This window comes from Amblyomma americanum, chromosome 11 (genome assembly GCF_052857255.1).
Source record: "Amblyomma americanum isolate KBUSLIRL-KWMA chromosome 11, ASM5285725v1, whole genome shotgun sequence".
NCBI classification, from domain to species: Eukaryota; Metazoa; Arthropoda; class Arachnida; order Ixodida; family Ixodidae; genus Amblyomma; species Amblyomma americanum.
This window is the reverse complement of record NC_135507.1, coordinates 58,255,274-58,399,406: the sequence shown is the minus strand read 5'-3', so window position 1 is coordinate 58,399,406 and position 144,133 is coordinate 58,255,274. Positions and strand designations below refer to the sequence as shown.

Below are 144,133 nucleotides of genomic sequence, written 5' to 3'. Positions count from 1 at the left end.
ACGGCCCTCAGAAAGGTGCTGACCCCTTGGTCTGGACCCCAGATCCGCACCGCCGGCGGCCATGTGGTTACGCCAATTGGCGTCTGCACGTCACGAATCCAGATCCGCGGTGCTACTTTCCCTGGTTGCTTTGCTGTGCTACTGGAGTGCTCCAAAGACCTGATACTTGGTTTGGATTTCCTTCGGGAGTACGGGGCTGTCATCAACCTTCAGGAGCTGGTCGTGTCATTTTCCACTCAACCCCCTGTTGACGGCGATCCCGAGCCACGTGGGACCAAGTTACGCGTCTTTGACGACCACGTATTAATCCCGTCAAGAGGTAGCATGTTTGTTACCGTAGATTGCGACATCACTGGTACTCGTTGCATCGCTGAAACCAACATGTCGCTGCTCCTTGGTCGGCAAGTCTGTGTTGCTCGCGGAATTGTCGAGCTGAACAATGGCCGAACCGAGTTCTTGGTAAACAATTTTGGCTGTGAACCTCAGTGTTTGCCTGGCAGAACAGTTATTGCGTATTTCGAAGAACTCAGCGAATTCGCGGGACAGCACGCTTTGTCCGAAGCCTCGGCATCAGTGGAGGCACCGACCACTCCCATAAAAACTGACGTGAACCCGAACCTCCCGTCTAATCAGAAACGCTGCCTCGAAAGCGTTATCCAGTCTTTCTGTGACTGCTTCGCCTCGACCTCTAAGGTTAGGCAGACACCGCTCACTAAGCACCGAATTATAGTCGACGCCAACCAGCGGCCGTTATGTCAGCCGCCTTACCGGATCTCTTCAAAGGCGCGTGATGCCATTCGCCGCCAAGTTCAAGAAATGCTCCAGGACGACGTGATACAGCCGTCGACGAGCCAGTGGGCGTCGCCTGTTGTTCTAGTAGCAAAGAAAGATGGAACCCTACGGTTCTGCGTTGATTACCGACGTTTAAACAAAGTCACAAAAAAAGATGTTTATCCTCTGCCGCGCATTGATCGCCGACATGATCGCATTGATCGCCGACATGATTTCCATGTATGTTGACGCAGACCACCGCAACTGGGACGCCATACTCCCTTACGTCACATTTGCCTGTAACACTGCTCTACAAAAAACCACACGCTTCCCTCCATTTCGTTTGGTGCATGGTCGCGAAGCCACAACCATGCTGGACGCCATGTTGCTCCCGACTAGTAGTGTCTCATCTGTTATGGGTGCTGCCCAATTCGTTCGTCACGCCAAGGCCACCCGCCAACTGGCCCGACAGCGCATCCGGCACCAGCAAGCCCTCGACGCTCGCCGCTATAACCTCTGCCACCAAGCTGTTAGTTACCAGCCCGGCGAACAAGTCTGGGTTTGGAGCCCAAGCATGCGTGGGCGCTCCGAAAAGCTTCTACGCCGATATTTTGACCCCTACGAGGTACTCCGCCAAATCAGTGAGGTGAACTATGAAGTTCTTCCCCAGGGTACAGTTCGCTCCTCTAGACGGCCGACCCCCGAAGTCGTCCATGTCGCACGGATGAAGCCGTACCACGCCCGCTAGCACTTCAGGCATGTCCACACCAGCCGCCGGACACATGCGCCGTCCCTTGTCTTCGTGCTTCTCATTGTTGCGGCACAGAGCCGTTGCGCTTCAGAGAGGGAGAGTAATGCCACAGTCCCAATCAATCCAGTGGCGCCACGCCGCGGCCGAACTGTTTTAGATGGGACTTGCCATGCCTTGCGCTCTCGAGGGGCTAGAGGTTTTTCGTCTTTTTCCTCGCTCGAGCTCCCTGCTGTCCTGGACGCGTAGCACGTCTAATTAAACCTGGTTTTGAGTGCTTTGACCGTTTACCGGTGACAATATCGTCTTGTCGCTGTTTTCCTCTTCAGTAAACTAAACAGTTGAACTGCTCTTTGGAAGCCTGCAGTGCTCTAACCATACCTGACCTTCCTTTGTTAGTGTTACCACCCCGTTACAGCCTCTGCTTAGGCTATAGTTCTCACAGCTTTTTTCAGTGTGGTGCTCGCGGTCTGTTGCAGCAGATTACAGTGCGTTGCATGAACATAGAGCTGCGACAGAAGATAGTTTCAACGCTCAGCTCTTGACTGAGTTGATGCGGCTACATTTTCCCTCAATTATATTGAAAAGCTAAGCCTTAAAGCAGTGAATAAGAAAGCAAACACTGTCATATCAAAATACCTTGTGGAATGTTCCAATTTTGCAACTTATTGTGGTCTAGTTTATAGTCAATTATAGCGTAGTGCATGACCATGAAAACTACTCCGGAACTCATTTACATCCTTGAACTATAGATTATAATGTTACTTCGCTCTATCGGCAATCACAGTCAACCAAACGAGCTCGTACAGCATAAGGAGACGATTCCTGCCGCCTCCGCCTCCGCTGAGCTTGCAGACGGCGAAAAGAACACGTGACGGGGGTCACATTAGGTCAGCGTAGTTTCGCAAGTTGGATTGCCGGCGGCCCCCGCACCTACCTGTTCGTTCCCTCCCCTGGCAACTGCTGTAAGAATAGACGTTTCTTGCATACCGGAGACGTACTACCGGCAACGTATACCGGTTTACCGGACCCCTCTTGCGCACGCGCAGTGGCTCACCCTCACCCAAACAATGCCCCTGCGCATGCGCAGGAAGGGACCCCAACAATGCCCCTGCGCATTTGCAGGAGGGGTCCGGTAAACCGGTATACGTCTCCGGTATGCTAAAAGCATCTAATGAGGCTGAAGGAGGATAAATAAATATCACGCCATTTTTGGGTTCCATTTCTGTGGGCAGTAAAAACTTTTTCCCCCTTGTATTCCTAAATACCTGCCTTGCATAAGGGATTAAATTAAATACTCCATTTATATGGAGTAAATAAAACCTTCGTTTGAGTATGCGCTAGAGGACAAGCCATTTACTACCATTTGCGCGTTTTTGGGAAGTTTAAGAACTAACGCTCTAAAATGAAAGCACAGAACAAAATTAACAACGTTCGAGGTGAGCCTCTAATTCTTTTAGCCAACGTTTGGCAAGAAGATAGTCTTCTTGTGGGCAATATGTTCATTACTGGCAGATGAAGACATGTCCTGTTGTTGAAATGTTGGCTAACGAACTGGGGTTTCCCCTAGAGCACTGTTCAAATTTTTTTTTTTTGTCAAGAATCGCCCACTCCTGCCTTATCACTGACACAAAATGGAACACATGTCTGAAAACACAAATTCCACCTTTGTTATCGAGTGGAAATATTAGGCGTTTAGCCTCCAAAATTCTGAGCAGTGAATACTCCTTTTCTCCTAAAATGAAGGCAGTAGAGTCACAAAAAACTTGCGGTGATAGAAATTGGTTCAGTTAACCTCTGTTTCCCACTTAACTACCTATAAAACATCCCAGTAAAAAAATAATAGTGGAAATGCACCAAAGTATGAAGGCAGATATATTTGTTCCTATAGACCTCCTGCATGTTTGCAAACAAACGAGGTGGCGCTGCAGTCGCTAGCGAGCTCGTGGTAGGCAAAAGGTCGGGGAGTGGCGTCGCGGATATGTGTTGAGCGCGGGTTTTCACGGGTTGTAGGCGCGTTTACAGTTTCTGCGAATCACAGAAATGGTTTATGCTTCCAACTTAGTAATTTCTCGAAGTACACGAGCTCGCGTTGGCCACGTGCGGCGTATTCAGCGAAATAGTTTGCCACTGTGTATTGTATATATCGTTAGTAGTAAACATGTAGAAAGCTTTCCTGCCGTTGATTTATATGCTAGGCATTGAATAAAATAAGTTTTGACACTCTGAGCTAGCCCGAATGATTTTCCTTCGGTACAATAGTGAGCGGAAGTGCTGGCCTTGTTTTCTCGGAGCAGACATGCGCTCATCGTCTGCTGGCATACGTGTCGCGCTGTGCTAAAAGTGGGGACAGCGTCATGTCCCCGATCTCCTCTGTCTCGCTTAAGCGGTTTTTTGCCGTATGACCACGCACCAGCCAGGCCGACTTGTCTTCTTGTTAAGCTGGTCGATTTGGTGAAAATTTATGATTTCTAGACTTATTTTTTTTCCTCGCTCTGGAGTCTTGTTTCGTGACGAAAAATTATAGCAAAATATTCAGTACAAATTTATAAATTACGGTTTTTAGATGTGTGGTCGTCGAAAATTGTGAGATAATATCTTTGATTTTAGTGCCGTATTTCTTTTTCTATTTTCTAAAGCGAAAGCGAAGAGGCCATAAACGAGAGAATAAACTTTAAGGTTCGTTTTCTGACCTCTTATATTTTCTGCGACTGGATCACTCACCTTCGTTATTCCGTAACGCATGAAAATAAAATGATTCCATTTATCTTCTCCTGAGACTTTGAGGAGCGTAATAAATCTCTCGATATTTTTTTTCCTACACGTGCAGTACTATGTTAGTTATTTTTTGTAAGAAATCTTTTTATGTAACTGTGCATGCATAAGTACTGACCATCTAGAAAAAGAACTAATCGCGTCATCATACCGAACAGGGCTTTGTGTACATGCTGGCATAAAAAAAAACTGCGCACTATCTACTCAATTATTTCGTGGGGTGACTTGAGGAGGGTGTTAGTTATAATTACCCAGAACTGCACCAAGTATAGCTAAAAATATAAGGCATTACTGAAATTAGCGTAGTAATTTCATATGTGCTCTAAGTTTAGTTACATATCGCATGCATAAATAACGAAAACACTTTTCATTGCCGCGTCCCCTCTCAATATCGCCACGTGTCTGTTTGTAGTACGCCTGCGGCTGCTTCTTTCCAAACAAGCTTCTCGATCATGTACTACCTCATGAAACATGACACATGCATGATGCAATGAAAAAGCATATGTCGTTTAGCACACTTAAGGTACGCTATTCTAAGCACACCAACGCGACCGAGCAAGATTGACACAACTTACCAGACTTCTTTCTACTCGAATGAAATAATTACGTCGTCATATCAAGCAACAGTTTCAAGTAAATATTAAATGTCATAAAACGCGCCATTAAAATATGGTGTGCTATTAACAAAAAAACGCATTCCTTGTGGGCGAGTGAACCTGCCGGTGACCTGTGCACTCCGGCTCAAGGTGCAGCTACATATGTTTTTTTTTTCCTTGCGCAATTATCAGCCTGCTATACTGATGTTCAGGTGAATGAACGCAGTAACTTGCATGCTATTAAGTGCATTGAGTGGCAGTGCCGATCGACTCCCAGACTTCGCGCTTTACTACCGTAGCCCAATGCCTTTTAGCCAGTTTCCTAATGCGGCATTTATGTGCGAGAAACCTATCGAGGCTAATTTAAATTTGCTTTTACGCTACTACGTGGATCCAGCAGTGACGCAGCTGGTCAATACATGCTGCTTCTGCAGTGCACAGGCTTGATGAAGCCGCCGGTAGCTGCGGTAGCTGCAGTATAGGCACGTGCAGGCGGAACCTGTTTTGCCTACCATGCGAAAGTCGCTGCTGACATCAGCGCCCCCGCATCTTCGTGATGTCGCGAGCTGAAAGAGGTCTATAGATTTGATGCGCGTGACATCTTAAGGAAGTAAACGTTCTGGCTCTTCCACCGGCGGAAAACCTATGCGGACATCAGCCCGAACCATAAAAACCGCGACATTAATCTAGCGGCCGTTTAAATCCACTCGGCTTCGACGAACTAATTCCGTTGAAAACTTAGAGAGAAGAATCAGCATGCATGAAATGAAATAGCACTTCGTTGAAATGATTGTCAAAAGATAAAATCAGCTTACTGCAGAACGCTTTATGCGCGTCTTTGGTGTCTGAAGACTCAGGCTCTTCACTGTTGTCAGCTCGCAAGACACCGACTACTGCGACAAGAATGAACAAGGCTGATAGCTTAGCGCTCTTCATGGTGCTGCAGTCACAGCAGTCTTGGTCCTTACACCCCGCCAGAGGTTTCCCTATCTACCCCTGAGGCACGACACCAAAGTCATATATGATCAATATTCTTTCAAAAATTCGAGTGCCGAGTGCAAAATAGAATTAAATTTTCTGCTAAAAAGTTGATGACGCTCGATGCTGCACGTATTAGAGTACGCAGCGTTGTCAGTACACTCGTTTATAATATTATTTGGTGCGAAAGAATACTAAAAAGCTGCTTTCCATAATAAAGGCAGCATAGCGAATTAAATTTTGAGATTAGAATACGCTTACGTGTCCCTTCTCGACAGCTAATGGAAAGTAAATTTGTCTTTAAATAAGCCAAGCTGCAATACAGCGCCAAATACATATTTTAAACTACTCTATCGCTTGTGGTAACAATGCAATTCTGCCGTTCCTCATGTTAGCACTTAAATCCCCACCTAAAGCAGAACGATTGGCAAACATTTTCGAGCGCCTTGCTAGACAGTTATTGACAGTGCTACAAGCACCTCATTAAATCTGAGAGCGAATGAATCCCGTACTACTGAGCTGTACAAATAGGAGAAAGTTCCGGCCCTGATCAACGTCGCAGGAAGATTAACGGGAAGTAGAAACGAAAATAAAACGCAAAAAGGTTGATTTCAGTTCTGTTACGCAAAAAGTTATCGTACAATAAGTCCTACACAATCTATGACAACTTCTTTCATTTCGCTCATGATGGTTCATATCTCATCCCTCCGTCCACCTTATCACACTGGCGGTCAGTATCACGACCCAGGGAATGCTCTTTTCACACGAGAAAGACAACGCTCATGAAACAATGATAATCACAAATATATTCAGTAATAATTATCCTAATATGACATAAATAGCGGTAACAAAGGTATGTTCGGGGCCCGGAGGTACCACAAGGACTTGCATGACAGCGCCCGAGATTGGAGGCAAAATAAGGAGGGGCGCTGGATGGATGGATAAAGCTGAACCCTTTAAATCGGGCGGTGGCTAAGCCACCTAGGCATAACTTGTGAAATTTTGCTCTTGTATTGATTTTAGCCACCAGTCAGATAACCTTCGCTTGGTTACTTCTACCCCCTTAAAATCTACTTTCCCTTCACTGTCCTTAAACCCCAATGATTTTAATAAATCAGCCCCGTTGCTTTCCACTGTAGGGTGAAGCCCTTTACAGAAAAGTATCAAGTGTTCAGCCGTTTCCTCCTCCTCTCCGCACGCAACGCACAACGTGTCTATCTCGTGGTACTTGACTCTATATGTCCTAGTCCGCAAAACTCCCGTCCTGGCCTCAAACAACAAAGTGCTTCCCCTACAATTATCATAGATATTTTCTTCCGCAATTTCCTGCTTAAAGATCCTGTATGTTCCCAGTGCCGATTTCGTCAGCATCCCTGTTTTCCACAGAGCTCTCTCTGTTTCTTTAACCTTTTTCTTAACCGATAATTGCTGATTTTCCCCCCTACTGCTGTCCAGATCTTTGCTTGCCAATTTTCTAGTTCGCTTTCTTAATTTCGTGTCAACCTTCCTTATATACAGGTATCTGAAAACTTTCCTATCCCACTGCTTTTCCCCCATTTTTCTCAATCGCTCCTCAAATGATATCTTATTGCTAGCTCCTCTGCTCTCGAACGACTCCCATCCCATATCACCCTGTACCCCTAATGTAATGTATTCCCATGTGCTCCCTTAGTGACAGGGTTGTCATGATACTTCTAAATACTGTTAGTACACTGAAAGCAAATTTTAGGTACCATTTGTTGTTGCGCGCTGCGTAGATCTCCCGTCTTGATATCTGGCTTTGCGCCAGATATATTAGCAAACACCAGAAAACAAGCTACTAGCATCAGGAAGCAAGAGTATTCGACAAGGAAAAGAGGCCGAGCACAGACTCATTCTATAGGACGTCCTTGTAACTAAGACTAATTTATAACATAGTCAGCTTTGAAGTATTTTTAAAATTCGCAAAAAATCGGTCAAACGCTAATGTATGCCGTTTAAGCTATGCGTGGTTGCGGACAGTAGAGTGGCGTAGAAATCGAACTGTTCTTTTGGATAATCTTGGGCCGCAAACTGAACACAATTCGGCGGCTAAAATAGCAGCAAGTGCGCGCGACTGCCGGCAGGCTAAGAACGGCCGGCGCTTTCGGCCGTGGTCAATTTGAAGTGGAAGTTTCGTGATAAGGCGCCTATAACATCTTCAAGAATCTCGAATACTGAAAAGACAGTTGAAAGTTGCTTTTTGTCCCACATAAACCTGGTCGCCGGCAAGCAAATGTCAGAGTGGCTATTCGGGCGAGCTGGTATGTCATGATGAAACATTTAGCGCTTCCAAACTAGGACGCACATGAAGAAAACAACACGTGCACTAACCTTGCACTGCAGACCGTTGTTGCTATACGCGACACGGTGACAGCTGGACTGGCGGAGACACATACGAACGGGCCCGATGAACTAGAAATGAGGGTAGACACTCGGGTGAGTCGGTAACGGTGATCCATATGGTATGTGAGTGCAGCGCAAAACGGGAAAATGGACAAAGAAAGACGCACACAACACAGGCGCTAAGTTCCGGCTGACAGAAACCTAGGCGACCAAAGACGAACGTGAGCCGTGAGGACAGACAGGCGCCTGCGCCCGAAAAAAAATAATGAAAATCAGGTGAACGAAGAACTACGGTCATGCACGACTCAGCGATTGTTTAAGAAGGCCAGGGAGATAGACGGCTTGTTGACACATTTATCTTCCAAGGCAGCGATTCGCGCAGTTTCAATAATTTCACATGTCAACTGATCCCGGAGTCGGCAGCAACGATCGAGCCCTTATCATAAAATGGCACACGACCACACTCATTACAGTACAAAATCAGATTACAGCCAGTAAAAGTCTTCAAGTTGTTTTTGTGTTCACGAAACCTCTCATTCAAGCAACGACCAGAGTGACCAACACAAAAACAACTTGGAAACGTTTACGGGCTGTAATCTAACTTTCCACTGTAAGGAGTGTGGTTGTGTGCCACTTTTGGATAAGCGCTCGATCGTGGCCAGACACCGGGATCCGTTAACACGTGAAATTATTGAAGCTGCGTGAATCGCTGCTTTGGAAGATAAATGAGTCAGCAATTAAGGCGTCTATCTCCCTGTCCAGAATAGAGCTGGCCTTCATAAATAATCGCTGAGTCGTGCATGTCCGTAGTTTCTCGTTCACCTGTTTTTTATTATTTTTTCCGGGCGCATGCACCTGTTTGTCCTCACTGGTGACGTTCCTCTTGGTCACCTATAGGTTTCTGTTAGTCTAAAGTTAGCGCCTGTGTTGTGTGCGTCTTTCTTTGTCCCTTGTCCTGTTTTGCGCTACACTCGCATACTATAGAAATGAACTTAGAGTGGCTATTCGGGCGAGTTGCTATGTCATTATGAAACCGTGTCGCACATAGCAACAGCGGTCTGCAGAGCGAGGTTAGCACACCTGCTGTCTTATTCATGTTCATCCTCATTTGAAAGCGCTAAAAGTTTCATCAAGCAAATGTCGCTTGCCGGCGGCTTTGCATGAAACAAGAAGAGTACGAAACTTCATGGCTGCGTGCAGTGTACGATATTAAATACATGGCAGCTCTTCTTTGAAGGGCATTTCGAGCAAGCTGCTGAAAAATTTATTTTTTGCTTCGGCTTCCCACCAAATTGTGTAGTTCACTACACCACTTGATTTTTTAGCCGGACCTTTGATAATAATCGCCCCCTCGAAGTGTTCAGTAGAAAGAAAACTGCTCCGTACAACCCACAGGCCAACATCATGGGGCCTGTCACTCGGAACCTGAAAGCCATGCTGGTGGCTTTCACAGACCGCGACAAGCAACGGGACACCAGCATTCAGGGGATGGCCTTTGCCACCTGACCAGCGGTAAAGCGCTTAACTTGCTTTCGACCCTGTATACCTTTTTGGCTGCTAAATAGGTTTCCCTCTTCGGCAGACCTCTGATGATGAACCATTACCAAGCTGCAGTTCAGCTCAGTATATGTACAGCACTTTTGCACCCTATTGGTCAGAAACGTCCTGGAGGTGAGAAAACAGCTGGAAAAATGGTAGGGTTTAAAACGTAGTTAAACCGAGTAGGCGTGCGAAAGCATGTGTTTAGCTTGGTTGGCTTATGGTTTTGCTTTGCAGGGTCACCGGCACGTTTGCATGGCGACGTTTGCATGGCGCGTTATAGACATATAGACATTAAAAATAATGGTGATTACAAGTTCCCAACATGACTCACCCCTAATTAGGACGTCTATATAAAGTAAATGAATGGCGCGAAAAAGAATATTGAGGTAATAAGTCACCTAGTTTCGAACCCGACCGCGGCTTCCGCGTTTCGATTGAGGCGAAACGCAAAAGGCGCCCGTGTGCTGTGCGATGTCAGTGCACGTTAAAGATTCCCAGGTGGTCGAAGTTATTCCGGAGCCCTCCACTACGGCACCTATTTATTTATTCACTCCCTCCTTAATCCCCTTCCTTAAGGCGCGGTTCGTGTGCCCACCGAGATATGTGAGACAGTTACTGCGGCAATTCCTTTTCTTAGAAAATCAATTTTCAGTTCATTTTTAATAAGTCAGCAGTCAAATCCCGAATCGTTGGGTTCCTAGTTAGACAACCTGCCGCGGTGGATCAGTGGTTAGGGCACCCGGCTACTGATCCGGAGTTCCCGGGTTCGAACCCGACCACGGCGGCCGCGTTTTTATGGAGGCACAAATCTAAGGCGCCCGTGTGCTGTGCGATGTCATTACACGTTAAAGATCCCCAGGTGGTCGAAATTATTCTGGACCCTCCACTACGGCACCTCTTTCTTCCTTTCTTCTTTCAATCCCTTCTTTATCCCTTCCCTTACGGCGCGGTTCAAGTGTCCGACGATATATGAGACAGATGCTGAGCCATTTCCTTTCCCAAAAAAAAAAACAATTATATTAGACAGGCTACACCAAGGCCACGCTGGCGCAATAGAACGGCTTGGTTAATGCGGGGCTTCATATGCCTGTCGCGGGGTCTTTTACATAACATGGAAACAATCTGCACGGGCAAGACGAGCTGCTGACGGGACCCATTAACGCTTTCGCGTCATGCCTTTTAGGGCGGAACTGAAGTGTTCCCCCAATTCTTTTACGTTTCTTTAGGGGCCCCATTTTCAGCGAAGGAAGCGTCTTTCTCATTAGAAGCCTTTAATCTGCCAATACAGGCAAACTTAAATCTTCATTGACACTCATTATCATCAAGATCAGCAGCCTGATTACGCCCACTGGTGGGCAAAGGTCTCTTTTAACAGCATGAGCTAGCAAAACTTTGCTATAAAACGTGATTGGATGTTGCAGCTTTGGTCGTGAAGTAGAGCTTTCGCTCTAAAATCACATTAGGCGCTCATCATAAGCATGTTGAATTTGAACGAACACAAACTGCCCCGCATGATTACTCATAGTTAGCTTGGTAGGTTAGGTTAGGTTAGGTCGTCCGACAAGTTCGAGAAGGGAGACGCTTTTTCAGAAAATCTCGCGTGTTTGATTTTGGTTCACTCAGAGTTCAGTGTACTACAAGAACTGAAACAACACGTACGAATACAGGAAGAGTAAATTGACTAGTTAGTCACGGAAGATGCCAGCAACGGTATAGAACAGTACCGCCGCAGAGATCCGCAAAAGCGAGTTAGAGTCCAAATGAATGTCAGAGATGGCACAGAGGTGTTTTGCAGATTTTTCAAAGCGGGATAGGGAAACTGAGAAGCCACGCCTGGGCTATAACTAGACGATTTATTGAACAGCGCGTTTAAACCGCTTTTTTGTCCACTGTATAGAAAAGTTGAACTGATCGGTAGAATTTTAATAAGTTAACTACAGCGGCACAATGCATATCATCAACATAAAGCAGTTAATACTAGTGCGTTTACTAGTGGCTCTAAAGGTAGAAATATAAGTAATGGGTCATTTGATAAGTCATTAGAATGGGGTTGTTATTTGTCACCTGCATAGTAAACCTCATAAACGTTTCCTTGGGCGACGAGAGTTATCTCTGCGCAGCTGAGAACTTCATAGACGCTTACGCCTCGCTTTACATGACTCATTCGGAAATTAAAAAAAATATTCTGCTAATTGCACACAAATCGCTTTCTCCATAGATCAAGTGGAACGATACAATTTCAAATGTCAAAGCAAAGAACTCTTGGATTTCAGAAGTACCCATGCGCCTCGGTCATTTATCGCTTTCTCACCGAGCCACAGATGAACTGAACACGTGCGAACACCAAAGTTACACCAATTTATTAATTACGTAATGGTGATCGGGATAATGAGGCAACGAAAGGCGCGGTACGAACCAAACTGTTCGCATATAAAGGTAGTGACGCCAAAGTTTTATTTGCGCCTTTTTTATTCATTTGGAGTGATGAATGAAACATCAGTAAACATGTACGTCACGTTGAATTGTTTTGTGTTGGGTAATTGTTTTCAATTAAATATCCTCTCCCGTGCAGTCCTGGTTTTGATATCAGCAGGCAAATGCTAGCTGTGACGCCACAACTGGACTTGAGGTAATATGTCCATACAAAATCTGCAATAAAAAAGTTGTTTGTTCAGCCGCTGTCTTTCCATTTAGTAGGGCAGGATAACGACTGACTTGGAGTGAATTAAAACGAAAAAGCAACGATTATAGAATTGTTTTTGTATGTCTCACATGACCTATAACCTACTTGCACCGCCATAGTCACCGTTCGCCAGCTGGTGAAAGAAAAAAAACTTCATGCAAGAAGAATGTTTAAAAATTATCTGAAGGGCATAAGTATACCACATGATCATATATCGTTACTAACGTTAATGAAGCCTACTGTTCGAAAAAGAACACCTGTTTTATGCGTTTCTCGTGTTCTCGTGTCATCCCGTGCTGTTAAATCATAAATATTTACTAATGTCCTGCGCGTCATAGCAAAGAAAGGAAATAGAAAAACAATTTGGTACCTCCACCTTTTAATGCCGCTCACCTTGATAACACTAAAGATGATTATGAGAAATTTTTATGCCTATTTATTTTGTTGTCCACCGCTTTACCTGAAGTGAAAATAGTTTTGAGCAATCGCATCAGTTAAGTACACCGCATGGAACGGGAGAGCAGAAATATGCTCTTGTTTTACGCGACTCGAGGAAAGGTCAAGACGGGCTACCAGCGTAATGAAATATATGAATACAATTTGTTTTTTTCTTGAATGATGTGGGTGTCTCGGTTTTCTCGTACAAGTTCGGGCTTATATTAAGTAGGCTCCATGTCAATACCACGTCATGGAGCGGTTTGCGAGAGCCCTTTCTGAAACTGTTGGGGTTGTTTAAAAAGTTGTCTACCCATTATGTATAGGCTATGTTATGACTCTTAGCTCATCAGTGAAGGCTAGGAACGCCTGGACATGCAACACGCAGGAGAAGCTCCGTCTGAAAAACGCAGTACAAGTGCCAGCATGGCGATAGCACTACAGCGCGTATCTGCAAAGAAAATGAAGCGTAATTGCTAGCTTCACTCTGCGATTAATTTACTCCCAAGGGCAAAAACAAGCCTCAAGAAACAACCTTAAAACTTCGTAATATCCGGGTTTACTAACGACTGGAACGGAAGCCAATAAACAATTTTGGATGAATCGCCTGACCATCAGTTGTCACTAGGTGCAATTTAACAGAGAAAGGCAACATCAACCGTTTCTTTCTCAGCGCTCTGATGATGTGCGCATAACATTTGTTAGCAGAGATGCCAGCTGCTCGCCCTTCAGCTTGTGGCACGCAAATTAAATTTATTTCCTCAGCCAGCATACCGCCCAATTCCACCAAGCTTTTGCATACATTTGCGAGCGTAATGACTGTGACTGCTCATGTTTAAAACGTCAAACAAAAACGTTCCGTCATCACAGAAACCCATTTCAGTTCCGCTGCATGTTTGAGAACTAGGCTGCATATGGCACCATCTGACCTTTTATTCGATCTCAAGAGCCTTCTTTTTTTTCTGCGACGCCGAAACAGAGAGGCATATAACGATGCATTAAAGCATAGCATGAACTAATGCCAATATCATTAATATACAGCACACAGATAACTGAGAGCCTAAGCTTTTCCTCAGAGCGCTGGGCACTAGTATGGCTTTTCGAAATAAAAATATAACGAATTTTTATGGCGTGGTTTTCGTACACATATCCATTGGAATAGTCTTCTTGGTCTAAGAAAACTAGCAGTGGCTTAAGTTGGCTAACCTTGGAATTCAGCGAAAAGTAAGGACGCTTGCTAAGCGTCTGAGGCTCGTCCATGGCAGCTCCGCTACACGCTCGTGACCGCCGTTCTATACATACCCACACGACCACGTGACTATGACGTGTGTCACATGATCTTAGGACCCCCCCCCCCCTCCCCGGATGTCATCACGACGCTTCACATCATCCCATCGGATGTTCTTAAGGTCAAAGGTAAACCCAAAGGCCACCCAATATCAAAGACAAAGGTCAGAGGTTGAAGGTCAACTAAAGATCATGGATCAAGGTCAAGGTCGACACCACAACTGTACCATATATGGTCATGCACGGCTAATTTGGTTGGGCTGAAGGTCGTTCAAGGTAATTTTCCGGCCTACGCGAAGACTGCTTTACCTAGCGCAGTGAAGCATTTCGCTTCAAAAACAAATTGTGGCATAATTTTTTTTCTCATGTACCGCAATTTCATCGAATGCCCAGTACGCATCCGATATATAATCCCGGTCCGTAGGCTCAATTTTTGCAGAAACGTTGACAGATTATTACGATAACGGGTAGCGTTAAACCCCAATTTAACGAAATGAAGAGAAGCCACGAATTATTTTGTTCAATTGGTAAATTCGTAAAATCGAGGAAGACATTTTCCCGCCCTTTGAATTCTGAAATGGGGTAACGTAGCGGCACCCAAAAGCTATACCGCGGCATCGTATTTGCCGACAAGCCTCGCCTGCGAGTATGAGAAGTCCGTGAAAGCGGCCCGAATCGCCTGTGCATGAAAGCGCCGTCTGGTAAAACGGATTCGAAGTCAACGTGGGAAGCTGCGCCGACTGTCGAGTCCTTCGTTCCGCGCGCAGCAGCGCAGCTTGCAGCTTCGTCAAAACAAAACCAGGGCTGTCACTTGAGCGCCAAGATGTTACTAATAAGCACGCTGCCAAGAAGCTGCGAAATATCGTGGGGCAAAATAAGTGAGAAGTAATCTTATTTTTACTCAATTATCCCGGGAAAAGACTTCGTTACATCGGGTTTAGTGGTTATTTGTTTCTTTATTTCAGGTTATTGAGAACACTGAGCACTACGGGCACTTGCCGTTGAATCAAAATTTTGTTAGAGCCGCCGCGGTGGCTGAGTGGTTATGGCGCTCGGCTGCTAGCCCGAAAGACGCGGGTTCGATCCCGGCCGCGGCGGTCGAATTTCGATGGAGGTGAAATTCTAGAGGCCTGTGTGCTGTGCGATGGCAGTGCACGTTAAAGAACCCTAGGTCGAAATTTCCGGAGACCTTCACTACGGCGTCTCCCATAGCCTGAGTTGCTTTGGGACGTTAAACCCCCATAAACTAAAATTTTGTTAGATTTGAAGCTTCGTAAAACCGGGTTTGGTTAGGTCAAGTTTTAACTGTAATGCGAAATGCGAGCGCCGCTCTTCACGTATTTTCATGCCATGGCTGGCAGGTGGCGTGTTGCTAATAGCAACCCTCCGGGATCTTGCCGTTGCATTCAACCGGGCTGAACCTGAAGTTTACAAAGCTCGATTAAGCATGGTCAGACACGGTTTGCTGTGCTTTAACGTGTCCTTGTTCTATCCTTCGTCAACGCGCCCTGTCGACGTTCTTGATCATAAGGATCATCAGATTCAAACAGCCGTTTATATGATCCACAGCCGAGGCGCTGGTTCCAGCGCGCGACTCCTCCGTTGCTACCTGCGAACGTCAAGCGAAGCTTTGCGCTTTTATAATCTTATCAGATGTACGGCGAGTCACGTGGTTCAGCGCAACTGCGAGGTCAGAGTTGAAACACGTTGTTCAACGCAGTTAAGAAGGCGAGCGAACGCCGCCAGCTTCGCGCGCCGCAGCTGCACCGAGGTGCGGCGAGTCACATGGTATGACGTCACTGACGCACTCCTCGCTCCGCCGCTTGAAAGTCATTCTTCGGAGCGGCATGACATTGAGGTTTTGCGGGAGAGGCTGCTCTAAATACTTTATTTGGGCCAACACTAAGGCCCAGTGAAGAGCGCTTGCTGTGCCAAGGCCCGCTGATAACCTGCCCAGCCCGAGTGAAGCCAAGCATTCCAGGAAGGAAGGGGGGAGTAAGAAAAATAAGGAGAATTAATGGCAGTGTCCCATCAGTACAGAATGTGTTCAGTGTCTTCCTTGATCTCCGGACAGTTGGGACAGTGACCTGTGTCTCGTCTCCGAATTCGTAGAGCGTTAGTGGAGTGAAGGGAGTGTAGTTCCAGCTTTGCGAGGTTCTTTAAAACGGGTTCAGGTGGCCTCGGATCGGGAATTCGCGAGGGAGCGAATGCACTCGTTCAGCGAGATGACGCAGGCCTACAGAGCCTTGCGCCAGCTCTACCCCCCGCCCCACCCCTCTCTAGATAACAAACACGCAACACTCTGGCGCAAACTGCAGACACACACACTCCCCTCACCCCTGACCCTAGCCCACTATCACCCCTCCTTCCCCACTCCTGCCTGCACCTTGTGCCCAGAACCATTCGCTTCTTCCCTCCACATCCTCTCCCTCTGCCCGGCGGACCCTCCCCCGTGCGGCCTAGAGGACCTCAAGACCTGGGAGGACTGGGAGACCCTGCTGCGCTCGGAGGACCCGGCCGTGCACACAATCGCCACCGGCCGAGCTGCCAGTGTTATGGACCTTAGGGACATAAACACTTGTGTGCAGTGGGGTCGTGCGGAGACCCAGGGGCGTGCCCCGACTTCCTCTCCAACAATAAAGTTTTTTTTTCTCTCTCTCTCTCTGGTAAAATTAACATTGGTTTTTTGGGGAAAGGAAATGGCGCAGTACCTGTCTCTCATATCGGCGGACACCTGAACCGCGCCGTAAGGGAAGGTTTAAAGGAGGGACTGAGAGAAGCAAAGAAGAAAGATGTGGCCGTAGTGGAGGGGTCCGGAATAATTTCAACCACCAGGGGATCTTTAACGTGCACCGACATCGCACAGCAAACGGGCGCCTTAGCGTTTCGCCTCCATCGAAACGCAGTCGCCGCGGTCGGGTTCGAACCGGGGAACTCCGGATCAGTATCCGAGCGCTCTAGCCACTGAGCCACCGCGGCGGGTTGTGCTAAGCTATTTGCTCTTTGTATGTTGCGGCGTCTTCCACTTACGTTAGATCCGGCCAGGGGGTCGAAGCCGCCCGGTAGTTGATTTCGCGGGCCCATTGATTTTGCCTCGATCCCAGCATGACCAGGTATAGAACACAAGGTTATTCTAATGTTGGGATTGCTGTTATAAGATTCTACTGGAATGTCGTGTAGGTGGGTTTCCAGCAGTCTGCGTTGTATATTGCGGATGGCTCTGCAAGAGTCGGTATATACGCTGACGATAGTGGTCTGGTGTTTGGTGGGTAAGGGTGCTTCCTGTACGGCACATATTATCGCGTGGTCATGCTGGGAGGGCAGGAAAATGGCTCAGCTCTGCGGGTGATTGGCTCTCTCTGTCCGGATGGGTATATTTCATACGCGTCTGACCCCATATTAGACTGTGTGGCATCCGTGTATATCGCTATACATGTGCTGTCTCTGCGGTGATGGTTTGCATGTGCTCGACATCAGCCCTCATGGAGTTGTGGCGTCATGTTTAGGTATGTTTGGAAATGTGATGTTGCGCGTTAGCTTAGGGCATTGGCTAACTGGCGACAGGTTAATAGGGGTGATGCTTGCTCGGTTCAGGATGTCACATCCGTGCTCCGTATATACAAGACAAGCGTGCTACAATAATGACGGCGGGAGGCGAGAAAACTGCGGCGTTCCCAAATTTTCTGCTCAAATTAATGGCAAAAATAACCAGTGCCTTACTTAGCGCGATAACGAAACCAGAATAACAGCCTCCCCTGTGTGCTTCTTACTTTCAATCCATTGCCACACAGACAGCTGGTCATCCCGGCAGGTTAAGAAAACTCGGTGCGACTTTCCGTGAAAGAGAAGCGTTATATCGCTTTGATTTCACTGGCGTCTGCGACTCCCAGAGGCAGTTTACTATATATGTACTCGGTTTGGCCTCGGCAAACATACAACTACGCGCTTGAAAGTAAAATCGAAAGAAACGAAAAACACACGCTCACAAGCGTGTATGAGCTGCATATAGGGCTATTCACAATTCGCGCACTTTTTGTTGTGTCGTGAGTATTGGTTTTGGTTTCTATTTATCGGTTTGGATTTGTTCTTGTCGATGCGTATGTGTCATTGGCTGTTAATTATCACGTGATCAACATAAACCGACCAAGCTCTGAATAAATTGGTCATTCGTCATCTCATTGTGAGTCTTGACTCGCCAGGCTGACACCACACCTTTGTCGGCCGACAAAGACGACGGTTCGACAGCGTCCGGCCGCCACTGAGGAGCCTCGCCTCCAGTGTGGTGCGCGATGTCACTGCTCGTGTTAAGGTAAAAAAGTGAAAATCAAAAATTGTTTTTTTTAGGTAACGAAAATGGCGCAGTATCTGTCTTACATATTGGCTGACACCTGAACCGCACGGTAAGCGAAGGGATAAAGGAGGGAGTCAAAGAAGAAAGGTGTCGTAGTGGAGGGCTCCGGAATAATTTCGACCACCTGGGGATCTTTAACGTGCACTGACATCGCACAACACAGGGGCGCCTTAGCGTTTCGCCTCCATCGAAACGCGGTCGCTGCGGTCGGGTTCGAACCCGGGAACTCCGGGTCAGTAGCCGAGCGCTCTAATCACTGAGCCACCCCCGAACAGTAGTGAATTCTAGATTATCCCTCATCACAGACGGGGAATATGATCCGGCCTGCCAAAATTGTAACCAAGGAGAAATCGCCACCCAGGCGCATATCCTCGTGGGTTGCGCCTGCATCTCGCGCCTGCTGCACCTCGTGGGTTGCATATCCTCGTGGGTGGAAACCCGCCCCCTCCAACCTTACTGCCAGCTCCCTCCGAGGAGGGATGGAACAAACTCCTCAGAAGGCCAGACAAGACCATCCAACTGGCACTCGTTTCGTGGACTCTGGAGGTTGCCCCCACTTGAGGGCCACACCGAGCCCACCTGCCATAAATCCCGACATTCTGTGGCAATAAATTTGCTTTTATTTCTCTCTCTCTCTCTTTCTGGAGGTTAATTTGACGAAAACATTTACCGCGTGACCACGCTGTATCACATAGCAACAGTGGGCGTGTAGCGCTTCAGTTGACAACTGTACTTCCAATCCTCCGTTATATATGTTCCAGTATAGCGGCCATCGATATGGGACACCCCTCTCCCCGGGACTACCATTTGCATAAAATTTGGGGGCCACCCATTTGACGCAGAATGTTCGAAGTGGTGTCAAATGACTTAGCATGTTCCTGAAGATAAAATTACTAATTGAGTTTCGAACCCGACCGCGGCGGCTGCGTTTCGACGGAGGTGAAACGCCAAGGTGCTAAGTCGAACACTGAGGCAGTGTTGGTGGAGTGAGTGAGTGAAAGACTTTATTGTCCAACAGAAAAAGACAACCTCATCCTACCATCTGGCTCTCCCTCTCAGTCGAGAGATAAGGGGCAGGTGGGATTGGGCTGGACAGGGTCGCCGCGTCAGATGCTGGCCTCGACTTCATGAATCCTCCGGGTTCGAACCAGATCGCGGCGGCTGCCTTTTTATTGAGGCAAAACGCTAAGGCGCCCGTGTGCTGTGCGATGTCAGTGCACGTTAAAGATTCACAGGTGGTCGAAATTATTCCGGAGCCCTCCACTACGGCACCTCTTCTTTCACTCCCTCCTTTATCCCTTTCCTTTCGGCGCGGTTCAGGTGTCTAACGATATATGAGACAGATACTGCGCTATTTCTTTTCCCCAAAAACCAATTACAATTGTTATTATCTCATGAATCCCGGCGAATTTTTTTTCTGTCCGTGTGCTGTGCGATGTCAGTGCACGTTAAAGATCCCCAGGTGGTCGAAATTATTCCGGAGCCCTCCACTACGGCACCTCTCCTTCCTTTCTTCTTTGACTCCCTCCTTTATCCCTTCCCTTACGGCGCGGTTCAGGTGTCCAACGATATATGGGACAGATACTGCGCCATTTCCTTTCCCCAAAAACCAATTATATTATTATATACCCCTCCACCATGGCACCTCTTTCCCTCACTTCTTGCACTCCACCCTCCCCTCCCTTCTCTGACGGCGCCGTTGAGGTGTCCTCCTCGAAGTGAGACTGTTATTGCGTCATTGCCGTTCCTTAAAAATCACTCGTGTTTGTGTCTGTTCCTTAGTGTCCCGTCTGTCGCGCTGTTATTTGTGTCATGAACCAACTAGCCCGGCTAATTCCGCTCTTGGCACTAATTATACACGTAGCCCCAAGAAGAGTAAAGCGTCGACCACGTTCGTCAGGGCTTGCGGAACGATGCCGCGTTCTTTCTCCGCGCCGCAAGATAATTACGCGTTGCGTCGACAGAACGGCCCCTTAAAGGACGAGCGTGGGAGCCCTCCACTATGGCACCACTTGCTTCCTTTCATTTTTCAGTCCCTCTTTTATTCCTTCCCTCACGGCGTGGTTCAGGTGTCGGCCGAGATGTCAGACAGTAGTAGTAGAAAACATTTATTCCAAAAAGGTAGGATAGTTAGGCGAAAATACAGATTTTGGGTGGGGTCCTGAAATGTCCACCGCAGTTGCTCTTGCTTGGGATATCAGCTTTCGCTGCGTCGCCAAGTCAGAGCTGAGCAGGGCAGACTCCCACTGTTCCTCGGAGTGATGTTTGTCTAGTTCGGGGGGCTTGGGACCGGAGCAGCCCCATGTTACATGATATGTTGTTGGAATTCCGACACACCAGGGGCAGATGCTGTCATATCTGTCGGGGAAGATGATGTGGTACTTGTGTAGGTTAGGAAAGGTGTTCGTCTGTAGTTGTCGCCATTCCCTCGCCTTGCCACCGTTAGCTTACGGTGTGGTGGGGGACAGACTTGTCTTTGTGTTCAGAGAAGGAGGAGGCGCTCGCCGTACGTAGAGGGGAGAGGGGGGAGGTCGGGGAGGTTAGTCGCTCGGTTAGTATATCCTCGAGCTAGACTGTCCGCGGCCTCGTTCCCCTTGAGCCCCTCGTGCCCAGGAGTCGAAGTGATTTGGTGCTTGCATGTGGAATTTTGAACTTGTGGGGTAGTCAGAATGGGAGCGACGGAGTGTGGAAGTCTGCCAGAGAGGAAGAGGCGACATGCGGACTGGGAGTCGGTAATAATTTTTAACTCATTTCCCGTAGCATCGCCGTGCTGGATTGCGAGGGCAAATGCAGCAGTTTCTGCTACTGTGGGAGAGCAGTTTCGTAGGGAGGCGCTGGCGATTTCCTTGAAATTGGTGTCCAAGACGACCGCCACCGCGTTTGTTGAATCGGGGTACATGGCTGCGTCGACGTATACAGCATTTTGTGCCTGTCGATGTGTGCGCCGCAGATAGTCCACTCGCGCCATTCGTCGTCCCTTTTGTGAGTCGGAGTGCATGTTCTTCGGGAGTGGAGCTACATACACGCGAGTTCGCAGAGTTGAGGGTAGGTCTCGGTTGTCCTGGACGGCGCGTATGTCAGCCGGGGAACCCACTCTTTCCAAGATTGCGTGTCCAGCTTTGGTGTTGAGGCGTTCCTTTTGCGATGCTAGGACGGCTTCTCGAATTTCTTCTATTGTGTTGGTCAGTCCCAGGTCCTCGAGGTGGCAGTTGGCCGCGTACATCGGGAGGCCTAACGCATGTTTGTAGGCGGTACGGATGATGGCATCTGCTTTGTCTCGCTCATTCCCCAGAAGTGGTAGGAATGGGAGACCGCATGACAGGCAGCTCATAACTAGAGCCTGTATCAGTCGAATTGTATCCTCCTCTCTCATGCCTTTTCGGTTGCGGGTGATGCGTCGAATCATGCGGGAGATCTGGAGGGCAGTTGTCCGGAGACGCTGTAACGTGTGGTTGGCTTTCCTGTCGCTCTGAAGCCAAAGGCCCAGGATGCGGATAAGAGGGACTTCCTTTATTCTCGTGCCTTCGAGGTAAACCTCGATGTCGCCGGGAAATTTGTAGGCATAGCCCTGAATGCGGAAAATTTCGGATTTGTCGGGTGCGCAGCGGAGGCGGCAATTTGCTGCTTGTCTTTCTATGCAATTGACTGCCTCTTGTAGGGTGTTTTCTTTGTCGGCAAGGGAACCACAGGTGGACCAGATGGTAATATCATCAGCGTAGATAGTATAGCCGATGCCTTCAATAGCCTCGAGTGCTTTTGCCATGCCGATCATAGCTATATTGTTAAGGAGAGGAGAGATTATGGAGCCTTGGGGAGTGCCTTTGTTGGGTGTCTGCTCTGTGCCGGAGCGGACATCTCCCATGTCAATCGTGGCCGTGCGGTTGCTGAGAAAGTTTTTGATGTAGATGAAGGTCTTGGGTCCGCAATCGAGGGCGTTGAGCTCTTTCAAGATGGCGTCGTGAGAAACGTTGTCAAAAGCGCCTTTCAGATCAAGTGCCATAATTAGGTGCTCGCCGCCTCTCGGGATGTTACTGAGTACTTCTTCCTTGAGAAGGAGGAAAGCGTCTTGCGTAGAAAGACCTTTCCTGAAGCCGATCATAGTGGGTGGAAAGAGGTTGTCCTCTATGTAGTTTTGGAGGCGGGTCTGGATAACGCGCTCGTATAGTTTGCCCAGGCAAGAGGTGAGGGAGATGGGTCGTAATGCTTCCAGGCTTGGTGGTTTGCCTGGTTTTGGAATAGTCATGATTTCGGAGTGTTTCCACTCTGCAGGGAGTTCTCCCGCCTCCCATAGGGTGTCATTTATGTAAGTAGTGAGGACCTCGATCTGCGACTTGCCCAGGTTTCGAATCATCCCATTTGTGATCTTGTCCGCGCCAGCTGCCGCGTTGCGTGTGGCAGATCGAGCCGCGGCGTAAACCTCGGCAGTGGTAATGGGGGCGTCCAGCCTCTCATTTGGGCCTCCGGTGTACGAGATTGTGCTGGGGGGATGGGGGGCGCCAATGTATTTGGTTTTGAGGGCGGTGAGGAGGGCCGCGTCGTCTCCGGGGTACAGATGGGCGATTTTCTTGAGTGTACGGTTAGTGGCAGACCGCGATGTTTGCGGATCGACGAGGCTGCGGAGGATCGCCCAGGTGCGGGAGGTCCCCAGCGTGCCGCGTAGTGACTCGCCAAATTCCTGCCAATTCTGTTGAGAGAGGTGTTGTGCGTACTCTTGTGCTTCTGCCGTGATCTGTGATATGCGGAGTCGCAAGGGACGATTGAGGCGTTGGCGTTTCCATCTGCGAACCAGAGTCCGTCGAGTCTGCCATAACTTCAGAAGGTGACGATCGACCGCCAGATTATCGGGTGTGCATTGTACTTCGGTGGTGGCCTCCTTGTGTGCTTTCCGAATCTGTTCACTCCATTCACTGATTGATTGAATGGGGTCTTCCGGAACGAGCTGTGCACGGTATTTAGTCCAGTCCGTGATTTTGGCTGTTCCCAGAGTGCGACGAATGTTTGCGGAGGTGATAGACGTGCTTACGATGTAGTGGTCGCTACCTAAGCTCTCTCCGAGATTTGTTCACGTAGCGTTATGGATGTTCTTGACGATTGTAAGGTCAGGGCATGAATCGCGCGTGACGCTGTTTCCTTCGCGGGTTGGGTATAAAGGATCAGTAAGTATTTCCAGGCCCAGGGAATCCCGAGCTCGTACCACGCACAGACCACGAAGCGAGTTCGGTTTGTAGCCTCATTCCCTGTGGAGGGCGTTAAAGTCACCGAGTGCGATAAGCTGATGCGAAACAGCTAGCTGATCTGCCTCTTGAAGTATGTCAGAGAAATCGGCCTTGGTTGCTCGTGGGGGGTGATACACGTTGCGAACGAAGGTGCCCTTGCGGCCCCTCTTGTTGGGAATGACCTCGATCATGTTGTAGTTGATCTCCTGTTCTCTCAAGGAGTGTTCGACCACCGTGATGTCCTTAGAAACAAGGGTGGCAACTTTTGGCGAGCTCGCGTTGTGGACTGTGTAGTATCCTGGGAGAGTCGGCGCCGGGTCGGCTCCTACCTCTTGCAGGCAGATTATATCGGGTCGAATGGAGGTGACATTGATGTATTGTTTCAAGAGGCTTTGTTTTCTCCTGAAACTTCGGCAATTCCATTGCCAGATCTCTAGGCGGTCAGGAGTGCCTGATTTAGAGAGCGGAGCCATCCTGGTGGCTGGTAAAGCTCCTGACAGATTCGTTGTCGCTACTCATAGCGACCGCCGCGGTCGCGGACCGGTAGGTTTTTGCTCGAGGGTTGTGAGAGCTGGTAACACGTTTTCTGATAGGGGCTTTGGTGTTTATCAGTGCTTGTAGGGTAAAAAATTGGGCGTCATGTGCGTCCAGGCGCGTGCCTATTTGTGCGAGATGTCAGACAGATACTGCGCCATTTCATTTCCCCAAAAACCAATTCAGGCAGCGCTGCAATGGGACGCTTAGTTTCTCGCTCGTAGCTGCTTCTAAGCTGGGCGCTAAGCAGCCCGGCTGACTGACTGACGTTGCTGAGAGGAAGAAGGAAAAGGAAAGAGCACAGGCCTGCCTACTGGTTCAAGCCGAGCCACGCTCGCTGCCACGTGCTGAAAGTAGGAGGTGTAAAGGATAGGAGAGCAAACAGTGAAAGAGAAGACGCGCCGCGCTAATATGCCCCGGGCCGATCCCGGAGGCAGTGCAATACCGAGCCGACCCGTGCCAGAGTGCTTCAAGCCAAGCACTCCGCCATATTCCCGCCATAATTACGCATTGCGTCGACAGAACGGCCCCTTAAAGCTTCAAGGACGAGCGTGGGAACCCTCCACTATGGCACCTCTTGCTTCCGTTCTTCTTTCAGTCCCTCATTTATTCCTTCCCTCACTGCGTGGTTCAGGTGTCGGCCGAGACGTCAGACAGATACTGCGCCATTTCCTTTCCCCAAAACCCAATTCAGGCAGCGCTGCAATGGGGCGCTTAGTTTCTCGCTCGTAGCTGCTTCTAAGCTAGGCGCTAAGCAGCCCGGCTGACTGACTGACGTTGCTGAGAGGAAGAATAATAATAATTGGTTTTTCGGGAAAAGGAATTGGCACAGTATCTGTCTCATATATCATTGGACACCTGAACCGCGCCATAAGGGAAGGGGAAAGGAGGGAGTGAAAGAAGAAAGGAAGAAAGAGGTGCCGTAGTGGAGGGCTCCGGGATAATTGCGACCACCTGGGAATCTTTAGCGTACACTGACATCGCAAAGCACACGGGCGCCTTAGCGTTTTTCCTCCATAAAAACGCAGCCGCCGCGGTCGGGTTCGAACCCGGGAACTCCGGATCAGTAGTCGAGCGCCCTAACCACTGAGCCACCGCGGCGGGTCACTGAGAGGAAGAAGGAAAAGCAAAGGGCACGGGCCTACCTACTTGCTCAAGCCGAGCCACGCTCGCTGCCGCGATCTGAAAGTAGGTGGTGTAAAGCATAGGAGAGCAAAGTGTGAAAGAGAAGACGCGCTGCGCTAATATGCCCCGGGCCGATCCCGGAGGCAGTGCAATACCGAGCCGACCCGTGCCAGAGTGCTTCAAGTCAAGCACTCCGCCATATTCTCAAAATAAATTTAATATCTTAGATACAAGGAGCCGTTGCAGATAATAAACCAGGTATCAGATATCAGGCCATTCACTAAGAGTGTACGCTTGTCGTCTTTGTCAGCACTCGCGCTTTTGCGATCGCGACGGCAGCGCAGAATCAAGTTTGTGATATGCATTTTCAATCACTACCGTTCCTGCTAGTGTTTTCTTTTCCACCGCCTACTTTTTGCCTAGTCATTTCGTTCAAATTTCTTTGGCTAGCCTCGTCAAGAATACAATATCGCGCGAGTAAAATACATTTGACAGCCCTGCGGCTGCGCGTGCAAAGAGATCGCAGAAGAAGAGGGCGAGAGCAGATCATGGGAGCCGTCCATTGCTCCAGGGGCAACAACAACAACAACAACAACGGCTACGGCGGGGGAACAACGCTACCGAGGGCTAGATGTTTGGTCAGGAAAATCAGGCCCTCGTGGAGGACACCATTTATGCCGTGCATTCATTGGTCAATGTTTTCAGAGCGCTCCACGAGATCAACCAAGGCCTGCGCCATTATTTGTTCGAGGAAAGGTTTCACGGAAACAACTGGATGGTCGCACTCAACGGGCTCAACGAAGGAGCGGCCGGCATAGCGCCACAAAACGCTATTGGTCTCGGTCAAGGCCAGGGCTTTGAGGTTGCTGGAGACGTGAACCTGGCAATGGGAGGAGGAAGGGGTATGCCAGCAGGTGCCAACCCAGGACAGGCTGACCGGAGGCTCCGTTCTCCAGACTGGAAGCGCCTACAACTGGCACCCATACGTAAGAACGTTTATCGGGAGCATTTGAAGACGTCGCTGCGGTCGCCCGCCGAAGTCGACGCCTACCGCGAGGCCAACGGCATTGCGGTCAGAGGGCGTGGCGTGCCGAAGCCCCTTCTGAATATCGACGAGGCCGGATTCCCCCCAGACTTGGCGGAAGCCGCCCAAGCAACAGGGCTTAGCTCACTCAGCGGACTCCACGGCCAGTGCTGGCCAGTAACGTTGAGCGGCAGGGACCTCCTCGCTATTGTCCACAACGAAACTGAGAGAAGGACACTGGGCTACCTGCTCCCCGCCATCGTTCACGTGCGACATCAGGAGCCTTTTAAGCCCCGCGACGGACCTATAGTGCTTGTGCTGACAGCTACCCGGGAGTCGGCCCGAGAGATTGAGCAAACCGTCCTTGACATTGAGAAGTACGTGAGCCTACGAGCCGTGTTTCTTTTATCGGGCGTCCCGAAAACACCGCAGCTCCAAAATCTGAAGGAAGGCGCACAGATCTGTGTAGCTACTCCTTCCCGCCTTGTGACCTTCATGGAGGATAAACACGTGGACCTGAGCCGTTGCTCCTACCTGGTCGTGGATGGTGCGGACCGCATGCTGGCGATGGGCCTGGAGAAGCAGCTTCTCACCATCGCGGAACACGTCCGACCCGATCGCCAGACGCTCATGTGGGTCACCTCGCGGTCACTGGACATTGACCACATCAGCGACATATTGCTGACGGATCACGTGACGGTCACATTCGGGGCGTCGCAGACATGTCAGCTGCACCGAGTACAGCACGCAGTGTTGGTCTGCGAAGAGGACGAGAGAGAGAATGCACTCATCACCCTCTTCCAGGACATACTATGTGAAGGAAGGGACAAAGTAATCGTGTTTGTGGAAACGAGGCAGACAGTGGACGACCTGGTGGTCAAGATGCACGACCATAACTGGCCCGCCGTCGGTGTCCACAGGAAGAAGCAAGAACAGGAGCGCCGCTGGGCGCTAGAGGCATTTAGACTGCGCAGTGTGCCCGTCCTGGTGGCAACCTGCGTGGCGGCGTGCGGGCTGGACGCGGACGACGTGCGTTTCGTGGTGAACTACGATCGCCCCGCCAGAGCGGAGTACACCCGGCGAATCAAATACGCCGTGCGCGTCGACGGTTCCGGTAAAGCCTACAGTTTCCTAGCGCCCTCCGACAGCTGCCACGCCGAGGATATGATTTCTATCTTGCGCGACGCCAAACAGGACATTCCGCGCGAAGTCCTCAACATTGCCAAGGGGAAGGTGCCATCGGGAGGGTCACGTGCGCTGGACTACTACCAGTGATTATTCGATGTACTAGCTGCCTGAAGGACTGATGTGGCAGTGGCACTTATAAATTTGTGCGCGACTTTGGCATTGAACCATCGCAAAAGGAGAGAATAGCGCTTATTCTTTTCGGGGAAATGTCTTCTTCCAGCAATACTTTGGGCAACACGTTCTCGAACTGAAGCCCGTTGTAACGTTACAACGTTACAATGGGCATCGGGGCAAAATTACTTCATATTTCGCAATATTCTTTAAACTTTTGACGGAATTTGGGTATTCATTGCAGGCGATCGAATTTCGATACTGTGCGCTCGTTACATTTCGCCCACTTCTGAGCTGGTATGGGAGGAAAACTCTCGAGCTATCCTTTGCTGAGGAAAGAGAACTAAGAAAGCTTTATGTACGATTATTTACAGCGTGTGGTTACAGAAAATTCTCGCGTAAGAGAAAAAAACAATGAGTACAACTCTACCCATTAAACGCAGTCCTGATGCGGTTGTCTCCCCAGCTTGCCCAGTCACACCCCTCCGGCGAGACTGCGCTGGCCTCCACTGGAATCCTACATTACGAGAGGAGGCCGAAGCGCTAGGTACACAACACCGCAGCCGTCTTATTTCTCCGGCAGGCGCACTTGTCCATCGCACAAAGCATGAAGCACAGCTCCGACTAGACTGCCAAGGCTGCTGACAGGTGACGAGTACGCTATTCCTGGAAGTATCCGGCAGGTGTTCCAGGCTGGCAGCGAAGGAACGAATGCCACGATGCAAACATCTGGTAATGTCGATAGCCCGCGGAGCGCAGCTCTCTGCTTCTAGCGACATCACTAATTCTTCGAAGCTCATATTTCTCGGCTGCTGGCATCAAAGACATCTTCCCCGTAGGAATTTCCGGAAGGCACACTCTAAACAGAAGAGAGTAAAAAGTGAGTATTCTGTGCCCTTTATAAAAGGGTGTGCACATGGCTGCACATTTCGTCGAATGTCACTACAACTAAGGTCCTGCTTGCAGCACCTGCTTCGAGCAATTGAAAAAAAAAAAAGGTACGGATAACACAGAGGAAGGTTTCGCGAAACCGGCGCCTCAGTGCTTAAAGCGCCTAATAAAACTTTGATCCTGACCCGTGCGACTGGGACGCATGCACTGCTCTCATCTGCCACCTTTTTAATACGCGCGTATCTCCGTATAATGTCGTCTGCAGTTACGTATGTGGGGTGGATTTGTCCGCAACGATCGCGCAATCTCATAGGCTACGGCGTGTCTTGACATTAATCTGCATGTCTCGTATGTATGACCCGAGAAGGAACATTTTCTGATAGTGTCCACTAATGAAAATACGTGTCTCTGGTTTTGGTAACGTATGGTGAAGTGTCCGGACTCCACATCGCAGAAACAACCCGCTGGTTTCCTTGTTTCCAGTGCCCTTCACCTTTTCTTTGTCATCTTTCAATTCACTGTTTTCTGTCGCTTTAGAGGAACTATATATTCACCCCCCCCCCCCTCCCGACCGCGCTATTCGCGCTGAAAGGTATGGACTTCGTCGCTTACCGTCTGTCCTGTCGGAAACATCTTGATTAGCTTAGGGCTTGTCAGAGTGCACGCACTCTCTGATTCCCGCCTGGCGCGAAACTGTTCAGTAAGCACATCTACATGTTCTGTTTTGTTTTTTTTTCACCTGGCCTGCCCTGTGACCACAGATGCATTTCTTCAGCCTAAACAGTTGTAAAACTGCTCGGTGCAGACCACTTCGATCACCTTGGCGTGGCTTCCGGTGGCGGTGGTGGAAAACATTTAGAGGCAGATACACTTACAGGCGGTTATGCATGAGCTGACCCAGAGGGGGCCAGCCCTTATAAGTACTAGGGGGAGGCCGCTAGTTCGGGACTCCAGTGGTGTCGGCCGCCGCCCGGGCTCGGCCGACCAAGGCCCGTTGGGCCTGCAGGTCAGAGCAGCTTAGCAGGCTGGCCTCCAAACCCTCCCTAGTTGGGTTTGGGTGAGGGGGGACCGCAGGGATGGAGGGGCAGGCCCACACCATGTGGTAGATGTCCGAAGACACCACCCCACATTGCGGGCAGCTGCCAGAGAAAGCAGGGTCAAAATATTTTAGAGTTGCAGGGCACAACAGTGTATTTGTGTAGAGGCGGAGTAAGAGCCGCTCATCCGCCTTTGAAAGGCCTTTACATGGGCGGGGATAAAGGCTGTAGCCAAACTGGTAGTAACTGACGATATCTTTGAAAGTACAAGCCGGATTAGGATCAGCGTCCTGGTCGGAAGGGGAGGAGGAAACTTCACGGAGAGACAGCGCGCGGGCGGCATCGTCGGCAGCCTCGTTTCCTGCCAGCCCCTGGTGAGCAGCAGCCCAAATAATGCGTCGGTGAGCAGGGTACCCAATGTAGGAGCTATTTTGAAGTATTCGATAGGCTAGATAAGGGGTCCAGCCCTGTTCGACGTTCCGACAGGCCTCTCGCGAGTCGGAAATGATATATTTTGAGTCGGAGTGAGAACCAGCCAATGCTATGGCGATCTCCTCCGTATGGGTTATGTTGCAGGACCTGAAGCTATAAGGCCGTTGACTATTTTGATTTCGTGGACGACTGCGGCCCTGTATCATCACCCATGGGCGGGAGGCGTCCACATAATAAGCACCGGGTTTGGAACCATAATGGCGGGCCAGAGCTTTCGCCCGCGCCATGCGCCGGCCATCATGGTCTCCGCATGTCATTTTGGAGGGAAGATGGCCTACATGGAAGGCGCACCTCCACGGCGCTGGAATGCGTACCCGCCCTTCCATAAGTGAAGTGGCTTACGAAAGCGTCCTCTCCTTTTAGTCGTCCACTGAAATCAGATTTCAGGTTCGAAGAGAAATTTCGGAGTCAATTATTATAACACTTTTCTGTAAAGAGGCTTTTCATTTCCTGTTCAGTAATTAGTATAGGAATGGCTGAAGAGCAGATTTTTAAAGCATAAGATGTAGCGTTAGTTAGAGCTTTATGAAGCAGACACCTGTGAAGCAATCATAAAGGTGTTCGCCACTTTGTCCGCCTTTTGTTCCTGGGAGCTATTATCAGGGAAACATGCGACGTGGGGAAGCCAACCTAGCGATTTTTGAATGACGACTCCTTACAAAAATACGCACGATGGGGCTCTTTTTTGTTTTATTGATCTTGCAAGTGGAGTAAAAAACATTTGAAAAAACTGCTGGGCCAACAGGCGGAGTTAATACAGGCCACACATTCGTTGTTTCAGCCACAGAATATAACATAAAGCTCGGTTACACATGCTTAGTCAACTAATTAATAGCGGCCGGTCAATACTCCATCTTCAAAAAAGTAGGACCGCTTAATAGAGAACAGGAAATTGTTAGCCATTTTGATTTGGAGTGGTATTGTATTCCATACTTTCGCCCCAGAATATTGAATTAAGAGCTGTCATCGTTGTTTCGGGATGCATGGCAATTAAAATTAATATTGCTTGCATTTGTAGCATTTCTGCTAGACAAAACAAAAAGGTTGATTGAAAGGCGGTAAATACTCATTATTGTGTTTTTTATTACCATTGCGATCCTCATTTCGTACACAAAAGGAAGTGGCAAGATTGGCGACCTGCTGAACAAAGGGGCACTCGGCTGATACCTGTTCGAGTAGGTTATTATACGCACAGTGCTCTTTTCTGCAGAGAAATAATTGGAGCAACCGTTTTCCTGAGTGAAACGGGAATGGGGGGGGGGGGGCAATCCATGAACCTATCTCCGAATCCTTGCGGTCTCTAATTCGCAAGACCATTTACTAACCATTATATGCGAGAAGCGTGGATATGCTCAGTCGTGTAGCGCACCTGAAGCACTTTAAAATCAACTACGTAGAACTAACTATATATGCTCGGAAGCAATCCAATTTAGAGTGACTGACTCTCAAGATGTTCCAATGAGATTGCAGGCGCGCTTGAGGGAACGCGGATGAAGATAGACCCAAAAAATTCACTACACCAATCAGGAGTTCGGCGCATTCTCTGTAGACACTCGCAGAGGGTTGTTGTCAAAACTGCAGTTCATATATTCCGCCACTAAACGTCAATCAATGCGTCATCAATCCGTTGCCATGACACGTACAGATTCTACATATTTAGTTGCGAGACATTCCATCGACATCTTGTCTACCAAAAACGACACAATTACCATCTTTATTATTAAACTCACAATTTGTTGCGCTACCTAGTAGTGAGAAGAAAAACTGATATTTGCAAATGTTTACATGTAAAATTTTTATATTCGAGTTTTATTTTGTCATAAGCGGCGCATGCATCGGCAAACTTTTAAAACATAAAGATACTTAGCGCTGCCTAAAAATGCACAACAGCTTCACAACTATTTCATGCGATGACTACGCGATGAAGTCACGTGATGACCAGCGAGTCCATCGTCCATCTCTGCGGCAAGAGCCGCTGGCAACTGTAGCGACTGTACGGCGCGGTGCCCGTCAGCGTACCATCAGCTGCAGGAGCCCGACCGATATAGTGACACAAAAATATGTTTTCAACCAGGTACACATCGTAAGCCACTGGGCTTGGCAGCTGTCGACATGACGACGATGTGGTCGAGGGCTGCCGTCGCTTGCCTGCTGCTGGTTGGCGCTACCGGCTGGCACCTTGCGCCCGCGCACACCAAGGTGAGCAAGGGTTGCTCTGCTGCTCGTGTTTCGCGCTCTCTCAGACCGAGATTCCCTTCCTGACGCGTGCCGAGCGATCTTTATTTTCGCGTATCGTTTGAAAGCGAGTCCAACCACGAAAAGAATCAGCCCGAAGCACTCAACGGCGCTCTGTCATTGCAGCCGTCAACTACACTCGCGCATCACTTGCAGTTACAAAATTGGTCTCGAATTGGGCCGGTATAATGGCACATATGTTCCGGCAGCACTTAAATTTTCTGTGTGTCGCCCCTAGCGAGTGTCAGAGATGCAGTTTTCTTTCTTTAAAGAATATTGAAACACACTGATGTCCACCTGACAGATTTTTTTTTCCATGTGTTGATTTCACGAATGCGGCGTGTAAACGCGTGTATGCTTGTGTGTCCCTCAATAAATACGATGCTCTGAAACTCGGAAAGTGTTCTAGGCTACGTTAGCTTCGAACCGCTATCTCCCAAGCGAGGTAACAAAAAGGCTAACATATGGAACTCCGATGCGCGGTGCGCGGTTGCATTGCCCGATCGATCGGGGAAGCATTTCCCCCGATTAAATGACATTGAAGTTTATGCTCTTTCACGACGATCATGAATGTAATGTTAACAACTTTGGGACAGTTAATCCTTAGCACAGCCGCTCTCCTGACCCAGTGAATTTAATTTTAAAAAAAATAAATCACCCACCGTATTATTTTTGGGTGCTTCACTGCATGACAAGTGCGTGATGTGGAGGAAGCAACAGAAGGGGCAAGTTGGGATGTCCTGACGGCATAGGTACGCACCGTAACTATTCGAACAACGGTTATTACCGTGACATGAACAAGTGACCAGAGTGTACAAGTGACAGTGTACAAGTGACAAGAGATGACTGCCTGGTAAGCAGTGGTGATTGTTCATGTATCACGGCATCCTGCATGGTGCTCTATATATGTCTGGCTTATATCTTAGAATGGCTGGACAATAAGCGTGTGTTTCATCCAAAGCTCATAACCTCCTTTGTTTAAGCACAGTTAAGAGCAGAACTTTTTCATTTTTTTCCAATGCTCTGCCACTGTGAACGAGGCTCTGTTGAACCTCAAATAAAGTGTGTGATATTACTGCTTGGGAGAACAGCTAAGCAGTTGATATTCTAATCATGCAGAAGTAGGTTCTGGACGAAGTGTACTGTCGTTGTAGCCGAAATTACTGTGCAGAAGTTGCTTCTCTTTCATTGGATTCACATTTCTTTCTATAAACAGACAGTGAAAAAGAAACTTACACTATGAAAGCTCACTTAAACTTTAGCAGAGGCATTCTTCCCATTGTGGTCGAGGCTGAGCATTCAAAAGTGTCATCTTAATCCCAAATGACATATTTTCGTGACCTGAAATTAAGCACCACTGGTTCCATTCTCTACTTCTTAATCAGACATGCACATATGACTTCGAAAGTCTAGAACAGGACAGATGACTCTAAATGTCAGGAGACTTGCACTTAGTGCAAGCTAAAATGGTGCTCGCTGACACGTGACCACTGTTCCTTTGCAAAGTCTGCATTCTTATTAAATACTAACCTTTCACAAAGCACACTGATTACCGTGTAGTGTCCTAGCTTAATTACTCTACAAGTGCTTTTCTGCTTGATTAAAGTTGAGCAGCCCTCAAAGTGTCTTGACATGTCCTCGTGATCATGCAATACTGCAACCTGAATCACAGTTTCACTATCATATCTGAATTACTGCAGCGGTTGCCAGTTGAGGATGCGGACTGGCAGGTAGCAAACCGCAGCCAGTTGGGCCAGGTGGCAGGAGTGGCCGTCAACAGCAAGGGCCAACTTTACATCTTTCACCGGGGCCCAGTTGAATGGGACCACACGTAAGTTGGGGCAGTGGGTTGCTTGTACTTCAATTCCTCTTTTATTTCCACACAGTTGTCTGACCTTGGCTGTGAGCACGGCAAGCTGGACTAGAACTACACGCAATACGCAAACAACCAGGATTTGATGTGCATGCCTCTAGAGAGTGCTTGTACAACAGAAGTAATGATACTGCATGCCATTTGTCAGATATCTGGGTATGTCTGTTGCTATGCAGAAATTTTTGCCTCTTGTCACAGTTTCTTACATGCAGCAGACCGCTGCAATATCGTTTGAATCCCTCGTTTTCATTTGTAGCTCACTGCAGTAACTTGTGTTTTCTTTCCCCACAGCGACGCACTAACTTCTGCAGAGTGAAACAAGCCACGAGCATACACTGCATTGTGAATAGCATTTGCTAAGAAGAATGCGTGAAGCCTTTCACTGTTCTTTATTTACTGATTTGGTGTCAGCTGACGTTATTCACAGTTTCATATGAAAAATTGCGCCCAGCGCATAACGAGCTTTTGGTTGTTGTCACTTTCACATAATCATGCATGCAAAAGTTCAAGATAATGTGCATGAAGTTCTTGTGCTTGTAATTTTATATTGTTAATTGCATTTTAATAAATACTAATAGTAAAGCACATATTCAAATTCACTCTACGATTCACATGACTGGCTGAAAATACTGCACTCTTGGTTATCGTAAAATATCCAGCATCACACATGCACTGAAGAGTAAAGAAACTTGCGCAGCGTTAAATCGTGCTTCGCTGTGTGCACATTCACAGAGTTATTTATCGAATAGTAGATAAATAAATTAATCAGTTTATTGATTTATTTAATAATTTATCTACTTATATAGCTTAGCAGATTTTTTGTTTATTAATAAAAATGCTTGTGAAAAGTTGAATTTTGGAATATTTTAAGCAATTAGCTCCCTTTGACTTTACATCACAGACTCGAGTGGTGATGCGCGATATGGATCACCGCTCAATTGCATGCTTCAACTAGTACCTGAAGAGAATTGTAATTCTTTTTTGAATTATAATAACTAATGTCACTGTGAAGACCAGAAGCTAGCATTCTGGTAAATCATTCTTTGCTTAGTGCACCTGTGAAATTATGTGCATGCAACTATTAATGTTGTTGCTAGCCTTGCAGCTTGTCTGGTACAGAGGCTATAATATGGGATCCAACTTCAGGCCGTGATGTTACACAATGTTCGCAGGTCATTTACGGCTGGCCACGTGTACCGTCGCCCTGATGCCGTCATTCAGGAACCGACCATCTGCGTGGTGGACCCACAGTCGGGTGCCCTGCTTCACCACTGGGGAAGGAATATGTGAGCATCTTTGCTGTTTGTATTCCTTGTGATGTGCTGTGCACTTGCTGCAATATAGTGGACTTATTGCTGCAAATGGTTTCCTGTTTTTCCCCAGAGAGATTGTCCGACACTCTAAAGGTATTCGCACCTAATTGTGTGTAGCATTGATTGACTTATAATAGTTCTAAGAAAAATTTACCTGCTGTAATAAAAAAATCAGCCTGATGGGCAAACTCTCCTCATTGCACCAAAATTTTGGCACCAGTCTTCGTCAGGCAGTTGCAAACTTCATTGCTGCGCCCTCTCCCTTGGTGGAGGCTGGAATTGACATGCATGTGCCCATCTCAGTTGAATGACGAATCTTTGATAGCCTCTCAGTTCTGATATTTTCTCCCGCGGGAGGAAATTTTGTGGCCATTAAAAAATGTACTTTCAGTTCTGACATTTTTGAATGGCCACGAAATTTTCTCCCGCGATATATATATATATGTATGCTAACCTGTGCTTGGGTAAGTTAAAAAATACCATCATCATTCTGTCCTCAGTTATTGCTTTATTGTATACCTGCAAAGCAATAGGTGGCAGTAATGTTGAACAAATTTTGAAAAAGTGCAAATTATTTCAGACCACGCATTTCAGAGCGGGGAGATCATCTGCTTCAGCTATTGCCATTGGCTTGTGTGTGAGATTGTCACGAAACCGGATGAGTAAATATACAGTCATGTACAAGCGCAGAACAAACAGGGACAAAGAAGGATGGGACACCATGAGCGCTTACTTCCAACTAAAGATTTACTGACAAACAGGCACATTACATACAACCTTGCTGCATGACGTCAAACTAACAGCACTGCCGACATCAAGTGGCCGCAACCAAAAACGTTTTTTCTTTTTTAGTGAGATACAGATGGTGCGCTGGCGCAGAATGGACCCGCTTTTCTAATCAATTCTGCTTCTATTATCTCTCTAACATCCTGGCACCTATGCTTGGCCACTATCTTGCATGCGCTGAAGAAGGGTTTGCAAGGTTTCTTATTCTTTTCTGCGCAGTCATGGCAATGTTCAGAAAGATGACCATCCCTATAATTGCCTACCTTCCTCCTGTGCTCCAGCAATCTTTCATTCAGACATCGGCCAGTTTGACCGATGTACCTAGAACCACACGATAGAGGAATTTCATATACTACTTCACAGGCACACGCTACAAAAGAATCTCGGTGCTTAAAAGCGCATGGTGCTTTTGGCTTTTGGAAAGGATTGGTCATTTTCACTAGTTTTTCCAGCTTCTCGGGCGCCGACAGCACTACACTGACGCCACTGCGTTTTGCAATCTTCTTTAGGCGATGCGAGGTGTTGTGCAAATAAGGAACGACTACTATCTTTTTTCCATTAGCTTCGCTCTGGTTCCTGTCCTTTTTCTTTGATGTTTTCAACATGCCTTCTGATACAGAAACAATGAGGCTGATCAAATAACCAGCTGACTGGAGGCGCATCACTTGGTTTTGAAAACTATGGCTCAGTGAATGGCAACACGACTTTTTTAATGCATTACTCATGCATTTCATGCGTCAGTACTAAAGGATTAAAACACTCACCAAAAAGGGCTAAAAGCTGGTTGACAGTGGCCGGAAAATCCCTGCACCTTTGTAATAAAATTAAAAAATCATCCACGTATCTAAAAACAGTCACGTTGCTCAAGCACGTTGAGTCACGTTCAGTCACGTTCAGGCGGTCACGTTGTGACCGCCTGAACGTGCCTGAGTTTGACGTCATGCAGCAAGGTTGTATGTAATGTGCCTGTTTGTCAGTTGGAAGTAAGCGCTCGTGGTGTCCCATCTTTCTTTGTCCCTGTTTGTTCTGCGCTTGTACATGACTGCAATGCACCAACTAGCCCTAAGGTCTGTGCTCTTGAGTAAATATAAACTTTCTCCGCTGCATGAATACACTATTGCTATCTGACAGTTCTTCATGCATTTGGGACAAATATGCGCAAGACTTTTCACACTTAAGGTGCACCCTTGATGGAGTGCAATGGTATACATATGGGCCCAGAAGCAAAGAGAGAATCAATGGTGATTGTTGCAAAGAAGATAGAACACAATGCAAGTAGCTGGGCTTTAAGGCAGCATGAGAAAACATGTCCTTATACAGTTGTGCATAGTTAATATGGGCATTTTGGTTTGCGAGAAAGACTATTCGTAATCATCAAGAAAAAAAATGCATTTATTCTAAAAAATATTGATTAAAGTCTGCTTTTGTGCACAGTAGTAGTATGGACTGTAGTGAAAATTAGACAAGATCTCAGAAACTCCAACAAAGCACCCTGGACACCATTATACCTTAAAGTACTTTGCAGTCTATTAGACAAGTGATGGTGCCGCTTGGCTTGACGGCATCTCTCCTTCCATAGCTGTCCTGCTGCTAGTACATATTGGCACCCAGTCCGCCGACAGCTGCTGAATGTGGCTTTAAAAGTAGCAGAAATGGCAGAAGTTGCTGTGAGAGCTTTCTTATCAGCCACTGATGATATGCAGCAAATAGAAAGGCTCACCAATGATCACTCTAGAGCATGAGACTGCAAAACAAGCAAGGCTCCACCTGGGGCATTTAAGCTTTCGCATTGTCTTTCACTAGTGTCCTGATCTTGAAATACTGCAAGCAAGGAAACGTCTTGCTCTTGGGCAGTCAAGGTTTTGTTATCATCACTGTCAATATTAATGCGACAAAGAACACATGGACCCAAATGGGCTGTGTGCATTTTCACCCTGTCCATTGTTGAAACGACCTGTTTCAGTCATAGAATCAAAGTTGCAAAATACATTGAATGAGTTTGGTTCTCAGAAGAATTGTCAATAATTGGAGTCATTCATCTGACCGGCTTGCACACAGGTTCTACATGCCACACAGCATCCACATAGACCGGGAGGACAATGTGTGGACCACGGACGTGGCACTGCACCAGGTGGGTTCTTTGTGTGGCTCAGAGCTTTAAAGGGATCTTGAAATGATTGCGATGGGCACATTCTAATGCAAGAGATTTGTAGGGGTGGTCTTTGTGGGTATTCGAGTGAACTTTAAAAGCTGTGCATGAACCCTATAATTTACAAATGATTTTAAAAAATCGCTGCTTGCCGTAGCTTGCAATCGATGGGGGTGACACCTCACCATGCGTCCCTTACTCCGATTACATCAGGGGGTAGTCTGGGCGAGCCTACTGGTGTCATCCAGTGTGCTCAGAGAGCTTGGGCAAGTGGGCGGGATGGGGCGCAGAGGGATGCAGCACCTGTCTGTTTTATTTCTTTTCTTTTTTCTGGCATGTCGGCGTGTATGAGTTGAGGGGGCAAGGGAGAGCATCATTTTTAATCGTTGATATCTTCAGTGCTAACTAAGCTAGCTTCAAAATTTTTTCGGTGCAATGACGAAAGATGGAATAACGATCGCTCATGCGCTTTTCCTAACCTCAGTGTGTACCATTTCTTGGTCCCTTTAAGTATAATGAATAACGCATGCTTTTTTGCATTTTCCAAACTTATACAGTATATACGTATTGGGATTTGTAGTGTACAGTGTGCAAATCAATTCTGAAGCACCCAGGGTCCTCAGTACTGTTAATGATACTGATGGATTGTAAATTTGCTGGATGTGTTGCGGAAAATCCTGGTGCATTACCAGTGTGCTCTTCCTAGTGCCTTCAGAGGTTCCAGAGGGTTAAAAAACCAAGCCTCGAACTGCAACCGAAACCAAACTATCAACCGAAGTGCTAGCGCACCTAATTCGCATTTGGCCTAACCATGCTAAATGGTTCGTCATTTTTTTCTTATAGGATTTGTGGCAGCACAATCAGTTATCGAAGAAACAAAATCAATCTTTTACTGCCCACATTTACCCAAGCCACTGTTGCACCACCAGCAATGCCCCATCAAGAAAGAACGATTGAAACTGTTGGAATTAGAACTGGAATAGATCAGAAACAAGCTGGAACCAATCAGATTCATATTGGTTATAGTTGTATTTCTGACAGTTGTAACTGGTATTTGTTAAATGGGCATAGCTTCAGATAAGTCAGAAGTTCCGAACCATGAATTTTAACAGACATATAGGGCTCAAAATAATAAATAAATGCTGCAGTCTTACTTAGGTGCAAGTAACATGCGACAAAAGCAGCATTCTTTTATTGACCCGTTTTCCATTTATACTCGAGGTCGGCATTCACATAACATGAGAATGAAACTTGTAATCTGGGCATATGCAGGTGTTCAGGTTTGGTGTGTCAGGTCCGCCATTGGTGCTGGGCCGTGCCTTTGAACCGGGTGGCGGGCGGGACCACTTTTGCAAGCCAACGGGTGTTGCCGTGGGTCTCTCGGGACGCATTTTCGTCAGCGATGGCTACTGCAACCACCGTGTTGCTGTGTTCACCCGGGATGGCACTCATCTCACCGACATTGGACTCCAAGGTTGGCTCCTTTTCTTTTCGCATACTTTTGTTGCATTCTTATACATTTTTCTGAAGTGCATAGTTGGTGCCTGTTATGAACCAACTACGATGCTATCTCTGAGCCTCCTTGTTTCTCAACTCCACAGTCGTTTGGTTTTGTTTACACTGCTGCTTTTTGTACTTTTTGTAAAAATAGTTATCGAGTTTACATGCAGAGTGAGTGCATTCACTTTATTGAATAACTGTTGAGGACACAAGCACATAAACTGACAACTTTACTGTTTAGGATAAACATTCGTGGGCACAATCATAAATATTCAATAAAATTATTGCGATTGAGTCAAATAAAATGGGTTACTTAGTGAACGTGCTCATTTTTGTGACTCGAAAACTATAAAGAATACTGTAAAGCTGGAGTTTATTTTTATATTGGCTAAATTTACTGCAATTACCTAAATGTGGCACTACCACAAGTACACTACAGGGGTCACTTATACAAGTCCGGGGCAAAAAAAAAGTTTGTGAATATTGACTCAGCTATAAAGGAAGGGGTGACTTTTCACTTCCGCTTTCAGTGAAAAAGCTTTCATTACCATTCGAATAAGTACGGCATTACCTTACGTGCTCCGAATTTCATTAGATTTCATGCAAAAACATCTAAACAGTTTTACTGCCACTGCAAAACGCGGTTTAATTATGAGCTAACAGTTAAAAAGCAGTGGAATGTACTTCTGCAAACATTTGGGGGCATGGTCATAAGGGGGATCTGCCGCACATCAACAAAACCACTCTTTGCCTTTGCAGAGCGCATGCTGGTGCCTCATGGGGTGACTTACGTACCCACTCTGAACGTGGTGTGTGTGGCTGACCGTGAGCGTCGCCGAGTACTCTGCTACTGGGCGGGTTCACAGGGACTGCGGCCAGGTCGCGACCTGGGTGACCTGATGCTCGCCTTTGGTGAACCCTTGCAACGTGTATACGCCGTAGCTGCCCGAGGTGCGCTTCTTTCCCGCCAACCTACATGGTGGGGCTTTGGTGATTGCAGTGCTTAGTGCTAGGTCTAACTGCAAAATGCGGCAATAATTACTACAAGCACGCGCATAACATCAGTTATCAATGCCTGCATAACACTGCAAGCATCGTGGTAACATCAGATAAAATTTATCAACTTCCAGGGTTTTGTCCTTGACGGTCCATGCATTCCAGAGATGTAAAAGACTGGGAGGCTTATTCAGAAAAGGTCGATTGGAGTATAATTAAATTTAGCTAATTTTGATGATTTCAGAGTACAGATATATTGAAATAAACCCCGTAAATGCTGACGCCTATGCAGTACAAAATTCAGAACTTTTCCATCACCTGTCAGTGCAGCATTATGAGCACAGAAATTTTAGGCTCTTTTCCCATTAAGCTTAGTTTTTTCCTTGAATTCACCTTTCAGCAGGCTTCCTGCATCTCTTGGAGTTGACACGTTCACGTTTCTTTAATACTATAAGCTGAAAAAGGCCGTTTCTTCAATCATGTTAACAATTCATGAACTAGTTCTGCAAGCAAATTTGAAAATTATTCATTTTTTTGCTCTAATATCACAGGTGATAGAATCCACGTTACATAGTAATGAAAAATTGGTAGCATCTCCATCCAGTGTTTATTCCAGGTAAAATTATACTGTTTAGCTCTCTGTGGCTCTGCTAAATGTTTCTTGATAGCGAATGACTTATTTATAGCTGAGAAATTAGCAGTTGAATTGAACTTAATCCCAGCTCTTGGTTCAAACTCTTGATATAGCTGGAACTTGTTCATGATTGCTGAATAAAAATTCACGGTGATGTGGTGTAGCCTTGGAAATCCACAGCCTAAAACTGTCATTAAAGTTTGCTTGTGAAAGCAACCAGTAGTGGCTATACCAGCGTTTCTATTTCTGGCCTTTCCTAACTTATAAGAAGCTTCATTTTCAGTGACAGTATCCTATTTGTTATTGGAATACAATACTCAATAAATATAGGTCAACTTGCATTTTGACTCAGTGCCCCTTTAACATGCATCCCTGATCATAGCCTTACAGATACTAAGCAAGACTGCACAGTCTTAAGAAAGCTGTGCAAATTACCTTCTTGCTTGGTGGTGTCGCTGTTTTCAGTTGATCATAAATTTCGCTTTAATCATTCCCTTGCTTAACTTTGATTGCACCTCTTAAAATTGTTCTGAACACCTTGGGCCAACATTGGTCCATCTATACGGCACTGATGCATGCAGGTAAAGTGCATTGTTTGAAGAAATGCTGCTAGGAGGAGTTGGATTTTAAGAAAGTGGGAACGAAAAATTGTATATGTGCCTTTTCTATAGTTCCCTCCCCCTGCCTTTTCTTTTTCTCTCAGGGCGTACCCTATACGGTGTGCAAGCCCTGGCCCCCAACCAGTCTTCGGCATTCCGGTTGGAGTTGGAGCCGAGTGCCAGTCCTGAGCGTTTCTACCCAACCTCAGTGGTGGGTGCACTGTTTTGCAGGTTCCTCCCACTCTGTGCAGTCAACCTATATCTATATAACTACGCTTGCATGTGCTTAACAGCTTGTTATAATATGTGGTACTAACTTCAATCTCTACAAGACTCCTACGAATTTCTGCCACAAATCATCATTGTCATCATACACACGATCCACTGCGGCTCACCATTGTTGCAACAACTGTTTCCTGCCACTGCCCAATCTTTGACTGCACTCCTGTGCAATTAAAAATCGCCAGCGGTCAACAGTGATGAAAGTGAGTTCACGGTTCTCACTGCTGTCCACCGAAGGTCCACCTCCTCCACTACATCTTTCGCCCAATGCAGAGCACTGGGCCAGAGGAAATAGAGTGGAATGTCGGTAAAATTCAAACTCGCTTAATTCAAATTTCCACTTTATTCAAACTGACACTTTTGTTGCATTAATTAAAAACGCTGTGAGTGATTCGAACGCTGAATAATTTAATCAAATTTTTGTTCCGCTTTGAGTATGAGTTATGAAGATTTGACTGCATTTGCCTCAGGACAACTGCTCCATTTTTACATGATAGGTGTGCGCACATCCAGATAAGTCCTCCTCTGTTCGTCTCTTTTCAGCCACTGGTGCAGCCACACGCCATCGCCCTCAGCCCCGACGGGCAGTCTCTGTTCGTGGCCGACTTGGACAGCGCCCGCAAGGTGTACAAATTCCACCTCTGACCTGTCCCTTCCGCCGGTGCACTTCATGTTTCAGACATCCCCTCTTCCTTTCTGATCCATGAGTGGGTGGAGAATTTCAACACACCCATAATGTTTCGTCACCGTGAACCGATAACTTCACCTCCAAGGCTGGCCAACTGAGCCAGCATGCATTATCGTCCGTCAGATTACTAAGTCTACTGCTGGACAAAAGGGTTTCGTCCAGCATGTCTAGTCATCCCTTTCCCGTGGAAATTTCTTGACCTGGCGAATGAATAATCATCACTGGAAGTGCAGCATGGGGGGCAGCTGGGAAGACATTGAAATGGGGTGCTGTACAGTCAAGCCCACTTATAACAATATCAGTTATAACAATATATTGAATACTATAAAAATGGTCAGTCGCGGCATCGTCAGCTTTACCTTGCGTTTTATGGTAGAGTAAACTACTTATAGGAATGCTGTCAAAGCACATTATCAGTTATAACAATTAAGTCTGGTCAGTGAAAGTCAACCTTGAAAGAAACAAAAACATAGAGATGCTACAACTGCACCAGCCAAACCACGCTTGCAGTGCTAAAGCCCTTGCCACCTTTGAGCAGTTCTGCTTCGATGCTTCTGACAGTATGCTTGCAATAAAGCATTTATGAAAATGTGGAAAATAATCATCGTCGCGCCATTCTCACCTCAAAAGCAAGCAACCGGTTGTCCAGTCTTTCACCTGATAAATATACCATGATGCAAAAGGTTCTTGCTATCATTTCAGGATATTCGATAATTTTAACGTTTTTTTCCGGTCCCCTGAAGTTCAAAATAAGCTTTTACAGGCATTAGAACGATCAAGCCACTACAAGCCTTTCTTGTCATTAAATGCTGTAAAAGTTTGTCATGTTCTTCTTTTATCGGCACAACCCTGTTATAACAATTATCGGTTATAACAATGATATTTCCATGGCACTTCAATATTGTTATAAGTGGGATTGACTGTATTCCTTCAGTTGCCAGGTTAGGGTCGTCCTTATGTTTTCAGAGCTGAAAAGGCTGTCCGCTCCCAACGTCACTCAAGGAGCAGCAGCAATTGGCATGGTTTCTAACACAGGAAAAGAAAATGTTATTTTCCTGGACATATTTATCTGTAGCAGTCGAGGTCAAAACAGCTGGCTGACATAAATAGCTGTAGGCTTATCCAAGACAGTGTACAGTAACTCAAGGGACAACTGAATGTCACCTTTTGTTTGGTCTCTTGTTGTCTCCTGTGATGCAGTTACAGTTAGAACCAAAATTTATAAAATAAAGCCAAGGAAGCCGCAGAGTATTATGTAGAATCAAAATTTTCAGCAAAGCACGAGGTATTGATCCCAGTGACTTAGTGCCTAGAAAATCTGAATTTGTGACACAGGGAAGCCCACAATAATCTTGGTTCGACTGCACAGTGTTCCCAGCACTCACTGGCATGATACTAACTTGGATTCATAGCTAAACTGCTCTGAACATCTGTTGACTGTGTGACATACAGTCACATATCTATGAACACGTCGTGTTGTTGCTAATGTGGATTGTGATAATTTAACGTGTCCTTTTTCTCCCAATTGTAATGATGTGGAGAAGAGTGCCTAAGACGAGCAAAGACAACCCTTGTGAAAAATGTTAATACCATAAGAAACTTGTACTGTCTTAGCAGAAGCTCAGATGTTCACTCCATAGCCTGTTTGGGTACCCGGTGACACAGTGATTCGAGTCATTGCTTCAGTTCCTATGTTGTGGTGACATCCTGATGTGTTAGCATAGATGAAAGTTGCGATTACTAGAGGTCGAAACAGCACCCAATCCACACAATGACTTGTATCGGTGGAATTTTTATTTACAAGGTTGCATTAACTTATCATTTTTTCATCATGTTTGTGTTTTCTCACCGGTATTTCATAACGACCATCACATGTACATCACGAAGCTGCCCACTTCATAGGCGCGATGCACCAAATCAATTAGTTTAATTACGAGCAGCCATCCAGATCAACATATATGTTGCAGTTGGAACTGTTTTTTTTTTATTCTGCATAGACTCCTTTTAGTTTGCTTGTGTTCATTTAAAGCACTAACTATTTGTGACTGGTGAGTAGCCTTGAACAAACAGGTCTCCATTTCAGGTTAGCTGAGGTCACAATGTTGTACTCACCAAGCCAAAAAGTTGACTTGTCTGAGATGCCCAACCTGACCTGCTTTCATAAATGAATGTTTCATGCATTTTCTATAGGTCCCCGCATTGTGTTCTGTTAACGGCTTCAAAAGATTAATGTGCACCAATCCATACAGTATATCTCCTGATAATTTGGCTAGAATGGCTGATTAGCCTTGAGCAAATTTTAATGCTGCGATCTCTTTGGTTAAAAATGAGTTTGTAGTGAATAAAGTCACGCCTTGTTAACATATACACTTTGTTTCCCGAGCAAAATTGACGATTAAGCAAGTCGTTCGTAATAACGAACCATGAAGAAATGAAAGCAAAAATTATTTTGAAAAGAACACTTAGTGATTTGTGAATAAGGTCCGCTTAAGTGCATTGCACTGTAGTGGGCAGTGAAGAAATTGGACAACCTTGAGAGCTGAAAGTGAATTATGCCGGTCGGCGTTATTCTTTGAGATGAACGTAGTGCAGTTTGAAGCTCCCAATGGTGCACGAGATATGTGATTACGTCTCATGGAGTGATGACGTATCTTTTACTGTGTGTGTTCACATCATGCGATCCGGTATAATACATATACTATGTCCACATTATGCGTACAGCTGCTGAAATCGTCCTTCAACATCTCAGAGGCTGCTGAGAGAGTTTCTTTCACAGCCATTCATGAAATGCAGCGTATCGGAAGGCGCATCGACTGTGCACCTTGACCACAGAAATGCATTAGGCCCCAAAACCAAAAAAAGAAAGGCCGTCATTAGGCATGCACTTTCACACTGCTTTACGCTGCTGCTGTGCACACAAAACAGAATGAAACAATTTGGTTGTGTCGTCAACGTTGTATTCTGAGGACTGTCCATATTATTCAGCAAGAGTATGTGAGCCCCAGTGGGTTTTCAGCATTGTCACCCTGTCCATTTCCTGGACAGCAAGTTTCCATGTTAACTCGGCGAAAATGCATAGCAAAAGTTATGTCCCGAGGGAAACTGTCCAAAACCCGAGTAGTCTATATTAACGGGGTCATATTAACGAGGCACGACTGTAGTAATTTTGTTTGAATAAATTCAAAGTGAATATATATTTTGAATACTTTGGCACACAAAAACTGGTTGCTAAGAAGTCAACCAGATCCAAAACAATTTACTCTTCTAACCACAAGGCCCTTACATGTAAAAAATAGAAGGAGCACTGCCCAGAGCCACTTTCTTAAGAGTTGATCTTCGGGATATTGTAAATGCTCCACTAGAGGCCTCGGAAGCTGATCTTATGGCCTCAAGACTTTGGACCAATGCTTTACGTGCACCTAGAAGGAGCATCAGCTAATCTGCATGCACTGATCACTCACTTACAATCTTATTTCTTGCTACAGTCCAGTTTTTTGTTGTTTATACGCTTGTTTAGAGCAACTTGATTTTGCACCCCATGCGCAAAAGCAAGGCTTCAGATGTTGCATATCTGCATCAGCTTTCTCACTTTTTGATGCCTTGTGTCACAAGAGCTTGTTTTTGAGCAAATACATAAGATGCCAATAGTAAATAATACCAAGAAAGGCATAGTGGAATCTTACTTGTTTTTGTGGCGATGTTGATTAAAACGAGCTATCAGTTGTGTAATGATTTTAGACAATAAATTTGCAGGCATGATCGTCTAAAACAATTACACTAGTGCCATGTGGTTGTCTTTTTCTTTCATTTTCTGTAAAGTTGTCTTCTAATATGATTCCACAACTGATTGGCCACTGATTAGCACCACCATAAAAAAAAACCCTATGCTTACAATTGTTTCAACGACTGTTTACTTTTTGTTCACAAGAGATTATTTTTATGTTTCACTAAGGCTGCATCACAAGCAACGTGTTACTTGTTTATCATTGCCAGCGATATACCAAGCTATATGGCTAGCTGCAATAGTTTTCCCTCAGTCTGGCGCTGATATGCTCTGACAAAATGTTCAGCAAGAGAGATTGTGCCTTAGCAACTGCTGTGGCCCTTAGCAAGGCAAGTTCTAGCGTCAGAATGTCGGCAACAGATTCAGGTACTCTACAGCAGTTCTAGTTGTTGCTGCAATCCATTTTTCTTTTGGCTTGCTCTCAATGTTGAGTTACAGCCATTTTCACCTAGGTCATTTGTACATTTGTGTCAGACATTTTTCTTTTGCATAAGCAAGGCTAGTGGACAGCATTTTCACTTGTATGGTCTTGTGTTAACTTATTTCACTGCAGATGGTTATATGATGCCACAAATACTCGCCACTTTCAAATACTCTGGGGACTTTGAAAATAGACTTCATTTGTTCAAATCCATTTTGTGAAATCTTGTTGCAGACTTTTTATTGCTAAGGCATGCCGAGACTGTAGAAACAAAATTCAGGCGCGTTTTGCATTGTTCACATTATGGGCCGAGCTGTTTAGAGCATCCAGAAAACAGGAACAAATTTTATTATATGTATTTTAGACACCAAAAATGCATAGTCTGTGCTAGACCTCACATATATTAGCTGCTTAGGATATCCTGCTTCAGTCATCTGAACGCTTTTCTGTCACAACTTCAATGCGCTCAAAACTGCAATGACAGCATCTGCATAAGAACAAACAAAAATAAAAACTTTGCACCGCTATATTGCTTCTGTTGTTAGACTAGTTCATTTCACTTGCTTTCCAGCATTCAGAAGTGCTAACGCTGTTTCAACAGTGAAATGAAATCAGCACACAGTGCGAACAACAAAAACACCCTTGGAATGTTGATGATCAGAGCACCTCTCGTTGACAGCACACTTTCACCATCCGTGAGGATTTTTCCATCTCTTCAACATGCACTGGAATCTACAAATGCAGGACAAAGGCATCTCCAACATGTGCTGGTATCTACAAATGCAGGACAGAGGCACCAATTAACCCTGTACTGTGCCAGCTGAGGCCACCTTCTCCAAGACTTTGCTTGGCACCCGATTTCCTGCCGCCCCTGCTAAGCTTGCTTTCTCTCGGAGTACATTTCTTTACCCTAAGGGACCAGTGGTCATCTCCTTTGCAATGTAAAAGCTTCAGGGATAGAGTAGTAGCTGCTTCAACAAGAGGTGTTTCAGGACTTTAAAAGTGCATGCATGCTTCGTGTTCTTTGATCAAAACATTATTTTGCTCGTGTCTACTAGTCATTGCATGCTGATCTCCGTGCCATTACTGGCCACATGTGTTCCCAGTGTAAAGTGTGCACCAGCATACCACAATATTAAAGTATGTAGCACAGACGTATTTATGTGTCTTGCCTGAGTTCCATCACTTCGCGTATTTCGAACTCTGCTGGTACAGGTTGCGGTCACCAAAACAACAGGTGACCAACCTGCCAGTGATCGGTTCAAGCAGGTTCTTCCAAGACAACAAATACAGTGCGCAATCGTTGCTTTGCACTTTATTTCAAACCTACAGGCTGCCCAATCAGGGGAGGGCGGGACACTGCTCAGTCCTGAAAGTGGGCATACTGGCATGTAGGATCACAAAGAACAAAGAGCAGCGCTTATGACAACGCGAGATGCTCACAAACAAAATGGCATGAAATTATGCAGTCAACCTGCATCGTTTCCACTAATCCAATGCCATACCACAAGTTTGAATCCGTAAAGATATTTCAGTGAATAAGGGAATCGCACTTTTTTTTGTAGTGAACACGGGGTGTTTACTACAAATGGACACAACCTTAGATAGCAGTGAAGCTTCATCCATATTAGCAGTGAAGCTTCATCCATATAAACAGGGAACACCCATATTTTTTTCAGCAATAGGCAAGTAGAAAACGCTAATTGACAAACACATCGCACTCCACAATGCCTGCGAAAGCAATCGGATTCGTCTAGGCAGGTTGAGCCTGTGAGCCATTTCGTAAGCATCTCGTGCTGTGGTCGTAAGCTAAAAACAGGGCTAGTTACTATTGTGCCCAAAGGCACTTCCTGGAAACAGGTTCAACGGTTGAACATGCACGAGTACACAGCTGTCCAAGCCAAACAGTGCTGCCATGCCAAACGCATTTTTTTTTTTTCCAGCAAAGCCCAAAAAAACCTTTCACAAATCCCATCAGCAATTTGGCGTCACAGCATAATTGCTTTTCACAAGGAAGACAGTAAACCCATCACAACAGTTAAATCACGCTTGAATTAGGCCTAGCTCACAATTCACCACAGACACATTAAACTGCCCCGCAGTTTTTACGAGCAATCCGGGACAAAGAAAAGTGCACGCTTACGTAATCTGTAGCCTTGCAAAAACTCAGCAATGCAGTTTTCACACAAACTCCTTTCAAAATTTTAGGAAGACTTCCAGTTTTTCAGAGCATTCAGCACAGGCATGCGAGTTGTATGCACGACTTTGGGCTGTAACGTCGTATTTGGCTTGGGTGAGCAGGTATCTGACCTCTGCAGCACTGGTTTTTAAAAACCTCTACATTTGGGAGCCCTCCTAATCAGGTGAGCGCGGGAGGCTTGCTAAGGTAACACGGGTCAGGCACAGTTCAGCTACCTGGCAGAGAGCCTTTACCATTCCAAGCATGGCCACAGAAGGCAGTATATATACTACACTCGAAAACCTTTCATCGACTCCTGGAGACCCATGTTGAGGCAGTTCCTTTTGACTTGTACTTGCTCTTAAAAGTTCTCAGTCTAGGGACTAACGTCAACTCTACAGACCAAAATGGTGATGCCTCGATTTTTCGGAACACTGCCGTGCTTTTGAAATCTTGGTAAGCTAACCAGAATAGCCGACAGAGTGTCACAACTGATAGTTAAATGAATAGCTAGCCAACAACCTGGGTGACGCCACATGTGTGGATGAGGTTAGAGTGAGTTGACAACTGTTTATGCTGCAACTTTAGTTGAGTACCTATCAGAGACCAGATCTCAACACATACAAAATTCATGCACTCCAATTAGGCCACTTTTCTTTCACGACCAGAGTGGTAGGCTACAGAACAGCCTTAGAAAAAATTCGGCTCTTATTTACAAAAATCGCTGCGTTGCAACACAACCAATCTAATCTGATTTCAGTGTGGGTCGATACTGACAAAAACTGTGTTTGTACCTCTGCTGGGTAGCAAATCAACAAAGGTTAATAAATCAAAGAAGTAACTAGTATGTGGTCACACCGTGCAGATCTGAACAGTGACCAGAACTGCAACTTTGGACTACCCCAAATGCGATTTTATTTTAACTGAGTAAAATGCTCAGGCGAAGAAAATGAGATAACAGCTATGAAACTAGTATTTTGTGAACAGCTGAAGCAATCCCTACATTGCAGAAATGTAAAAAGGATGGTAGCTAACTGAAGAAAAATATTAATGCACGATCAAAATTGGACAGAAAATAATTTTCGGATGTCTAAGAACAATAACACTGTGCAGAAACTCAGGCGCATAAAATAAAACAGCAAAATACAAAACTGCTTTGCTATCTGGCAATGCAGCAGTGTGCTCAGAGAAAGTTTAGGCTCGGGTAACTGCAAGAATAATAAAATTACAAGCTGTGATTATTTCCGGATGTCGAAGAATGATGACAGTGTGCAAAACCACTCGGGTGTATACAAGAAACCAACGGCGCAATGCAAAACTGTTCAATCACCTGCTAATGTAGCACTATGAACAACGAAATGTTCAATTTCGCTCTAGGCTTAGCATAAATTATCTTTCGGCAGGCCCCCTGCATCTCTTGCAGCTGGTACTTCGCTTTGATAAATATACAGAAAATGGTCATTTCTGTAGTAATGTGAGGAACTGATATACTTCTGCAAGCATAAAAATGAAAACTTTACACATCGACTGACTCATTGCATGTAATACGTCGGGCCATACAGGGGAAAGACATCCTAAAGACGCATCCTGCTGATGAGTGTCTCCAATAAGCTTCTAAATACTGTATCTCATGCAACTGTCTGTGTGCTATTGGCTCGGAAAATTCACTGCGCACTGCTCCGTGCTTCGGGTCCAGTCCTGCCGCACTTCAAACTCTAATAACAAGCACTCTGGTGAGATATTGCACACAGCAATAGCTTATCAAAACACAACATGCACCCAGTTTAATCAGGCTGCAATTCTTCACCAAAATAAACTCAACTCATCACTGCTTAGTATTTTCACACAGAGATTCTTGGCACCGTAAGTTTCTGGTGCTTTGCTCAGTAAGCGCTGGTGAAACAAGTATTGCACTAACTCAACAATACGATACCAAACAAAAGCGCTTCGCTGCAGTTAATCACTCTCCAGAGGCCTTCCACCAGTAGTACACTTTTCAGATATAAATCCACACCAAACACATTTTTCACAAAACTCGACACCAGGGACATGATTGCACATGATACGTCATATCACATGACCTTCGTCAGGGAAAATATGTTAATGCTGTACAGTCAGTAGCCGAAACCTCCGCACGGTTAAAAGTACTACTCAACTTGGGTCTCCGCACATGACTAACAATACAAAGGAGGTTGCAAAGCTTCTGACCAAATTCTACAAGCTACAGAAGCATATCACACAAGGAGCGGCAAAGAAGTGCCCTATGCACTAAGAGGTTCGCCGAGAAAAAATACACTAAACCTAGCCCACTGCTAGCAAACCCTATCCTCAACAGGAAAAACCTAAGAGTACATTCTGTCAACTCCACAAACCCTTTTCAAAGCCAAAAACAAATAACTACATGCCTTGCAGCTAGCTGTTGCATACATGGCAAGCATTCCAATTATAATCTGATACTCTCATCTCTTGTATCTGAAAGAAATGGTTCTGCCCCAATTATGTTCCAGAAAATATAAACTGCGACTTTTACCGAGGACTGCAAGGGTCGCAGTGGTACATAAAAAGGGTAACTAATTACATTTCATAATCAAGTAACCGCTTCTTTTACCATATTTACTCGAACCTAGGCCGGCGTAGACTAAGACGGCACCTGAAAGTTGAAGGCCAAATAAGAAAGGAAAACCTTCTTCGAATGTAAGCCAGCCGAAGAAACAATGCGAACGACAGCAGGAACAGCATGCTCGTCCTCATCATCGCTGACCTTATCACGTGCCTACGCCACCAAACGAATAGGAAACAAGGTCAAAATAGCCAATGCTCGTATAAGCTTTTATCGGCGCAGGCTACGGATAGTAACGGCTATAATGCTGTCTCCTATTGGTATTTCGTGGGGGCATCACATGCGTGCTAAGTTTTTAGTTTTTATGCGTTGTCATTGTATTTTACTAATACAGCGACAAAATCCCAAGCCGACCTAGGAGTTACATATCTCATGTTTGAAAAAAAAAACTATCGGCGTGGATTCGAATAAATGCGGTGGTAGCAAGCAAGCATGCAAAACTTGGCAAGAATGAGCTCGACTGACAACTATGCTTTTCTCTCACCCTTTGCCATCTCTCTTCATAAGAAGAAAAATCCACATCCTGAAACAATGGCCTGAAAGGACTTCTGTCTAGCCTATGCTGAGCATTGCAAACTTTCAATGAACCTCTGATCAAAGGAGGAGGCATACAAGAGGTTCAATTCAATATGCATAGGGGCGCACTGGGGAGGAAAAACTCAAATGCGCGCAACTGTGCCACTTCGCTCAACGTCGAGTCACGGAATGTAGCCTGTAACAATGCTTTGGCATCGATAAACATGAACGTTCCCACACCTTGCACCAATGAAACGGCAGAGTGCCTTTTTCGTGGCAACAATTAAAAGACTATAGTTTTATGATTTGGCCCACTTTTGAAGGAAAAGGCATAATGAGCGATGCTGCTTTGCAGTTCCAGAGCAAAAGGTGAATAATTCCTCACAACATTGGTTTCAGAACTTTGGCAATCGACAGGTCAAAGCTTTGTGGAATGAAGGAGGAAACTTACGTCGAACCACAACCATCATCGGACGACCACCAACAGCCATCAACGCACACACTAGCCTCAGTCATCTGCAGCAGGTATTGCATGTAACAGGTCCACGTAAACGCAAGAGGAAATTCATACAGTGGACATTAATGGGCTTGTGCACAGACATTGAAACATTCAACAAAAATCAATGATACAAAATCATACATGTCGGTGTATCCACATGGTCGAAAGTTTGAAAAAATTCATTTTGGGAACAGGGATTCAATAGCATCTACTGTGATCTAGCTAAGCATTTCATGCTGGAAGATATGCAGATGCTCACTTAAGTCATCCCTCAATCTGTATTAGGGTGAACGAACATTTGTGCCTCCTTAATGTATTCACATTACAGCTACAATGCCAACAACGATAATGTTCTACTGAGACTGGTAGTTTACCTAGTTTACAGCAAAATTACAGCTGAAGGGAGTGGCACACAACTGGGACTAGCAGAAATCAGCTGTTCCTAGCTTAGAGCTTCTCCAAAAGCCAAACTTGACCAACTTCACCTCAACACTGCTCAAAACAGTAAACCAGTGATGTCTCATTTGGGGAACTTTCCCTTTTTCAAGAAATTAGAGGTAAAAATAGGCAAAAGGAAATTTTCATTAAATTTTACGGAATTTTAAGAAAGACATACATAGTCACTTTTTCCAAATTTACAAAGTTTTCAATCTGAAGCAGGGAAGAATTTATGAAATCGGACATTGTCTTGCTTTTTCCAAATTGACAGTTTTCAAGCTGAAGGAAGGAAAAACGACCTCAAATAGGACCACATGAAAACATCACTGCAGTAAACCCAATAAGCAAGCTAGCTTATGCACAACCTTTTCTTTGTTCAGTCACTTCTACTATGTCAGTATACAATCTTTTTGCAGTTTACAATCTTTTTAGTGTAATGGAAAGCAAACTCGTTGGTCGATTCCTTTGTCGCACAATGAGTTTGGACTGTGCATTCTCATGCAAACATTTACCATTAATGCAAAATGTAGGGAGGATGTTATATTTTATGAGCTGTTCTCGCTCACTAGATACAGGAACCCTCCACGTGCTTCGAGATGGTACAATTGATGCCTATCACTCACCACTCAGGTGTTCTGCATTTTGCAATGCTGTAATGTGCCTACCATACAGAATAAAGGCAGGCCAATCCATCACCTGTTTCGGCAAGTGACAAGGACAAACGGCTCGCAAGTCTGCACTATCAAAGAAGCAATCGTTCGCAAACTCTGAAAGAACCCCGTCAGTGTAAGAGATACGAACTTTTCCCATTAATCACGACACTGAATAATATGCCCTAGAGCTTTGCTGACAGCCCCATGCTAACCTTTCGGCATGAAAAGAACAAAAGAGCTGAAATTAAGAGAGCTCTAGCAACAAGGAGTCAATAAGCACTAGCACATGTTTAGTTGCATCCAAAGGCCTTGCTGAAAAGTATCGCATTATCATGAAACCTTTGGCGCATGTTACTGATTCACACTGCTTGCAATGCATGCCTTGAGATTCACAGGATCAGAATATAAAAACTGGAGAAAATGTGCAATACTCCCGATCTGACACTGCCAGGGGCTGGCTTCAATTACCATACATGCTCAAATGCGGAACACAACTGCGCAGTGCCTTTGAAAAGCTGCAGAAGCCATGCTGGCATCAAAATGCACAAGACCCCGATTCTCGTCTGAAGCCCCAAAAACCAAAGTAATGACCACACTGTGGCCGAACGTCTGAAAATGAAACTGCAGTCCATAAATTGTAACCTAGTTACAGCTCACCCAATATGTAAACCGGGCACTACGAACAGTAGCAGGGCTATAAAAATTTGGCCCTAAAGCCAGACTTTTTCATAGCGGGGCACTCCGAAATCTCGCAACTCGTAATTATTCGTAATTAGTGGCTGCAAGTGGGCAACCTCCGTCATAATAAACACGCCGAAGCCGTTTTGCAGTGAGTCACGCATCAACACAGTTGCACTTAAGATGAGTGAGCTATGTTTGAGTAACTTTAAAATAAATCTGTGACTTGTGAGTGCCCTCAACGCACACAAAACGTGCGGTGCGATCTCCGAGACATCGGCCTGGCCGCTGCGGTAAGATAAAAGCCGTTGCAACAAACTACGGCAATGCGCGACTCGAAAGCGAGACATCACCGTCATCCACAATCAAAACAGGAATGAAACAAACTCAACGCACTATATAAACTCTCACTACGTCACTGGCCGCGGCTTCTGCGGCCTAGCTTCTTTTTGTGAACAGTGTATAAACAGCAATTTATATTTGGCTTGGGTGCACCAACCTTTCCCGCTGCAGAGGCAGCAAAAAAGAAGCTTGTGAGCATTCCATTTTGCAAGTGGCGAAGTGCTGCGAGCCGCCAAACTCGACGGCACGTGGTGCCACGCTTTCCAACGCATTCGTGCACCAGAAAACACACAAAACCGGCTACACACACACCAGCACACGACATCAAGAGCACCGTGGACTGCTTCGGGCAACGATGAGCGCGCCCAGAGCAGATGACACAGACCAACGCCACGCAACCCTCTTTTTCCAAACCAACGACGACAAAACTGGACGAAATCGATACTCTTTACTTCCCCACATAAGCACAACCTTGAGAGCGAAGAATGAGTTCGCTAAGATTCGCAGGGGAAGGGGAACGCGCTGGGAAAAAGGGCGCGCCTTGCTTCCTATTATTCTAAAAAATCAGTTCCAGGGCTGGCACTGGCAAATTGGGAATATATATATATGTATAGTTTCCTCTGGTATAAAGGTGGTGTTAGGGAGAGGAAAAGGGGTCAGCGTTGATTTGGTGTGTTGGAGCCGCCTGATCGTTGTGTGAGCACGTGTTGTGAATATTGTCGCTGCCAGTCAGCTGGGTGGTGGCAGCTGTTTTAGCGGCGCAAGGGAAGCGTCGCCTGCGGTGACATGGGCCACGGCGAGCTGTTTGTTGCCAGTCCAGGCAGTAGGACAGGCCTGGCTGGGCTTGCATTGGCTGTGAAGTTCTGGTGAAGAAAGAGACCGCAACGTCCCCGTCACACATTGTCCCCGACCGACTTTTGAAAGCAGTGACGTTGCAAAGACAGGTGGTTCATATCCTAGCTTTGCAAAACAGAGAAACACAAGAAACCTCAGAAAAGAATACTTGAGTGCACTAAACTTGGTCGCCAGTCAATACTGGGTGCCATAATTATTTCCAATGCTGCTGTCTAAATAGCATGATTAATTGAGCGATTGATTATTGGATATTTGTGCGCCAAAATAAACAATGTTGGCTATGAGATGCGCCGTGACGGATTAATTTCAACTTTCAGCATCCATTAATGTGCATTATGATCTAGGCATAAGAGTATCTTTACATTCCATGCGCATCACTTTGATGCACATGGTATGACTGTCACAACCAGAACTATACCTCCAAGCTCGCACTCAGCAGCCAAATGTCTTAACCACCAACCATTATGGAGTGCCAAATCGTATAGCAAAAAGTCATGCAAATTTGTCGATCTAATTTCTTCAAAAGCATGGTGATGACAATAAATCTGCTGGCCAATGCTTTTTTACTGAAAGTATGGCAGAGCAGAACAGGCTGCCTGAAATATGAATGCATTTCAGGAACGAAGATTTGTTGTTTTCATGCTTTACACCTCACTATCACAAGGCCATTTGGCAATGGAGAGCAATCCATTAGCAAAAAAACAAAGAATTGTAATTTATTTAAACTTTCACACACTGGCCAGCTATTAAATTAATGAGGATGCTTTAACAAAAGCATTTAGACCAGACTTGACAAACACCATTTTCTGGAAAAAAAAAAGTCTTAATTATTTTTAAACATAGTTTTTATTGAAAGCTCTGCATTTGATCAGATTTTTCATGCCATCAAAAAGGTGGCAAAATACACATATGGCAGTGATAGCACCTTCAATGGATGAAAATTTCTTCTCACTCAGCCAGAATTTGAAGTGGGAGCAAGATGAAATTAGAGCTCTGTAATGGACTTCACTGTAAAACCCAGTACACCGTTTTTTTTTTTCAGCTATTCAGAAACCGAACCAGTTTGCCTATATAAAAGAAATTATAACATGCACAAATTTATACAGAAGGAGGCCCCATAGTAATGGGATCTCCTATATCTAACAGTTACGCTTGCCTTGCCCTGGTGCAAGTAGTCAATAAGAACAGTTATCAATTTCCAATAAAAAACAGTTATCAATTTCCAAGCCAACATAATGGCTTTTGTTTAGAGGGTTTCACCAGGCATTGCCTGCTGCCCTGACAGTTGATCAATGGCCAGCAATAATTTTCAGTACTGGTGCAGACTCCCTACAAACTCCAACTAACTCAGGTTCATTCTATATGGCCACCTACCTCCACTAGTACATAGAAAAAGCCTCTTTCCATTTGTGGCAAGCACTGACATGTTTACTGAAAACCAAACGGGAGCAGCTTAGCAGTTGTTAACATCTGGCCAGGCTAGGTTGAAGAAACTCAACTTTGTCAAATGCCCCTACTGAGTTGCGAAGTCTTTTTCATGCACATGACCTCCTAATACAATACAGTTGCGTGGATCTCGCAGACAATTACCTGCATATGGTGCAACTCACTCAAATTTCAAACTTCAGAAAAACAGGGGGAGGGGAAGACGGGAATGAACCCATGAACCCAATGAAGATTTTTTTGTGGGAGTTGAAATTTCGTGTCGTACGTCCATTCAACTGCACACACGCCCATCCATCACTAACACAAGCGCACTGTTGACAAGTCGCATCCCCGCATCACCTGTTTGTGTCGCTGGTGCTTACCTAATTTACTTCAAAAGGTGTTTGCTGTATCACAGTGCGATCCAATGATTTTGCGATAGCCAAAGGTGCCGGCCGATCGCAGGGATAAAGCAAACACGCTGAACACCGGCCTTGAAGGTAACATGCGTGCTTCTTAAGTTATGTTAAAAAAAAAAAAGGAAACATTCAACGAAAAATGTGGGGGTTGGGTTTATCATGTGAGTAAATATGGTACACGGAGCACATTTCCAAAGTATGCAAGCATTGCCCATGGTTCCACAGTTCATCATCGTCTCACCGCTCACCTTGCTGCCAGGAGTGGAAGGGGCCGCAAAGAACTCATCAGCAAAGGGGTCCTGTCCTCCGCAGCGGCTGAAGATGTTGTTGCTTTTGGACAAGGACGAGGAGGGGGCGGCAGTTGCAGCTGCTGTGGCGGTGGCCACAGGCGGCAGGGATGGGGACACGGAGGACGCGTTGCTGCCGCTGCAGAAGCCCTCGTCCAGCGTGGTCAGCGGTGGTGGCGGGGGCGGAAAGGCGGGTGGTGGGAGACCCTCGTCCTCTTCTTCCTCCTCGTCAAATGTCTGCCAGCCGCTGGTCTGCGCAAACGGCAACACGGCGGCCCAATAAACGGCACGCCACCTCTGATAGACGACAACCACACTCTGTGATGTCCCATTTGGAGAATTTTTCAATTTCCCCCAAATTTTCAGTTAAAACTGGGCCCAAAGGAAAAAAAAAAGAGAAAAAAAGGAAATCCTAATGACATTTCAGAGAACTTTAAAGAATTATAGCTAGGAAATTAGGGATATTTTTGGGCTAGCAACTGCCAGCACGTATTCAGCAAAGTTACTATGTATGATGCATACAGCATATAGACTCCAGTTTATATAGATTATGCATATAGTATATGAACTACATAAACTATACAAAGCATATAAACTAGTCCAACGCCGCGCTGCTCACCCGGCTCTATGTGCAAAAAGATTACAGGAGTGCCGTTAGGAAAAATGCCACTTACAAGGACACAGCACACTGCTTGATATATCAAATATATCACTGAACAAATGCCATACTTAACAAATGTGAACAATAGCGTTGTACTTTTACATGTGGTTTTTAAAGGCTATGCTCTGCCAATCTGGTCTAAACAATTCAATAAACCCGGGATCAAATGTGCTATGAAATAGTGCAGAAAAAAGGGCCCAAAACAGAGTTTTTAGGACTAAGCAAGAAAATCTTTTTTTATGGCATAGAACAACCCCAGCTAAACTGCCCTGCAGTTCACCCAGCGATGAAAGTTTACACACACAGGAACAACAAAGGAATAAAAAAAACATGCAATTTCAACAGAAGCCAGGCAAACAGCCAAAACTCAGAAATGTGGCCGGTGCTTCGTATCACCTATTCCAGCATCGAAGAACAAATCGACTGCGATCTTGCACTGCCAGGAAATTTCAATTTTTTTTTTCCCCACAGCTGCCAATACACAAAATTTCCAACCAAAATGACGAGCACCATGCTGTGCATCTACAGTGCAGTACATAATTCGCCAAACCTCGGACATCTACCGACCCCATTTTCGAGAGTAGGCACTTGCGGACAAGGAAAGGAATCTTACCGTCTTGAGCAGCTCAGCGAGTGTCTTTGGGGGACTCCTGAGTTCCCCAAAGCCGCTGCTCCCCTTGCTGCTCTTGCCCTCAGCCAGCGGGTCGAGGTCGGCAAAAAGGTCGGGCAAGGGCGTGGGGGGCAGGGAGGCCGTCACTTGAGGCAGGGCGCCAAACGGCAGGGTCCGCGGCGGCAGCACAGCACGGTGCTGCTGCTGCGCTGTCTGCAATTGGTGAAGATGGTGCGCAATGGAACACATTTAAGAGCCTGAGCAGAATTAAAAAAAGAAAAAGAAATTTGCAGATACACAAGCTAAATGCCAAGTGTTGAAGCTACAGAAGTGCGTTTCCACAAATTGCCCACAGAGGCCCCCAGATTCTATCGAGGCTATTTTTTTGGTCTGCTACATTTTCCTCTAATTAACTTTGATAAAATGGATAACCTGTCCTCGTACACCTACACTACCATGAATGTAGTGTGGCCATATAAACTGTGCAAACCTTGACCTTTGTGTTGTTATCCAGCCGAGCGCCATGAGCTGCTGGAGGTAGTGATGCCAAGTAGCTTGGGGATGAGACTGAGGTGGATGGCGGGCATAACAAGGTGGTGTCGGGATGGAAGCCATTGTGATCATGGTATGCACAGTAAAGCAGCCTGACAGACAGCAGTGCAAAGATATTGCAAGTGTGGACAGATATGTTGTGGTGAAGTTCCACGCATGACTAAAATATATTAGTTCTAGCCCTGGACCTTGATATAAAATTGAGAGCTCATCCTAAATGTCAATGCGACATGTCAAGTAGTAGCACTGACCAAGTCAAGACCGCTGGGACACTGACGGAGAAAGCATGGAGCCGCTTCAACTATGTGCCGCCCCCTCTGAGAAGTGCTCAGGCTGCCCAAGATCTTGCCTTTGTCAACCCTCATATTTTAACCAGCTTGAGTAACTAAGTGGACAAAGCTACCAGAGACCTGCTCATCAGTGGGCTTCGCTTCGATCAGCATTGCAAACTAGGCATTTTGCAAACATGCTTGCTCCACGCCAGCCAGCGGGAAACAGTAGTTAATGCAAGTGGTGAATGCAATGTTACTAATTTTCCCGCATTGCATCCAAGCCTCCCATGGTGGGATCCACCCATCAAGACGCCCAAGGCACTTCGACGGAATTCCCAACAACTCTGCCATCATTGTAAAGTTGAAGACCACGTTGCCGACAACTCACAACCATCAAAAGGCCCGCTCTACTGCTCTAGGTGCAACTGGGCTGGACACACCATAGCCAGTTGCGTGAGAAACGCTATGGCAGCAGCATAGTTAGCCAAGGCCTTGCCACAAAGTAAGATACAAAACTGCAGCTGCGAAGTTTAGATGCAAAGTGAGTGAAAAAGTGAGTGGAAATCTGATGCGCATTGTCATAGAGCTCCTGTGCCATCTTTTGGCAGCACTATACCTACAATGAACAACTCATTATCAAATATATTTTTAGCACTGCTTGCTACACGTCTGAAAACACCTACAAAAATTGGCTGCAGTTTAACAACTGCTGAACCAGGTTAGAGAGCAAAAGCTATGGTTCTGCACACTAGATAGGCAGCACGTCCACCCTGCCACACTGACAGGTGGTAGTTAAATTACTGATTGATCACGAGAGGTTGGTCACCCAATGAATGCTGCAGTCTATTCTACCACCCTCTACAGGCGAATCGAAAGGTCAAAGGTCAAGTGGTGGAAAACATATGGTAAGGCTTATAGTCACACTTCACCTCTGGCTCACTTAAAGGTCAACCGGCAACACGGCGAAATTGGCTTTACCTAGCGTAATGAAGCTTTTGCTTCAAAAATAATTTCATACTTCTCAAATTGAGAAAAACTGGGAAACATTTTTGTTTGAGTTGGGACTTGTTGGACTCTGGCTCACAAATCAGGTGACATCGAATGCCAATGTGTTATCAGCCAGAGCAGTGTGTAGCTGTAAACTGTATTCTTTTATTGCAAACTTCAACACTAAGTTGTACACCAAGAACACACCGCTGTATTAGCTTTTGCTAGCACTTTCTACCTTTACCTGGGGCGACGCCATCTGCACTACATCCTACCCCTTCCCCTTTTGAGTGCACCTAGAACTTCCAGGAGCACCTGAACTGCAAAACCAGAGGTGGTGCATTTTCGACAGCGGCCACTGTTGCCCGGCAAAACAACCATTTCTCTCTGAATGAAAATTTTTTCAATTACTCCCTACAATTACACTGTGTCCTCTAACCAGCATCTTTTTAATATAGTGATCTGTAATACTGGCCAGAGAGAGAACAATTGACAGGAGTGGCATGGCAATCCTCACTGCCCACAGATCAGGGAAAGGAACACATTCCATGCATATGTAATGATGCCATAACCTTTCCTTATTTTCCCCTTCCATTTGGAGTGTTTGGCTCCAACTGGAAATGAGAGCCCTCCAATGGGCCCTAGAAAAGCAAAGCTGCTTTTCACGGCGCGCTAGTTTGTGTCCCACCGCTACAAACAGGGACAAAGTAAAAGGCAAGCACATATGCCACCTCTGTCACTGTTTGCAGTTAACACTCCCTGATAGATAGCCTTGTACCAACCAGCTGAATCTACAGGCCTGAAAAAGCTTCCCTACACTAACAGTGGCAGCAAATGGCACGCACCCCTCCGAAGGTGACGGCGGACTGTGAGGTGGCACGGGCAGCAGGAGGCGGCGGTGGCAGCAGAGGTGGCGGAGGTCCCACGGGTGTTGCTGGCTCCGACATGAAGGCACGGGACCCGAGATGATACTGCTGCTTGTGCCACATAGGGAGAAAGGGAAGAGGGAGGAAAAAAACATGATGCAGTAGTAGTTTTAACAGCACCTGTAGCTTCCCTTCCACTTCACGCACCAAGCTCACAACAATGGTAGGACCGGGGGAGTAAAAGTTGCATTGCGGAATGCTCATCCCGGGGTACTACACTTCGACAGCGACAGCTGTTAATGGAAGCTCACCCTGAGTCGCCATGTAACTGAAGCCTGTTGTAGTTCTTCCTTGGCTTGGCTGGCCTTGGCACCCGAGCTGATTGGCGCCAAGCCAAGGCAAGCCAAACCAAAGCCAAGCCAAGAGTTTAACCAGTAGTACTAGCATGAGCCTACAGGCTGAAGTAGGTTATCTGTACGATTTTATACAGCACTGTCTTAAATCTATGAACAGCTTTTGGCCACGGGTCTAGCCGGTGTCGTATCACATGTGCAATATGTGAACACAAAACAAACAAGGGATGGGGGAAGCCTGTGTGGGCGAGCCAACAATCCTGCATAAGGATCCGCCTTTGTCTGGGCCCTGAGAAGTTGCTTAGTGGACTGAAGTTCTCCTCCACGTCAACCTCGGTGCACATTAGTCCTTGAATGCACCAGTGCCAAACAAGGCCACGACACACTCCTGCGGATTCCTTTTAAAGCAGTCTAATTGTCCACTTTCATTAAGATACGAGAGCATCCTCATTGGCTATGTTGATAAGAACATTGCTCTTTTTGATATGTACTGCAATTTGTTTGAAATGCCTAAAGTAACATCCCACTGCTCTCTTTGAGGCCCAGCGCAATTTGTACGCTATGACAATGCTGCACAATGCAAGAAGAAACTAAAACAACTTTTTCACAACCGTTATGCATCACCTCTTCTCACAAGTCCGCACTACATAAAGCAACACTAAAGATAAATGCCAAGTAAAGCTATATTACAGATGAGTATTTCGAGATAAGAAATACAGTACACCATACTAAGCATACTAGATGTGTCCAAATATGTGTTGTGTAAATAATGAATTAATTGACCAGAGGGAGCAGCGCGAAAGACGAAGACGACCACAGAAGCTTAACAAGACAGGTGCCGAACTAGCAACAATTTACTGAGAGCGATGAGCAGGTTCTTAAATGCAAGCCAAAACCCACATGACACCAGAAAATTCATTAACAGCACACAAAGCAAAGACGAGGACGCTCTCAATAAATAGTAGGTAGTTCGGCGCCTGTCCTGTTAGCTCCTGTGCTTGTCCTCGTCTTTTTGGGCTGCTTCCTCTAGCCATGCGACAAGACCAACAAGCCCAAACAAGCACAACTCTAGAATAAAATGACCTTGCAATGAGAGGCTAGTTGCAAATAGCATTTATTACAGAATGCATGAAGACTGCTCAAGACGGAGGGCATGAAGCAAGCTCACATTATCCTACCTGAAAACATCGTTGAATTTCCATTTTTCTCACGATAACTGCTATTTGTGTGCATTTTTCTCCAATTCCTGCTTTTCTCAGGCATCGAACACTTTGAAAGTGCCCAGCAAGGTAAAGTGTCTCTCTCTTAATTCGCTCCTTGCATTGTCAAACTGTCACCAATTTTGCAAACAGGTGCACTGCAAAGCTTTCCATCCACTGCAGGCAGTGCACGTGTGGCACCAACATCTGGCCACCTCTGTGTCGCAAATCGCGGTAACACATGTTGGGATGCAGCGTCGAATGAAAATTTGGTACAGAAGTCAGTGAGTCAATACCTCTGTTTCTTCATTTTTGTCTTGTCTTTTCGTGCAAGTAATACCTTACCAGAGATGAACCAACTTCATTTTTTCTACATCAGTAACACCTCCTTCAAAAAGACAGACAGCAGATAGTGTCCACCAAACAAGAAGGTTGGAGAAAACCGCAGCACAAGAGGAACAGCTTTAACCCTGACATGCTATGTAAACAACTGTGTACAAAGTGAACTTGTAACTTTTTCTGAGAGTGGGCTGTACCTAGCAGCGATTTCATTTTAAGTGCATTTTGCATCCTTCATCTTGGAAATAAGCTGGACTTTTATGTCATCTAATAGGACTACTTGGCAGGCTAGTTGGTGTATCAAGTTAAGAGAAGGAAACGCCGCAAATGACGGACGTGACACGCTTGTGTAGTCGCGTTATATCCCCATCTTTCGTGCTGTTTTATTCACTTTAATTTTATGCCATATAGTAGTGAACGCAGTGAATAATATTGTGTGAAACAGTGTACAGGGTAGCATGGCTGCCTTTTTGTACAGAAAGTTTGTCCCCAGCAGTAACAGCCCTTTTTTTTTTTTTGGAAATTTCAAGCGTAATAAGCACCTTTGAAATAGAATTATTTTCACGGTCATTTGGGTGTTTACTTGATAAGCATTTTGATGTTGCTATTTGCATCAATTATGATACTTTGCACAAAACCACACCCACAGTGGTTGTACTGGGTGCATTCTGAATGTACTGTATGCATTTTTGGTGCACTCCAGGGTAGCGCCTGAAGTGACAGCATCGAGTGCAACCAATGCCATTACGTAGCAATGCTCCACTGCACACAGCAGACACACATGCATGCACACTATCACACATACACAAACAGTGGCTTGCACACCAGGACGCACCTGCCTGGGGTTGAACACAAATGATGTGTCAAACGGGTCGGGTGATGCCAGCGTGGCCGCGGCGGCTATCGTCGTCTCCATCTGCTGGATCCCCTGCAAAGCATTCCGCTCGTGACTCAACAGCACAGCTGCTGCGACCAACAGCATTTGATGCTTCAAGGAAGCGCTTCTCAGAAACAAAAGTAGCTGAGAAGCACTGTGCCTTGGGCACTAGTAACAATCACTGAGAACCCCAGACGAGTGGGGCTGCCTATTTACAAAACCTACCCAGTACAGCACATAGTGACATGGAGTTTGTGACACTGTTATGCACCACTATGCATGTGAAGCCCATCTGAACCCTTCAGTGCTACGATGCTATGCTAATCACAACAGAGCCTTGCTGCGAAGTGCACTTGTTAGATTCCTCAGTTGTTTGTTGCAACAATTCTCGGCTGAACTGTGTTGTGTTTGGCTTTCACAAACTTTTCTTCCCTTCTGCTTTCAGTTAAAAATTTACCCTCCTAAACAAGTTCACGAGAATTTCAGGGTGCTCACAAACCTCCTGCCCAGGTCTTACGCAAAAAACTGGAAAATGCAAGGCCATACACGACCGGCGCCTTCTTGTTCAATATATGTGCAATGTTTACCATTCAATTTAAAAAAATTTGTAGGCGCAACTAGAACACAGGCACACAAGAAGAACAGCAGCATGACAGAAAATGTTTTGTTTCCTGCTGCGTCTTCATTTTTTCTGAGTTCCGTGTTGAGTTCAATCTAGTGCACATACAAGCTTTCGAAAAGCTGCATGCTGCAATTAACTCGACAATGCACCTTGTTCTTTATCATTATGTTACACATGCTTATAAATAAAGGTCATCTGACTCCCTTAATTCAGCATCAAAAGAGTTTGGCTTGGTTTATGGGGTTTTAACGTCCCAAAGTGACTCAGGCTATGAGGGACGCCGTACTGAAGGGCTCCGGAAATTTCGACCACCTGGGGTTCTTATGTGCACTGACATCGCATAGTACACGGGCTTCTAGAGCTTCGCCTCCATCGAAATTTGACCGCCGCGACCGGGATCGAACCCGCACCTTCCGGGCCGGCAGCTCAGCACCATAACCACTCAGCCACCGCGGCGGCAGCATCAGAGTGGTAATTCACATGAGCACACCAACAAACTAAAACTAGCCCAGTGCAGTAAGGGCACCCGAACTCAGGAATCTCACTAAAGAAAGGCACAAGCCACGCGAATGGTGAACCCAATCCTGTCGTTCCACAAGGTGCGGCACTGTTGCCTCAACGGTTCTTGCACCACGGGTGAGGTGCAGCTGGATGATGCGAGTGCAACTCACCTCCTGCAAGCAGTCCAGCTCAGACTGCAAGTCGAGGAGGTCATCCACCGTGGGGGTTGTTTCCGGCACAGGGGGATCACCACTGCTTGCACCCTACACACAAGCGCAGCACATGCACCACTACTACAGGCATGCACGTGCACCACACGGTCCCACTGCGGGAGATTCAAATATGCAGGGTCATGCACAAACTTCCAACTCAAAGGGGCAAATTGCAAACAACATGGTGCATGCACAACTTTTGCTGCGCCAAGTCAAAAGCACTGCCAAAGTAGACACCTTCAGAAACACGGCCAAGACTGCAGGAAGTAACTGCACATACTGACGTCCACTACAATGCTGCCATCCTCAAAGGTAACTGTGCAATGACCTTGTGCAAGAGAAGCTATGGTTAGAATTCAAGAACTAAGCGCTAAATAACTCCTTAAGGGGCCCTGCAACACTAGCCAATAAAGTTGAGGGTATGCCTGGGATGCTAAAGGATGCCACTTAACAATTATGCTCCAGCATGAACTTTTTTTTACTTTGCACAAAATTTGAATGTCAGTGTGTTTGCACCTTTCTCCCTCCTCTTGTCACTTTATGCAAGCTGAAAGGTCAGGGCTATTCTGCTGGGCTCAAACACTCAACCCCATCACCAGTCTACAGACAATAGCCCTTTCTTAACCGAAAGATGCAGACACATGACATAGAGTAGGCAGCAAGTTCGAAAATGTCGCCAGAAAGGGTTTGCCAACTTTCAAGCACGACTGTGGGTCCTGTGCTGCATGCAGAAGCATATTATTTGGCTCAGATGTTCACGACACTCGGCCTTGCACTTGAGCGAGCTTATCTTTAAGTTCGAAAGGTGTTGCAGGGTCCCTTTAAAGGATGCCAACCAACCAATGGCGTCAACCTAGTGTCGTGTCAGTGTTGATTTAGTCTCATGACATCACAGTCAGTCACCGTGCACCTTCTAGTGTGGCATCATCATGGTAGCTAGCAGGTGCAAGGCAGTTGACCATGATGTCATGACACTAAGTGGATGTCACTAGCTGGAGGGCTTCCATTGATGAGCATTACCACTTCGTCCTTGAGTTCTAAGTGACTATGCACAATATGACTCGAGGTTCCTAGCAATAGAACACTTTCAGGAGCACAGGCCATGGAGCCGGCGACATCATTCAGTCCACTAGAGCCAAGGAAGGAGCAGTCGGTGCTCATGCCCAACATATCACCATCTCTAGCTCTGCAGACTTTTTTTGGCACATAATTTGGAACATAATGCCCTTATACTAAATGTATAATGCCCTTATACTAAATATATTTTCATGCTGAACAGTTGCAACTGATTTTTAAGACTCTCGAGAGACCACGAAAACCTCAGAAAGATCGGGCAGCCCAAAAAATGAAATTTCACCCTCTCAAAAAATCACGTCGATTTTTAATAGCCAATATGGTGGAGAAGGCGGTCGGTAACTTCGAGCACAAGCTTAAAACTCAAAGTCTCTCCACGCGTCCTGTGGTGACTGCTTTCATAAGCACGGTGTTCAATAGCCATACTGCTACTGGCACTTCTACAATGAATGCACACGTTGGTACAAAATCCAGACGCGAAAAATAACCCGTCACTGTGGGAATTGTGCAGCACCCACCAAACCGAGGGCCCAAAACAGAAAAGCGAAGTAGGCAATAAAGTTAAGAAAGAACCGACAAATGGCCGAAGCAAGCATTCAGTAGGCGTTGGCTTTCCTAATCAGGTCTAGCGGCTAAAGTCGAAAACAAACCTTGGAAATGATGGTATGTAAATGAATGCACTATGCAGTGGCTCGTGCACTCTAAGCAGAACGGAGTAAAAAGGCAGTAAGCTGTCCTGTAGCACACTTCATTTCAATAAAAGAGAGTGCAGCTTACTCCCCTTTTTACTCCCATGTAGATGTATTTGTGTTTAGTGTGTAGTATAAAAGAAGTATTTTGCTTTGTTATCAAAACGCCTGATTTGAAGGTTTGCGAAAGAAAAGTTGAGGCAGCAGTGCATTCGGGATGAAAGGATATGGCAAAGACAAGTTCTGCGAACTGCTGGCTAATAATAATAATAATTGGTTTTGGGGGAAAGGAAATGGCGCAATATCTGTCTGGTATATCTTTGGACACCTGAACTGTGCCGTAAGGGAAGGGATAAAGGAGAGAGTGAAAGAAGAAAGGAAGAATAGGTGCCGTAGTGGAGGGCTCCGGAATAATTTCGACCACCTGTGGATCTTTTGACATCGCACAGCACACGGGCGCCTTAGCGTTTTTCCTCCATAAAAACGCAGCCGCCGCGGTCGGGTTCTATTCACGTTTGCACCGCAAACACTGCAATGTGCCAACTCACGGAGAACATGAGCTCTGTCATTTAAAAGGCTCCCTTTAGCTTGGATTAATGCTTCCTTCAGTGAAAATTTCCATCCCTCTGAAGTTGCAAAGTTCCACTGCACATTTTACCATAGAAACCTAAATATGAGGTCCTTTTCCAGGTTTTAGCATGTAAAACTTCCAGCCCGTATTATATTCAGACCCAAACAATTTTCAGCCCCAATCGACAGTTCCGGTTTCATTGTTATTCAATGCTATCATCATCAGGCTTCCGAGAAAAGATGAGCTATCTAGCAGTGGTGTTGGTTCGTAGTTTCATCAAACTGACCTCTTGATGCCCATATCACGGCGGACTCAGATAACGGAAGAAAGATGATTGCACCTTGCATGATGTCGGGACCACAAAAGCGGTATTCGACTGCTTTCGCACCATGCCAAGCAATGCTACACGGACTGGATGAGGTAGAGAGAGCACGCAGTTATGGGATGGATGAAAGGGGCCTCTCCATCTGTGCTCTAATGTTGGGTCGTGGATGCTTGTCAGCATTCCCAAGGAGCTCATCAGGCTTCAAAGAAGTTCAGGATATCAAATGTGCTTAGTGGCACTGACTGACTGTTTCTATGAAAAGATACATCTGACAAGGGGCCCTCAGAAGGCAATACTCCCAACAATGACAGCCATTAAAGAGCCAAATGCAAAATAAACGCTTTGAGAGAGCTTTCTTTACCTAGATTTTCCAGACGAAATCCTTTTTTTCATTTTTGCTATCCCCAAATGACACCATGTATTATATGTGTATTACATGTGGGTTCATATTAAATGCAATTTTTTTTATGGTATATGGGCACTAAGGCAAGTGGGAAAGAGGTCTGAAAAACCAAGCAATCAGTTGCGATGTGTCCAAAATTGCACTTGCCCTTCAATATTGCCTCTGCAGGCATGTCGAAGTGCCATGAAAGATGCAAATCAAGCATGCCAGACAAAATCATGGGTCTGAATTTTCAGTCATTGACTGCACATGTAACAGTCTTCTATAGTGTTGCCCTGCATGCTTTACTGGCCGTAAATAGCCAAAAAACTGACAGACTATTACGATGGTTGGTAACAAAATTTAAGCGCAGCTTTTCACATGCCACCTGCCACCGCTGCCAGGTGGCATTCTACGCCGCTAGCCACAATCCAGTTGTCTATTCCTCTGCTCTCACAGTAGCAAGTGTCGTTTCACCCTGCTATAACTGCCAACTTAAAAAACAGTCAGGTGATATGTTATGCCGACTACACCGCTGCTGACTACAATGCGGAATACAGAAACAGGCACCTAAGAGCTGTGCTCTAATGTTTACAGACCTAATGTTTACAGGGCTGGCAAGCACTGCACAAGGGTTTCTTGGAAACATAACTGTGACAGCAATACAACCGTAAGCATAAAGCACATGCAGCAGTCTGATGAGGCCAGCAGTCGGAAGCATGGCAAACCACGATGTTCAGGCATTAATGGTAGCCTTACCTTGTTCACAAGCAATGTGTGCAGCCATTTTCCAATCCCCCCCCCCCATTGTATATAGTTCAGCACCCGATAGACAGCCAGCCAGGACGCATGTTTCAAGAAAGCACCACCCACCTCTGGGCTGCAGATCACCTCCTGTACCTCCCCACGGTTGGAGAAGTCGTTGGGTGGCGTCCAGGCCTGCAGCTGCTGCCGCTGCTCCTGCTGGGCCATGCGCAGCTCGTGCTGCTTCATTTCCAGCACCACCTGGAAGAGGTCGCGCAGGGCCACCACCAGCTGGGAGGCCGCTTTTTCGGTCTTGATGGCGATAAAGCGGTGGCAACCGTCCTGGGTCATGCAGACGTAGCCGAAAGCCCGGGCGTCACTGGCGTCTTGCGAGATGAAAGAAATCCGATGCACTGGATGGTGAAACACCAGATCCTGTGGGTGGGAGGAAGGTGAGACAGCTGCTCAGGGAATCCACATTCAGCATATGCTTCGGACAATCCATTCATATTACCACTCATGGCAGTAATACACAATCATAAGCCAGGCTTTATAAGGCACTTTTTAATCCACACCTTGGGGAAATGTGCAGCGACTTTAAATTCAGATGTGTCAAATAGACTGCTGTTGTCGCAAGACAGAGAAGGCACGTGTCGTACTGACCCCGGTCTTATCGTCACGTATCTTGATCCCTTGGAGGGAGACGGCCAGCTGGACCCGCTGCTTGTGCTCGCCGGACGCTCGGACAGCCATCTGTAAGTAGAGCAAGAGGAGGACGCACAGTAAGCAGCTCTTCATGCTTTTCCCCAATTAACTCAACAGACTACGTCAAGCTGAGCATATCAACTCCAGGCCTCACAAGGATCCTAACCTCTGCCCAGTGGATATTAATGAAAGCAATTTTTTGCTGCCTAGTTCTACCAAAACAGTAACGGGGGGCTTTGCTGTCAACAAGGCCATGTAGACACGAGTCGCTTGGATGCACTTGACTGGTTTGCCCAATATCGGTTATAGCAAAGGAACACCATATTGGTAATGTGACAAAGAAACCACAAATTTATCTGACTATGAAAATGCAGTAGACAGACAAAGCCGTATTCAGTACAACTTGAGAGTATGCTTGGTACTGCAGAAAAATAGAAACATTAAAAAAAAAGCACACAGCACAGAGAATGACTGAGACGTTACTGGCTGATGCATTTTCCTGGGTGTCCCCTTAAGAATGCTAGGTTCCAGCTCACCAACCACACCCTCATATGTATTACACCTTCCCACCGAATGTAATGTTGCCCGTGTCTTTTCTGGGTGTGCTCTCTCACACAAAAGGCGCACAAACTGGGCACAGGGGGCCGTTCCAGCTGCAAGCATCGCCACTGAATCACTTGTGCAGAAGCCTCGTGTATGAGCAAACACTTCTGTTCAATCACCCCTGAGCACAATTCACACTTGTTCACAGTTGTTAATGCATAGGAATGTTAAACAATACTTTGGATTTTTCTGTTTATGTTTTGTTTCATACTGCTGTGCTTTATTCAGCATACCATAAGAGCTAACTTGCAACAGAAGTTTACTGTGAACTGCCCATATACATACTATGACGCACATGTGCAAACTGGCCACACAAAACAGTTGCCTTTATTCCCAGTCTCTCTTTCCGGCACTGTACCAAGAAATGAATTTCAGCATGTTGCTATACCCACTCGTGCACACATCACTGCTTGCGAACTTTTCAGTCTAAGAAAAGCTGCAATTAAATCCCTGTCAGGTAATAAACCACTTCTTGTTAACAAATTTGACACTTTTCCGAACGTTTGTACAATGTAATTAAGTTCGAGAAAATTGGAGAGATCTATGCTAGAAACCGCTTTTCAGCTGGAATGATGCCACAAACAACAAGTAACCACCAAAACGTAGTGAGCTCCTGTCATACAACTGTCATTTCTACACACATCTAAAGCTCGAGTGCATTCCAGGTGATTTTCACCTCAAAGCAACAGTGCCCCATCCTCATACCTTAGACTGAATCATTCTAATGGCACAGCACATGTCTTATTTTCTTTCGTGTAATATCTATTAATAGGAAGAAGGCAGCACCTTTTCTATTCAAAGGGACATTTACTAGCTAGAACAATTATGTAAGCAGCAACAAGACATTTAACTGAAAACAGTGCCATAGAAACAGGGTGGAAAAAAGAAAGCTAAATTTTGGTATTGTAACACCAGGCCGGTAGCGAAAATACAAACTCCCTCCTGCTCTATTAAGTGGCACATGATATCTTGGTAACTCTGACATGCTCCCATGCCAACGTCCCAACTTTTGACCCTACCCTCAAAGAACGTAAAAGCTGGGTCAGCTGCATCAGCCACTGCTCTGGCCAACGCGAACAGTCAGCCACTCAATGAGACCACTATTTGCAGCCTGCATCCGAACCGTAAATTTCTTCACAAATCATAAAGGTGTTACCCGGCTTCTTATGCAGCAGGACTTGGCTACTGGCTATGACCAAACCCAGCGGCCACCGGTATTTTTAGCGAACACGCACTTGTCCTCCGTATATCCATGTCTGTGCACTACACCTGTTTCCCTTTCCTTTGTCACGTGTTCAGTGTAGCTTAGCAGGTGGAAAAAAGTTAAAGAGGATTATGATAGCCGGTAATGTATAATAGGAACGCAGCTCTTCACGCACTACCTACAATGGTTGGCAGGTGGTGTGCTACTGTGCTAGCCACCTTCTGGTTGTCCATTCCTCTGCCCTTGCCATCGCAGGTGGCGTTTCACTCTGCTGCTACCTGCCAACACGTCATCTATCACACGCTACAAGTGGTGTGTTATACGGACTACACCACCACCACCACCACCAATGACTACAACGTGGAACGGGCACGTAAGAGCTGCGTTCTAAAAAATCTGCGCCCAGCCAACCTCTCAGTCTTCCCTGTGATGATAGTTTCTCTTTGTGACAGCACGCCACATGTGCAAGAAGAGGATGAAGAAAGGGAGGGGGGTGAGGGTGCCACCTGCCTTGAGCCGGGTCATGGTGTCCTGGCACATGCGGTCCCCGCGGGCCTCGGGTACTGCCTGGCTGCCGATGAGCTTGGCCCGGAAGACGAGCCCCTCCCCCTCAAACCGGAATGGGTCGCCACTTTTTCCACCGCTGCCGGTGCTGCTGCTGCCACCACCACCACTGCCACCTGCACCACGGTCATGACACCACCACAATTTGAAGTTGCCTTTATCAATAGGGCCCAGTGTTAGAACCAGAAAGAGACTACTCTCACCAAAAACTCGGAGCTTTCATAAGACCAATAAACGAAATATACATTCCGCAACCACTGGCCGACTGTGAAGGGTACACCTGGGCAAAAGCACCTTTAGAGTAAAGGCTTTTAGGGCAAGTTCCTTCATGGTTAAGGCCTTTAGGTCAAAGGATGCTTTCGCATTCACAGCATGCAAGGACCTTATGTGACCACCTTAACTAGTGCTACTGCCCGATACTCCGTGCTTAGTCATGCCAAACAGTCTGCAAATTTTTTTATGGAAGTCTTCTCAGCGCTGAATGTGCCTTTGATACTGGACAAACGTAAACATAGCTCCAGAAAGCCAGGGAAGCAATTTTTACTGAGAACAATAATTGTTCCTTTAAGGGTAGTTGCTATGAGCATTGCAGACAGGTCCAGAAAAAAGTGTACATTTTGTTAGTCTTTTTTTCCCCTATGCTCCTTGATGTTTCGGTGGGCGCTGGCTTCCGTCATGGTTGTCATAACAAGCACCCCTTTTCCCTTCCCCTGTCTGTTGCCTTGTGGATTATTCCATACATTAGGAGCTACTGTTAATGGGAACAGCAAGTTCTAATTAGATCTAACAACTTTTATTTAGATGAGAAAAGGTATTTGGCGAGAGGTTAAAAGGCGAGTACGCTGTGATGATGATGACGCCCTTTTGCTCACTCGGTGATGGCACTTTGGAAAACAAAGTATAACAAAAATTTCTGGCATTTAGCATTGCTAGGCATGAAATAGTGTGCTAAAGCACAGTTTTTTGCAGGTGGACACCACCACCACATACCTGAAAGCATGACTGAGGTGTCCACTGACCCAGGGAGCCAGTTACGCGAGTCTTCAATTTTTTCATCATCAATGCGAATTTACCCATTGTACGCCAGCGACCCATGTTCCAATGCCGCGTTTGTGCAGCAATGTTGTCAATGCCAATGCGTATTGCTCTAGCGCAATGTTTCTATCACAGCGCTCTCCATGCCAACACATGCAACACACATCTCTCACTTCCGCCACACGGCTGAAAGTGCGAATATTAGTTTGACAGTAGCATTAGTTGAAGACAATGTGCAATGCACAGTGCAAGAGTGTGTTGCAGTTTAACACAAGGCGTGTTCGGTTGCGGCAATAGCCTAGTGCTCTCCGGCACTGGTCGGCTTAGCTGATCTGTTCGCACCGCCACGGGTTCAAATCCCATTTGCGTATATTGATTTTTATATATTTATTACACTAAGCACAAACCCACAAACATTACAAGATATTGCTCGAGTTTCCCCCTCAGAATAGTGTTTTTGCACTAAAAGAATGTTACACAAGACAATGGAACAAAAGCTCGAACAAATACACTAGTTATGAAACACCATATTAACTTCAAACGTTAAACTCCACTCACACATTGAAATAAACTCGAAGTATACTGGTCACTACCCATACATTTTTTCTTTAACGACACTGTAATCCAAGCAACAGCAAAATGCATAAAGCATGCATAACGTGCAGAGTAAGACCATAACACAAGAAATGCATACTGAAAAAAAGTGAGAAGTAATTTAAATATATGACCCATATGTGACAATTTTTATGAAGTGTCATCAATCATTCAATAACTGGGGAAAGCAAATATTCTTCAGTGGCCTTTTTAAAGCTATGCGCCAAAGTAGACTAATGAATTAGATTAAAATTTATAATGAAGTAAATTCAAATCTATAAATGTTTAAAAAATTAAGCGTTAAGTATGCGAGCTTTACAATTTAATTTTAAAAAAAAAGTTCCGGAAGACATCTCCACAACGATTTTCAACAGTCCAGAGCTTCTATTTGTTTAAAAGCACCACAACAGAAAACAATAGCCAGCAGTGCATGTATAACAACAGTTCCGTTTCATTCTGCTAGCCTGGTACGTAGGCTTAAGTGAAGCATCAGAGTTTCTGCGGTTATATTACCAATAATGTGCAATCACGCCACAATATGGGAAACAAATGACCACACAGAAATGACCACACTAAAAGGCTAAAAAAAATCATTCACACCAAATGATGTGTGTGTGATCCTGACACGCTGAATTCTAAATCCTGGAAACTTGTGTCGTGGAAAATACATGGAACTAACTTTATGTGCTTTTCATAAATTATGCAAAAAAGTGCAAGCAAAAGAGATGAGAATAAAGACAAAAAACTCACACAGTCCTCTCAAGACCATGAGGCAAGGAATTAAGTGATGCCATAAAAAGGAGCCGGGTGTTTGGTTCTTGAGCATGCTGCAATTTCTTTATTCTGCTTGCTGGCACAGCTCCACAATAAAAGTGACATGCATGTGCATGAAAAACCCAAGTGCTGACCTTTGTCCTTCTTAGTGTTGCTGCGGCGGTTAGGCCGGCGGCCCGCATCAATCCGCGTCGATGCATGGTTGCTCATGGCATCCTCCTGGGGACTATCTTCGTCTTCTTCTTCTTCTGCACAACAAGATGAGATGACCATGTTTAAACTGGCCACTGCAAGCACATTTAGCCCTTTCAGGCGCCAGTTTATGCTTCCATCGAAAAGGAATAATTTTCAGCTTAAGCAATATATTCAGGCCCCAAGAAGGCAATTACTAAGTTTCTCAGCTCAAAATACTAGAAGTTAATTTTTTACACACATGTGCAAAATTTAGTAAAAATGTCACTGATTTAGAAGGCAAGACTAAAATTCCAGGACTTGACAAGCAAACACCTAAGGAACAATGGTATAAATTTCTGTTTTGAAGATGCACACTGCGAATGAAACTGTGAAAGAAAATTGACGGTATTACTGGTGAAGAAATTTGCCTGCATAAAAATGGCAGAAAGCGTGGCCTCCAGCTCGCTGTTCGCGAAATAAGCTATATAGCATAGACTATCCTATTTGCTACAAGAAGGAAGACAAAATTAACTTGAAACAAAAATCACTCAGAGATTGAGCACACTCTCAGAAGCTGTAAATTTGCTAAGTAGCCTTCAAGTGAACATTATGGACACTTAAAGGCAATGGCTACAGGTGGTCACATGCTCATTACAACAGCAGCAACTATCAGAGCTGGCAGGGTGTAAATGACCATGAACTGATCATTAGTTTTTTCATACGTGGCAATGTATAAAGGCAGTGCAACACCGTGCCGCACCAAACTTGAGTGCGAAGTACAGCATTTACATGTGTTTGCACATGTACAAGTATATATGCTTTTTAAAAACAGATGTGCTACAATCCGACCTGAAGCCGTTTTTCGCAAGCACTACCTCAGCCACGTACGACTACAGACATCAGAATGCATAGCCAACACATTTTTTCACTCACAGCCATGCACCCCATATAGCTCGATTTCTAATGTACTGCAGATGCTGAATTAAGGAGGAAAATTTCTGCAGACCTTAGTACTGTTGGCAGGCAAACCAATGCTTACAATTGATTAAGCATATTTGTGTATTGGAAGAGCTAAATCACATCACTGCATATGACCGCGCACACGCAAGCACATACAGACGGTATGCATGGTCAACTAGGTCTCAGGTTTCGTTGGAATGGCGAATTAACCTTTAACCTAAATATATTCATTGCCCGAAGTCTCATGTAATGAACGAATGCATGAATAGGGGTGATTGTTTGCAACAGTAGCGTCAGTAAAACTTGTCGCTTGCCGTTGTGCGAGCGAAAGAACTAAACAACTCGCAGATATTGATGAACACTAGTTACACAAGCAATGATAGGCAACAGCGGCCGTCAAAGCGCTGGCGCGAGAACAACTTCCTTCTACACGTACGGCAATGTCGCGACAAGACTGCGTGCTCAACGTAACATTATTCTAAATTGAACGCTCAGTGCACGTAAAGCAGAACAAACCTTATTGTGCACCGTAACGCCGACTACCGACAATGGACTATGCACAGCAAAAATAAGACAATTCGCGCTGCACTGTTTTTGCAGGTAGCACCACTGGCACGCACAACTTGTTACTCAGCCCCCGCGCTTTCCCCTGGCACAAGAAAATAAAAAAATAAACAAGTTAACCAGGGACCTTCGCAGAAACCCCCAATCGCTTTTTGACCCGGCACAACTGCACGTTGCAAACCCGCTCGAGAGCAGCTGACGGCGATCGCATCGGCGCACGCTTGAAGACGACGCTGACGCATAGCTGCAAGCAACGCGCTGCTCCGTTGCTGCCGCCGCCAGAAAAGGAAACCGCTTTCGGAGCTAAAAGCCGACGCATCCGCGAGCTCTCTGGGCGTCCGATCGCAGCGGGTGTCCGTCGGACGAAACCCGCCGTGACCTCGGCGGACCTCGGTGACAAGCGCAGAGCGCGCCCGCGATCGGGAGAGGCACAGGGCCAGCAGGGCAGTCAGCCGCTCATGACCCTGCAAGCGACGGCAGAGGTGCTAGCTCACATGTTACGGGGGTCAGCCCTTTGCAGCTCCGAGTGTCGGCCGCCGGTGCATGCTTCGCGCACAGGCTCCGACGACGGAAGCTCCTGCGGGCTAACGCGCCCGATGCCGTGAAGCGACAGCGGGGACACTCGTCCTACGAGTCGCACATCGGAAGCTCCAGGAGCCCTCAGGGACCAAAGAGCTCTTAGTGCCGCGCAACCGAAAACAAACGCCCCCGTCTCGTCGCCGCGCTGCTCGTGAACGCTTACGGAGACCGCTAGGGAACCACAATCGCTAGCGAAACAAAACGTCTACCAGACGACTTACAGCCTCGAAGATCTTTACGGGTAGCAGGCGTCTCGGAGGCTGAGAAGTGCCGAGCAAAGCCAACAGGAGCACCGAACACAAGAGCCGAATACAGAATGCAGCACAGCACGAGATGCAAGCCCGGGCAAGGCACGGCCGTTCTCGAGGGGGTGCGCGTGAGCTCGGGCGCGCTCCGCACGAGATCTGCCGTGGCCCGGACAGCGCGCTTTTTTCGACTGCTACTTCGACTGCTACTTCTTCGTCTTCTACTTCCCGAGTACCCGCCGCGGTGATCAGTGGTTAGAGCTGCTCGTCTACTGATCCGGAATAACCAGGTTCGAACCCGACCGCGGTGGCCGCGTTTCGATGGACGCGAAACGCAATGGCGCCCGTGTGATGTGCGATGTCAGCTAGTGCACGTTAAGGATCCTCTGGTCGTCAAAATTATTCCGGAGCCCTCCACTACGGCACAGCGCCCTTCCTGTCTTTCCTAAATCCCTCCTTTATCCCTTCCCACACGGCGCGGTTAAGGTGTCGAAGAATAATTTTTACCAGCCGAAAAAAGACGAGGGACAAGAGGAGAATCTACAACAAGGCTGGCTAACAACTGCCCATTCCGTCGACTAAACGTCACGCATGAGCCAAGCCAAAACAGACAACCTACGTTTTATCACTGAAGCAGTCAAACTCTTTCGTTGTCAGCCCAGTCGACGCGGAACTGACGCAAGCATCACCAAGTTTACCTATCAGATATGGCGCAAGAATTTCACGTGCCTTTCTTGTTTAACAGTGGCCTGAAATGGTTACATGATTGAAACGAGGGGAACACTTATTGCGGCATTCACTACAATGCAAGGCAAGATTGCCATCTTCACCACTACCAATTTTTGTTCGGTGCTTTCGCAGTCTTTCAATAATAGAATCACCAGTCTGTCCTATATAACATTTCCCACACGTCAGCGGGGTCTTAAATGACTTCTGTTTTGCATGTGGCAAACATTGTTCTCTGCTTCGTGTTGCAGTGTCTGTTATTATCATCAGGCATCATTCGTGCACAGAGACCTGAATTGAAGCTTAACAGGGGCAGAAACAACCACCTTAAGGCCTTCGCGCTCGGCGAGATTTTTTTACACGAGCAAGGCATCCGCAAGGTGGCAAAGTTTTTCCGTGACTCGGAGTTGGCTCTACTACAGTCGGACAAGCAAGGTGAGTTTGTGGTGCTGCCTACGGGGCGGTTTAACGAAAAACCCACCGAAGCCATGGAAAAGCATTTTACGCGCGCACGGAGAACGCCGAACAAAGTGAAATCTGCTGCAGAATGAATGAATGAATTAACGCGTTAATTGCAGAATACCCTGAAAGTGTTTTGCTCAAGACACATGGGCCGTCGGTATACCGGTGAGGGCCTTCATTACAGAAGAGGGTTCGTGGCAAAAGGTGGTAGGTGGTTACCTTTAACGCCTTCTGAACAGCCTGACACCTGACGACCCTTTCCGGATGAAGAACTCTGTAGCACTCATGAGGAACTTCAGCAAGAAGTGTTAAGAGCTAACTGGGCATTCTCAGTGGACATCGAAGACCTTTTTTACTCATTCCCTCACGACGATCTGCTCAATGCGGTGAGAGAACTTATTGACGTCTCTGGTGAATTGGCTTTTCAATGTCGCTGCGGTATTCAAAGCGAGAATTTCGTGGAGCTCCTTGAGTTTTACCTGTCCCCGACTTTTGTGAAGTTTAATAACTGTTTAATAACTCCATTCGTCTTTTAGACTTGCTACTACCTTCTCCGCCGATATATGAGACAGATACTGCGCCATTTCTTTTCCACACAAAAACCAATTGTTAAACCAATTATTCCCGGCGGGGGGAGGGGGGAGCCATGGTCTCGCTTGCTTTTCAAACGCTGTAAAAAGAAGTTGCTGCCACACTGTCTCAGCTAGTGTCATGACGCAGTCCAATCGCCTTTCTTTTGCGGGCTTCCCAACTGAAATGGTGAGAGCAGTGGCCGAGTCTGTGTTGAAGGAATTGAATAGGGCCAAGAAAGAAAAGAAGCTATTTAAAGTGGTGCCGTATCTCCACAAAGTGGCGCACAATGTAAAAAAGTCGCCGAGCAAGGCGTTAACGTGCTTTTTTCTGCCCCTGTTAAGCTTTCAGGTCTCTGCGCACGAATAATGCCTGATGATAATAAGAAACACTCCAACGCCAAGCAGAGAACAATGTATGCCAGGTGCAAAACTGAAGTCATATATAAGATCCTGCTGACGTGTGGAAAGTGCTTTAAAGGACAGACTGGTGATTGTATTAATGAAAGGCGTCGCAAGCACCGAACAAAAATTGGTAGTGGTGAAGATGGCACTCCTGCCTTGCATTGTTGTAGATGCCCTGGAAAGTGTTCCCCTCGTTTCAATCATGTAACCATTTCAGGCCAAGGAAAAACAAGAAAGGCACGTGAAATTCTTGAGGCCTATCTGATAGCTAAACATGGTGATGCTTGCGTCAGTTTCCCGTCGATTGGGCTGACAACGAAACAGATAAACTTCTTGAGTCATTAAACGCAGGTTGTCTGTTTTGGCTTGGCGCATGAGTGACGGCTACTCTACGGAGTCCGCACACTAAAATATGTCAGTTGTTAGTCCAGCTTTGTCCTGTGTAGGTTCTCCTCTTGGTCCTCGCCTTTTTTCGGCTGGTAAAACTGGCCCACCATTCAGCCTTAATTCAGGTGTCCGCCGATATGCGAGACAGATACTGCGCCATTTCCTTTCCCCAACCAATTTTCTGCTTCCCGGCGGACCCGCCGCGGTGGCTCAGTGGTTATGGCGCTCTACTACTGATCCTGTGATCCCGGGTTCGGACCCGACCGCGGCGGCTGCGTTTTTATGGAGGAAAAACGCTAAGGCGCCCGTGTGCTGTGCGATGTCAGTGCACGTTAAATATCCCCAGGTGGTCGAAATTATTCCGGAGCCCTCCACTACAGCACCTCATTCTTCCTTTCTTCTTTCACTCCCTCCTTTATCGCTTCCCTTACGGCGCGGTTCTGGTGTCCGTCGATATATGAGACAGATACTGCGCCATTTCTTTTCCACACAAAAACCAATTATTAAACCAATCATTCCCACGGGGGGAGGGGGAAGCCATGGTCTCGCCTATGACTGTAGCGTTCGCGAAGCTTCTGAACGTCTGAACACAACCAGCGCTGCGCGTGCTCAAAGAGCAATAGACGCCAGAGGCGAAAGCGGCGTTCGTCGCGGCTGTTTTGCCTGGCTAACCTAACACACTACCTCTTCGCAGCAAAACGCTCTTGTGTTACTCAGAAGAGGCAGTCTGAAAAGCGTATTACAAGGTTTGCAAGTGCGAGTAACCAGCCGCGGAGGCTCAGTGGTTAGAGCACTCGGCTACTGATCCGGAGTTCCCGGGTTCGGACCCGACCGCGGCGGCTGCGTTTCGATGAAGGCGAAACGCAAAGGCGCCCGTGTGCTGTGCGATGCCAGTGCACGCAAAGATCACCAGGTGGCCGAAATTATTCCGGAGCCCATCACTACGGGATCTCTTTCGTACTTTCTCCGATCAATCCCTCCTTTATCAATTCCCTAACGGCGCGGTTCAGATGTCCGCCGATATGCGATTATGAACTAGTGCTGTCATAGCCAATAAAATACATGTTCGTTTGAGGAAAGGACGACAGCAATTGAAATATTTTTGCTATGATCAGGGGACGAAGTTCATAACGGGGAAAGGAAACATGCGGAATTGTCTGCTCGCTGTGGACACGTCAACCGTGCTGGGGGGGGGGGGAAGGAAAAAGAATGAACGAAGGCAGAAAGAAAGAGGCGCCGACATGCAGGGTGCCAAAAATTTTCAACCATGCACCTGGGGTACTTTGACGTGCCCTGACATCGCACAGCAGTGGGCATCACTATGGTGCTGCGGACCGCACCGGGTGCAAAAATTGACGGGGGTGCAGATGCGAAGAGATTGGGACTTCGTCAGTGACGTGGTTCTAGAGGAAGTCCTAACTCAGAACGAGCTCAAAGTTTAACCGCGCGTTTTTATTTACAAGATGTGGCGCTTTCCGGAGAATGCGCGAAAACTGGTAGAAAACAGTGGTTGAGAACAAGCGGCTGCGTTTTTATGGAGGCAAAACGCTAAGGCGCCCGTATGCTGTGCGATGTCGGTGCAAGTTAAAGATTCCCAGGTGGTCGAAATTATTACGGAGCCCTCCACTACGGTACCTCTTTCTTCCTTTCTTTCACTCCCTCCTTTATTCCTTCCCTTACGGCGTGGTTCAGGTGTCCGCCGATATATGACAGGTACTGTGCCATTTCCTTTCCCCAAAAAATAACCAACCAACAAACTTGCATATGGGCGATAGAAGAGTAATAATAATGGGTTTTTTGAGGCAAGGAAATCGCGCAGTATCTGCCTCATATCGTTGGGCACGTGAACCGCACCGTAAGAGAAGGGATAAAGGAGGGAGTGAAAGAATAAAGGAAGAAAGAGGTGCCGTAGTGGAGGGCTCCGGAATAATTGCTACCACCTGCGAAGTGAAAAGCGTGTGCTTCACAACCGCTGCCATCCGTGACTTGCGCCTGTCACTAACATGAACTGCGCATGCGTAGCAGCTGCTGGCGGTTCGGTTTCAACTGGTTTCCGACCAGTAAAGATGGAGGAGGCGCGCATATGCGCAGAGTGGCTGTATGAAAAGGGCGGATTCCGAAACTAACAGCCTTCTATGGATGGATGGATCGATGAATGCAAAAACTTCATTTAGCAAGAAAATTCGAGACCTGCAGGCCTCCTGTGTCTCCGCACGACCCCACTCGCGGTCTAAACGTTCATGTGGCGTTGGTCCATGACGTATGCGGCCCGTTTGACGGCGATCTTTTCTGCCTGGCCCGGTCCGCTGACTGTGGTGAGGTCTCCCGGTCTTGTTTATGATTGTGCGTTAAGTCGAAGCACGGTAATTTTCGTTGCTCGGCTCACGGCCAATACATGCTTATAAGTAGAAATTTTGCGTTCTGCGGACTAGCTATAGATGCGGTCTATAGCTATTTTTTTTCAGTATCGCCAGATACGCCATGAAAATCTCCACATTATTCCTTTACGAAGTGTTATCATACTTGCAGTGCAGTACGTGCACATAGTTTCATGCCCGGCTTACTTTCCTGGCTCCCGCAGGCTTGTACTGATTGCAGACAATCTACTTGAATAAAATTATTTTCAGCCAAAATCACTATACACCGAGTGGGGACCGGAAATACTGGTACCTAGGCTACGGAGACACCACTGGGAGACACTCGAAAGCAGCACGAGTTGCCATCTGCTACCATCTGTCACTTGCGCCTGTCAGAAACATGAACTGTGCATGCGTAGCAGCCGCTGGCGGTTCGGTTATGATTGATTAAGCATGCTTGTGTATTGGAAGAGCTAAATCACATCACTGCGCATGAGCGCGCACACGTACACACACACAGAGGGTGTTCATGGTCAATTTGGTTTCAGGTAATCGTTGGAATGGCGAATTAACCTGTAACCTTAATATATTTCATTGCCTAAACTCATGTAATGAACGAATGCATGAATAGGGATGATTTCTTGCAACAGTAGCGCCAGTAAAAAGTTTCGCATGTACGAGCGAAAAGAACTAAACAACTTCCAGCAATTGAACACTAGTTCCACAAACAAAGGTAGACAACAGCGGCCGTCAAAGCGCTGGCGCGAGAACAACTTCCTTCTACACGTACGGCAATGTCGCGACAAGACTGCATGCTCAACGTAACATTATTCTAAATTGAACGCTCAGGGCACGTAAAGCAGAACAAACCTTATTTTGCAGCGCAACGCCGACTACCGACAATGGACTATGCACAGCAAAAAGAAAGACAATTCGCGCTGCACTGCTTTTGCAGGTAGCACCACTGGCGCGCACAACTTGTTACTCTGCCCCCGCGCTTTCCCCTGGCACAAGAAAATAAAAAAAACAAGTTAGCCAGGGACCTGCGCAGAAACCCGCAACCGCTTTATAACCAAGCACGGCTGCACGTTGCAAACCCGCTCGAGAGCAGCTGACGGCGATCGCATCGGCGCACGCTTGAAGACGACGCTGACGCATAGATAGACGCAAGCAACGCGCCAGAAAAGCAAAACGCTTTTCGGGGCTAAAAGCCGACGCATCCGCGAGCTCTCTGGGCGTCCGATCGCAGCGGGTGTCCGTCGGACGAAACCCGCCGTGACCTCGGCGGACCTCGGTGACAAGCGCAGAGCGCGCCCGCGATCGGGAGAGGCACAGGGCCAGCAGGGCAGTCAGCCGCTCATGACCCTGCAAGCGACGGCAGAGGTGCTAGCTCACATGTTACGGGGGTCAGCCCTTTGCAGCTCCGAGTGTCGGCCGCCGGTGCATGCTTCGCGCACAGGCTCCGACGACGGAAGCTCCTGCGGGCTAACGCGCCCGATGCCGTGAAGCGACAGCGGGGACACTCGTCCTACGAGTCGCACATCGGAAGCTCCAGGAGCCCTCAGGGACCAAAGAGCTCTTAGTGCCGCGCAACCGAAAACAAACGCCCCCGTCTCGTCGCCGCGCTGCTCGTGAACGCTTACGGAGACCGCTAGGGAACCACAATCGCTAGCGAAACAAAACGTCTACCAGACGACTTACAGCCTCGAAGATCTTTACGGGTAGCAGGCGTCTCGGAGGCTGAGAAGTGCCGAGCAAAGCCAACAGGAGCACCGAATACAGGGGCAGAATACAGAACACGGCAGAGCGCGTGATGCAAGCCCGGGCACGGCCGTTCTCGAGGGGCGCGAGCGCTCGGGCGCGCTCTCCTCGAGACCGGCCGTGGCCCGGGCACCGGAAATTTTTCGACTGCTACTTCATCGTCTTCTACTTCCCGAGTGCCTGCCGCGATGATCAATGGTTAGAGTGCTCGGATACTGATCCGAAGTACCCGGTCTCGAACGCGGCCGCGGTGGCCGCGTTTCGATGGAGGCGAAACGGAAAAGCGCCCGTGTGATGTGCGATGTCAGCTAGTGCACGTTAAAGATCTCCAGGTGGTTGGACTTATTCCGGAGCCCTCCACTACGGCACAGCTCACTTCCTGTCTTATCTTAGTCCCTCTTTTATCCCTTCCCACACGGCGCGGTTACGGTGTCGAAGAATAATTTTTACCAGCCGAAAAAAGACGAGGGACAAGAGGATAATCTACACAGGAGAAGGCTGGTCTAGCACTGACATCTTTATTGAGCACATTCCGTAGAGCAACCGTCACGCATGCGCCAAGCCAATACAGACGTGTAATCACTCAAGAAGTCAATCTCTTTTGTCGTTGTCAGCATAATCGACGGTGAACTGACGCAAGCATCACAATGTTTATCTATCAGATATGCAGGGGGCGGCAGAAGGTTAGGTGGGCGGATGAGATTAAGAAGTTTGCACGCAAAGGGTGGATGCCGCTGGCAAAGGATAGGGTTAATTGGAGAGACATGGGAGAGGCCTTTGCCCTGCAGTGGGTGTAGTAAGGCTGATGATGATGATGATGATGATGCCTCAAGAATTTCACGTGCCTTTCTTGTTTTTCAGTGCCCTGAAATGGTTACATGATTGAAACGGGGGGAACACTTCCCGGGGCATCTACTAAATGCAAGGCAAGAGTGCCATCTTCACTACAGAGACTTGAAAGCTTAACAGGGGCAGAAAAAAACACCTTATCGCTTTCGCGCTCGGCGACTTTTTTTTTACATTGTGCAGATACGGCACCACTTGAACTCTCGACCTTTCTTCCGCAGTAGCTTTATCTTTCTTGGCCCTGCCATCCAATTCCTTCAACACAGATTCGGCCACTCCTCTCACCATTTCTGGGTCAAGAAAGGAGGCTTCCGCAATGTGGTAAAGTTTTTCTGCGACTCGGAGTTGGCTCTACTACAGTCGGACAAGGAAGGTCGGTTTGTGGTGCTGCCTATGGGGCGGTTTAACGAAAAACCCACCGAAGCCATGGAAAAGAATTTTACGCGCACACGGAAACAGCCGACCAAAGTGAAATCCGCTGCAGAATGAATGAATGAACGCGTTAATTGCAGAATGCCCTGAAAGTGTGTTTCTCTAGACACATGAGCCGTAGGTATACCGCTGAGGGCCGTCATTACAGAAGAGGGTTCGTGACAAAAGGTGGTTTGTGGTTACCTCCAACGCCATCTGAGCATCCTGACACCTGACGACCTTTTCGCGATAAAGAACTCTGTAGCACTCATTGAGGAACTTCAGCAAGAAGTGTTAAGAGCTAACTGGGCATTCTCAGTGGGCATCTATCCCTCACGACGATCTGTTCCATGCGACGAGGGAACTTGCTGACGACTCTGGTGAACTGGCTTTTCAAAGTCGTTGCGGGATTAAAAGCGAGAATTTTATGGAGCTCCTTGAGTGTTACCTGTCTTCGACTCTTGTGACGTTTAATAACTGTTTTTATAGTAAAAAAATGAATTTGTATAGGAGCTAGAGTAGCGCCAGTGCTTTGTAACATCTTCCTCGCTAAGTTTGAGCGCTCGCGCATGTTGTGAGAATTTTAAGATATCTAGATGATTTTTAGTGCTTTTAAACTGCGCACCTAACGACTCCTACCGACTGGTAGCAGAACACATCATGAGTGCCTTTAGGCAGTGTTCACCCCATTTAAAATTCACTCACGAACTAGCCACACACAACTCCATTCGTTTTTTAGACTTGCTACTACCTTCTCAGGAGAAAGCAAAGTGTGCTGGATTTACTCACCTAGAACTCAAAAAGGACTCTTGCCGTAAGACTGTAACCACCCTTAATTAGTCAAGCGAAGTATTGCTAAGGCTTGTTTTTCAAACGCTGTAAAAATAAGTTGCTGCCACACTGTCTCAGCTAGTGTCATGACGAAGGCCAATCGCCTTTCTGGTGCGGGCTTCCCAACAGAAAAGGTGAGAGGAGTGGCCGAGCCTGTGTTGAAGGAATTTTATAGCAGGGCCAAAAAAGAAAAGAAGCTAGGCTACAGCGGAAGAAAGAGTTTAAGTGGTGCCGTATCTGCACAAAGTGGCCCACAATGTAAAAAAAGTCGCTGAGCGCCAAGGCGTTCAAGTGGTTGTTCCTGCCCGTGTTAAGCTTTCAGGTCTCTGTGCACGAATAATGGCTGATGATAATAAGAAACACTGCAACACGAAGCAGAGAAAAACGTATGCCAGGTGCAAAACAGAAGTCATATATAAGATCCCGCTGACGTGTGGAAAGTGTTATATAGGACAGACTGGTGATTATATTAATCAAAGGCTGCCCCAGCACAGAACCAAAACCAGTAGTGGTGAAGATGGCAATCTTGCCTTCCATTGTAGTAGACGCCCCGGGAAGCGTTCAACTCGTTTAAATCATGTTACCATTTCAGGCCAAGGAAAAACAAGAAAGGCACGTGAAATTCTTGAGGCCTATCTGATAACTAAGCATGGTGATGCTTGCGTCAGTTTCCCGTCGAGTGGGCTGACAACGAAAGAGATTGCGTTCTTGAGTGATTAAACGTAGGTTGTCTGTTTTGGCGTGGCGCATGCGTGACGGTTACTCTATGGAATGAGCACAATAAAAGATGTTAATTGTTGGTCCAGCCTTGTCCTGTGTAGGTTCTCCTCTTGTTCCTCGTATTTTTTCACTTGGTAAAAATTGTTCTTCGACATGTCATACCAACTGGCCCACCATTCAGCCTTGGTTCAGGTGTCCGCCGATATGTGAGCCAGGTATTGCGCCATTTCCTTGCCCCAACAACCAGTTTTCCAATTTTCTACTTCCCGGTGGGTGGGGGAGCATGGTCTCACCTATGACTGTAGCATTCGCAAAGCGTCCGAACACAACCGGCGCTGCGCGTGCTTAGGGAGCTAAAGACGCCAAAGGCGAAAGCAGCGTTCGTCACGGCTGTTTTGCCTGGCTAACCTAACACACTACCTCATCGCAGCAAAACGCTCTTTTGTTACTCAGAAGAGGCAGTCTGCAAAGCGTATTACAAGGTTTGCAAGTGCGAGTAACCAGCCGCGGAGGCTCAGTGGTTAGGGCGCTGATCCGGAGTTCCCGGGTTCGGTACCCGACCGCGGTGGCTGCGTTTTGATGAAGGCGAAACGCAAAGGCTCCCGTCTGCTGTGCGATGCAAGTGCACGTTAAAGATCTCCAGGTGGTCGAAATTATTTCGGAGCCCTGCACTTAGGCATCTCTTCCTTCCTTTCTCCTATCACTCTCTCTTTTATCCCTTTCCTAACGACGCGGTTCAGTTGTCCGCCGATATGTGAGACAGATACTTCGCCATTTCCTTTAATAATAATACTAATAAGCGTTTTTTGGGAGAAGGAAATGACGCAGTATCTGTCTCATATATCGCTGGAGACCTGAACCGCGCCGCAAGGGATGAGATAAAGGAGGAAGTGAAAGAAGAAAGGAAGAAAGAGGTGTCGCAGTGGAGGGTTCCGAAATAATTTCGACCGCCTGGGGATCTTTAACGTGCACAGACATCGCGCAGCACACGGGCGCCTTAGCGTTTTGCCTCCATAAAAACGCAGCCTTCATAAAAACCCGCTCGAGAGCAGCTGACGGCGATCGCATCGGCGCACGCTTGAAGACGACGCTGACGCATAGCTGCAAGCAACGCGCTGCTCCGTTGCTGCCGCCGCCAGAAAAGGAAAACGCTTTTGGGAGCTAAAAGCCGACGCATCCGCGAGCTCTCTGGGCGTCCGATCGCAGCGGGTGTCCGTCGGACGAAACCCGCCGTGACCTCGGCGGACCTCGGTGACAAGCGCAGAGGCACAGGGCCAGCAGGGCAGTCAGCCGCTCATGACCCTGCAAGCGACGGCAGAGGTGCTAGCTCACATGTTACGGGGGTCAGCCCTTTGCAGCTCCGAGTGTCGGCCGCCGGTGCATGCTTCGCGCACAGGCTCCGACGACGGAAGCTCCTGCGGGCCAACGCGCCCGATGCCGTGAAGCGACAGCGGGGACACTCGTCCTACGAGTCGCACATCGGAAGCTCCAGGAGCCCTCAGGGACCAAAGAGCTCTTAGTGCCGCGCGAGCGAAAACAAACGCCCCCGTCTCGTCGCTGCGCTGCTCGTGAATGCTTACGGAGACCGCTAGGGAACCACAATCGCTAGCGAAACAAAACGTCAGCCGGTGGACTTACGGCCTCGAAGATCTTTCCAGGTAGCAGGTATCTCGTAGGCTTAGAACGCCGAGCAGAGCCAACAGGAGCACCGAATACAGGGGCAGAATACAGAACACAGCAGAGCGCGAGATGCAAGCCCGGGCACGGCCGTTCTCGAGTGGGGCGCGTGCGCTCGAGCGCGCTCTCGAGACCGGCTATGGCCCGGGCAGCGCGCATTTTTCGACTGCTACTTCATCGTCTTCTACTTCCCGAGCACCCGCCGCGGTGATCAGTGGTTAGAGTGCTCGGCTACTGATCCGGGGTACCTGGATTGGAACCCGACCGCGGTGGCCGCGTTTCGATGGAGGCGAAACGCAAAGCGCCCATGTGCTGTGCGATGCCAGCTAGTGCACGTTAAAGATCCCGAGGTGGTCGAAATTATTCCGGAGCCCTTCACTACGGCACAGCTCTCTTCCTGTCTTCTCTCAGTCCCTCCTTTCCCACACGGCGCGGTTAAGGTGTCGAAGAATATTTTTTACCTGCCGAAAAAATACGAGGAACAAGAGGAGAATCTACACAGGACAAGGCTGGCCTAACAACTGCACATTCCGTAGAGCAAACGTCACGCATGCGCCAAGCCAAAACAGACAACCTACGTTTTATCACTGAAGCAGTCAATCTCTTTCGTTGTCAGACCAATCGACGGGGAACTGACGCAAGCATCACCATGTTTATCCATCAGATATGCCTCAAGAATTTCACTCGCCTTTCTTGTTTTCCAGTGGCCTGAACTTGGTTACATGATTGAAACGAGCGGAACACTTCCCGGGACATCTACTACAATGCAAGGCAAGATTGCCATCTTCACCGCTGCCAATCTTTGTTCGGTGCTTGCGCAGCCTTTCATTAATACAATCACCAGTCTGTCGTATATAGCACTTTCCACACGTCAGCGGGATCTCGTATATGACTTCTGTTTTGCTCCTAGCACACATTTGTGTTGCAGGGTTTCTTATTATCAGGCATTATTCGTGCGCAGAGACCTGAAAACTTAACAGGGGCAGAGAAAACCACGTTAACGCCTTGGCGCTCGGCGACTTTTTTTTTGCATTGTGAGCCATTTTGTGCAGATACGGCACTACTTAAACTCTATTCCTTTCGTCCACAGGAGCCTTCATTTCTTTCTTGGCCCTGCCATTCAATTCCTTCAACAGAGACTCGGCCACTCTCATCACCATTTCTGGGTGAAGAAAGGAGCAAGGCCACTGCACGGTGGTAAACTTTTTCCATGACTCGGAGTTGGCTCTACTACAGACGGACAAAGAAGGTCGGTTTGTGGTGCTGCCTAAGGGGCGGTTTAAAGAAAAAAGCCGCTGAAGCCCTGGAAAAGCATTTTAAGCGCACACGGAAAAAGCTGACCAAAGTGAAATCCGCTGCAGAATGAATGAATGAACGCGTTAATTGCAGAATACATTGAAAGTGTTTTTCTCAGCCATGACACATAAGCCGTTGGTACCGCTGAGGGCCGTCATTACAGAAGAGGGTTCGTGGCAAAAGGTCGTCGGTGGTTGCCTTCAACGCCATCTGAACAGCCTGACACCTGACGACACTTTGTGTAGCACTCATTGAGGAACTTCAGCAAGAAGTGTTAAGAGCTAACTGGGCATTCTCAGTGGGCATCTATCCCTCACGACGATCTGTTTCCCGCGGTGAAAGAACTTATTGGCGACTCTGTGAATTGGCCTTTCAAAGTCGTTGCGGGATTCAAAGCGAGAAATTTATGGAGATCCTTGAGTTTTACCTGTCATCGACTCTTATGAAGTTGAATAACTGTTTTTATATTTAAAAATTGGGATTTGTATAAGAGCAAGTGTAGCGCCAGTGCTTTGTAACATCTTCCTCGCTAAGTTTGATCGCTCGCGCGTGTTGTGCGAATTGCAAGATGTGTAGATGATATTTATTGCTTTTAAACTGCGGACCTAACGACTCCTACCGACTGGTAGGAGAACACATCATGAGTGCCTTTGGGCACTGTTCACCCCATTTAAAATTCACTCACGAACTAGCCACACACAACTCTATTCGTTTTTTAGACTTGCTGCAAAACTTCTAAGGAGAAAGCCATGTGTGCTGGCCAGGATTTACTCACGTATAGAACTCAAAAAGAACTCTTACCGTACGACTCTAACCAGTCGAAATTAGTCAAGCGAAGTATTGCTAATACTTTTTTTTTACAAACGCTGTAAAAAGAAGTTGCAGCCACACTGTCTCAGCTAGTGTCATGACGAAGGCCAATCGCCTTTCTGGTGCGGGCTTCCGAACAGAAATGGTGAGAGGAGTGGCCGAGTCTGTGTCGAAGGAATTTTATAGCAGGGCCAAGAAAGAAAAGAAGCTAGGCTACTGCGGAAGAAAGAGAGTTCAAGTGGTGCCGTAGCTGCACAAAGCGGCGCACAATGTAAAAAAAATATAAAAGTCGCCGAGCGCCAAGGCATTAACGTGGTTTTTTCTGCCCCCTGTTTAGCTTGCAGGTCTCTGCGCACGAATGATGCCTGATGATAAGAAGAAAGACTGCAACACCAAGCAGAGAACAATGTATGCTAGGTGCAAAACAAGTCATGTATAAGAAGTATGCATGTGGAAAAGTGTTATATAGGACTAACTGGTGATTGTATTAATGAAAGGCTGCGCAAGCACCGAACAAAAATTGGTAGTGGTGCAGATAACTTGGAATATCTGGGCTGTATGAGGGAGTGAAACACTTTCCGACCCTGGTCCGAGTCGCCATCTCAAGTTGGACAGTCGGAGCCTGTATCTCGCAACACGTGGGCGATATGGGCAACTAGCAGTGACACCAGTATTGGGCGGAGGCCGCGAGGTGTTATCTGTTGAAAGCTATAATTAGCAAAGAAGCACGAACATTGAAGAAATGAGCCGCTTTATCTTTATTAACTTGTTTATTTATTTAAAACATACTCAAGTCATGGAAGACCAAGCAGGGAGGGCAATACAGGCCACAAGAAAATGCACGAAAAGAATGCACCCCGGTAATACGTGCGGTGTCGATAAGTATCCATGGCCGTCAAAACAAGAGGAAAATTTTCATTTTGTTATTTTTTTCTCCATAAACTCTCCACTGGAGTGTCCGTTTTCTTTTTTAAACCGGAGTATTCTCTATGAATCATATAACGCAAGATGCCTCCTAATGCGTCCCCAAGTGCCTACACATCCTGTACAATCGTTGTTCTTGACGCCCGTAATACGAGGGGTGTCGATAAGTTATCTGGCTGAAAATGAAAGCATAATTTACGGAGAAAATTGAACTCCCTACTTTTAAATGCAATCTCACGGAACCTACGCGCACCTATTGAACTTCGATTCCGTGATAACGTATGCCTTCGCAGTAACTGTAAACTTCTTGCTGCTGCAGGCGATTCCTGTCACAGCTGCTTTGACAGCATTAGCACCAGGAAATCGTTGTCCATGCATATATTTCTTCAGGTCACGAAAGAGCGAGTAGTCATCCGGAACAAGGTCTGAATTGTAGGCCGGATAGTTGAGCTCTACGAAGCCGCATTCAATGATAGCAGCTTGCCTTTTTTCGAGATTGGCGAGGTGGCGCGTAGTCACGGAGCAACAATGCCCCTGCCGAAAAGTTCCCAATGCGGTTACTTTTGTCTGCTACCTTAATACCGCTCTTATTGAAGCATAGGCGTCTCCAGTAATTGTATTTTGTGGCATGTATTCTAGCAATAAAATGGCTTCCGTATCTGAGAGTCTGTTATGATCTCTCCAGGTCCCTGCTGCGCAGAAATTCATTCACGTTTGATCACCCCTTGTGCTTCCAATGCATGCAGTCTTTTTTATAGCAGCCGGATCGCAGTAGTACATGCCTGCTTCATCACCCGTGAAAACACAGTAATAGAAGCCTCATGAATTTTTAGCACTCCAAATTATCTTATCCCTATTGCTGACTACATGTTTTAAGCATGAAGCGTTTTTAGTAATCGGTTAACGCAGATCCAGGCGAACATCACCCGTAAGCAGCGTCAAGCATGAAGCCGAACTTTCAGAAAATTTCGCAAAATGATGCCCGTTCAAAGATGATTTTGTCCAGAATTGTTGGTTATGCTTCAGCGCCTTGTTCCGCTTGGCGCTCCACCGTGCTCGATGACAAAGTGCCGTTTCTTTTTTGCTGGATGTGTTTTGTTTTCATGGAAATGTTCGTACTATCACTTGGGCCCACAAAAACAATGAAAAGCATTCGTTCAACGATTAGTGCGGTCTGGTATGCAGTGCATGTGAATAATTTAATTTTAAATCGAATCCTTACAGCGAATGTTCACTATCTTTCTGTATGTAGTGTAACTATACATATACGTACTGCACGTACTGGAAGTGTCCCTGGTTTTCTTTTTCAAAGGCCTGTAAGAAGTTTTTGTGCCGCAGTGATTATCCAGAGAAAGCATTAGTTAACTTCCAAAGAGGACTCCATTTCAACCCGAGCAGCTAGACCACTAGAAACAGAACACTTTGTGTCGCGTCTATGCCGTCCATAACACTGCGCAGTTACAGGCCTAGCTTGTAAAGACGTTCGCACCCCGGCTTATTACACAGAAAGGCCTCATTTACTTCTTGGCTTGTGAAACCGCACCGGGACTAAGCTATCGACGACGGTAATACTCCCTCCTGGCCGATTACTCCAGAGCAGCCACCCAGAGCGACCTTACTCAAGTACGTCTTTCCATTCGGCATAATCTTGCCTGCGCTTCCACTGTGCGAGATACAAAGAAAAAGAAGTTGAGAACTATTTGATGGTTGGGATTATGACAGGCCCTATACTTGCGTCCATTGTCTCAATGTTTCGTAATGCGCTAGGGCTCAAGCCCACAATCACGAAAAAAGTCGTTTGGCAGGTGGCAACCTGCCCACCGGGTTGTTGGCGACCTGCCCAGGTGTATTTATGCATATATAGGTCGCCGTGTGTAATTTGCATCTGGTTACGCCCACGTAAATGATTACTACGCAGTGGAAAAGCTGCGTAGATTCAGTGTTTCAGACAAAACCTGCGATTTGCGTCAAACTACTTCACCGATCCCAAGACAGTCTTTGTAGCCTAAGTGTAACCGCGACTGATATGCATGCATAGAACTACTGTAATAAACATTGTGTATTTTGTCTACTGTGCTTCACCCTCGCCCTGCAAATACGCACAGCACACAGAATGCACTTGACATACCATTTTAATCACATAGCAATATAAAGAATAACAAAGAATAACCGCGATAAACAACGAAATACAGAGATAAACAGCGCAAAACAATGGCCGCACAGTGCTAGCACACCTAATTTGCATTTGGCCTAACTACGGAAATCGAACGTCATTTTTTTCTTCTGGTACATGGCTGTAATACTCGTTATCTGTGCCCAACTAAAATTGTTAGCTGGTTAGCTATCACTTTGTTGCTAGAGTCGGCCGACCAAGCCGGAATGCAGGAAGAGATTTTCTGTTTCTAATTTTATAAACATACCGGAAGAGGCGAAACAAACAGAAAGAAAAGAATTCTAGTAACCTTCGCAGGGCGGCAAACAGAATCGCAATTAGCGTACCTGTCATCCCTTTAGACAATGAAACCCCGCATGGCTCGACTTAGCTGACGCAAAACATCAACCCGTCTAGGTGATCCTTCATTGAGAACTGCTCCTCTGAACCTAGAAATGCCTACTGGCCGAGTCACGCTCGCACAGATGGTGGTCGGGTTGCGGATGACAATATCAAAGCATGCCCGGCAAGGCGACGGGCCAGAAACTGCGACTTGTTGTGCAACTGCTGCAGGTTCAAGCGGCGGCACGCAGCTTGAGCATTCATGTAGTGGCGCTTGCACGTGTACATAGCTGCGGCACTTGCACGTGTACATAGCTGCGGCGCCTGGCGGGTGGCACGCCGCCAACTGCGGCTATTACGAACATGCTTGTTACTATGCGGCTGGATCCGCTAGATTGTGATTAATGAAGTAACGCTGTGAAAAATCCAAGATTTTTCCACTCGATGTGGAACGAGCCATAGCGACAATTGCACAGCAGTTTGATCTTTCTCTCACTATCAGAGTTCCCAATAAAAGGCGCTCACCTGAACAAAAATTTCCTTGGGACGGTATGCAGGAGCGTTTGAAGTTAGCACGCAGAAAGCCTCCATATATTTCTTTCTAAATCTTGTTTACCGTAACACCGTATTAACAAACCAAGCAGCGTGATTGAAGTGACCCAGGTAGCATCAAATATTAGAAGGATGTAAAATTGTTATCTAAGTTGGAGTAACGTTACATGTTACGTTCGAACTTTACGCTAATGCTAGCAAAATGAACAAATATCATTACATGTTGTAAATTAAACATTTTTAAAAATTCAATGCAAACGATGCACTAATGTTAACTTCGAAATGTTGTAATGTCAAACTAACAAGTAAAACTATTTGTTGCATCATAAACATTAGTTCCAACTAACCTGTGTTCTATAATGCAGTGTCCTAAATGTTGTCGTATTAGACTGTTTAATCCATAACTAAAGCAAAATTACAAACATATCTAAAGCAGAGTGTCCCAGAACTTTTCCCACTGTTTTCACACTGTTTTCACACTAATTAATGTTTTTCAAGTACAAATATATTTATGTCAATAATTATCAGTATATTTAATAGTATACTTTTCACCTAAACCTCGTTGAATGTATTACATGCACAGCGCGATTATTTTGTTAGAAAACTTCTTATTACCCATTCGGCACTATAACTCATGCAACACTCTTCAGCAGTGGGTTTATAAGCTTGAATCCATTGTTTCCGTTCAGAGCCGAGTGCATGAGCTGCACGCGTTGGTTGTGATGTATTACGGGGCTCGAATGTCGCCCCCGTTGATACTTGGGAAGTGTTGATGAATTTATGCACCTTCACAACTTGCGGGCCTGCAAGCTCGCACAGTTTTACCTCAAGATCTCAAGAATTATGCATTTATGTTTTTTGTAAATGTTTAATGAAGGTTAGGGAAAGGTTTTTCCATTGCTTATTTGTAACGTTTTAAAAAAGCTACAAAAAACCGATATTAAAACCACTGAAGTAACGTTTGGCCAGTACATGAACTAACATTGCTAAAATGTTTTGGTGCCACCTGGGCACACTGCATGAAGCCAAACTGATGATGAAGTAAATCAGTCTATTACTCTTTTTTAACGAGAAAGAGGCCAGCTTACACTAAAATCGGAGAATTCATTAAGATATAAAATGCCAGAAAGGTTAAATACAGGTGTCGCCGCCGCCACCGACCACTTTCACAAGAAAACTGCGATGGCGTCAAGTGCTTTTGTTCGCAAATCTCTGAGGCTAGACCACACCTCCATACACTTCCCTACATAGATCACGGTGCACCTAACGATGTTGACGTCATCGCCGAAGACAAGAGTTTGAATCTGGTGGCGGGAAAGATATCCCCGTAGGTCGGCCACCTGGCGTCCGGCATAGTAGAGGAGCCCCCCGCTGGGAGGGTAACGTCACCCCAACCCGCGCCTAAGACCTCTTCTTTAGCAAAGTTTACCTCGTCCTCCCTTTTATAACTTCAAACTTCGCAGCAATAAATGCTTGTTTGCTGCCGAATGGACGTTAACACTGCCACAAGAGGCAAACCTAAGAAATTTTACCCAGAAGAAAACTTAAATGAACTTTACCGCACTGTCCCTTTAACATTCCGCCCCGTTCTCTTGCTCGCCGCACGGCTAACAACGGACCGGTTAGAGCGTTCCGGGTTGACAACCACACGAGCCAAGCGTGCCTGATTGAAATTCTGCCTGCACTTCTGCTTGGATTACTTCCCGCGTTTAAATATAGCGTCCGCGCCGGGGTAACTCGCCTCCTATCCCAGCCTGTTACCGAGTGCGGCCGTTGCGTGTGCTGGCTGCAAGCGTGCTGGGCGAACATCGCGGAGGAAGGCGCGAGCGCCGATAGTGCTAAGCCAAGAAAAACAAGAAGCTTTGCTTTGTGAACGTTAAGTTGTATACAGAAGCTTTCTCGACAGAGGCATGTCCCGAGAAGGTGAATGCGAATGCTTGTTTTTAAAGAGCCTCAGCTGGCCAATAATACAGTTTGGGGGGGGGGGGGGGGGGGCGGCGATGAATTAAATTGGTGCGAAGTAAATGCGATATAATTTATTTATTATAGCCTAAAATTCTGGACAAAACAATTTTTCAAAGGTGAAAAGTATTTATTAACGCAATTTTGTCATTTACTGTATTATTTCAACATTACAACTAATATATGCCCAGATCTCCGGTCGAAAGGTGTGAATTTTGTGATATTACGTTTTCCTTATCGTCAAAAGCGTTCCCAATTGGTTTTCTAAGGCGGTCATAACTGCTCGATGAGAGCGAAGTAAAACTTCAAAAGAAAGATTTTTCAGCACATCGGAATAATGGACCAACACATTCATAACAGCAACTGACAGTTTTCTATTATTCAAAATTTTTGTCCAAGAGAGTGTTGGACATGTTCGTTCGCCAGTCTGGTTTGGTTTATGGTGGTTTAACTTCCCAAAGCGACTCAATGTGGGGCTACGTAGTGAAGGGCTCCGGAAATTTCGACCACCTGGGGTTCTTTAACGTGCACTCACTTTGCCCAGTACACCAGGGGCGTAGCCAGGGGGGAAGGGGGCGGAGCTTATGGGGCTTCAGCCGCTGACCAAAACAACCACCAGTGCCGGAAGTCATTCTGGATTTTGCCAGCCACCTATAAAGTGTATTTCAAACTAGAAAATACATTTTGGCGCGAACATTGCTAACTCGGGTTGGATTTGGTGGAAACTCCCATGCACCTGGAGTCATGTAACGCAAGGGGCCCCATTTTAGCACAAACTTTCAAGGGCCTATCGATGGCTCGCTGTTGCGACTAAAATTTCGGTGCAATTACTCACAATACGTGACCGGTGACAGCTTCTGCTGCGCAGTACACTGGAACTAAGGACAGCGTCATCGAGATTTTTCCCTGGCCGTTGCAAATGTACAAAAAGCTAAAGTTTCTTGAACGACATTCATTAAAATATTTGTCGTCTGCTTGCTAATTTCATGGCCTTTACGTTTTTCATATCAGCGGCATGCACTGCTTTGCTGGTTCAGGACCGATATAGTTGTAGACTTCGCGTGATATTTTATTTACTTAATTAATACGCAAAAACATGGAAGCGTTGGTATCAGTTATGCCTGCCACGAGTGAACGATAAGGGGACCCAAGACAAAACTGAGCAGGGGACAAGAAACAGAAGAGAAGCAAACAGGACGAGCTCGTCCTGTTTCCTTCTCTGCTGTGTCTTGTCCCCTGCTCAATTTTATGTTTTCTAATCATTTATTTTAAAAATACATATTTTCCTTGTCTAGACAGTGCGTAGCGTTATCTAATGCGGAATGGCACTGCCAATGACAATGGCAATGCAGTTATTATTGTTGCGTTTGATCCTTCCCCAAATTCTATGAGGAGGCCGCGCTGCAACATGAGCCCCCCCCCCCCCCCCCCCTCGAACAAAATTTCTGGTTACGCCACTGCAGTACACCGGCCTACGTAGCATCTTGCCTCAATCGAAATTCGAGCGCTGCGGACGGGATCGAACCCGCGTCTTTCGGGCAAGCAGCCGAGCATCATTACCACTGAGCCACCGCGAAGGAACTAGCCAATCTGTTACAGTTATGAGTACATTGCAATTGCAGTTTTATTACATTACTGATTCTATTACAACTGTGGTATTCTATTATCATTCTGATTTTAGTGTGATAGATGCTGACCAGAGGTGGGCATTTGACCTAAAAAATCTCGACCTCACCTCAACTTAAAAAAAATCTGCCGACCTCACTCAATCTCAACCTCATCAGCTGAGGTTGAGGTCTTCTGGGGCGCCCCTCACCTCACTTTTCCTTAGGCCACTGGCGACCTCACTCAACCTCACCTCCACCTCAAATTTCGAGGTTGAGGTCGGCTGCTCGACCTCAGAAAACCAAAAAAAGCAATTAAGAAGTTTTTAATCTAAAAAACAATTCTGAGAATCCTGTAAGACAGGGAAGCCAAAATGATGATGGTACCACTGTAATGACTAGTTATTAAAATAGCGGCACCTAACTGATCCCGTACGAGCAAAGAAAAAAATACAATGAGAATGATTACAGACTTACAAACAAAAAACGCACAGTAAAAACAGAAGCTCACAATAGTGTGCCCCATTAAACGCAATATTAGAAGGTTTGAAACATCGACTCGGCCGCACAGCGCCAGCTCATAATCGGTTCTATTCACACATCTTCATTAAAAAAAAGGAAAAGGAACCAGCACCACATCATCATACATTAATTAAAGTTTTGCATATTTTACCGCTATAACACCGCAATGCTGGTACGTTCGCCGCGTGCTGCGGTGTTTCGGCATAATATGTAAATTTCCGAGAAGGAACATGGAATAGGAGACCAAAGAGGGGTTATTTGGAAGAATATAAAAGTGAAATTATATTTGCATCGGCTTACATTACGGAACGGGAATATACAGAATTATTGTGAAGTTCGAAAGGGGAAAACACCAATCAAAAGGTTCGACGGTGTTATACAGATTTTTCTGGCTTCGTTCTCTTTTCATCGAATCAGCATGTGTTTTTCTTAAGAACCACCTGAATCACATTTCCTCGCCTGTGTCGACTGCTCCAGTTTCTGTTAAGTCAGCTTGTAATGTACAGCAGGATCCCTTTACTCGACTGCAAGGCAAGAGCCGTGACGTCAGCTCCGGCAACGAGCATGAACACGAAGCAGTCTTGTTTGGGGCCATCCGCGCTGCGACGAATTTATACCGTGCCTGTACGTTGCACTGAACTTATTTGTTCGCGGCATCAGACAAAGCTGCCGCGGGTCAACGTGAGTTATCTGCTTTGCGCGCTCCTGGGAGTTTGAGCCGACGGGCACGCAGGCTACTAGGCCAGCGGGGGAAGGGGGGGGGGGGGGGGGTAGTGGCGTGCCGTGACAGCAGCACTCCTTCCAGGATGACAGGAGGGGTGCGTCTTCCTGTAGGCTCGGGCTGAACGGACATAACGGCGCAGCAGCAAAAGCTAAGAGCGGACGGCAGCATCCGGTTCTCCAAACGGGGGAAACCGAACACCAACCGTCATTGTATGAACATTGCGGCGGTGCGCTGCAACTCCGTTTCGGAAGCGGCACTCGTCGAAGTGAGCCGCAGCAGCTGCAAAAAGCCTCGACCTCAAAATTTCGACCTCACTCAACCTCAAACTCACGCGTAAGGTTGAGGTATGATTTGCTGATCTCACTCACGAAATTTCGGGCCGTCGCCGACCTCGCCTCACCTCACGACGTAAGGTTGAGGTCGACCTCATGAGGTTGCCACCTCTGCTTGTGACAATAACCTCTGCTGCATCAGTCTTAGTCACGGTGCAAGAATACTCAGGTGTTGACACTGCGCCCGCTGGAGCGTCCCATTATGCTCGGCCGCGGCGGAGCGCGCCTTGCAGTTCGGCTGCAAGCCGACAGATGGCGCCGATGTCAGTGGGCCCAGTTGAGCGGTGCTGGCGCCTTGAGATTCCGCTGCCAAAGCTCGACTTTCGCTTTGTGGGCGTGAATTGAATTGAGAACGCTAAAGAAGTTCGCAGCTTGGAATTAAAATTAGTAGTGTGCCAGTCTAAAAATTTTGTTTGCGTGAAATTATTTCGTGCAAAGCAGTTAATGATATGAACTCGGTCGAGCAGCACTCGATTATCTTGCGCGATGGCTCATTCACGTTTCGCTTTCTCGTTCAATTCATAAATCATTCGATCTAATCATAGATCTAAGCATAATAAATATAAGTGGGGGTGATCGTGCCCTTTTCCGTTCACAAGGGCAGATTATTATGGCACCAGAAAGTTTTTGCTTCACGCTTATCGTTGCTTTTTCACTCTGTATGAAGATCGTTCAAACGTTGTTTCGCTGAGTGCGCTAATTTTCAAGATGCAGCGCACTAGTATAGCGCGGCTATTTACGACTGAAGTAGTGAAGAGGCTGCGTATTAGGTAAAAACTTTCTCACGCCGGAAATGTACCAGACGGGATGCAAGGGCGCGTCGGATCATGAACCATAACCCAACACGAAAGCTTGAGAAAACGGCATTTTTATTCCGATGCATATTATCATAGAACAGACGTAATTTTCAATAAGCTCCTTTCCACTGGAGGCTAAATGGCTCTTGAAGGACTCAAGTATGCAGGGGTCAACGTTCAGCCAAGTACGCTTTCGAAACTCACGAGGTGAAAAAATATAAGGAAATCACCATCTCAGAAGGTCACACTGTCATGTACTCTCACAATAAAAAACGAATTGAAAAATTTCAGAACTTTATTGCACACCATATGCACAGTGCAAACAAAAAATGCAGTAACTGGGTGAAATATTCAAGATATACACAGTGTCACTGCGCGGTAACAGCAGTTTTCCGTCTAACGTAAGCAGAAAAAGTCGCAAAAACTTTGGCATAGAGGAACATATGATGAAAATTGCGGCTAAGAGGAACAAAGCTTTGCCAGTTTCTTTTTTTCTTGAGTCTCCTTTTTCATGCTCATGTTAACGTGCCTGCAGTGCTGCCTCATCCGCATGCTAACATAGCAGTGCAGCAACTGAGCCACTGTTTCTTCCTTGTGCTCATCACATGGAAAAGTAATGGTGTAGGTGTCAAGAACACCATCAATTGTGTCCCAGTAGACAGTCTCCACTTATCCAAACGAACATTGTCGGACGGAGCTTTGAACAATGTCACACGCTCCACACAAGTCCGGTAGCCCGAATTGCAGTTCGGCACGAAGCACTTTCGTCCCATTGCGCAGCACTCAGCGCAGCACTCACCAGCTGTGGGCTACTCTGCCGACGATAGCCAAACACAAGGTCTTGGTCTAAAATAAAGGAACTTGTTTAAAACAGCACAGCAAGCAGCCGCATACTCCAAAACGAGGCAAAAACACGTGCGCACTGCCGGGCCACGCCGGACCGAGCCGCCTAGCGTGGGACCCCATTTCGCAGCGCCCTCTAAGTTGGTGACCGGTCGGACCGGTTTCCAAGGCCCCCCACCAGAACATATTGTGGCCGCGAGCGGGCGGCGCTCTCGCGTGCGGCGGGGGAAGAGTGTCAACACCTCAGTATGGTATTCTTACACCGTGGTCTTAGTCAAAGAGAGGGAGAGAGGTGGGCGAGCAGGTGGGCACACCTGCCGACTGTCCTCCTTTCCCTTCCACCATCTCTTTCGCCATTCTCCCTACCTGCCAGGTGTGAGGACGGCGGTCGCCGGGTTTCTTTCTAACGAGGGTTCTATGCTGTCGCATAAGAAACAGTCAGAGTCTTCCACCATGACGGCTCTGACTCTGTTCACTTCCATCTTCACCCCTATTCGTCACCGGGTGGTTCAGCAGACGAAAAAACTGCGCATTTCATTTTCTCATTAATAACATTGGCATTAGAGCACCGTAGCACTTTGTGAACGAAATTGGTTATGACGAGAGGAAAGGTACAGTAACTGTCCCGCTCTCATGTCAACGGCGTCGTGCGTGAAGGAAGCCAGTAAGGAGGAAATTAAAGATGGTAGATGGTTTACGGGGGTTTAACGCCCCAAAGACTCTAAGGCTACGAGGAACGCCGTAGTGAAGGGCTCCGGAAATTTCGATCACCTGGGGTTCTTTAACGTGCACTGACATCGCAGAGTGCACGGGCCCGCAGAATTTCGCAGTAAAGCAAGAAATTGTAAATTATTGCGTTTAACGTGCCGGTGTGACACATGGGTTAAGAGGGAAGCTATAGTCGAGGGGCCAGGATTAATTTAGATCACGTGGGGTTTAGTAACGTGTGCTGGCATGGCACAGTGCACGGACATCTTTTGCATTTCGCCTCCATGCAAACGTGGTCACTGCGGTCGGGACTTGACCCCGCGTCGTAGTGCTCAGCAGCCGAACGCCATAAGTACTTGGTATAAGCACCGCGGAGGGTGCTTATACTAATGCAAACATCAGGAAACGAATTAAAAAAAATATGGATTAGCTCAGCTAATCCAAGATATACAAAGCGAAAGCGAGATTGAGGTCTCCACTGACCCACGGAGCCGGTTGTGCGCCTTTCCTTTCGTGAAAATGAACGGCCTTTGCAAAGTTGTCAACGCCGATGAACTCTATGAACGCCGTCGGCTCACTCGTTTTGTTTGGTTTTTGAGGAAAGGAAATGGCACAGTAACCGTCTCACATATCTCGGTGGACACCCGAACCGCGCCGTAAAGGAAGAGAAAAAGAAGGGAGGGAAAGAAGAAAGAGAAAACTGAAAATTGAAAGGTGCATTTTGCGGACCAATTATTATTATTTTGAGGAAAGGCGCGGCGCTGCGCAGTGGCGGAACACATGTGGCTGGGTGCTACTAGTGGCGCGTGCGCAGTAGTGACTAGGGAGTGAGAGAGAGAAAAAAATATCCGCGGCGAGGCGCGCGTTGTGACGTCATGTGCCTCCTCGAAGCACCGCCACGGCAAATTCGCAAGTTCGCGGCCAGTAAAGCTGTCGCTTTAAAACGCGTTGTACTGGAAGCGTACCGCTTATAACCGGAAGGACATACACGAAAACTGCAGCACGTGTCACCCGCGTGCTGTGCGATGTCAGTGCACGTTAAAGATCCCCAGGTGGGCAAAATTATTCCGGAGCCCTCCACTACGGCACCTTTCTTCCTTCCATCTCCCACTCCCTCCTTTATCCATTACTTCACGGCGTGGTTCAGGTGTCCAACGATATACGTGACAGATACTGCGCCATTTCCCTTCCCCAAAAACCAATTATTATTATTATTATTATTATTATTATTATTATTATTATTATTAATATTATTATGGTCACGAGTGAAAAATTCGAGGGACACTTTAATTCGGGGAACCGATTAACGCGATAGCGGTGTGGGGTCACGACTCTGCACACTAATGAGGAACTGTGCAGGGACGTCATCACTTGCGTTGCGGAATCGTTGCGGGGTGCTTCAGTTATCCGCTCGAGGTCATGTGGTTTTTTTAATTTTATTATGGTACTAGAAATCGCCAGTAGGCATTGTTGTAGGGGGGATGTCACAGAAAGGAAAAACGCGAACAATGGTTAAATGAGCAAAGGATTGTTGCAACTGAAGCACAAAAACACAACAACGACATTTATACAGTAAAACAAACGTCACAACCCTCTCGACCAATCCCAAGTTTCTCGACACGACAACTACGGTGGTTTCTTCGCCGAACGGGACACGGAACGGGTAGCAGCATGCCATCGCGTCAGTATTGTCACGTGATCTTTGTCTACGTTACACCGCTGTCGTAGACTTCACCTGCCTTCGGGTGGAACGGCTCAGGCAGCAATAAGTCGCAGCATGCATGTCGGGACAGGCGCGCGCGGCTGAGCGTTGCAGGTATTCGCTGTATTCACCACTTACCGGCCGACTGAGCCGGAATAAAGCGTAGCTTGTAACATTAGATAAGCGTAGTCGCTCGCGTGTGACAGCACTCGACGACGACAACCGTTTTCACGGAGACGAAGGGCGAGTTACGGTACGGCTAGGGAGCGGGACTGGTCTGCAGAGCTTCGCTCACGTGCGGCGAGCTCTGCGCATACTGCACGCACTTGGGGTGGTGCCCATGCAAAAATAATCCACTTTAGGAATATTTGACAGCGTTATTTCCTGCAGAAGAGTGTATGGGGAACTTGCGCTGAAGTTTGCGGTGCCGATTGCAGCGCCACAACACACTGCCTAGCGAGAAGAGGAAGCAGTTTTGGGTAGTACTCGTAGTACTTTTTCGCGCCATCTTCAGGCGCTTATTGGCGTGGGCGTCCGCGCTCTGTCGAAGGCGCACGTGCCGTGCGTCAGCTATCTGGGCTACGCCGAGAGAAGCTAGGAAATAAATGCTGTCAGCCAACCGCGGGTATCTAATCGCGCAGAATGTGTTCTCGCGTTTGCAGCGGCCCAAGCTTCTGACAAAAGCAGTTTTGAGTCACCGAATGGAACAATTGCAGTGCCACCTTGGCAGTGCAGGTTCCCCATTGGCAGAATATGGGTCTTTGGCAGCGATATGCTCGCCCGCAGGCGTTGAAAGGGGGTTATGTTAACTCTCTGCAATGCATCATGATACTGCCGAGAACGTTTCCACAAAAAAAAAAGCAGGCACGAAACTAACAGCTCACGGTTTCAACAGTCATTGAAATTGGTCTAAGAAGAATATTTCCGTGATTCTGACCATGCGCATCGTATTAAAAGGTTGAAAAAGTCTTGTCTCAGCCTGCCATCATATGGTAGCGCTTATCACGTGAGAAGACTGTTTCCAGCTTAGTACACTGAGCATTCTACCTGCAAAGTCACAGCTGGCTATCAAGAGGCGTTACCAAAACGGCTGCCAACAGGGTTAGCAAGATTGTGGAGAGGGCGTGCTTGGGAGTCCGGCCACTGCGTTTGCTTTAGGCTAGCCGTTCAAACTCGCCGAAACAAGCTTTGTCTGCGCCTCTGTGTTAAAGTTTAGAAACTACATACCATAACACCGATGGTGGCGCTATCTGTCCCAGACAAAGTACCACATAGGCAGCCATAGTGGAGGAGGAGGAGCAAACATTTATTAATGCACTGTACTGAATTTAGAATGGGAGGTGGGGATGGATGTTGCGCTGGGTGCACTCCCTATTCGGCGACGCCATTGGCCGCCGCTGCTGCCTGTGCTTTCTGGACCAGGGCCCACTGGGCCTCCAGGTCCAAGCTGGACAGGGCCGCCTCCCAGCCCTGCCTAGATGGCTGACCTTTAACGGCTATATGTGCATTGTACTGGCAGGCCCACACCACGTGGTATAGGTCAGCACACTGCCCGCAGAATTTGCATCTGCCCGTGAATGTAGGTTTAACGTGTTTTTAGTAGACGACTCCAAACCGGGTATTTCTTAAATCCAGCCATCGTGGGAAAAAATATTTATACTAGAAGTCAGTGAAGTCACTCTGTGGCTTTAGAAGCCAAGATAATTTAAATGTTTTGAAGCGTGCAACGGAAGAAGGACAGCGGAAGACATTTCTTGTCCGGTTCTCGTGTGCCGTCGTCTGCGTTGGCGTAATTGACGAAGTCAACACCTTCGTCTGCACCCACTTCACATTCTGCGTCACCAAATGCGTCACGACACGGCCCAAGCTGCTATACCCTCGAGAACGTAAACAGATTCCGTAAGCGTCTGACGTTACGACTGCTCTTAACGAAGTCGATAGCACGGGATCGAAATGCTAGAGTACACCAAGGCATCCGGCCTCTTCAAATCTGTAATTATCCTCACTCAGTCGACTTGCCGGCGTGATAGAACGCTCGGAACGTCACAGCGAGCACTTAACTGACGGAAGCAATGTTGGGAAATCGAGGATATCACCGACAAAACGACGTCACCGCTTTCCGAAGAGGTGCGAGCCGACGCAGGAAATGCGCGCAGCATTCATCGTGTGAGTATATCAGACTTCCAAACAGCGCGGCCCGCACGCAGACACGTATTATACTGTCAGGCGCCGAACGCCGCCGTCCTTGGTGATTTCAACGACTGGATCCTGCAGAGCATACTGGTTCGTGCAGGTTGAAAAAAGTATGAAATGGAACACATATTATTGCCATAAGTGCCTGAGGGCATTACAATGGGAAGCGGAGAGCAATTAAAAGTTATTGCACATGCAAGAAAATATAAAAAATTTTGGCGACACATCTCAGTAAACGGAACACAGCAATGACAGTGGTTGAGAAATGTAAAGCCGTTTCGCTAAAATATATTAGATACAGGAGTATTAAGCCAACTGAAATTAGTTAGGTGTATGGAAGTGCTGGGAATGAATGAATAAAAAAAAGTTATCCTGATATGAAGTGAGGCACTTCTTAAACAATTCGGTCGCAATTTAGAATCCTGGCACCATTTAGTGTGACGCTTACTTCGTGGTGATTACTGATAATAATAATAATAATAATAATAATTGGGGGAAAGGAAATGGCGCATATCTGTCTCATATATCGGCGGACACCTCAACCGCGCCGTAAGGGAAGGGATAAAGAAGGGAGTGAAAGAAGAAAGGAAGAAAGAGGTGCCGTAGTGGAGGGCTCCGGAATAATTCCGACCACCTGGGGATCTTTAACGTGCACTGACATCGCACAGCACACGGGCGCCGAGTATTAGGTTTCCTATGAACGAAAAGCACCAAGGCGCTACTGTCTATATTGAATTTTTTGGAAAGGAGAATACGGAGTAATTTGAGAATAATACCCCTGTCACACGGCCAGTTTCAATCACCCTCGAGTCGAGGGTCTTCGAGATTCTCAATCGCCATCGAACTCGTCGCTGCTACACGGCAAATCTCAATGGCCATTGAAATGGTTCTCGTGTCTTACGCCACGGATGTGTGGCGCCACAATCGCTACTTTGGATTTTGCAAAAATAACAAAAATATTTGATAAATGTATACTAAATGCTGAAATACACGCATACGCGAGTCGTTCAAAACCCTTTTAATTGCACGTACGCGACGGACATGTGCAGACACTGCTGTAGCCACTATAATACAAGACGAGCCAAAACCAAGCCAGTACAACTGCGTCGGAGCGCTGCTTCGTCAGGCTTAAGACCTGGGAAATTGCTATGATATCTGAAAAACAAGAGCTATTTGTCTCTTGAAACTTTATGCGAGGGTAAGAATGGGCAAATCGAAGGCGAATACAACAGCTTAGAACACGATATTGCTTTGAGGGATTAGCGACGAAGCTGTTATCTCTGTGAAGCGGGCGGGCAGGGTGCCGCCATGTTGTCAACATTAAGTACGCAAGCAACGCAAAGACTGCAACGCAAAATTAATGCGCTTAATGCACTTAAAACCAGACTAATGAAATTTTAAAATAATGATACAGGCTGTTTGCATTAAATTTTATGCAAATAATAATTGTTCATGCTTTTGTACAATAAATGCGTCGTGTACGAAAGTGCGCTTGGCGCCGCTCGGAGCAACGCTAGCAACCTTGGGCAGCGCTCGAAGGCCCTCGAAATCTCGATGGAGTTCTGCGCTACTCCGTTGACTCGATAGGCTATTGACTCGATCGCCATTGAAACTGCCCGTGTGGCAGCGCTCTAAGATAACGCGTTTCGCGCTTTCCCGCCGCGCTTTGCACGATGACAGGTTTTCCGCCACCTTTCGACTTTCTACGCGTCCATCACGCGAAGACCGCCCCTTTATCCGTTGCCTCTATTTCTGGTACCCTATGGTAGAGGTAACATAGTCCGCTACGGACTAACCTCTACATCCATTTTAGTCTTATTTAGAGTATGCATGAGCCCAGACCACTCATACACTAAACAGTATTACGCCTATATGGGAGTAAACAGGGAGTAAGCTGACCTTTAGAGCACACCCTTTCATGAAAGGGTGTGCGATAGAAAACAGCTTACTACATTTTATTCCTTTCTGTTTACATTGTTGAGAAAGAGGCACAGGCGGCATGCAGTTTGTAAGAGGCTTGGACTGTAAGGTGTAATGTCCGCAAGCGGCACATCGGCTATTGGTGAACGCCGTAGTGGAAGGATCCGGACTAATCTTTGCAGCAGTTGAAGAACACGCGCTGACACAGCACAGCACACGCGCACTTTTTGCGTTTAGCACACGCACTTTTTGCGTTTAGCCACCGCTGTGGCTAACTGGTTATGGTGCTCGGCAGCTGACCCGGCCGAAAGACGTGGGTTCGACCCCGGGCGCGGCGCTCGCATTTCGATGTAGCCTGAATGCTAGAGACCCATATATTGTGCGGTGTTTATGCCCGTTCAGGACTTCAGGTGGCCGAAATTATCCGAAGCCTCTATTACGGCGTCCTTCACAGCATGAATCGCTTTGGGACGTTAAACCCATAAACTAATCCTTATGCGTTCCGTCTCGATGGAGATACGGCCGCCAGTTAAAACCATAACCAATCCTTATGAGTTTCGACTCGATGGAGATGCGGCCGCCAGTTAAACCCATAAACCAATCCTTATGAGTTTCGACTCGATGGAGATGCGGCCGCCAGTTAAACCCATAAACCAATCCTTATGCGTTCCGTCTCGATGGAGATACGGCCGCCAGTTAAATCAATAAAGCAATCCTTATGCGTTTCGTCTCGATGGCGATACGGCCGCCAGTTAAACCCATAAACCAGCCCTTATGCGTTTCGTCTCCATAAGATACGGTTGCCGTGGCCGAAATCGATCGAACCCGTGACCTTGGCATTAACAGTCGAAGGCGAAAGCAACTGAGGCACCGTGTAGGGTGTGTATATAGGCAATTGCGATTTTACACAAAAGAAAACATTTGGTGCTCCAAACGATGCATGCAGAACACTAGTTGGAGCAAGGAGCAAGGGACAGCAGCTTGTGCACATCTCATCGTTGAAAGCACATACAGTGGCATGCATGCTTGCGACTGCCTCTATGGAGCTGCATCGGTTCCACAGCGTTAAGCGTAGTCTTCTGCGTCAGACATGGCGTGCAACGAGCACTGATTGTGCGTATTCGCATGCGCCGAGGAACTGGAAGCAATTACGTCTGGTCACGTCATAAAACGTACTTCCATCACAGCATGCGACGGCGTTTCTAGGCCCTGTGCTCCAGGGCAAGCGCGTGGCTTTTGCTTTTCACCGTCCTAGTTTTCCTCAACCGCGAGGACGCATAATCATTTGAATGCTGCTCCGATCGATCGACGTCAGCCGAAGGTGAGGCCGTGCGTCGTACGTCTGGGCTTCGGAGAGTGAAAGTCTTAATAGGTCGGATCTCTCGTGTTAAGAGTGCCCGCGTCCAACCATCAGACACAGTATAATGGAAAAAATATGGAAATCCTTTGTATATATTGCCACAGTCCCAATCAGTCCAGTGGAGCCATACCGTGGCCGAACTGTTTTAGATTGGGCTTGCCACGCCTTGCGCTCTCGAGGGGCTAGAGGTTTTCGTCTTCTTCCTCGCTCGAGCTCCCTGCTGTCCTGGACGCCTAGCATGTCTAATTAAAGCTGGTTTTGAGTGCTTCGACCGTTTATCGGCGACAATATTAGAGAAATTAATAGTCTGATTCGCACAATCATCGAGTGTCCTAAGCTGCCATTTGCTGTCAAGAGGGAACAGAAGCCGACTTCTAATAACAGCTGTAGAATATAATTTTTTTTTACGCTGCCGCGGTGGCTCAGTGGTTATGGCGCTCGGCTGCTGACTCGACAGACGCGGGTTCAATCCAGATCGCACTTAGATGAAGGCGAAATTCTAGAGGCCCACGTACTGTTCGACGTCAGTGCACGTTAAAGAACCCCAGGTGGTCGAAGTGATCCGGAGCCCTCCACTACGGTGTCCCTCAGCCTGAGTTGCTCAGAAACGTTAAACACCATAAACCATAAATTATTTCAGTAGGATATTTTTATATAAGTAAAAAAAAATGGTTGGCAACAACGTGGTAACTACAACCCGTGCCCAACAGGGTTCAGTTTTTGCTACGCTGACCAAACACAGCAATAAAAGAGAATTTTATTGTGACTCTACCAAACAAGTCACAGATATAAAAATACATGTTCTCGTAATTTTATTTCGCGTTTTGATTGTTTGTTTAGGTTACTAGAAACGCTTTCATCAGCTGACATCCTTGCAGGCTAGCGACAATGTGTGTAGGTCATGGATGTGAGCGGACCTTCACTGCAGACGCAAGTTGTACCCGGGTACATGGGCAAGTTGTATCTGGGTATGAAGCAGTTATTGTAATAAGGGAGTAGTTACTCATTTTCATCCACCGAAGCTCAGCCATACGGCTACAAAGGAAAGATATACAGCTTTCACAGAAACCTCGAAGTTGAAGAAAGTTGCGGTCCGGGTTTCGAACCTCGGTCCAGAATACGCCGGCCATACGGCTCTGTAGCCGTATGGCTGCACTTCGGTGGATGCCATTGAGTAACTACTCCCTTATTAGAAATCTATTCCACCTTAGGGGATTCCCTGAAACATTGAAACTATTTTCGTGGTCTTCTGAACAGCTAGTTCATTCGTACTTGCATACTGAATAGGAGTATTTTTTGTCCTCTACCCTGCTGTCGACGTCCTCTCCAGAAACGGACGCATAGTGTAGCAGATTAAAAGGCTATGTTTCGCGACATGAGCTCACATAGCTTGAACACTTATATAATGCATTGGCTGATGCACCTCACCACGCGCTTACGACGACACCAGCGCTGTACCTGACGCTGATTTTATCAAGCTACTTAAAGCCGTATCTCCTGTAGTGCGTGCCGTTATCGTATCTTTTTTTTATACTCGACGCTAGTTCCGCTTTGGCTGCTAATCTAACACTTTCTGCCCTCGGACACCACGAGATGGGTTCGGAAACAAACACTGCAGGGCAAACTGGCCCCGTATCAGGAGCGAGCTCACCGGAAGAGATAAGCACAACAAAGTGATACCGCCTAATCGAACTTGGCGTTTGGCGACCGACCTCTCATCTGCGCGGCCTAAAGTAGACAATTAAACACCGCTGGCCACAGTTGTAATTTCCACCAGAGCAATGTTACGAACGCTACGCCGTTGCAAGATACAGCTCGGTATCAGTGTTCAACCCAGCTTAAGCTCTGTAGCGTTCGCGACTAGATTTTATACACACGCATGATTCCATGCAGTAACAGAATTTGGACCCGCCGCGGTGGCTCAGTGGTTAAGGCGCTCGGCTACTGATGAGGAGTACCCGCCTTCGAACCCGACCGTGACAGCCGCGTTTCGATGCAGGCGAAACGCTAAGGCGCCCGTGTGCTTTGCGGTATCAGTGCACGTTAAAGATGGTGGTGGTGGTAGTAGTGGTTTTATTAAAAAATAATAGTAAAAAGGAAGGAAAAGATTTTTGCTAGCCCCGGCATCTGCCATCGATACTGAACTACCTGAGCTGGGGCAGCGGAAATAAAGGATAGCAGGCAGAATGGAGAAACGAAATGAAAGAGGTGAGGGGACAGGAAGAGAGGATAGGGGAAGTAATATATACAAACTATTTACACAATAAGAAATGTGTCCAGGTTGTGCGCGTGATTAATTCATTTTAGAGGAATGAAATCACACACGCTCACAGCACTGTGTTGGTTACAACTGGAGTGGGGCGTCCAGTTATCAATCGTTCAAGGTAGAACTCGCGGAGCGTTCGGTCACTGCGTGTAACTACCTGACGGAGAACAGACGCTTGCGCTGGAGGACGTGCGTGCGGCCATCCACGACCATCTCTGAAAGCAGCACCCCGACCCACGCATCGCGGGAGGTGAGCGCATCGACAGTGTCACCGGCTGTCGCGCACTTACACGGTCACAACGTGCAATGATCCTCCGCGCGCGCATTGGCTGCGTGTGGCCCGGGGAACGACGGGTGCGTCACGGAATCGCGACGAGTGATGTGGGTGACGGATGCGGTGCAGTGGAAACACTAGAACACCTGCTCCTTCGCTGTGCCGCGTTCGCCGATGCTCGTCGCGATATGCTCGCGGCCTATATGGCGCAGGGCATACTACCAGACTCCATCAAGACGCTATTGTGGCCGCAGGGCAGTGCGCGCACTCGTGAGCGAACTTTGGTGAGCCTCTGTGCATTCCTCGAACACACGGGCTTGACGTCCCGTCTGTTCTCCGTTAAAGATCCCCAGGTGGTCGAAATTATTCCGGAGCCCTCCACTACGGCACCTCTTTCTTCCTTTCTTCTTTCACTCCCTCCTTTATTCCTTCCCTTACGGTGCTGTTCAGGTGTCCTCTAATATGTGAGGCAACCACTGCGCAATTTCCTTCCTCCCAAAACCAATTTTGAACAGAATTTGGAAGAGGGATTTCTCTGATGCGACGTTTTTTTCGAAGACTTACCACATAGCGTATGGTGGGAGTATACTATATACACTGCACACGGTTAGCTATCTATAATACATACAAATGGTCTTGGAAGCTATTTTCATGCAGGGTAACGAGATAAAGAGCGCGAAGCTCTTGATCGCCTTCACTCACCTGTATCAGTTGCGTTTGGTTTATGGGGGGTTTAACGTCCCAAAACGACCAAGGCTGTGAGGGACGCCGTAGTGAATGGCTCCGGAAATTTTGACCACCTGAGGTTCTTTAACGTGCACTGACACCGCACAGTACACGGGACTGTAGGATTTCGCCTCCATCGAAATGCGACCGCCGCGTCCGGGACCGAACCCGCGTCTTTCCGGTCAGCAGCCGAACGCCGTAACCACTGAGCCACTGCGGCGGCTCTCTTACACGTATACCACATCTCTATGAAATACGGGCGCCAACGAACCCTCCTCCAGTTTAATAATTGTTTTTTGGGGAAAGGAAATGGCGCAGTATCTGTCTCATATATCGTTGGACACCTGAACCGCGCCGTAAGGGAAGAGATAAAGAAGGGAGTGAAAGAAGAAAGAGGTGCCGTAGTGGAGGGCTCCGAGATAATTTAGACCACCTGGGGATCTTTAACGTGAACTGACATCGCACAGCACACGGGCGCCTTAGCTTTTTTCCTCCATAAAAACGCAGCCGCCGTGGTCGGGTCCTCCAGTTAAGCCGATGCAAAAATAAATCCATAAATAGAGCTATGTTAAACTGCTGGTAGGTGCTGCTGTGGTCACAATTAAAATGTCTACGAAGGAAGAAATGTTAGAGAGGACCCGGGAATCCCGGGACCCGGGAGAGGACCAGTGACAGCCGGGAATCTACACAAGTATCAGATGAAGACCAGCTGTTGATGGTTTGTACGTTGACAGTAACAATATTAAAAAAAATGTAGTTCCACATACGAAAACGTGGGTGGAACTTCTGCAGAAATACATTTCAACTGAGTGCCCACACAATATTGTCGTTGATGACCTCTGCTAAAATGGTACACACCCATGGTGGGGGATCGGCCAGGGCCTGCTGTAAACTCACACCCAAGCATCCTATCTTATCCATGCCCGGTCATTGCAGCCGAGATCAAAGGAGCCGACCGTTGCACTTGTAGTTTTAGGGTGCCCGAGTGTCCGCTCGCCTCCGCTTTCAGGGTCGGGACACCCTCTGCAGCACCCTGCGCCGCCATTTTCCCCTCGTCGCGGCGTGTTTTGTCCCACGCGCCGGTTGTGTACTGCGCGCTATGCGTGTTGTGGGGTTTCTGTGCGGTTGCGTGGTGACCGCAATAATGCTACTGAAGTAGAAATAAGCAGTAAATAGTTTTTTTTCGCTTGTGGCAATAAGTGGTAATAATATTCTGGCACTTTAAGTGTGTTTTATGCCGTATCCCGTCGACTCGACAACACAGCAATCGAAAAGTTATGATGGACTGCTGTGTTAATACACTGCACTGGCAGCTGCAGTGTAACAGTTATTTCGTCTCGAAAGTCGTCGAGCAAAGCAATACATCTCTCATCAAGGTGGGTCCGGGCAAGTAGGAAAACCACGTTTGGCGTCAAGCGCGCAAAAGACACGGACGAACGAACAGGCCAGACAAGCTGTCATCCCCACTGCTGTCATCAAGAGAGAAAGAAAAGTAAGCCCTAGGACATGCCTGCTGAGGCACAAGGCGTGACAATTATACTATGTGGCTGCATAATGCAGATGATTCCATCGGCGACACTCAGCAATGACTTCTTTGTTTATGACACGCAGAAGGTATAGGTACGGCGCCAGGATATTCGTGAGAGCTGGCACAACGAAGTGTGTGTGCGTGTGTGTGGGGGCGGTTAGAATGCCTTCATGGCATGCATTGACGAGATGCAGTGACGTGGGCTTCGCATACTCGCTTACTGGCGAGAGCACCTAAAAAGTATACAGCTGGCTTAATGGGAAACTGCTTTGTCATCAGGTTGTAAAGAAAGCGCTTGGCAAATTTTGGTGTGGCCTGGCAGGTTTTACGATCTTAACACTCGCCTTTCAGCTTTCCCGGATTAGGTCATCGCTGCACGTGCTTCTGGTCTGGTGGACAAAACATGCGACTTCTGACACGCGGTGCAGAAGGTGCGATGTGTACCCAGGTGGCTGTTATCGAGAGAATAAAGGCGGCGAGGAACGGTCGAAACATGCGAAACCGGGGCGAAAGTGGGAAATTTCGCTCATCGGGCCATGCCCCTTTCCTTGTAGTGATATCGTGTTCTGTGTGCGATGCAGTAGTCGGAGATCAATGTGCAGAGGGGCTGTTGTGTTCCCGGGTGTTCTGCCCACACTAGAAAAGAAAAGCGCTATATCGCTGTGCTCGGGACAGCGCGAGCAGAAAAAAAAAAAGTTGGAATATCGGCTCAATCAAGCAAGTAAGCGCTGGAAACAAAAAGACAACTCGAAAGCGTGAGAAGGAAGGCATGCAAAACGATGGCATTCTAGAACAATTTTAGCCGGGAGCGGAGGTATAATGCAGTTTATCTTTGCAACCTCCTAATTACTGATATTAGGACCCGTCAAAGGCGACTTATCGCACTTGATTTCATGGCGAATATATGCAACTGCAGTTCGAAATTAGTAACCCTTATTGTTACTGGATCAGGTATCCGGATCAACAGAATGCTACGCACGTTGTGGGAATGTAACGCCTCTTCACAAGGTGCAGAGTTTCTCGGCAGATTAGCTCCGACAGATGACATCCTTCAGCGTAACTAATTCTGATTCACCATTTAAATAATGTCTGGTACCACCCTTACTTGGCAGAACACAAAATTTGAGAAATTCCACGCGGTAACTGCAGCTTTCTCTTCGAAACGACCCGCCGCCTCGTTGTGCTCAGTGCACCCGAACAGAACAGTGGGACCCAACATGTCGCCTTCGAGAGCGGTGTCTTCACCCTGAAGGCGGCGCTGGCCATGAAGGCACCCGATGTAACATGGAATACGAGGGTCTCATTGAAGCGAGCGCGGAAACTAGTACAAAAACTAGGCGCTCGCAGCAAAGAACGAGACGCTCACATCGCAGACTACAAGTATATGAAGCACAGAGAGGTGCCTGGAAACGAATAACGGTGCCGGGGCTCAGTTTCGAGAATGCGGTTTTCTGCCTAAGGGCTGAAGTTCAGTCAAGATTTGAAATAAATCAGAGAGCTGTTGCAAGAATAGCACTAGGTAACCACGAAGAAAACACAAACGAGGCAGTACAGGGGGATATGGGCTGGGCGTCGTTCAAAGCAAGGCAAGCTCAGAGGAAAACAGTATATGAACAACGCTTGAGGGGTTTATGGGGTTTATGGCGGTTTAACGTCCCAAAGCAACTCAGGCTATGAGGGACGCCGTACTGAAGGGCTCCGGAAATTTCGTCCACGCGTGGTTCTTTAACGTGCACTGACATCGCACAGTACACGAGCCCCTAGAATTTCGCCTCCATCGAAATTCGGCCGCCGCGGCCGGGATCGAACCCGCGAATAACGCATGAGGAAATTGGACGATAAGAGGTGGGCAGCTATGGTATTTAAGTACTTTGCAGAAAGAGCGTTGATTCACAGTGGTGAAAACTGACTATTCAACTATAGGCTGTTCCTCCCGAGCAACCTCTCGCAAACAAACATTAATTTAACTACCAGCTGCCACAGTGCGCAGTTTGCTCACGATCTGGTGGGTAGGTTGTGATGACGTCACAAGGAGATTACGTGACTTAGGTGGCTCATCTGCCTCCTAGGTTGCATCACAGGGTATTTTTCTTGGATTTTTCGCTGACCGTCAACAACGCCGACGCAGACGACGGTGGATTTTCTGCGAAACAAGCTCCTTAATGCTGTCGCGTTAAGTGTCGTTGCTGCACCGTTACAGTGTTACAGATGTGAGGACGCAAAAAACGTTTGATTTATTGGTTACTAAGAAATGTAAGGCGAGGTTATATAATAATTGGTTTTTGGGGAAAGGAAATGGCGCAGTATCTGTCTCATATATCGGCGGACACCTGAACCGCGCCGTAAGAGAAGGGATAGAGGAGGAAGTGAAAGAAGAAAGGTGCCGTAGTAAAGGGCTCCGGAATAATTGCGACCCCCGGGGGATCTTTAACGTGCAGTGACATCGCACAGGACAAGGGCGCCTTATCGTTTTGCCTCCATAACAACGCAGCCGCCGCGGTCGGGTTCGAACCCGGGAACTCCGGATCAGCAGTCGAGCGAAAGGCGAGGTTGATGCCTCTCTTCTCGGTGGACACCTCAACCACGGAAGAGAGGAGCGTGGCAGTGGAAGAAGGAACAGAGAAAGAGGTGCCGTAGTGGAGGGCTCCGGAATAATTTCGACTAAATGGGGATCTTTAACGTGCAATGACATCGCACAGAACACGGCCGTCTTTTGCATTTCGCCTCCATCGAAACGCGACCACTGCGATCGGGTTCGAATCCGGGCACTCGGGCTCAGTAGGCGAGAGCCCTAACCACTGAGCTACAGCGGCGGTCTAGAAAGCGTTCCTGCATTTAAAAAAAAAAACAATTCATTCCACTCAAAGGCATAGAAGTTGGAATGAAACGCTTAGGTTTGCGCGAATTGTTGTCCACGGTCACTCATTCGGCTCAGACACTTTTGAACCAAGCCCCTTCACTCCGAAGCCTGATTATTGTGGGCGTCGATAGGCTCCCGCAATGTGATGTGCCGTATCAGAGACCTCGAAGGGACTGGAGTGCCGCCTATATGCTAAGGGTTCAAGGGGCTTACGCGCATCGCGATCTCGGAATCGCGGGGACAATGTGCCGATATATTGCACGGCGACCGGCAGCAAGTTCTTATCTTTCGCTCCGTTATATTGCACGCTGGACCCGCAGCACGTTCTTATCTTTGTCAGCCATATATCTCTGCGAAAAGTGCAAATATATATCTTGCTGCACAGGGTGTGGGAGCTGCATCAGGGGTTGTGACAGACAGTGAAATGAGGACAGTACTCTCTGCCTGGGCATCTCCTTCGTGCCACGGGTGAAACGAATATGTCGCAACGCAGGGGTTGGCCTTTCATATAGCGGTCACAACCGAGGTGGCCTTGGAACTTTCGAGAGGTCACTGCCTGTATTTCCTATCTCGCGATTCTCTCGCAACGCATGCGCTCCACCGCGACCAAACTTCAATACGGAGGAAACAAGCTGCATTCGAAGTTCCCGGGTTCGAACTCGACCGCGGCACTGCGTTTTTATGGAGGCGAAACGTTAAAGCGCCCGTGTGCTGTGCGATGTCAGTGCACGTTAAAGATCCCCAGGTGGCCGAAATTATTCCGGAGCCCTCCGCTACGGCACCTCTTTCTTCCTTTGTTCTTTCACTCCCTCCTTTGTCCCTTCCCTTACGGCGCGGTTCAGGTGTCCAACGATATGTGAGACAGATACTGCGCCATTTCCTTTCCCCCAAAAACCAAATATTATTATTATTATTATTATTATTATTATTATTATTATTATTATTATTATTATTATTATTATTATTATTATTGTTATTATTAAACAAGCTGGAGCCGACTCAATGAACTGGGTGTGGCCGAACCACAATGGCCGACCATGTAGCAAGGGGCCCTGACATTGCCCCCTGGAATTATATCCCTTCGCATACAAAAATGTCCTATGGCCGGCTATAAGTAAATATACCCAAATAGCTATGAACCTTTCCTATGGCTGTTTATAGCTGCAGTTTCAGGCGGATATACTTTTCTATGGACAGCTAAAACCAGTTGTATGGAACGCTTGTGAATCTGCAGCGACTGCTCTTATATCTTATAGCCATTGAATGATGCGGAACCAGCGGCAAACAGTAGATGAAAAGCGTTGCGTTAAATCCCCCGTTGATATACCCGCTTCGCTCTTCGGTCGCGATGTTAGTGGACGTAATTGTTTTGGTTCGGTTTAGATCAGCTCTGGGCTGTAAAAAAAACATGAATATCGAGCCTTTCATTAAAAATGTTTCTTGACTGCCCGCGTAAAATAAACTAAAGCCGGGCGGGCGAAATGAACAAATTGTTTTTAATATGTATGCACACTTCCGCGTGTGGCGGAGTCTCCGGTCTGGCTCCTGTGAGTGTGTGTTTTCGTTTTCTTGACTTGTGAGCATGTGAGGTTTAGAAAGCCAGTGCGTTTTAAGATCCCGAAAGCCGTGCAGGGTCATTATATGCACACGTGAGGTTCCGGCAGAACTTTCACTGTCAATCATCCGAGCGGGTGGGAAATTTTTCTCTGCAATGTTAGCATGCCTTAAAAAATAAAATGCACAAAGAAAATATGAAGAATTCCCCGTTGGATAATTTGTCACTAAAGGCGTTAACCAGTTTCGAGCTGATATTTTTGTTTAATAAACAAATTCATACTATAATACATGGTTGCACTTAGTCATGTAGTTATTAGTAAGCATGACGCCAATTGTGTAATACTCGTTTAGCAAAAGTTTATGCCTATATTTGCTATTCTGCCGCGTATTCTTCTGTCGCGCGTTTTAGGAGCTGAAGCAATTTACATTTATGCATTTGTGAGCACTGGCTGAGTGCATGCCCAACAATTCTGGACAAAAGCATTTTTGAACGGGAAAGAGTGTATGAACACAATTTTTTATATAATAATAATAATTGGTTTTGGGGGAAAGGAAATGGCGCAGTATCTGTCTCATATATCGTTGGACACCTGAACCGCGCCGTAAGGGAAGGGATGAAGGAGGGAGTGAAAGAAGAAAGAGAAATAGGTGCCGTAGTGGAGGGCTCCGGAATAATTTCGACCACCTGGGGATCTTTAACGTGCACTGACATCGCACAGCACACGGGCGCCTTAGCGTTTTTCCTCCATAAAAACGCAGCCGCCGCGGTCGGGTTCGAACCCGGGAACTCCGGATCAGTAGTCGAGCGCCCTAACCACTGAGCCACCGCGGCGGGTATTTTTTTATATATTAAAAGATTTAACTCCAACAACCAATATTATCCGCACATCTACCGTCGGCAGGCTTGCATTTTTTTTACTATGAAGGTTTTTGCTATCGTCAAAAGCGTTCCCCATTGGTTTTTCGTGGCAGTCTTAACTACTTGATGCGAGCGATGGCAAAACTTTCAAAGAAAGATTTTGCTACACATTGGAAGAATGGAGCATTACCTTCAATATTTCCACAACAGTGCCTTACAATTTCCCAACATTAAAAATTTTTGCCCAAGAATCATAGACTTGGCGTTATGGTTATTGCTCAAGCTTTGGCGTGGCTGCCAATCTTTTCTTTAACAATATTTAATAAAAGTATTACTATTGAAAAGCGGTTTAATAGCCCTGAAAGAAACAGGCACTGAACGGTATTTGTCTGGCCGTCGGCGGATGTTCTAGAGCCAGTCAGCAGGGCGCTATAATATATAGTATTACAATACTACGAGTATTATAACACTGCCAGTACTAAGCCCCTAGGGCTGCCCCTGGGGACCTGAAAAAAATATAAAGTGATTTACTGTTTGATTGACTCAACATACACGATACAATCTCGTCTCAACGACTAACATCGAGATTCATTGCTGGAGTGCTTTAAGATATAACTCCACGAGCGACCAACAAGAAACCGCACACATAACTGAGCTGCAGCGGTCTCAAAGTGAATGGATGTCTGTGACTAACATGCAGGGAGAATGTGAGCAAAATATGTGAAAAAAAAATGCACGACCACTGCAAAAGTTGTGATGAAGTATTTTAATTGCGAGGGACAAAATGACCTTGACGGGACCTGTTAACGTATTTGTGGATGATATGTATTTGTCCGTTCACTGATTGCAACATTTTGTCCACCGCGGATCATAACAGGCTGGATTTCACAGTTCCGGCGTCTACAGATAGACGATCATAGGCGGCGCACCCAGCAAAAGATACAATCTCGTCTCACAAACCAAATTCCAGATTTTTTGCTCTAATGTTTTCAGTTACAACTCCACGTGCGACCAACAAGAACAGCACACATAACTGCGCTGCGGCGGTCTCAAAGTGAATGGAATGTCTGTGAATAACACGCAGGAAGAATGTAAAGAAAATACGTAAAAAAAACAACATGCGCGAACTCTGCGAAAGTTGTGATGAATTATTTTAACCGCGAAGTACAAAGGGACCTTGACGGGACCCGTCAAGGTATGTGCGGATGTTGTGTAATTTGCAAGTTCCGTGATTGCGAGTGTCTAGCGCGGATATCATAACCGGCTGGGTCTCACAGTTCCGGCGTCCACAGATTGACGGCCGTAGGTGGTACAAGCGTACTCAATTAAACCTCAGGGCGAGACATCGCAAAACGTTTCCCCGTTCCGCCGCTGTTACCATGCGTGCGGCCCAAATGTGTGCCGGCTTTCGTAAAACGCGTCGGTGGCTCGGCAGCAGCCGGCAACGCTCGTGTTGCGATGCGGCCGCGCTCGGACATGTCGAGGACGCCCGAGCGGCGTTGTCTGGGTTGCACGATCGGAGCGGTTGTGCAACTCGCGCTGCAACTACACGCCACTCGCGCCGCGTCCTCCTGCGGTGCACGAAGGATACACTGACGCCGCTCGATCCCGCACAGCGCGGGGTCCTCGAAATTTCGCAGTGGAGCAACCAAGGCTTCGCGAGAACCGTTTTGCGTTTTTTTCCGCCTGGGTGCGTGCCACGCGCCACTTCTTCGTACAGAAGGTTGTCTGCCCTTACAAAAAAAAAAGCAATCTATAGAATGTCTATAGACTTCTGTCTATAAAGTCTTTAGATTATCTATGTACAAACCCTAGAGAACAGTCTAGAAATACAAATGCTATAGACAGTCTATAGAGAATCTATAGATTTATTGCCATACACTTTTAGTGGACTTTTGCCTATAGACAGTCTCTAGACTATCAATAGACAAAATTAAATATCTATAGGAATGCAATACAGCCTATAAGAAGTATATAAACTCTCTATAGACCATTTTTGTAAGGGTGTACTTCGGCGTGAATAACAGCAAGAATACGCGCACTAAACAACTTCACGATAAGCAGGACCATAAACAATACCAGTAACTATAATAATACAAGTGGGTATTACAATTATTATTCTATCGTTTCTGGAGCAGGGAATATGTTTCCTCCTTGTTTATGTTAAAGCTCTCGAGCTTTCCTAGCCACAAGTTGTTGATGTTGTTAGTGCCTATTTATCAGTAAAAATAACAATGGTAGGAGAAGGCGTTGCTAGCCGGGGCATCTGCCCTCGAAACCTGAAGCACATGAGCTGCGGCTAGCGTGAGAAAAAAGACAGGGAGAGGGCAGGGAGAGGCGGGGGGGGGGGGAGGGCGATAGTAAAGAAGGATAGGGGTAGGGCGGCAATATACACTGTATACAAATGCAGGATGTTGAAAGGATACGAATAATATTTGGTTACGAGGAAAGCGCGCAAGTAATAAACTGTCTCGCTTGTCGGTGTACACCTGGACCACCCCGCGAGGGAAGAAACGAAGGAGGGAGTAAATGGGTGAGGAAAGAGGGATGCCTTACTGAAGGCAATGAGAGTTTATTTTCACCACCCGGGGTTTTTTAAAGCACATTGACATCACACAGCACAAGGGTGTTTTTTGTCCTTCTCCTCCATGATACTGAAACGCCGCGGCTGGGATTCGAACCCGCGACCGATTGCTCAGGAGCCGAACGCCATAGCAACTATACCGACATAAAAGTGTGTTTGTGTCTACTGTGTTATCCTAAAAATCGGAGCTGGGCAGAAAAACACAGCAAAAGCTCGAAATCCTCGCACCCTGTCAAGTAGCTGACAAGCAGAAACTACCTCTAAGGACCAGGATAGGAATCAATACCCAACCAGTCCCGGGACGCCTGGAGAGAGATTTCAACAAAGGGAGGCAAAAGCGAAATACATATATCCAAGCGCTGTGATAATGGTCAGGCTACAATATACGTATCTGCAGCAGACCCCGTGAACGGGATAGCCGCAATATGTATCGATAACAACACCGAAGGCTCTCCCATTAAGAGCGAAATTAATCAGAGTACAGTATGCGACGGTGGCGGAAGAGGCAGCCGAAGTATTTTCCATCCGCTGGAGCCGAAATGCAGCAGTGATGTCAGAATCTCAAACAGTAGTGCGGAAATTCGTGACAGGTTAAGAAAGCGAACCCTGCTGGAACATACTAAAAGAAGCAGAAACGAACAATGCATTCGACATCTGGACCCCAGGGCACATGAACACGCCCGGAAACGAGGCGGCTGACTCTGAGGTTCGAGTCACACTGTTCCAAGCCCCGAGTACTCAGCCGTCATATTCTCTCAAAAGCCCGTCAAACCTGTTACTAAGCTATGCGGGCATCAAATAATACTATAGGTTGAGCAGGAGTGTTTTCCTCATATCTAGCAACAATCTCAATGAGAGGGAACAACATATAATTAGGAGAACACAAACACTGCCCAATCCAGTAACTTTGAACAAATGGCTCCCCGACATATACAGTGCCTTCCACCTATGACTTTACACAATTTTTAAAAGTAGGGTTTTCGAGTTAGAACAGCGCTTTTTTTTGCATGACACTGTTAGCAATGCAGTACATCAAAATTAAGCTAAGAGGTGCTAACTAACAGGCTGGCTAACTAAAATTTAATAGTTAACTTTTCAACTATTACTGCTAGGCGCCATAATTACTGAGTGGTGTGTAGCTCAGCGTAAGTAATATCCGTATGACTAAAATTTCGAAAACGCGCTTACCCTCTGCGCTGTGGCCCCACACATTTTGGCTGCTTCGGTGAGTTCCGTGGACTGGAGAGGTTGCTTTGCCTGCAAGCTTCTCGAAAGCGCATGCATTTTGGCGCGATGAAGCCAATATACGTGGGGCTACAGCGCCAAGCGTAAGCGCGTTTTCGAAATTCTAAAAACTGACATGGATACTACTTACAGTGGGCTACACGCCTCTCATTAAGAGGTGGGCATTTGACCTAAAAAATCACGACCTCGCCTCAACCTCAAAAAAAATTTTCCGACCTCACTCAACCTCATCAGTTCAGGTTGAGGTCTCCTGAGACACCCTCACATCACTTTTCCTGAGGCCACTGCCGACCTCACTCAACCCAAACTCAACCTCAAAGTGTAAGGTAGAGGTCAGCTGCTCGACCTCAGAAAAAAAAAGCGATTAAGAAGTTTTTCAGTTAAAAACAATTCTGAGAATCCTGTCAGACAGGAAAGCCAAAATGATGATGATGTGGTATGACGAAGCAGTCTTGCTTGGGGCCATCCACGCTGCGACGAATTTATTGCGTGCTTGTTGGACACGTTTGCGGCATCAAGCAAAGCTAACCAAAAATGTTAACTTTAACCCAGCGTTTCGAAGCCCACTCGGCTAGCGTCTTTTAAGTATGGAGGGGGGGGGGGGGGGGGTAGAACGACAGCTGTGTCGCGAAAGAGGCGCGGGGGAGGGGGGGGGGGGTTTAGGCTGTTAGTCACGCTGGCGCACTGCACGGAGGTGCTGAATGGCGACTTTCTTTTTTTCGTTGAGTTGAAGAGCAAAGTCCCTGGGCATATACTGCGGGCAGGTTTCCTTTTGTGCGGTTGATATTGTTCGGGGTGGTTTGGATGTGCAAAATTCCAGAAGGAGCCTCTTGTGGTGATTTGTTTCGGTTTCGAGGATGCGGGTCTCTTCAAAGTTGATTCTATGGTCGGAGTCCTTGGAATGTTCGGCTACTGGATTGCGCTCTCTTGAGAATTTGCGGACGTCGTTCTTATGTTGCCGAATTCTTTTTTTGAAATTTTTGGTTTCGCCCATGTAGCTTGCATCGCAGTCGGCGCATGGAATTTGGTAGACAATGCCTTGGGCTCTTTTTCTCGGCGGCCGGTCGTTGGGAACAGGTAGGCAAAGCGCAACAGTGTTTGTGGGCTTGTGCGCAACCTGGAGACTCGATTTTTTTTCAGGATTCAGGCGATGGTTTCGCTGACACCTTCGACATAAGTTAAAGTGACGTATTTTGGTGGTGGCGTTGCTCTTTGTGCGTCAATTTCTTGACGAATGTTGTGTTTTTGACGTCGAATGGTTTTATCAATAAAGTCTTTTGGGTAGCCGTTCATGATGAGTTCTTTGAATATCCTGCGTTGTTCTTTTTTTTTCTGTCAAGTTCTGTGCTGCAGTGTGTCTCAACTCTTCTGAACAGCGTCTTCACCACTGATGCTTTATGGACTGTCGGGTGGTTCGAATAGAAGTGGAGATACCGGCGTGAGTGGGTTGGTTTTCGGTATACGGAGAATTGAAGGGTATTGTGGTTTCGGAACACGAGGACGTCTCAGATTTTTTGATGATGGCGAAGCAGTCATTGACATACCTGAGGAAAATCACCCGAAACCAAAGATTTTCTCTTTCTTCGAACCACCCGGCAGTCCATTCCGAGGACTCCGACCACAGAATCAACTTCGAAGAGACCCGCATCCTCGGAACCGAAACAAATCACCACAAGAGGCTCCTTCTGGAATCCTTCTGGAACCGCACAAAAGGAAACCTGCCCCCAGTATATGCCCAGGGACTTCGCTCTTCAACTCAACGGAAAAATGTCGCCATTCACCACCACCCTGCAGTACGCCAGCGTGACTAACAGCCTAACCCCCCCCCCCCCCCTCCCCCGCGCCTTTCGCGACACAGCTGTCGTTCCTTTGACCCCCCTTTCCCCTCCATACTTAAAAGACGCTAGCTACTGCCCTCAGTCACCCCTGATGAAGGAGCCGAGTGGGCTTCGAAACGCCGGGTTAAAGTTAACATTTTTGGTTGGAGGTGTGCAGTTTATTATGTCTTCAAACCAGCCAGACAGGTAAATCTGTCAAAATGTTTAGTTTTCAAGCAAAGCTACCACGGGTAAACGTGAGTTCTGTGCTTTGCGCGCTCTCGGGAGTTTGAGCCGACAGGCAGGCAGCTACTGGTGCTACGCCAGCGGGGCAAGGGGGAGGGATAGTGGCGTGATGTGACAGTAACACTCCTTCCGGGAAGACCAGAGGGGTGCGGCTTCCTGTATGCTCGGACTGAACGGGCATTGCGACGCAGCACCGAAAGCTAAGAGCAGACTGCGGCATCCGGTTATCTAGATTAGGGGAAACCGAACACCAAGCGTCATTGCATGAACACTGCGGTGGTGCGCTCCGACTCCGCTTCGGAAGCGGCACTCGTCGAAGTAAGCCGCAGCAGCTGCAAAAAGCCTCGACCTCAAAATTTCGACCTCACTGAAAGACGACCTCACTCAACCTTAAACTCACGCGTGAGGTTGAGATCTGATTTGCTGACCTCACTCACAAAATTTCGAGCCGTCGCCGACCTCACCTCAACCTCACCTCACGACGTGAGATTGAGGTCGACCTCATGAGGTTGCCCACCTTTGCTCTCAATAATTAAGAAGCCAAACAATAACAGTTAAAAAGTTAACTATTCATTGCTATTAACCAGCCCGCCAGTTAGCCCGTCTTAGCTCTAATTTGATGTACTACACCGCTTAAAAATGAGCTCTTTTAAATAAAAATACCTACCTTTAAAATTTTGGTAAAGCCATAGGTGAAACGCCCTCCATACAGGCTGCAAAAGAAACAACTCGGAAGAAACACGTAACACAACCTACCAGCTTTGGGAGGATACCCTGCGCAGCAAGGACCCTGCTGTCCATAAGAACGAGGCTGAAAGGGGATGAGCAGAGCTAACGGATCGAGACAAACTTTTAAGCTCTCAATAAATGTTTTTCCTCCCCCTCCTCGTCCTTGTCGTGTGGCGGAACCTATAGGTGACTTGCATACGCAGATGCAAAATTGGCGGAGGTTCGGGGTGGCTCTGAGGACGAAAGTGGCAGGCGTCGAGAAAGTGTAGACCACACCAGGAAATAAGACGGCGTACGACGGTGTCCAAGACACCCGGGTCATCTGTGCCAGATTTGGTGCGTCCGCTGGATATTTGCTGCTTTAGCGGTTGATACACCTCTGGTCCTTCAAGGAAAGTCCATGATGCCAAGTCATAAAGACACCTTTAGGGTGCTTACCCTGCCAATGGGCAGGTCGACGGATATCCGAACCAGGCAATAAAATTGCTTGGTTTCAATTGCCTTAAATAGAGGCGTGCATTGCGGGGGACGCCACCGTGGAGGGATTCGAAAAAAAATTTCCACATGTTGTTTACGTGTATTGAAACGAGTGAGAATGCAAATCGAGGCGAACGCAAGAACGCACGTGAGTGTTGTTGCAAAATGTTTTCTGCGTCGAAATTCGTGGCTGTAGAAGGCAGGCACACAGAACCAACAACCTCGCGGTCGGCAGCAGAATGTTAGCGCCTTAAGGTCACCAGCACAAGCTGATATCAGTAGTCAGGCGCATTGATATCTTGAAGACTCAGTCGTGTTTGCTGCCAAGATGCCTTAATTACAATACCATGCACCCAGGTAGAAAAAAAAGTGTGATAGCAGAACTTAGTACAGGTGTGTTCGCAACGTTATGCAAATGTTAATAATGACCGAATCATTTTAGGCAACCCCTTATTCAATGATTAGTTGAACATTCAAGATGAACATGTTAATGATAAATTTTCACAATTCGTACTCCTCTTCAACCAAAAGAAATTCACACTTCCTTGTCTAGTTTCCGCCGCTGATTGTATATACAATACTGAATGACAGATGATTAGAATTGATTTGCGCATGAAGAAGTCTCCAAAAATATTTATGGAGAAACTTTCATGTCAGATACACTAGCTATAGCCCGTGCCGATGGTATAGAAGTTAGGTCAGTGTATAGAAGCTGTTTTATGATTTATTGGGACGTAGAGAAAGAATATATTTGATGTCTCTGTTGCGGGATATTTTTTCTTTCACCACGTCTGACTTTCATACATGTATAAATGAAGGAATCCAACAGTCATCGAAGCCATAACAAGCAGAGGGTAATATGTTTCGATTTTTTTTTGTGTTCACCAATGATAAATTAATAGTGCTCCTATATCATAGCTAAAATATAATTGATTAGAAAGCAGGAGAAACACCTATTATATATATATATATATATATATATATATATATATATATATATATATATATATATATATATATATATATATATATATATATATATATATATATATATATATATATATATATATATATATATATATAATTCCTCCCGCAAGTTAACGCGGCGCTTGGGCAACTTCCGCAATGATTTTTCATTCATCGCGAATAGTAGAAATCGATCATCGAACATTTACACGATTCAGCTGGAGTAGTTCACCTTGCGTCGGCTTCTCACGCACCCATGGAGAGCACGCGAAGCAAAGGAAGAAATAACCACCGCGATCGTGCATTGTTGAGAACTCCAAGAAATAAACCCTCACGAACGCATGCAGCCTCAGTGACGTGCACGGAAAGTCCTTAATCGGCGACGCTCTGTAGTTTTGTGCGCAAGTATCCGTGAAAACCCGCCGGGCTTCCCGAGCACTGAGACGCGCAGTGAACCCGATGCGCGCAGCCGGGAGCTGTCATGCGACGCGTAAAGGAGAAACGCCGGTCCGCTGACAGGGCGCCTGCTCAAGTTGCCGGAAATTCATTCGCTTTTGCTCTGGCTCGGCGCGCATTTTCATACAGAGGATTCGCATCCAGCGCCACGTGAAGCCCGGGAAACGAGAGCAGATGATGCAAGCGCGTGCGCTGACGAAGACAAATTTGATGGTTATGCGCGCGCGCGCGCCTGCCAATTAGAGCGCATGCACGCGACGGCGGCTGCTGCAAGCGCCGTGGTGCTCACCCCATAGGCGCTCCGCTCGGCGGCTCGACCAGGGATCCAGGACTACGGCCATGGTTCCGCTGCTGATCCTGCAGGTAGACACGCGGGGGGGGGCGTCTTCTTCGTCGCCAGCGGCGGACTTGTTGCGCGTCCGGCTAAGCGGGCGCGCGACGCATGGGACGGCCCCGAAACAACGCCCCCAGCGATTGTGGCGCCATCGGGTGCCGGGCGCCCCGTTTGCTCCGCTTTGTATTGCGTCGGCGACGCTAGATGGCGCTGGCAACGCAACCAGCCTCAGGATCGTAAACTATTAGCAGTCATTTTAGGGTGCTCACAGCCTTTACAAACGTTTTCAAGAAACCTTAAAGGAATTGAAACAATGTTTAAGCCTCCGTGCTGCATATTCTAGGCACTGTAGCACCTGTGGCCTTGATGCAGAGCCTCAATCTGAAATGTATTGTCACAGGCGGTAGAAAGTTCTTTTGACTAGCGAGAAGCAATGGCTTTTGACCCATATCACCTCAAAATTTGCCTATGCCTTTCGCTTCAAGGAAATTTCTGTTACGCTGAAAGACAAGAGATAGAACGTGGAAGCGTGACCCATATTGTTCTTTCACAAAGATTTGAACGAAATTTATCATTTGGCACATCGCCTACGACGGGAAATACAAACTCGCACAGTTAATGTGATCTGGCGGCTATTAGAGATTTTCTGTAAGGTTTTGATGGCTGCGGAGTGGGCCTTTCCTTGGGCAAAGTTTTGATTTTAGAGCAGTTTTAGAGTCGCTGATGATGTATTTGGAAGTGGTGGATGTAATGGCTAAATTAAGCTATGGCCGCGGCCGTGATCCAACCCACGTTTTTCGGCTCAGCAGCCGAGCACCATAACCGCCTAGCCACCGCGGCGGCTGCGGTGTCCGTAGCTATTCACAAAATAGATTGTACAGGTGACTTTGCTATGCAAACTAGACCGGCCGAAAACTAGCCTCGTGTGGCCGTTTGATACAGACAAGAAAGGGCTGGAACAGTGGTGCAGGAACTCCTCTCATAAAAGTTCCTTTGTCAGAAAACATAACTGTTCGCCGAAAATTCGCCCCATTACTGAAAAAGAGCGCGCTGACACAAATGTCAGTCGATTTGGGTAATTAGGGCAAATGCGGATATGTGCGCTAGCATGATGTCAATGGACGATATGCGAAATGCGCAGCGCCATCTCTTGGCGCTCCGAGAACTAGGCCCGCAATCTTGGATCGGTAGAGAAAACGAATTCGAACCCGACCGCGGCGGCTGCGTTTTTATGGAGGAAAAACGCTAAGGTGCCCATGTGCTGTGCGATGTCAGTGCACGTTAAAGATCCCCAGGTGGTCGAAATTATTCCGGAGCCCTGCACTACGGCACCCCTTCTTCCTTTCTTCTTTCACTCCCTCCTTTATCCCTTCCCTTACGGCGCGGTTCAGGTGTCCAACGATATATGAGACAGATACTGCGCCCCAAAAAACCAATTATTATTAGAGAAAACGAAACCGCGCCCCAGCGTTGGGTTGAAACAGTTGCGCCCCGCCTGAAATGTGAAATGCCGGTGCACTGCTGCGCTACGTTGTGCGCTGTGCAATGACAGTAAGATGCGAGCGGGCACCAGGTACGATTCAACATCTTGCTTTCTAATTTTTAAAAAAAACTTTATGCCAACGTTTTAATAACACCAAATGTCGCGCGAGGTATCGCGTCAGCACGCTGACCAGTGCCCACATTTCGCTTTCTGGGCTAATTTTTCACAAAGCTTTACAGGTTATTTGCGTTCAAACTAGGTTACGGATCAGTCTTTGTTCTCTCAGATTAAAATTAGGAGTCGATTTTGCACATTTACTAACTCTCCGATAGTGCACAGTCGGTCGGACGTGAACATATCGACGCGTACTTTAACAACGTAATAGGCGATGAAAAATTTTCCAGCCGGCCTAGGCGTGTTTTGCTTAATCATGTAGTCCAGTCGCGAAGAAGCGCGTTCATTAATTTGTCGCCAAATAGTGGCCATAGGCACTATGTGCGCTCCCTCTACGAGCCTCGATAACTCGTGCCGTGGCGAAATAAGTGCACAAAAAGAACCAAAAGCCAATTACTGTTTAGTTTCCTAAGTGTTCACTTGAATTTACTCGAGTTAAATTGCTTTTAGAAGGGCTAGAAAGCTCTCTCGGCCGTGGAGCTGTTGCAAGGTCCCAAGCACTGTTTTCCTTAAATGTCGTGCGATCGCACCCGCATGTTATGCGCGTTATAATGCGTCTGTGTGATGTAATAAACACTATAAAAACTGAGGTGTGAATATGTTATTTTTTCAGGATATCCACTTGTTAATATGGACTGCTAAAAGCGCTAAATTCACTTCATGACGCAGTTTCAACGATGCGTACGCCTGGTTGAATCAATAGCAACGGCTTTCAAACGGTGACGTTGAAAATTTCGGATATGCATTGCACATTGCAGCTAAGGAAATGCCAGTACAGAGATGGCCGAGGGTCTTGTGTGATTGTATCACAGTGCACAGAGCTGCTAGCGTCAGAACGCACTATATTACCCAGTGCCACAGAAGCTGGTCAACACATTTGCGCACTCGGCGCAAAATAACCGCTCGCTACCCTCCCGTATGGATTTGCCGCCACTTGAAAATAGAATAGTGATGATAATGCGTGACACTTGAGCCGGTACTTAAATCCGCGTATTGAAACTATAACGGCACAGAGTTTGACTCTCCAACCGACTTTCCTGTGCCGATTCTTGCCATCATCAGCGCCAAATTTCAAGCGAAGCTAGGACGCAGTAGGAGCATGCTGGAGCTGAGTAAAGCGACCTACATTAGGTAAAACGTGAGCAGAGCAATCAGCACAGCAACTGAGGAATTGGCTTTTGCAATTACACTCGTGACATTCACGAGAGCTACACTGGTATCAGAAAGTGCGCATAGTAAACGACGCACGAGCTCGACGAGCTCCACCGAACCAAGATGGAAACCGGAAGCTGTGGGCGCGGTGTTCCCAGACCGCCAAGCAGTTTCTCATACCGTCTGTTGTCGGTTGGAGCTACGATCTACCAGGTGGTAATTATTCTTCTTCCTCTTAAAACATGGCACATACCCACATGGGGGGATTGGCCAAGGTGTAGTGGCATAAACAAGGAAATCTCCGAATTAGATTAAGACAAAATTTTAGCACCAAGCGTTAATTTTGAAAAATGTATCAATAAAACCGGCAGAAGAATATTAAAAAAAGAGAGAGGATTTTTGGGAAAAAAGAAGAGCTCGAAGAATTTAAAAAGAATTAGCAAATCAACTACTAGTTGCAATTATGTAATTATGGAGAATCCCACAAATTGAACCCCATGCATATCCTTTGGCGCTCGCACTGAACGATAATAACACTGGCAGAGATAGAGGGAGCCCAAACGTGGAGAGAGGGACCTCCAGGAAAATCTCTCTCTGAAATGCGAACTTTGGACGGCACAGGAGAAAATGGTATACCGATTCAACTTCCCCGCATGCGTCACATAGATTTTTCGGTGTCAACCCACACCTGCACAGATACACATTCAAACTGGGAATCCTGACCGCAACCCCGTCATTGATACCTCACACAGCCTGGTTTTACACGAACTGACGTTCCAATTATACGCTAAGTGCTGATAATCAGAGGTATTTAGTAAGGCATCACGTAACCTGGCTGATATGCGGTGGAACCGCTGGAACCTGGAAATCGCCAGCAGGCTGAGATTCGGGACTGGATGCGTCACTGACCCGTCAAGAGCCGACCTTCCTAAGTAATCAGCCACCTCACTTGAATGAATACCTGCATGGCCAGGGACCCAGACAAAACGGACCTCCTTCAAAGTGCATGGGACAAAGAATCGCAGGAAACGGCTCAAAAAATCTTTTTGTGAAGTTTGAAGTTTCAAGGGAGACTAAAACTGACAAACAATGAGCGGGGATAATAATATGAGACACATGACATGGAATTTTGTGCCGGGCCATTCCAAGAGCCAAAAATTCTGCATATAATATAGGAATATAATCTGGGATGCGGACAGAATAGCTTCATGCCAAATACTGCGAAAAGATGCCAACAGTAGCTTTTGGCAGTTGACGGCGGCATCGGTAGAAAGCACCGCATGATGGGCGTATTCCTCTATGTGATCACAGAGAAGATCGTTTAAAATGTTTGCGGGCATGTGTTTCGCATGAGATGGAAAGATGTAGTCAAAATGGAATTCCAATGCTGCCGGCGTTTTAACACCCATCGGTGTTAAAAGGTTCTGCGTTAAGATAACTTGTGGCAGTTTATACCGTGGCCAATGATGAGAAAAAAATAAGACCGGCTGATACACAAAAACAGGAGTACCGACATCAGTCGCCGTGTCCAACCGCCCGAGGAAAGTTCCCACAGTGAGCATTTGAAAGCGGGAATTCAGATCAGGGATACGGGCTTCGAGATAAAACAGGGCGTTTGAAACTGATTTTGGGAGACCAAGCCAGAGACGTAGAGCGCGCCTTTCCAGTAAGATTAAGGGTTGAATCTTGTAGTTTGCGCTTCCAGTGAACAGAATGTGACCAATTTCAAGTGTAGGTCTTACATAGGCTTTCTATAGTAACAATAATGTGTCGCGGCGCAACCCAAACTTTTTATTGGCGATTCTTGTCAGCCGACCTAGAGCACGTTCTCTTTTAGACACATTGTTCTTTATATGAAGGCTCAAATCTAATCCTGGGTGATAAGTAACACCTAAATATTTAACGGATTCCATTTGTGGAATCTGGTTAGAGCGATGGACTAATGAAATGTGCAAAGGCGTGTCTGGAGGAAATACCAAAACTCCGCATTTGTCTACATTCAGGGATAAATTAGAACCGTGCAACCATACTCCAAGAGCATCCAAATATCCCTGCAGAATCTGGTAAAGGGAATGGATATCCCTGGCTGAGGCGGAAAAAGCTGTGTCATCTGCATACACAAAAAATTGTTATATCAGGATGAATGGGGATGGCACTGACCAAAATATTAAGAAAGCAGAGGGGATAGCACCGATTCTTGCGGCACACCTCTTGATTGATAATATGCATTTGAACATAGGGTTCCCTCGGCGCAGTAAAAGAATCTGTCCTTCAAAAATTCAGATATCGACGCATAAATGCATGTTGGAGGATGTAACTGAGCAAGCCTGTTAAGTAAAATACTATGTTCTACACTGTCACAGGTCTTTGCGACATCAAGAGTCATCAAAGCTGAAACTTCCCTTCTGCGTAGCGGGAACCGGATTCTGCTCTGTAGATACACATGCGCGGATCACATAGAGCATGCGCGACGAAAGTCTGGGCTGAGCTGAGACCGTTGACGTCATGAACATGTTTTTTGAGGCGACTGTGCACTATTCTTTCTATTAATTTGACTAAATTTGAAGTTAGCTCAATTGGCCAAATAATATCCAATACGTATCCTTTCCCAGCATGTTTAATCAATTAAATAATTTTCGCTGTCTTCAAATGCTTAGAATTCATGCATTTTCGAGCGAAGCATTGACCATATCTAAGAGGTCGCTCGTAAAATTCTGGAATAAAAAATTAATCGTGCCAATAGTGTCACCATCTTGGCCAGGAACTGCAGGATGCAACATTGCCAGGACTAAGAGGAGCTCTGATGCGTCAACTTCGGTATAATCCGAAGAGGGTGAGATTGTGCACAAAGGGACGTTTGTCTGCGTTTGGAAGCGTAACGCAAATCCCTGGGCAATACGCTGCTGGGTTTCCTGGGACTTTTGCGGTAATAACACTTTTGAACTAGTGAGTTGAGGGACTGCAGGACTCTTATTACGTTCCATGAATCTATACACTACAGAGGGCCTTCCGATTACAGGGATTTGAAACAGCCCAGGAGCACGGACTGTAGGGCGAGTTGGTGCATTGCAAACACGTACAAGCGCACAAAAAAACACAAACACACGAAGAAAGAGACTGAGAGAAGCGCTCGTGGTGTCTCAGTTTCTTTCTTCGTGTGTTTGTTTCTTGTGCGCATGTACGTGTTTGAAAGAGCCAATGCCTCAGAAAATGTGTTTACCATTCCCTCAACCACATTATTAATGGCTTTTTCTACTTTAGTCACAATTGAAGCAGTCAATTTGGACTCAATGTCCGCAACAGAAGCGCGCACACGACTAGCATATCAGTTTTTTTTCCTGTTAAGAACAACGTAAACATCGGCTCTTGATCACTGCTTCTCTTTGATAATACTGTTGTATCGTAGTAATGATAATTAGCAATGAAACAGTACACGTAGCATACGGTCGAGCCGATCTGTATTCTCCTACTTCGTCGTCTTCTCTCCCCCCATGCGCGCGAGTGCGTGCAGCGCACTTGCCACACTTCATCTTTATCACATTTCCGCCGCACTTAAAAAAAACAAAATGTCTAGCGGATGTCATAGTCTTTGAACCATGCGGGCCGCTTCTTTTTGCGAGTACTTCGGCGAGGCGGCGCAGGAGGTGAAGCTGCAGTTGCCGCTGTGGATGTACTACACGAGGGTTGAGGAGCGTCTGCCGATTCCGGAGCGGCCGGAACGGCTGGCATCATATGGATTGAAGGCGCGTCCGAAGGAGGACCCTGGACCACGGTTCCGGACTGTGAACTGGGCGGCGGCATTCGGTTGCCGTCGATAGGCGGCGAAATATCAGCGAAAAGGGCCGCTCGAGCTGAGGAGGACAGTTGGTGCTGAACTACTTCTGGGCGAACCGCACAAAAATTGGACGAGTGCCACACTCGCCCATCATCCAGCAGATAAGATGCAGGTCCACGCTGCTCCACAACCTTCCGAGGCTCCGAAAACCGAGCTGACAGTTTGCCTCGCACACTTGGTTTGCGGACACGCACGTACTGGCCAATCTGAAAGTCACGACACTGGGCGCCACTCCGCTGGTCCGCATAAAGCTTGTATTGCGCTTGTTTCTCGTCAAGCCTCTGCCGCAAAAGCTTAAGCGCTTTTGTCGGATCCATCGAGAAGGTCTGATCCGGCAGTCCTACGACGTTAAGTCTTGTGCGGGGCAACCGGCCATGAAGTAGGACAGCTGGTGCAATTCCTGTCGTGGCATGGGGCGTACAGCGGTAGACACCGAGGTAGTCCACAATCGCTGTACGTAGGTCGCGTCGCTCGCACAGAGCTAGCTGAATGTAGGACTTAAGCACTCGATTGAATCGTTCAACGAGTCCATTAGCTTGGGGATGGTGCACTGAAGAGTAGCAATGGCGTATCCCCCGTTCGCGGAGGAATGTTTGCATGGCCATCGATGAAAATTGAGGTCCGTGGTCAGAGACAATCTCTTGAGGGTAACCCTCACGAGCGAAGAGGCCAAGCAGGAATTCTTGAATGGTTTGAGTTGTGATGGCATCAGCGAAGACAACTTCTGGCCACTTACTGTAATAATCCATGAGAGTAATCGCGAAGCGGCAGCCACTGGGAGCTTGGTCGAAAGGCCCCACGATATCAATGGCAACCTTATCCCAAGGTTTCTCTGGGAAGGCGACAGGTTGCAGAGGAGCTGCCACCGGGCGAGCCGATTTGTCACAGGACTGGCACACGACGCATGTCCGTACCATTTCTTCGACGTGCTCGTCCATTCGCGGCCACCAGTAGAGCTCTCGCAGTCGACTTTTCGTGCGGCTGATCCCGGGGTGTGACTCGTGCGCGATGTCCATGAGGCGTCGTCGCAAACTTTCGGGAACGACGAGCCTGTCACCTCGGTACAAGACGCCTTGCACGACGGACAGCTCCGAGCGCAGGAGATAGTATGGCCTAAGGTTCTCCGGTAGGGATTTCTTGTCCGGCCATGTCGCCGATGTAAACTGAATGGCTTGAGCAACTGCCGTGTCGCTGATGGTTGCCTCTTGAAACTCTTGTAGAGTCACGGCTGGCGATAGCAGGCAGACGAAGTCGTCGTCACTGGCGTCGAACTCACTGGGCTCACTGCACGATGTGGTCGGTAAGGGAAGGCGAGACAGAGCATCCGCAACAGAGTTGTCATTGCCTTTGCGGTACTCTACAGTGTAGTTGTTGCACAACAGGCGAGCCGACCAGCGTGAAATTCGCAACGGCCGATGGCCCGTTCCTTTCGTCGACAGCAAAATGACAAGTGCACAGTGGTCGGTGCGTAGAACAAAAGGCCGGCCCCACAAATACACGTGCCACCGTTCGCACGCCCAAACGCAAGCTAGGCCCTCACGTCCACCAACAGAGTACTTTCTTTCTTGGGGTGTCAAGGTACGGGAGGCAAACGCAACAGTTTGCAGGGAATGGCCGTTGTCTTGCTGAAGCACTGCCCCAAGGCCATATCCGGAAGCGTCAGTCGTTACGACCACGGGAAGGGCAGGATCAAAAAAATGCAACACGTCACATGACGTCAACATGGACTTCAGTAGTTTGAAGCTTGAATCCGCAGCAGCAGTCCAAGTGAAGGCGGAGTCGCTGCCTCGAAGTAGGGCGCGCATAGGCTCAACGACGTCGGAGTAATGCGGGATAAACTTGGAGTAGAAACCCGCAAGTCCAAGGAGGGAGCGAAGCTCGCTGATGTTAGATGGAGTCGGAGCCTTCCTAATCGCCTCGATGGCAGAAGAAAGCGGAAACAGGCCTTCACCGCTGACAACATGCCCCAAGAAAGTGAGCTTCGGAACATCGAAGACACATTTGTGGTTGAGTTAGAGTCCGGCTTGGGACAGGCGCTCGAGAACAGCACGAAGGTTGGTCAGGTGCTCCTGTCGGGAGGTGCCATGGACTATGATGTCGTCGATTAGAAGAGGACACCTTTGCACCCTTTTAAAATTAAGTGCATCATCTTCTGAAAAGCCGAAGGCGCCGAAGCAAGGCCGAAACACACTCGTTTGAAGCGGAAGAGGCCATCATGGGTAATGAATGTGGTCAATTCCCGACTCTCAGGGCTAAGTGGTACTTGATGGTAAGCCGAGGCAAGGTCCAACTTCGAAAAACGCTGTGACCGGGCCAAGCTATGTAGAAGTTCTTCCGTTTGAGGCAAAGGAAAACTGTCGACCACAATAGCCTTGTTCGGCTCACGCAAATCGACGCACATTCGGATGGAGCCATCTTTTTTCCGAGCCACGACTATGGGTGAAATCCACTTGGAAGCGTCGACCCGTTCAATGATGTCTTGAGCTTAAAGCTTCTGGAGTTCCTCGGACACCTGCTGACGAATGGCAAACGGCAGCCGTCGGAGCTTGCAAGCAACAGGAGAAACGGAATGCTGCACTTTGACTTTGTGCACGTAGCCACGAGCAAATCCGAGTTCCTTGGAAAAGAGATGTTCGAAGTGTGGACGTAGCTCAGGAGGTAACTGAGGCGTATCAGGTGTCATGGAAAGACATTCCAACGATGAACCTTTGATCTTCGTTTGTAGAGCGGCAATGGAATCCAGGCCCAGCAGCGTTGTGCCTCCCGAGACAACGTACAACAGGATGCAGGCGGTACGGTCGTGGAACTTTGCTGTGGCAACAAAACACCCTTGGACTATAATCCGAGACTTAGAATAGTCCAATAGTTGAACTGCAGTTGATTTAAGCGGGAAACATTTAGCGAAGAATCGGTGGTATAGATCTTCAGAAATAATTGACACAGATGAGCCGGTGTCAATCAGGAAGCGGATGAACTTGCCTTCAATCAGGACTGAGGCGAAAATTCCGTTTTTTTGACTTTCAACATTGAGAATAGACGCACTGCTGGAGCCATCCGGCATCGACGATGTGTCAGCAGTATCTGCAACTTGCTGAACTTGAATAGGACGGTCGGACGACGACTTGCAGAGAGAGTCGAAATGGCCCACCTTGCCGCACCGACGACACTTGCGGTTGCGGGCTCGGCATGCAGGGTTGTTCGCTAGGTGAGTTGTAGAACCGCAGCGGTAGCACATGCGCTCTGGTATTGCAGCAGCAGGTTGTGATGGTTGACTTTGGCACTTGCAGCAATGGGCCTGAGGTGGTGTTTGTCTCGATCCGCGCTCGCATCTCACACGATGTACTGGAGCGTCCTCCTCAGCCAATTCCCTGGCTTCCCGGGAAGCTTGCTCACACTGTCGAGCAAGGAGCATGGCGCGCGACAGAGTCAAGGAGGAGCCTTCCATGAGTAGGCGCTCACGCAGATGGCAACTCGAGGTCTTCTCCACCAGCTGGTCCCTGATCATATCGTCCGCCATGGTCCCAAACCCGCAGTCGCCGACAAGGCTGCGAAGGACAGCGACGTACTCATCGGTTGTCTCTCCTGGAGCCTGAACTCGACGGCGAAAGCGATGACGTGCGGCGATTACATTCACGGACGATTTGTAATGCTCCGACCGGATGGATATCGCCGCATCAAATTCGTCAAGGCGGGGCGCCTCGTCACCGGAGTGCGAAGTCGCAGCTGTAGGCGCTGGAGTGGACGACGGCGGCGCCAATGTATAAAAAATGCGCTGACCTTCCAGTCCGAGGCAATTCAGCAGGATGGCCTTCCGCCTGTCCGCGCCCAGAGTAGAGGCACCAGAGGCCAGCATGTAATTCCGGAACGCCAGCTCCCATTGCTCCCATGGAAGGGCAGGACGACCAGGAGTCGGCAGGAAGGGTGGTGGTGGCTGAAGCCCAGAAAAGCTCATGACGGATGGTGAGCAGGCCACGTGAAGGTCCCGAATCAAAACAGCATCCTCGTCGCCAAAATATGTTGTATCGTAGTAATGATAATTAGCAATGAAACAGTACACGTAGCATACGGTCGAGCCGATCTGTATTCTCCTACTTCGTCGTCTTCTCTCCCCCCATGCGCGCGAGTGCGTGCAGTGCACTTGCCACACTTCATCTTTATCACAAATACCCAACAAGCTACGCTCTTTACTACGTTTTGTGCAGTTGGCATCATCAGCTGAGTGAATGTTGCTGCCGAGGCAACAATGAGGCTGCTCTGAGGTGCAGTTATCAGCACAATGACCTTATACACATAAATGGCAGCGGGACTCCGACTTGCATGCTTTGCCGCTATGCCCGAATCGCCAGCGGTTGGTGCATTGAAGAGGGCGGGGTTCCAGAGTGTCCACACGGTATACAATCGGCCAAATTTTAGTTCAGCAGCGCAGGAAGAGCCAGCAAAAGTTGTTATTACCGACTCAGCAGCAACACGCGAACCGTTTACCTCTGTACTGCAGCGGTAGGCTGAAAGGACCCCCACTCCTGCATCCTGAAATTCTTTTACAATGTCTTGCGGGGAAGATGCTCGGTCGACACCACGTACAATACCCTTGACACATGCAACCTGTTAGGGAATGAATGCTTTAACCGGCAGTGAGCTGAAAATTTTGCACTGAAGCAAGTCTGGAACACAAGCGATGTCGGAGTACTTGCACTCAATGCCTCTACGGCCAAATGGACGCACTTCAGAGATCTGCAGATAGTGTGTTGTCGACGATCTTAGCTCCTGTTGAATTAGTTTTGGGGGTTTTCATTTTGATCGCACCCTCACGTATTGGGACGAGAGGCACAGGAATTGCATCAATGCCATTTTTTTGAAGGACTCAAGCGGTAGGCTTTGGGCTGGCAAGCTGGCAAACCAAGCTGCCAACCCTCCACCTGGGGAGGTCAACGACATCTCTCGGCAAAACGCATCCTCAGATTCACATGAGCTGCGTCTTAACCTACGCCTTGCCCCCCCCCCCCCCCCCCCCTCCCTTCAACGTAAGTATTACGGGCTCACGAATGATAAAGAAGCCGGAACCACCACAAGAAGCAGAGAACAGCAGAAGCCAGCCAGGACACTTCAGCAAAACCAAAAGCGAGCGATTCTTCTTCTTTGCTTCGAGCGATTCTCGAGGCGTCGCTCCTCCTTCTTCTTCTTCTAATTACTACCCTAACTTCTTCCTTAGCTACTGTGCAAGTATCAATCGAATCACGTTTTCCTCCTAACCGCTGGCGCTCATTCCGATTATAGCTTGGTGCACTTAGGGGTGCTGCCACCTAATTAGCGTCCCAGGTTCTCTCCTGCTTACCACCGGCTACACCTTGGTAAGTAAGATACCCGGCGGGCAGGTGAGCAGTGGCACAAGGCGGGTGCTATGACAGGTGCTGCGTGGGACTTGGGTTGCTTGGGTTTATTTGCGACAATGTTGCTTTTTCCGAGCAGCCGCTCACGATTAAATGGGCTGCCACCTGACACGGTGAGCAGGTTGCCCACCACTCGGTGGGCAGGTGAGCAACCTGCCACAAAATTGGCTTCAGACTAACAGACACAACGCCCAAATGCGGGGAATGGCCATTAAGTGCTAGAGCACTAACAACTTGAGGCGACAGCCTGGCATTGATTGCGCCAAAGCACAACTGCACCTGCGACTACCAAGCAGCGGAAGTAATTGGCCCAGTAGTGGAAAAGGATGGTTTCACATTGGCCCTGTGTGGGACCAGCTGCCAATACAATTCCAACATTAGAAAATTGTTTCACATTGGTGCTGTGTAGGACCAGCCTTTGCCAATACAATTCCAATATTGGAAAGGGATGGTTTCACATTGGTCCTGCATAGGACCAGCCTTAGCTAGTACAATTCCAATTTTGGGAATTGATGGCTACACATTGGTCCTGTGCATGACCACCCTTTGCCAATGCACTTCTAATATTGGACCGATTACCTGCGCTGCATGCGCGGCTTCTCTTATATATATAAGAGGAGCCGCGCTAGCGGCCGCGAGTTATACGATTCAAAGTTAGAAAGCGGGGCACTCCAAGACACCGATAAACATCGTGGACTGCGCTCCAAAAATGCCTGGCCAATACACATTCTTACACAACATGCCTATTAGACTCGTGGAGTGATCAGTTTGGGCACCGCGCCGACCGTACTATGCCCCAATCCTTGCAAACGGTATAGCGGAGCCAAAACCTCCCCCACTCCGATTGCTACATGAACTCGTGCGGGGGACTCCGGGAGGGACGACGCCGTTAGCGACCACAACTAAGGGGACTCTTTCCGCCGCCGGCGTCTTTCACGAGGCACGAGTACCACGCCTATGGAGTCCGCGACTCTTCTGGCGACGTCGACTTACAGTTTGGACTGAAAGTGGCAAAGATGGAGGCGAGTCCTGAAGTGTGTGAAACCGAGAGAATGGTCATGCGCAATGTGTATCATGTCACCCGCGAAAAGAAGCGGGTCAAGTGCGATGGGAAGACGGAAAGTGTTAGTTCGACCGGTGCCAAAGCAGGCGCAGGGGCTAGTAATACCCCTGTGAAGCGGGCAGGTTAAGTACAGTTACGAAGGCTGTCACTCGCTATGAGTGCAATTTGTCAAATCTAAACGTCGCAAGTGGACTGTCACTCACAGAACTGAGTGAACTCCGGTTGGAGTACGTTAACGGAACACATTTTGAGGGCCGAATGCGTAACCTCGACAGCAGCGAGTTTGAGGGAAGAATATGTATGGTGCATAAAAAGTACTCACAACTTCATTTTTTGTTAGGACACTGTTTTTTTAATTATTTCTTCGCTATAGCTACAAGCAATGCAACACAAGAAAGGAACGCGATCAAATACAACTGTGCTGCAAGCCGCCATCTTAAATTGGTTTTTGGTTTTGGTGGAAAGGAAATGGCGCAGTATCCGTCTTATATATCGGCGGACACTTGAACCGTGCCGTAAGGAAAGGGATAAAGGAGGGACTGAGAGAAGAAAGGAAGAAAGAGGTGCCGTAGTGGAGGACTCCGGAATAATTTCGACCACCTGAGAATCTTGACGTGCACTGACGTCGCATAGCACACGGGCGAGTTAGCGTTTTGCCTCCATCTAAACGCAGCCACCAGACTATAGACTGTCCATAGAATTCTGTCTATAGACTTTATAGACAGAATTCTGTGGACAGTCTATAGTCTGTCTAAAAACCTTTTGTAAGGGAGGGCGCTTCGGCATCCCGAGTGACAATTTAGGCTAGGCGGCGCTAAACGGGAAGGCAAAGTGCAGTCGTAGTAAAAAAAATGGCAATACGAAATGAGCGGAATTTGCGAAGAGGTCGACGAAAAAGAAAAAAAAAACACTATAAAAATTGACTGTTTAACGTGATAGCGCAAATAAAAGGTGCTTAAACAATTTTTAACATTGACAACAATAATTAAATAGAAGAAAACTCAATACGCTCTCGAATTTTGAGAACAAAGAAGATGGCGGACACGGGTGCCTTAGCGTTTCGCCTCCGCCATCTATGTTCTCAAATAGAACATACGGAGAAGGAACCGCCAGGATAGGTAGAAAGCAGGTGTTCTAGCTTGGTGGTATAGTAATAAGGTCCTTCGTCGGTTGATAAGTGGCGTCACGAAGCACCCAACGGGGACAGCATACCGAAAGGTCAAGGGCGGTTACAATAATCACGGAAAAACCGAAAACGTAGCAGTCAGGGATAAAAAAAAAGAAATTGGCTGCATAAGTTAAGCAGTTACCGAGCCTTCCTGGTCTTTCTTCTTTAAAGGATAAGGTCCCTATGGGTTAATGTTCCTAAATTCGTATTAAGCAGCCACAGGTATGGTCAGATTACCGAGGGGATGCAGCACCTCATTGCCTGGGATTCAAGCGTGACCAGGCGTCCACCTTAGTGTGACTGTGTGGGGTCGTAGTTTGGTGAGAGCTGTTTGGAGGTCATCCCGCAGTTGTGAAGGAATACGAGCCGTATGTATTGCCCGTATAGCCTGCATTGAATGGGTATGAATGGTTTATCCTGAAGTGTTAGGGGGTGCTAGAGAGGTCCTGAATGCTGTTGATTATCCGGATGGTCCCTAGGGTAATTTTTGGAAGGAGATCAGTGCAAGGACCAAGAGGTTATGTCCGTACATGGTTGCCAGTCGCAAGTGAATAAGCAGCTGCTCCAACGTGAGCTCGTGATGAGTCTCTGTATACGATCGTCGAATCAATAGGATGGACATGATAGTTAACGCCAGAGGAACGTCTGTCTGGGTTGGTAGCGGCTGTGAAGGCTTATTGGTGTGGGGGCGACTCGGAGGCTATCTGGGAGCGGGAAAGAAGGGTTAATGATAGGGAGGTCAACAGGTTTAACAGCAACATGTTGTAGTATCCAGTGTCCCTGTTTGCGCTAGAAAGATTTGCCATTTGCTGGTCACGATGTTGTTGTCTGAGGTCTCCCAGGGGCACGAACAGACTTGTAGAGTATAGGCGGTATGTGGGCGCATGCACAGAAAC

At 47.2% G+C, this 144,133-nt stretch overlaps 3 protein-coding genes across 10 annotated transcripts; 2 read left to right on the top strand and 1 right to left on the bottom strand.

The window, feature by feature from the left end:
* Nucleotides 1–26,014: 26,014 nt before the first annotated feature.
* Nucleotides 26,015–28,031, top strand: LOC144110032 (putative ATP-dependent RNA helicase DDX5). The gene has a single exon (XM_077642833.1). The coding sequence runs from the start codon at nucleotides 26,037–26,039 to the stop codon at nucleotides 27,702–27,704; it is 1,668 nt and encodes a 555-aa protein (XP_077498959.1). The 5' UTR covers nucleotides 26,015–26,036; the 3' UTR covers nucleotides 27,705–28,031.
* Nucleotides 28,032–32,093: 4,062 nt separating this feature from the next.
* Nucleotides 32,094–48,565, top strand: LOC144109399 (peptidyl-alpha-hydroxyglycine alpha-amidating lyase 1-like). Of its 2 annotated transcripts, XR_013309579.1 has the most exons (9): nucleotides 32,117–32,347; nucleotides 34,084–34,214; nucleotides 35,429–35,542; nucleotides 38,414–38,486; nucleotides 39,777–39,978; nucleotides 40,764–40,955; nucleotides 42,338–42,444; nucleotides 43,059–44,949; nucleotides 45,008–46,051. XR_013309579.1 is itself a non-coding variant. In XM_077642187.1 (8 exons), the coding sequence occupies exons 1-8, from the start codon at nucleotides 32,261–32,263 to the stop codon at nucleotides 43,158–43,160; spliced, it is 1,008 nt and encodes a 335-aa protein (XP_077498313.1). In that variant the 5' UTR covers nucleotides 32,094–32,260; the 3' UTR covers nucleotides 43,161–48,565. The 2 variants fall into 2 exon arrangements, 1 of the variants encoding a protein (XP_077498313.1); XM_077642187.1 differs by having other exon boundaries at nucleotides 32,094–32,347; nucleotides 43,059–48,565.
* Nucleotides 48,566–48,696: 131 nt separating this feature from the next.
* LOC144109398 (uncharacterized) lies at nucleotides 48,697–129,104 on the bottom strand. Of its 7 annotated transcripts, none has more exons than XM_077642181.1 (11): nucleotides 128,931–129,104; nucleotides 75,769–75,882; nucleotides 73,178–73,347; nucleotides 70,819–70,908; nucleotides 70,285–70,590; nucleotides 66,329–66,421; nucleotides 64,994–65,086; nucleotides 62,247–62,375; nucleotides 59,594–59,803; nucleotides 58,281–58,571; nucleotides 48,697–56,196 (listed from the first exon to the last, which is right to left on the bottom strand). In XM_077642181.1, exons 1-11 carry the CDS (start codon nucleotides 128,980–128,982, stop codon nucleotides 56,086–56,088), a joined length of 1,659 nt encoding a protein of 552 aa, XP_077498307.1. In that variant the 5' UTR covers nucleotides 128,983–129,104; the 3' UTR covers nucleotides 48,697–56,085. The 7 variants fall into 7 exon arrangements, with proteins under 7 accessions (XP_077498307.1, XP_077498306.1, XP_077498309.1 ...); XM_077642180.1 differs by having other exon boundaries at nucleotides 62,247–62,378; nucleotides 128,931–129,088; XM_077642183.1 differs by lacking the exon at nucleotides 128,931–129,104 and adding an exon at nucleotides 77,827–77,994.
* Between the last annotated feature and the right edge of the window lie 15,029 nt (nucleotides 129,105–144,133).

What these genes read in the sequence shown, in the direction of transcription:
- LOC144109399 (XM_077642187.1), top strand. Translation starts at nt 32,261, where the DNA reads ATGACGACGATGTGGTCGAGGGCTGCCGTCGCTTGCCTGCTGCTGGTT. An exon ending in CCAGTTGAATGGGACCACAC is followed by an intron (nt 34,215 to 35,428) that starts GTAAGTTGGGGC and finishes CAATGTTCGCAG; the next exon opens with GTCATTTACGGCTGGCCACG. An exon ending in CACCGACATTGGACTCCAAG is followed by an intron (nt 39,979 to 40,763) that starts GTTGGCTCCTTT and finishes TTGCCTTTGCAG; the next exon opens with AGCGCATGCTGGTGCCTCAT.
- LOC144109398 (XM_077642180.1), bottom strand. Translation starts at nt 128,982, where the DNA reads ATGGCCGTAGTCCTGGATCCCTGGTCGAGCCGCCGAGCGGAGCGCCTA. An exon ending in TACGTGACGATAAGACCGGG is followed by an intron (nt 70,591 to 70,818) that starts GTCAGTACGACA and finishes TCCCACCCACAG; the next exon opens with GATCTGGTGTTTCACCATCC. An exon ending in TCGCTGAGCTGCTCAAGACG is followed by an intron (nt 58,572 to 59,593) that starts GTAAGATTCCTT and finishes CCGTTTGCGCAG; the next exon opens with ACCAGCGGCTGGCAGACATT.
- LOC144110032 (XM_077642833.1), top strand. Translation starts at nt 26,037, where the DNA reads ATGTTTGGTCAGGAAAATCAGGCCCTCGTGGAGGACACCATTTATGCC.